Source organism: Euleptes europaea, chromosome 6 (genome assembly GCF_029931775.1).
Source record: "Euleptes europaea isolate rEulEur1 chromosome 6, rEulEur1.hap1, whole genome shotgun sequence".
In the NCBI taxonomy this organism is placed as follows: domain Eukaryota; kingdom Metazoa; phylum Chordata; class Lepidosauria; order Squamata; family Sphaerodactylidae; genus Euleptes; species Euleptes europaea.
The window spans coordinates 28,212,283-28,356,461 of NC_079317.1; positions in this window are offsets into that span (position 1 = coordinate 28,212,283).

The window sequence follows — 144,179 nt, forward strand, 5'->3', positions numbered from 1 at the left end:
TAACTTCCATATGCCAAGGCTGTGTATTTCAGAATGCCAAATAACTTGAAGGTTCATATTGGGGGCAGTTGGTTCCCGTTATGTCATGTTTGTTGGTTTCTCAAAAACATCTGGTTAGCCTCTGTAGAAAGTGGAATGCTGGACTATATGGGCAGCAAGGTCATAGTTCATCTAGGGCACCAAAACCCATGGGTTGGCCCTGGATGGGTCATCATACCTAGTAAATTTGGTCTTGTGGGTCACTATATTGAAGAGGTTGGGAAGCACTGCAGTAATTTATATTCCCATGGCAGTGAGCAGTGCAAGGGCATTGTTCTGAAGGAACCCTAATCATATTACAGATGAGTTCAGTGATGCAAGCCAACATATTGATGTCCCAATATATATTTTTTGCTCAGTAAAATGCCTAACAATGTTATTTCTGCCTCTCAGTAACTTGAAAATTAAGAACAGATTTTTGGGGGGTGGGCAAAGGAGGGGCCAGGGTAATAACTGATCACTTCTAATGTCATTTATTCACAGGCTTTATGTAACAGCAGTGGAAGGATTCGCAGCACAGCCAATTCCTTTCAGTTTAACTCCCTTGGAAAACGGCTCCAACGGCAAAAGTAGAACCCAATGAGAGGGAAATAAACCAACAGATGCAATTCTATGGCTCCTGACCAAGTGAAAATGACAAAGTGTTTCAGGATCAGAGTGGGGTGGATTGCAAGAGCTATTACATGAATTAGAAAACAATTTCGGCTCGCACCATTCCTCAAACGATGCTAAATATGTCACCGGGCAATTACTTACCAGCTAGCAAGATGCCCACCAAATGGCAGGAAAGTGAATGCAAATATAGTCATAAAGACAGGGTGTTGCTGTGGAGGCAGGAAAACGCCAGCCTTCAATTCCCTTCTCAGCTAGTCTTGGCCCACCTTTGTTTCCTTTCTCATTCCATTGCTGAAGTAGCTGCGCTAGCTGTTCCTCATTGTTTTATTCCATGGATGTCAAATGCTCTTATGCTCAAATTCCATTGCAAATTGTGAACACTGCTTTCAGCCATTCCCCCCGCCCTTCTATTTTTTTTTAATCAAACACTTGAAATGGGTCTACATTGTACTGCAACTGTTTTTCCCCCTGGACATTTTTGCACAGCTTTCCTATGGCTGGTATGTTCCCCAGAGAAGCTTACGTTCATGTAATACCAACTTGCTGGTGATCCCTGACCCAAGAAGTCTCCGTCTGGCCTCGACCAGGGCCAGGGCTTTTTCAGCCCTGGCCCCTGCCTGGTGGAATAGCCTCCCTAGTGAGATCAGGACCCTGTGGGACCTTCAGGAATTCCGCAGTGTCTGCAAGACGGAGTTATTCTGCCGGGCTTATGGTTGAGGCCAGCGACGGTTCTCGTTATAATTACTGGCCTCCCTAGTCCTTCCCCCCCCTTCCCCGCTGCTGAGCACCACCCCTTCTATACCACCTTAGGGGGTGGTTAGATTCATCTGCCACCTTCAGATTGCTATTTTTTAGCGCCACTGAGGGGCATTATTGGGGTATTTTAAATTATATTTTTAAATGGGTTATTGTTTTATTATATTTTAGATTGTGTAAGCCGCTCTGAGCCCGGCCTTCGGGTTGGGGACAGCGGGGTAGAAATATAATTAAATAAATAAATATCTCAGGTCTTTTTCTCCTCCTACCATAGGCCCCACCTACCTGAAAGGGAAAAAAATCAACTTGCAAAACAGATGGTTTCCTTGGTTGTCACTAGGGTTGCCAACCTCCAGGTGCTAGCGGGAGATCTCCTGCTATTACAACTGATCTCCAGCCGGTAGAGATCAGTTCACACTGGACTCAATGGCACTGAAGTCCTCCCCTCCCCAAACACCTCTCTCCTCAGGCTCCGCCCCAAAAATCTCCAGGTATTTCCCAACCTGGAGCTAGCAACCCTAATCATATGGTCAGTGTTTACACAGAGATGGCTTAGGAGCACTGCTCCATAAAAACAGAACAGGTAAGACACAATGGTTATAGTGAATAAGGTAAGATTTTATTTGTGAAAATCAAATAATCACTATTTTATTCCTGCATTTTCTTGACGTTTCAGAGCTGATGGTGGTCGAACATTGGTGTAGTGGTCCCCAGACTATCTACTCTTGAGAACAGAATCTTTTATATGTAGGGGGCAGTTTGCTTTTGGGGTTTTTTGGGGGGAGGGGAGGTGGATTCCCCCCCCCAATGGCTCTTCAGATTCATCCTTAGAGTCTCTTGTCTAGACAGTGAAGGGTTAAAGCACAAGTCAGTTTGGGTCTCAGTGGAAGTTTCTAAATCTTACTTACTACTAAACTATCAAAATCTATTATAAAACAGAGTGCAGTATATTAGGGAGAAGTTATGGTGCGATGTCATAAATGTCTAAAATTGGCAAGAGCTTAAAAAAAACCCACTTAGTACCAAGGTAGAAGGGAATTTTGTATCAGGAGCTGATTAAGAAGATGAGGGCTTCTGCCTCTAGCTCATTGTTTGCCCTGTCTCACATGCCGGTCGTTCTTCGGGAAGAACAGCATAAACAAAGAAGTGTGTTGTTCCATTCCTGCCTCCCTAAGGATATCATACCAGGGATCATCAAAATGGCATCCTCTGAAAGGAGATGTAGAAAGCTTTAAAGCCCAAAGTATGAAAGAACCGCTTGACGGATGTGCAGCAACTGCCTCCCTTTTCCTGCTTCATCTGACAGAGCCAGAACTCAAAGGAATAATACTGCTCCTTATTATGATGTTCTACAGACACCCAGAAAGTCTCCCTAACTACCTTCCACATCATCTCTCCATGACATGTTTCTGCCATATAAGGCAGGGTGAGAAATGTAACTATATTCAACCTGCCAAGGATCCTCCCCGCCACCATTCCTATATAGCCTGTGAAGTCACTTACCCATGAGCCAAGCATTTCAGAGAAAAGGGAGAGGGTGGAGCTTCTCCAGGGACCACTTTTGGTGGGAAACTTGGCCACTGTTCCCTGTATTGTGATGATAACACAGCTGCTGTGTTGTATGTTTTGGTATTATCAAAAAACAATAATTTCTCCCACCACCAACATCTTCTTTTTGTTTTTATGGGACCTTTTGTATTGCGATAAAATTGAATTTTGTCTTGGGGAAAATATAACCCCAAAGGTAGGGCTGTTGAATTAAAAAAAATTCGGTATAGTTCAGATTCGGCCTAATTCGGCCCGTTTAGATTTGGGATATGCCGAAGTCTGAACTCCCCCACTTCGGATCCGTTCAATTCGGCGGGAATTCAAAGTTCGGAAAAAAAATTCGGCTGAATAAAGCCATTAAAAACACAACCGCGCCTTTCCGCGGCTCTGGGGGGGCATTTTTGGGGTTAGAGGTCCCAGACTTTCAGCAGAGCTTCAAAGGACGTTTATTGAAAGACTCCCCAAGTTTTGTAAAGATTGGGTCAGGGGGGGCTGAGATATGGGCCCTGAAAGGGGTCCCCCCCATCCTTAATATGCATCTCTCAGCAGAGCTTGCCGCCCACGCACAAAGCTCCCAGCCCCGACAACAGTTTGCAAAGCAACACAACCTTGTAAAACAACACCTTTGCAACAGGGAAAACCAGAAGACACAACTGAAACCTCCCCCCTCAAACCAGGGAGCGAGAGACTCGAGGAGGAACACACACCCCAGGCAGAACTGACGAAAGCCCCCTTTGGCTTCCCCCCCACCCACAGAAACTGCTCCCTCCCCACACACACACAGACTCTGCTTTCCCCCAACACACACAAACATACACAGGAGAAAAATTATAGATTAAAGCCCCCAAAGGGGTCTTACTGTGGCTGTCTTCTGTTCCATCAGGAGGGGCTGGGGAGGAATTGTAATCCAAGATGATTCCAATTAGGCACGGGACGTTTTGCTCTGGAGAAGATGCACACAGGATCGGCTGATCCATTCATCCCAATAGGGAAAAGGGGAAAGGGGAAAGGGGAAAGCCCATATCTCGGGACCCCCTGACCCAATGTTCACAAAACTTGGGTGGTCTCTTAAGAACACTGGTCTGAAACTCCGCTCAAAGTTTGGGATCTGCACCCCCAAAAATGCGCCCCCTGCAGCCACGGAAAGAGAAAAGGGGGGGAGGCGATATTTCTGCCCCCACTGAACCCATCTTTACAAAACTTGGGTGGTATCTTAATAATAATTGTCTGAAGCTATGCTGAAAGTTTGGGGGTTATATCCCAAAAAAGCGCCCCCTGCAGCCACATAAATGGAAAAAGGGGGGAGGGAAAAGGGGGAGAGCCCATATATCGAGACCCCCTGACCCAATGTTTACAAAACTTGGGGGGTATCTTAAGAAGCTTCATCTGAAGCTCCACTGAAAGTTTGGGGTCTGTACCCCCAAAAATGCGCCTCCTGCAGCCATGGAAAGAAAAAGGGGGGAGCCCATATCTCGGGACCCCCTGACCCAATGTTTACAAAACATGGGGGGTATCTTAAGAAGCTTCATCTGAAGCTCCACTGAAAGTTTTGTGTCTGTACCCCAAAAAATACACCCCCTGCAGCCACAGAAAGGAGCAAATGTGCACAAGCACCCCCCCACACACACACGAGGATTTTGCTCTCTCTCTCTCTCCCTGGCCGGGCCGCACATCAGCTGATTCCTCCAGTACTCAATCCTGACTGATTGGCCAGAAGAAGACCCAGCTTGGCCACCGATTGGCAGGGGGAGGAGAATGCTGCCTACTGACGGTTAAGCTGCTTACTGACGGCCCCGAATTTGCCGGATTTATTTGCGAACTCCCGAACTCGCTGAATTTGCCCCCCCCCCAGTTGCCCACCAGTTTTGAGTTCGGCTCCTCCCGAACTAAAAACCACCGAATCAGGGGAAATTCGGCTGATTTTTAGTTTGGGCTGAACCGAATCAACAGCCCTACCCAAAGGCAATATGTTTAATTTTTTAAGGTTGAGGGTTAAAAAAATCTTATGGCTGATTCACAAGATCACTCATAGCTAAATGTGTAGGGTTGCCAGGTCCCTTTTTGCAACTGGTGGGAGGTTTTTGGGGCGGAGCCTGAAGAGAGCGGGGTTTGGGGAGGGGAGGGACTTAAATGCCATCGAGTCCAAATGCCAAAGCGGCCATTTTCTCCAGGTGAACTGATCTCTATCGGCTGGAGATCAATTGTAATAGCAGGAGATCTCCAGCTACTACCTGGAGGTTGGCAACCCTATAAATTTGTGAACTGGCTTAATTGAAGCCCACAAACAAGATGACTGCAGCTGCAGCATCCCAACTTGGTTCCACAGCACCTAATTTAATAGGCATGCTCCTCTGATGCTGGCGAGAATAGATATGCATCATGATTAGTATCCATTTTTACTAGTAGCCATGAAAAGCCCTCTCCTCCATGAACATGTCCACCCACCTCCTAAAGCCTTCCAAGCCGGCAGCCATCACCACATCCTGGGGCAGGGGAGTTCCACAATTTGACTATGTGCTGGGTGAAGAAATACTTCCTTTTATCTGTTTTGAATCTCTCGCCCTCCAGCTTCAGCAGATGACCTCACATTCTGGTATTATGAGAGAGGGAAAGATTAATGTTTCTGTGGAGGTTCAAACTCATGCCTTCCCTGGGCTAAGTAGGTGCTCTGTTTGCCGCATCACACCGGCATTTATTCTAAAAAAAACTAAAACTAAACAACAAAACAAATTAAATAGTATATATGGCAATGGTCAGGAAATGAAGCAAGGCAAATCTTTTCTAATGGATGTTTGGAATCTGATTTCCTTGGGCATTTTGGGTGGTTGCACCATGATGACATTTGTTTTTGTTTTGTATTCTCAAATTTTGATGGTTTGGAAACTTTGGAGGTCCTTATTGATAGTTGCCAGGCTTTTTTTATGAAGGATTGCTTTATGAAGGATTGTTTGGACCATGTTTTTTATTTTATTGTTTTGATTTCCTGTGCCAGTATCTGTGATTTGAATTTGCAGAATCCACTCCAAACAGGAGAATGAAGATCATGTTTTTTAAAAAACATTAAACACAGGAATAAATCTGTGGGTGACCTCATCTTGTGGGGACCAGGAGTTAATGGGGCTGGGTCAGATGATACATGTTCCCTGATATGCATTAGGCAGTGGGATGAGAGCTAGAGCAATGCAGACTTCCACAGCAAACCAGAATGCCTGCCCCACCTCTGACACCCTTGACCATCCAGATGAGGCATAATATTTTAATAGGCATATATTGGCAGATGCACATACAATTCAACATGTACAGGCTCAGGTTGTACAGTTAATCCCCAGATTGCTAGGGTTGCCAGCTCTGGGTTGGGAAATACCTGGAGATTTTGGGGGTGGAGCCTGAGGAGGGCGGGGTTTCGAGAGGGGAGAGACTTCAATGCCATAGAGTCCAATTGCCAAAGCGGCTATTTTCTCCACTGATCTCTGTTACCGGGAGATCAGATGTAATTGCGGGAGATCTCCAGCTACCACCTGGATGTTGGCAACCCTACAGATTGCCTATTGGCTTAGATTCATGTGCACCGAGGGTTGCCAACCTCCAGGTAGTAACTGGAGATCTCCTGGGATTACAACTGATCTCCAGCCAATAGAGATCAGTTCACCTGGAGAAAATGGAGAAAATGGCCACTTTGGAAGGTGGATTCTATGGCATTATACCCATTAAAGTCCCACCCCTCCTCAAACCCCACACTCCTCTGGCTCTGCCTCCAAAATCTTTAGGTATTTCCCAACCCAGAGCTGGCAACCCTATGTGCACCCAATCGAACACATGGACACATGAAGCTGCCTTATACTGAATCAGACTCTTGGTCTATCAAAGTCAGTATTGTCTACTCAGACCAGCAGGGCTCTCCAGTGTCTCAGGTAGGGGTCTTTCACATCACCTACCTGCTTAGTCCCTTTAACTGGAGATGCTGGGGATTGAACCTGGGACCTTCTGCATGCCAAGCAGATACTCTACCACTGATCCACAGCCCCTGCCCTTGATTGAAATGTTATCTCCTACACATGGATTGCTGGTGATGTCAGTGGTAAGGCAGGCATGCTGGCTGGGTGGGGATGTGTAAGACCCATTCTTGCTCTCCCCTTTTCCCCTCCCATAAGTATAGGAGCTTGTGCATTTTAATCTGGCCCACTTTGAATGACCTGGGCTTTATACTAATAGAGTACCTTGAACTGGGTTGCAGAAGAATTTTGTTCAACTCAAACTTCAAACGAGCCTGTCAAAAGCATTCATCAATTGCCATAGTTAATTGTTTGATTCATTAATTGCCCATTACAAATGTAGATTTTAATGGGATTTTAAATGAAAGGGTCCCATGTGAAAGGATATTCAGCCTGGATGGCATTATTGCAAATAAACAAGGCCTGTCTCTTGAGTCAAGCAATGCATTTCAGAATTTTTTTTCTAAACAACAGGTTTTTTTTTTTAAAAAATGTGTAATTTAGCCAAGATAAATGTCTCATTAAGTATTCTCAATATACTGCCTTATTAAGATACTGTAATATTTATTTCAAACAATTAAATCATCCTATAATTGGTTAAAAACAAACTGTTAATCATCAGTAGAAGATAAAAAGTGTTTGCAGCCTTAATTTAATTTGTAAGCATTGATATCGACCAATAAATGCAAAATACGATTCAGCATACACTGCAACAAAGGTTTAGTTGCATAAAACTGAAGGTGAAGTAGTGAACTAAATAACACTCATGTAGAGCTAGGAGGGTCTATTGCATTATGGCTGCAATCCTGAAAGGGGGGGCAAAGGTCCTTAGAATCTGACATGACTGCGCATATGTAGGTGCCACCTTATCATGGAATAAAACAGCACCTATGCCATCCTCGGGGCAAAATTATTGGCATCGGGGAGCCGCAGAGCTGTGCCGGCCCCCACCACCAGTGTAGCCATGCTGGCAGGGAATTCCTGAAAGGGAAAGCCCACTTTGGCGTGGGGGGGCATTCCTGGGGGTGGATCTGCCTTTAGGCAGCTTCCTAACCCCTTTTGCCCTGGGAACACCCCCTCGCACTGTGGCATTGCTACACCACCTTTTTTGATGGCACAGCCTGAATGAAGTCAATGGGGGCATTTTCGAGTTTTTATTTTTAAACTGTTTTAAATTTCCTTTCGGCGTCTGGGAAGCCTCTGTGGAGGCGACACAACTGTGCCGCTCCTGGCTGCTGCCTAACTGCCCCCCCTTCAGGAATGGGCTTCCCATGACTGAAACTAGTGTGGTCTAGTGGTTAAAGTGTCAGACAAGGAGATGAGAGAACCAGGTTCAAATCCTGATTCTGCCTTGGAAGCTCGCTGGTAGGGCTGTCAAAAAAAAAATTCGGTACAGTTCGGATTCGGCCGAATTTGGCCCTTGTGGGTTCGGTACGTGCCGAAGTCCGAACTCCCCCACTTCGGATCCGTTCAATTCGGCGGGAATTCAAAGTTCGGAAACAAATTCGGCCGAATAAAGCCATTAAAAACACAACCACGCCTTTCCGCGGCTCTGGGGGGGGCATTTTTGGGCTTAGAGGTCCCAAACTTTTGGCAGAGCTTCAAAGGACGTTTATTGAAAGACTCCCCAAGTTTTGTAAAGATTGGGTCAGGGGGGGCTGAGATATGGGCCCTGAAAGGGGTCCCCCCCACCCTTAATGTTGTGAATCTCTCAGCAGAGCTTGCCGCCCAACAACAGCGGAGAAATTAGCAAAACAACTGCAAACACAACCTTGTTAAACAACACCTTTGCAACACACAACTGAAACCTCCCCCCTCAAACCAGGGAGCGAGAGACTTGAGGGGGAACACACACCCCAGGCAGAACCGACGAAAGCCCCCTTTGGCTTCCCCCCCACCCACAGAAACTGCTCCCTCCCCACACACACACAGACTCTGCTTTCCCCCCCACACACACATACACAGGAAAAAAATTATAGATTAAAGCCCCCAAAGGGGTCTTACTGTGGCTGTCTTCTGTTCCATCAGGACGGGCTGTAATCCAAGATGATTCCAATTAGGCATGGAACGTTTTGCTCTGGAGAGATGCACACAGGATCGGATCGGCTGCCCCATTCATCCCAATAGGGGAAAGGGAAAAGGGGAAAGCCCATATCTCGGGACCCCCTGACCCAATGTTCACAAAACTTGGGGGGTTCCTTAAGAAGCTTAATCTAAAGTTCCAGTGAAAGTTTTGTGTCTGCACCCTCAAAAATGCGCCCCCTGCAGCCATGGAAAGAGAAAAGGGGGGGAGGCGATATTTCTGCCCCCACTGAACCCATCTTTACAAAACTTGGGTAGTATCTTAAGAATAATTCACTGAAGCTATGCTAAAAGTTTGGGGGCTATATCCCCCAAAAAGTGCCCCCTGCAGCCACATAAATGGAAAAGGGGGGAGGGAAAAGGGGGAGAGCCCATATCTCGAGACCCCCTGACCCAATGTTTACAAAACTTGGGGGGTATCTTAAGAACACTGGTCTGAAACTCCGCTCAAAGTTTGGGATTTGTACCCCCAAAAATGCGCCCCCTGCAGCCATGGAAAGAAAAAGGGGGGAGCCCATATCTCGGGACCCCCTGACCCAATGTTTACAAAACTTGGGGGGTACCTTAAGAAGCTTCATCTGAAGTTCCAGTGAAAGTTTTGTGTGTGCACCCCAAAAAATACGCCCCCTGCAGCCACAGAAAGGAGCGAATGTGCACAAGCACCCCACACACACACACGAGGATTTCGCTCTCTCTCTCTCTCTCCCTGGCCGGGCCGCACATCAGCTGATTCCTCCAGTACTCAATCCTGACTGATTGGCCAGAAGAAGACCCAGCTTGCCCACCGATTGGCCGGGGGAGGAGAATGCTGCTTACTGACGGTTATGCTGCTTACTGACGGCCGAATTGGCCGAATTTATTCGCGAACTCCCGAACTCGCTGAATTCGCCCCCCCCCCCGGTTGCCCGCCAGTTTTGAGTTCGGATCCGTCCGAACAGAAAAGCAACGAATCAGGGGAAATTCGGTTGATTTTCAGTTCGGACCGAACCGAATTGACAGCCCTACTCGCTGGTTGAGCATGGGCCAGTCACTCTCTCTCAGCCTAGCCTCCCTCACAGGATTGATGTTGTGAGGATAAAATGGAAAGAGGCAGAATTATCTCCCCTTCTTCATCAGGCTGGATTGGCCTCTCGTTGGTTTTGAGCTCCCTGTTGGCTCATGGAGGTAGTCTACCACACCAACCCTTGACGCTATTTTCTAAAGCAAACAATATGTTGGCCTACGTAACTACCAGATATTTCAGAGCTGTGTCAGTCTTCAGAATCCATCGTATAGGACCAGCAGACCTAATGCTCACTTTCCCACAGGTTGGATCCATAGGGTTGCCAACCTCCAGGTACTACTGGAAAATCACAGGCACTTATGGCAGAAAACAAACACAATAGTGCAATTATTCAAACTGTATATTATGCATAAGCACAAGCAAGCACAAATAGTAACGTGTACCAAAGCACAAAAATACATGTACTTGTCACAGTATCTCCTGTTATCATAACTCACAAAAAATGAACTACATTGAGTCCTTAATATGTTGTATCAACGATCCGTGGGACTCCAAAGGTCCTTAAAGCTGAGTGATGAAAGCCAAAAGACTCAGAGTCCTTGAAGCTAGATGGTGAAAGCCAAAATAGGTCTCCGGTAAGTTCCTATTTCGCATTCGCTTTTTCATCATTGGCAATCCACGTAATATTTCTTCAGAACATATGTTCTGCAAAAATGCAAGTGCTCATAAATATAACAAAAAAATTCCAAGGAGTTACACAAGCACAAAACTTACAATGTACATGAAAAGAGTTTTTACATACCCAAATCCCAGGCACATAGCCGCTTTGTGCAGATGGATGGCAAATCTGCATCATCTAAACAAAGTAACCACTGTTCCTGATTTAAAGGGAACCCATCTAATCGTATACAGGTGAAGCCATCTTTCCAATTAACAGACACAGGCGAGAATCAATTAAGGTGATTGTAAGCCGGTTTGAGTCTTCCTTAAATTATTGAGAAAGTCAACATATAAAAACCAACTGTTCTTCTTTGAAAGGCGCAAAATCCATAAACAACTTCAATAGCTGACTCGCAATATTACTTCCTTCATATTCCTCTGTGCAATCTGCTTTTCCAGACTTTTTGTGATTTGTTTGCTATCAGCGCTACCTTATCCTTGACACTCCCGTATCTAGCACTGTCTCCCTTACCTTACTTCTGTCTGTGCTGTTGTGTGTACCTTAGAATATAAGCCACTGTGTCTCTGTTGCGCTCCTCAGCACAGCACTGAGCAAACATAGCTGGCACTAAACAAATGTTAAACAGCAACTGTTATTACTACTTAGTCAAAATGGCCAATTAATTAGTAAATAAAGGCACTCTTAGAGCACTGGTAGGGAAACGTTTTAGGTTGCTTCAATTCACTTTATGAGAACTTCCACAAAGAGAAGACGGTGGAAAACTGAACAGCGATCACTGTTCAAAAAAGCAGAGTCACTAGCTTGGCGCCAACCCAACCCTCTAGGATTTAGATAAAACTCCATGGTTTTACCAATAGTTTTTTTTTGTGTGTGTGCTGAATCCTTGAGTCACTGGCACACTATCATTCCTCCCTGTCCCATCCCTCTCCCTCTCCCATTGGTTCCCAGCTGATGATTGTCAATGGCTGGCACCCCTACTTAGAAGGTTTCAATGGAAGAAGAAGAAGAGTTGGTTTTTATATGCCAACTTTCTCTACCACTTAAGGAAGAATCAAACTGGCTTACAATTACATTCCCTTCCCCTCCCCACAACAGACACCCTGTGAGGTAGGTGGGGCTGAGAGAGCTCCATCAGAGCTGCAATTAGCCCAAGGTCACCCAGCTGGCATTGTGTGTAGGAGTGGGGAAACAAATCCAGTTTGCCAGATTAGCCTCCGCTACTCATGTGGAGGAGTGGGGAATCAAACCCGGTTCTCCAGATCAGGCTCCACCACTCCAAACCACCGCTCTTAACCACCACACCATGCTGGCTCTCACGCTGGACTTAGGCTGGTGTTAATTTTGCTAAGAACAGCATTGTAAATGATCTAATCTGACTTTTTCCATCATGGAATAATAATAACAGTTGCATTGTTCATATGCAAATTTATACAGCTTAATCCATCAATTGATTAAACATTCAGTTGATCAGTCAGTATTTCTTGAATTGAGTGGCAGTTCAAGTTGTCTGTTGCTAGCTGCAGCCTAATTCAAAATCTTTCATAACTCACTGCAGTTTTTGCTAAACACTACCCAAACGAATCAGTCATGCAGTAACTCCTGTTTTAAACTTGTCTGCCTATTACATATGATTCCCAGAAACATTTAAAACATCTGTTTGCTGCTTCATAGTGGTGCATGGTGTGTATATGGCTATGGTGAAAACCTCCAGATAAAGAGGCAGTGACCTTTGAATACCAGTGTTAGGGGGCAGCATCTGAAGAAGGCCTTGGAAGCACAGAATCATAGGCCATTTATGCGTGGCTATTTCCTCACAGCCAACCCACCGACTAACTCGGGGCTTTGCTTTGATTATGCTTGCCTTTTCTGACCGTTAGAGGTCACCGGTCGTTTCTGTGTCCCCCCCCCCCATTTTTTGGATACTGGCTAAATGATGGTCAGAAAAAGCAATGCCCCTAAGTAGTCGGTGGAGTGACCGAGAGGAAACAACCATGCATAAATGGCCATAGAGCTGGAAGGGACCTCCAGGGTCATCTAGTCCAACTCCCTGCACAGTGCAGGAAATTCATAACTGCCTCCACCCAAACCCCCAGTGACCCTTGCTCCATGTCCAGAAGATGGCAAAAAACAAACAAAAAACAAACCCTCCAGGATCCTTGGCCAATCTGGCCTGGAGGAAAACTGCTTCCTAACCCCAAAGTGGCGATCGGCATTTCCCTGAGCATGTAAGAAAGGGCCACGACAGCCAAGCACTGGCACAACCCTTCCTGGCCTCCCTCTCATGACCTGCCTAAGTTCACAGAATCAGCACTGCTGTCAGATGGCCATCTAGCTTCTATGTCCTCTTTCTTAACCCTCCAGGGCAACTGGTTGGTCACTGTGTGAAACAGGATGCTGAACTAGGTGGATGACCACAGGTCTGATCCTGCAGGGCCCTTCTTATGTTAAGGTCTACATCAGTATGAACCCAATTTTTATGCAGTTTTATTATGATGATGTAGTATTTATACAGTATTTAATTTTATTGGATTTTGTTATGTTTTGTACAGTACCCAGAACATCAAATGTTTTGTACAGTACCCAGAATGGGAAGGGGGGCATTTATAAAAACCTGTTAATGTCAAGGAGATCTTATTTTGTGACTGGGGACAGTCGTTGTAACAGCATCCATTATCAAGGAAAAAGTACTGTGTAGACCAAATCCCAAAACCACAAGGTGGGAAAACAACACCAATAAGTTAGCTAACGTTACTCCCTGCTCTAAAGTAGAGTATCCTTTATCTAAGGCATCACTGTGTGTCCAAGGGTTTTATTAATAATAATAATTAGCTTTTAAATCTCTAAAAAAAGTTTATCTGCAATGTTCATAAGCAGTATGTTTCATTAATGGGCTGCTTTTTACTTTGGTATCATGTTTCTTGTCATGCAAATAATGTGCAAATTTTATTTTTTATGGGCAGCTGTTAATATCCAAACTGAACTCATGGTATGATATAATACCATTATGGTCCTAGGAAATGAGCAAATTGCCTACAATTTGCCAGTGTGGCGTAGTGGCTAAGAGTGGTGGACTCTAATCTGGAGAATCGGGTTTGATTCCCCACTCCTACACATGAGCAGTGGACTCTAATCTGGTGAACTAGGTTGGTTTCTCCACTTCTACACATGAAGTCAGCTGGGTGATCTTGGGCTAGTCACAGTTCTCTTTGAGCTCTCCCCAGCCTCACATACCTCATGAGGTGTCTGTTGTGGGGAGAGGAAGGAAAGGAAATTGTAAGCCACGTTCATTCTCCTTAAAAGGTAGAGAAAGCTGGCATATAAAAATCAACTCCTCCTCCTCCTCCTCCTCCTCCTCCTCCTTCTTCTTCCATGGAGGATGGCAATATATAACACTGTATACTCTGTGAAAATCCAGGTATCAAAGCCATTAGCAAGCTGCAGAACTATTAAATGTTTGTTCCACAGTTCCTCCAAGAACCTCAGGATGGTGCACACTGTCCTTCCTTCTTCCATTATATTTTCACAATAACTTGAGGTGTTAGGTTAGGCTGGGAAAGAGAATGGCTGGCCCTGGGTCACCCAACAGGCTTAGTGGATGAGTGGGGTCTTGAACCTGCATTTCTCCAGTGCTAATCCAAAAAACTAACCATTTCATCATTCTCTCACACAGTTTATGCCAGTGTTGCTGAAGGATTCATTATTTGTTTAACAATAACAACAACAATTTGTTTACTGTCAGGAAATTTACAAACAAATCTGAATGAAATATAATTGTTTAGAACAGATATCTAACATTTCAAGTATGATAGAGCTGGAAGGGGCCTTATAGGCCATCTAAAAAACCTTGCTGCTAAGTGCTCATTCCCATAAATGCTCATTTCTATTGGGTACTATAAATTCTAGAGGAATATTTCTAGGGGGCTGAAGGGAATGTCTTTCTTCTGGCCTACAGCAGGGCCACAACTTCTTAGGAAATGGAGAAGGTCAAACAAATTATTATCTTCAGTCCCTGGCTATTTATCTGTGAAATGTTTTTTAGCATGGTACTTGGGTTTCTGCAGGAGGGAGGGAGAGGGGAACTGGACATTTTTCTCACAGTAAGCACTACATTCAATTACTAAGCAGTGTTTTCAAGGGGTGGGGACTCACGCTTCCAGACCTGAGCATGGTGATTGTGCTGGTCCATAGCCCCAGGTAAAACTCCCATAAATAAATGACCTACATGAGATTTTGGGACTGCTCATTCCTAAATGTATACTCAAGAACAGTCCTTCTCTTTGTGCTCCTCTGGTCACTGCTGCTGACAGATAAAGATAGGGGTAGAGTACCTTATGATGAGGCAAATATGAATAGAAACAAAATTCAGAAGGATTTTGACTTGGATCGTGAAAAGCATGGCAATTCTGAATTGGGAGGGGATTATGTCTGACTCCTATGTTCCAAAAATCAGCACAATCCCCACAATTTTGACAGATCCATCCTCCCTATTAATCTTCAATATGTCTCTCCTTTGATGGAATGCACTTCCCACTGGAAAAGATCTCAAGTTCCCATTGACTTTAGCGGAGCGTCATTAGATTTTGGTGTGTACTTGAGTCCTTCTGAGAGTTCTTTTTTTAGTTTGATGGCTAAATGCATTCTGATCTCTGTTCAAATCTGTCCCAGATTTTGTATCCTGATAATTTGAGGGTCACATCTTGAGGAACTTAAAAATCTGACCCTTTAATTGACTTGAGAAAGTAAAATTAAGCTGAGACTTTCTCTTCAACCAGATGAACAAGCTGACAGAAAGTAGATGACCATATGTGTTGTAACTTGCTCTAGAAACCATGTGTGAATATTTGGTAAATGTTTAATAGCGCTACCTAAAATGGGAATTGGTTGATTCAATCCATGTATTTGGCAGGTTTATTAAAGTGAATATGGTGTTGATGTGTAAAAGCTCTTTCGAACCTACCAGTCAAAACCTCTGGCACAAAGTCGAAGTCCTTCAATATAGCTCTGACTGTCTTGATGTCATTAGGGTTCCACATGTTCAGGCACCCATGATTATGGGTGTGAATCTGCCAAGGGGGAAAAACACAAAATAAAATCAAGCAACGGACAACACATCTGGATCATATTGTTCCCTCAGTCTCTTAGCTGAGAGGAAACAAGAATGTTTGAAAATCTGGTATCCATGTGCATGGTCAAACAAATGTAGCAATCCCTCCCCCTCCCCCCATCCCCAGTAGTGATAAGAAACTGGTCTCTTAAGAATGTTTTCCAAAGCCAGACTATCTCTGGGGGAAAAAAATCACAGTTTTCTAATATCTTCTATTTTCCTGTGGGGCTAAGCTGTCATTTCAGAAAAGGAAACAGAAAAGAAGTGAGTAGAGCTTTCTGACGTTTATGAGTAATTTTCACATTCCAAATTCCATGATGAATGCTCTGATCTGCACTGGCTTGCGCAAAAATGCCCCAACGTTTTCTGTACATGGTTCTTGATTCTCAGTGCATTTATTTACTTGGTTACATTCAGCTGTTGATTTCCAGTGAGTCCCATCTTGGAGGCTCAGACTGGTTAATTTTAAATTACCATTATAAAACACGTCCAACATAAGATAAACCTTCTCATATGGTAGGATGGTGACAATGGTATGGCCAAAAATAGCTTCAAATTTCTGCCATTATGAAGCACATCGGATGACTTTGGGCCAGTTACTGTCATTAAGCCCGATCTAGGGCTGTCAATTCGGTTCGGTCCGAACTGAAAATCAACCGAATTTCCCCTGATTCGGTGATTTTCAGTTCGGACGGATCCGAACTCAAATCTGGCGGGCAACCGGGGGGGCCGAATTCAGCGAGTTCGGGAGTTCGCGAATAAATTCGGCCAATTCGCCCCCCCCTTCAGGGGAGCCCGCTGAAAGGCGCGGGCTGCCCTTTAAACTGATCTGCGCCTCCCAGCTGGGAGGCTCAGATCAGTTTAAAGGGCAGCCCGCCTCCCTTCAGCGGGCTCCCCTGAAGGGAGGCGGGCTGTCATTGAAACTCATCTGCGCCTCCCGGGCGGGAGGCGCAGATGAGTTTCAATGACAGCCCCCCCCTTCAGGGTAGCCCGCTGAAGGGGGGCGGGCTGTCATTGAAACTCATCTGCGCCTCCCGGGCGGGAGGCGCAGATGAGTTTCAATGACAGCCCCCCCCTTCAGGGTAGCCCGCTGAAGGGGGGCGGGCTGTCATTGAAACTCATCTGCGCTTCCCGGGCGGGAGGCGCAGATGAGTTTCAATGACAGCCGCGCCTCTCCAGCGGAGCCCGCTGGAGAGGTGCGGCTGTCATTGAAACTCATCTGCGCCTCCCAGCTGGGAGGCTCAGATGAGTTTAAAGGGCCCCCGCCCCCTTCAGGGAATCCCTGAAGGCGCGCTTCGGCCGAATTTCCCCCCGAACTCCGGATCCCCCCGAATTACCGGGGATCCGAAGCGGGGGAGTTCGGACTTCGGCACGTACCGACCCCACAAGGGTCAAATTCGGCCGAATCCGAACTGTACCGAATTTTTTTTTTGACAGCCCTAGCCCGATCTATCTTACAGAGTAGTTATGAACAAAAAACAGGACACTCTAAACCTTCTTGGGAAGTGCAAAATACAAAGGTTGTGTGTCCATATGATTGAACATATGATTCAGGGCTGTGTATTTCACCCCTTTCTTTGATTTATCTCTTGTTTGATTGTATTCTGCATTCTAGCATCATCCATAATATATGGCAGGCCAAGGCCTTTGTTGGGTGGGTGGGAGACTCTTTGGATGAAAAAGGAAATGCTTTCCACAGTAAAAGAGAAATCAAATTTTGCCAAATTTGAAATCTAGCTCAATTTTCTAAACTTGAATTAGGAATTTTCAGCTTTCAAAGCAGTCAAATATGTTTTTGAAGTAAAATATTAAACACTGTCTTGTCAAAAAACATTCAAGGCAAAACGTTACATAATCAGACTACATCCATAATAGGGAAACCTGGGGAAAAAAACCTGAATTAAAAGCATGTAAACGTAAATGGTAGAAGAAAATTAAGCTATTTCTTTAAGCTGTTTTGGTAGTAGTATCAAATCAAATCAAATCTTTATTTTGATACAAGATCAACTCTGAATAAAAATTAAAAAGTTAAAATAATAAAATATGGTGATGATTCTGGGAAAGATGGTTTGTAGAAGGGGAGGAAGAATCATCTGTTGGGTGAGATTTTCAGTCAGCCGTTTGCGAATCCCACAAGACTGAAGACAAAATTTGGCTACTTGGGTGGTTATCTCCCGAAAGGAGTCTGCTAAGAGAAGGGACACTTTAGAATCTTCAGATCTCCCAGGAAAAGTTGATAAAAGGGGAAGAATTTACTGCGATCTTATATTGTTGTAGAAAGGGCATCACAACAGGACATGTTCTATTGTTTCCACTTTCTCTGTTTTGTATGGACATAATCGCTGGTAGAAAGGAATATGGTGATACCTGCCTTCCAGGAGGGCTGAAGGTAATACTAATTACCAGATATGATCAGTGCAGAGAAATGGAATTTCTAGGTGTTACTGGGGAGATCCACTGAAATGGCCACAATACTTAGTACATATAGATCACTTGCATGTTCAAAGTGGTCTACATACATTATCCTGCAATTCTTACAACTATGCAAGTTAGTCCAGAATTATTATCTCATAATAGCAGAAGAGTTGTTTTTATATGCCGACTTTCTCTGCCAGCTTAAAATCTCCTTACCTTCCTCTCCCCACAACAGACACCTTGTGAGGTAGGTGGGGCTGAGAGAGTTCAGAGAGAACTGTGACTAGCCCAAGGTCACCCAGCTGGCTTCATGTGTAGGAGTGGGGAAACCAACTGGGTTCACCAGATTAGAGTCCGCCGCTCATGTGGAGGAGTGGGGAATCAAACCCGATTCTCCAGATTAGAGTCCACTGCTCTTAACCACTACACCAAGGATGTCCAACATAAGGCCGTGGGCCAGATCTAGCCCCTTAAGAGCTCTTATCCAGCCCTCCAGCCAGCCGAGGCAGCCACCCCCACCCCATTCTCAATCTGAGCTGGCAAGGTGGTCCTGCCCGATCATGTGACATTTATGTGATATCTAGCCCTCATACCAATTTAGTTAGACACCCCTGCACTACAGCATGCTGGTAGGAAGCTAAAAGAGAATGGCTTAGTGAAGGGGGGAGGATTTGATCTGAGAACCTCTTGGACCATAGCTCAGAAACAAAGTCATTATGCTGTTTCAAAGACCCGGGGATGTAAAACTTAAAAGGGCAGACAAGGTCAAATCCATTTAATGATGAGTGTTTTGTGTCAGTTCAGATTGATTGATTTTATTTACATTTGCAGCCTATACCAAGGTTGGCATCTAAAGGCATTCATTAAGACCTCCCAAGAACTTGATAGTAAATATTGGATTTTTTCTTACCACCTTTCTTTGAATAGCTCCCCCCCTTTGTGTACCACAAGCTTTATTTGACACTTTCTTGAGTTCTGAAAGAATTGTCCTGTGAATCATGGAAAACTGCTGGCTGAGAAGCATACATTCAAAGCCTCACTAGACAAATAGAACTAATTTCTGAATCTGGCCTAGGGATGCCAGCCACTATTTGAGGGCTGGAGATCTCCCAGAATTACAACTGATCTCCAGATTACAAAGATCAGTTCCTCTAGGGAAAAAATGGTTACTTTGGAGGGTGGATTCTATGGTTTTATATATCACTGAGGTCCCCTCTCCTCAAACCCCACTGTATCAAGACTTCAGCCCCAAATCACCAGGAATTTCTCAATTTCTCAATCCAGGAGTGCAACATTAAATGCCTCATTAGGTTTTAGTTGAGAATATAGGGTATCATTTTGAGACATCTGGAAAACATCCAATTCTGTTATAGTCTAGTATCACACTAAGAAATGGACCCAAGGTAGAGCTACTGTCAGACTCAGGGTTTTGCCTTCAGTGTCCCTCAAGCAAAACTCGCTCAGGCAAGACCCTGAAACAGGTTAGGCTTTATTTGGGGTCAAATGGGCCTGACAGCTACGTGAACCTTCTCACAGACTTGACCAGACCACAGCAGATAGCCATGACCCTGGTCATGACTTTTGGCCTGCCAACCACTCCTATGGACACCACAACAACAAGTGGTCTGGCATCACCTTTAAGGAGTTTCCAGCTGCTGGTCAGCCTATTAGGCAAACAGGGAACAAGTGTGGAAGGTCAAGAAGGCTATTGGGTATTTGCATGATTAAGGCTGTCCCATAAAAGGGGCTAAATGGCAGGCCTTGGAAGAGCCTCCAGGTTTCCACTAGATGGAGGAGGAACAACAACAACAACAGTGTGGTTAACCCCTCCTCTGACTGTGTCTGAGTCTTTTGACAGCCCTGGGGTTCTGACTGGAACCATGCAGACAGACAGGGAGGACCAAGCAGTTGCAGACCCCCTAAATCCCCAAAAGGATATATGGGAGCTTTACAGATCAAACTTAACTTAATTCTTAGTATTATCATGGAATTCAGTGGAACAACATAAATAAACTGGGAAAAGGCGACAGAAAGGGAAAAGCAGAATTTGTCCTTGCCTTGGACACTAGTTCTTGGGGTCCTCACATGACCAACATTCTTTCCACTTGCTGTTATCTGTTATGAGGGCAGTTTCATGACCATCTTCTATTTTATTTATTTGTTCATTTATATCCTGCTTTTCTCAGGACATGTTGAATAAACATCATTTCCAGATTCCAGTTGCGTTGCTTTTTCAATCCAGCCAAAGAAAAGAAAACTGGTTACCAAGGAGGAATGCGCAGAATAGCTCCTTAGGGAGACTTGCCTCATACTTTGAAGTTTATAGAACTGATATGTGATTTAAACCTTCCCTTTTGGGTCTCAGATCCTACTTGCAAAATATAGGTGTGGCTCGCTTTTGGATGTCAAAACTTGGGTTTTTGACAGGCATAAATGTGGAAGCTGCAATTTATGACATTCTTTCGTCTAAAGGGTCCAAATCCCATTTGTTAAAGAACAAAATACCAGCCCTCTCTGTTCTCTCTTCTTCCTCCGAATGCCCTGGCATTCGTTCTTATGAGAGAGTCTTTCGGACTTTCCCAAGCCAGTTGGCAACGCTTGCTCAGTGCTTCTCCTCTATGCTGTCCATGTGCCATAGATTATATCCTGAAGGACAGATTTATAAACAATAAAATACTTTGATATGATTGCCACCAAAGGGAAATAAATGCATTGTTTTTAATAGCAAAACAGAAGAATGTTTGAGCAGTCTTACCAAAGTATTTTCTGATCGCCGACTGGAAACGAAAGATGAAGACTTGTGATTATCCAAAGCTTTATATAATTAGTTTAAGTATATACACTTTAGAATAGACGAGTACTTGAGTTTGTAATGCTGCTAGTCCCCCCCCTCCCAGTTTGGTCAGAGATCTGCTTTACATCTCGCCTAGGCAGCATAATTAACTTTAGCAGTTATATGAGTGGAAGCCTCATGGTTTACCAAGCAAAGATCTTCTTGAAACATCACTGTGGCCAAATAAACCCAGAAAATATTGTTCATCTTAGTTAAGCGGCTGTAACTTTTGTATATTTTACAATTCTTCTTTCTGGCTGTGCACAGATGGGATTTTCAAATAAAAAACAGATGAAAGCGAGCAGCAATTTTACAATCAAAAACTCAAGGTAAAAAAAACAGGCATGTCTCAGTCAGAGCTGCAATTAGATCTGTTTGTGGGGTGAAAGTCTATTTCCAATAACTGTGCTGTTACTTGCTATGAAAAGTGCAAATTATAAGTTGTTCTAGAGTATTTTTAAGGATGAGAAAATGAAACGTAGATGGCGTGAGTGATTAACGTCTGTGAGGGTGAGACAGAATCCTGCAGCAGTTCTCCTGTCTCTTCATGTCATGCTCAGTTTGTACCACTTTCATATTAAAGATAATTTCAAATTTCTCATCCCTTTAGCTTTGACCCCAAGCCTTTATTTCAGTTTTGCCTCTTCTTTGTGTGAATCAATCATGTAACTCATTAATTTTGTGGGCTTTTCTGTTTCCTTGTTCCAGATTTTCCCCATAAAATGTACCGATTTTTCAGCATTATATTTATGCATCAGTAAACGAGCGTTTTACATCTTACATAAATACATTCCATATAAAAGCCACAGAACTTGTGTTCATGATACAAACAAAGCCACAAAAGCAACAGCATCGACAACGCATGAACCATCGACAACACATGAAGCTCACCAAATTCAGTAATGTCTACTGACTGGTAGCAGCTCAGGTAGAGCTCTTTCACCTCATCTACTATCCAAACCTTGTACTAGAGGTTGAATGTGGAACCTTTTGCATGCAAAGCAGATGTTCTACCACTAAGCTGCTGCTCCTACCCACAGCTACTAGCTCAGATGACTGTCAGTGCAATCCAAAGAACAGTTTCTGGGGAGTGAGCCCCCTTGAATAGACCTCAGTGGGATTCTGAGTTGACCTGTTTAGGGTGGTAGTAAGGTCTAGAGGCAGTGAGCCTCTCAATACCAGTGCTAGGAGGCAACATCACTTGCATTCCTTATCCTCCCTGCCCTGTTTGTTGGCCCTCTGGGGCAACTGGTTAGCCAATGAGTAAAACAAGATGCGATACTAGATAGACCTCTGGTCTGACCCAGCAGAGCATCTTTTACAGTCTTATGGCAAAAATCTAAATGGATATAAAAACCAAACAGGGAAAAGTTCTCATCTCTATTTAAAATCTAAAAGATAACCTCCATTTTAGTCTATCACTTCACTTTATCTGGGCCCTTTTCATCTGCTTTTCTCTGCTCAGTGAAGACTCAAAGTGGCCTACGGTGTCAAAACCGGCAACAGAAAACCATTAAACACCACATATATTTTAACCCAGGTTACTTTAACAACAAATCTATCTGCCATGAGCAGAACAATCCCCAGAATGTAAAGGGATGTATGTGTCAGCAGGTGACAGCTCTGCCTTGGATGGCAACAGAACAGCCCCAGGCACCTGAACAAATAAAATGGCCCTAAATGTAGGAAAGAATAGATGATTTGGTCCCAATTGGGTGTTTTACTGGCAATATCTGGACTTCTAGCTTAATTTTCCCAAGCAGAGATTTAAAAGCCATAGATCTCATTAATAATCATAAGAACATAAAAACACAAGAAAGGCCTTGCTGGATCAGACCAAGGTCCATCAAGTTCAGCAGTCTGTTCACACAGTGGCCAACCAGGTGCCTCTAGGAAGCCCACGAACAAGAAGACTGCAGCAGGATTATCCTGCCTGTGTTCTACAGCACCTAATATAATAGGCATGCTCCTCTGATCCTGGAGAGAATAGGTATGCATCATGACTAGTATTCATTTTGACTAGCAGCCATGAATAGCTCTCTCCTCCATGAAACTGTCCATTCCCCTCTTAAAGCCATCCAATCTAAAAATCTCTCCTTTATAAAATAAGATATGTTAGTCATAACTCTCATGAGTCATGCAGAGACACTTGATCTCAATATTGCCCATTGTATCATTCCAAAACAGTCCTAAAAATGGGAGAGGGTAGAATTTCCGAGAATTGCTTGCCCTGTCGTCTCACTACTAACAGCAGCCTCTGCACTGTTGTAGCCTTCCTCCGACTGTGTATTCTCAAGACAGCTCAAGAGGCTCTGGATTCCACATACTCCATTACATTGTTTATGACAGAAGACTATCAAGCTGTTTTATGTTAGCTACAATGAGAAAGCAAAGAGATACAGACCCTGTCAACTTCAGAATCTAGAGATGAGCTCAAGGTCATGTAGCACATATTTCCCCCCCTTGTGTACACCTAAAATATTTTAAGTGTACACCTAAACATATAAAGCATGGATGCAGCAAAGGGATGTGTTATACAGGAACGGGACTCAGCCCCAGTTTATGGTGGCTCCAGCTCTGTTCATTCAAATTCTGTGGACAATGATTGGGTGGAGGGGTCATCCAGATTAGTGATGATGGACAAACTCCCTGCAGCTGAATTAGTATTTATCTGTTATTTTTTAAGAAGAAGAAGAGTTGGTTTTTATGTGCCAACTTTCTCTACCACTTAAGGAGACTCAAACCGGCTTACAATCACCTTCCCTTCCCCTCCCCACAACAGCCACCCTGTGAGGTAGGTGGGGCTGAGAGAGCTCTAACAGAGCTGTAGCTTGCCCAAGGTCACCCAGCTGGTTTCGTGTGTAGGAGTGGGGAAACAAATCCAGTTCACCAGATTAGCCTCCGCCGCTCATGTGGAGGAGTGGGGAATCAAACCCAATTCTCCAAATGAGAGTCCACCGCACCAAACCACCGCTCTTAACCATGACACCACACTGGCTCTTTACAATCTCCTTCCCTTCCTCTCCCCACCACAGATACATTGTGAGGTACTGAGGCTGAGAGAGTTCAGAGAGAGCTGTGACTAGCCCAAAGTTACCCAGCTGGCTTCATGTGGAGGAGTAGGGAAACGAACCCGGTTCACCAGATTAGAGTCCGCTGCTCAGGTGGAGGAGTGGGGAATCAAACCCTATTCTCCAGATTAGAGTCCACCACTCCTGACCATTACACCACACTGGCATAAGCTTTTTCAGAGAATTCTTGGGAGGAAAGCTTCACCTTTGGGCCACAATTGTCTCACCTGAACTTTATCCCATTTCCTTTCCTGTTTCAAGATGGAGCACCACTTCTCATGGAAATGGTGTTTGATTCATAATTTACCTTGTGATGCTGGTAAATTACATAGACACCATCATCATTATTCAGTACAGCATGTATTGGTCCTAGCTCTGAACTTCAGGTATTCATCCAACTTTTTTTTAAAGAGCCAATGGGCGTACAAGCTAGATGTATATATTCTGTATGCAGGATATGAGCCTGGCATTTGTACATTTACAACCTATTTAGCCAACCTCTGATTGGCTAAATAGGCAGCTCACAGCAACATGTAACATAACAAACACCTACAGAAACTGATACAAAGGGAGGTATTTATTTATTTAAATATTTATATCCCACCTTTCCTCTTGGCTCAAGGTGGCTAAAACTGCAGAACAAAAGCAGAAAGACAAGGAAAGAGCAATTAGTGGCAGCGGTATTCACTACCACTACTTTTCTCCCCAGATAAAATGCATATAAAGATAGAAGGGAACATCCCACATCTATATTTAAAATCTTAATAGTCACTTAACGTTGTCGGGGCACTTTTAATACACTTTCATACCAAACACAAAAAAGTGATTTTCACTAGACACTGTCGCACAAAGCATGGAATAATTCAAACTCACAAAACGTAAAACATAACAAAGAATATTTTTCAAGAGAATCCTGTATAAGGCCCAGCCCAGCCAAAGTTATACATTTTAATCCTATTGATTCAAAAAGGAGATAATTAAGCGAGTATTTAAAACTGTCCCATTGAAATGAATAGGATGTAAATTGCTTGGCTAAATTATGCCATAATAATAATGATGAAGGGGAAAAAAAGAAGTCCCTGTGCCCCTTAGAGCTGGGGCAGCCCACATGGGTAAGGACTGCACCCTGAGCAGGTTGCTGAGAGAACCTCCACAACCCATTGGAGCTGGTGGGGGCAAACAGGAGGAGGCATGCTTCCCCAATCCCATCTTGAAGTGAGGGGGCATACCTACTCCTATGCCATGCTCCCATCATTTGAGGTGGCAAAAAGAGTTCACCTGGCTATGTCACCGTCTCCAGATTTTCTTCACGTTCCACTGCCTGGTGGGCTGGAAGACCAGGACCTTTTTCCGTGTTTGTAGCCGTGTGTGTGAATGTGTGTGTAAAGTGTCATCCAGTTGCAGTCAACTTATAGCAACTCCACAGAGATGACAGTTGTCTCTACTGTATCACTTTCAGGTCTTTGGGGTGGGGGGAACCGCCATGGACTTGGATCCAGAGATTTGCAAACAGAAACAAAAACAGACTTTGGTGCACTTGTACAAGGTAAGGTAAAGGTCCCCTGTGCAAGTACCGGGTCATTCGTGACCCATGGGGTGACGTCACATCCCGACGTTTCCTAGGCAGACTTTCTTTACAGAGTGGTTTACCAGTGCCTTTCCCAGTCAGCATCCCTTTACCCCCAGCAAGCTGGGTACTCATTTTACCAACCTCAGAAGGATCGAAGGCTGAGTCAACCTTGAGCCGGCTGCCTGAAACCAACTTCTGTCGGGATCGAACTCAGGTCATGAGCAGAGCTTGGACTGCAGTACTGCAGTTTACCACTCTGCGCCACGGGGCTCCTGTACTGGTACAACTCCTAGCATTTTTTTTCCATATATATTATAGAGCAACAAAATTGATGGGACAAGATATTATGCAAGCAGAATCGCAAGTGGAGATACTATAAAGTTGACTCAGCACAGTTGGCTACCACATTTCTGTTTGCACAAGAGCTTTAACTCAAGCAAAAAAAATTGTGCTGGATCCAGCCCAGGGTGTCCAGTCTAGATAGAAACCATTTCGTCTCTTCATGACTGCTTGACACTGGATTGGATTTAACCACAGCAGTGGAAGCTTTTGTTTGAGCTGATTGAGCTTAAATGAGATTGTGAACTAGGTGGTCGGATGCATATGAAGAATTTTTCCACTATTTCCCATAATCACAAATGCAGCTGTATAGATATTTTAATATATGATCATTTTCAAATGTTGGTATGGTGCCATGTACTTAGGTGCCACACAGATCCTTAATTCTAATTTGTGGCCTGCCAACAGAGCTCACCATTTATAGATCTGTATCCCCATAAACTTCCTTCTTGACTGTTTGTGGGCTAGCATCAGATGTTTCAGCGCTGGGCTTTGCAAAGGAAATAGGTAGTGCATTGTGCAAATAGAATAACTTTTTCTCCCTTCTCAAATATATAATAATGTTCCATAAGTAATCATTTTCATCCTTTGCCATTTTTTAGATCATGTCTGAAAAGTTCTAATAATAATAATAATAATAATAAATGTTTTGGATGCCAAAAACACACTTTTCCCAATCTAAACAGTGCTAACATTTAAGTGAAAAAGGACCAGCAATCCTCATTAAATTGAATTGTTTGGTGAAGTAGAGTTGTTACCAACAAGGTGATGAAAAATCCGGGAAGTATTAAAGAAAAGAAGAAAACAGATTTTCCCCTCCCCTTCTACTTAGCTGGTTTCACTTAGATAAATCAAATGAGGGACCCTTTGTAAATCCCTCTCATTCTGCATTTATCCCACTAGGATCATAAAAAGTAAGGTTTATCTTTAGGATAACCACTTTATTAATCATTTTAATTCTTTTTTTCCCTTCATGAAATCTGGCAATGTGTATGTTTTTATGCCCCATTCTTGACATTATCTGGTTTTCCCATCTGGGGCCCAGCCTGCTCATATTTATAACTTGCCGACAACAATATCGTTAAACATTGTGGTCCACACATTCCTTGGCAGAACAGAGCCCATCAGACAGGTGAGTTTTCCATTAAGAAGAAACACTCTGGTCCCTCCCCTCCCCACCATCTCTTCTTTTAAGGTCTCTGTCCATGTTGACAATAAGACACTCAAAATACACATATTTCTGGGAGTTGAAAGCATCCTTGTAGGGTACTACTTTGTTTCACACACCAGAATTTTTTACTGCAATGGGCATATTGAAAACTTATGTGAAGATAGCCTACTAGACCAGAGAATAATGAAAACTGAGTTCAGTGACATGGTATGGCTGACCTAGAAAATACTAATAAAGCAAATGCAAGTATAGCAAATGAACTCACAAAGCTGCCTTATAATGAGCCAAACAATCAAAATCAGTGTTGTCTACTCATATTGGCAGCAGCTCTTTAGGGTGCCCGGTAGAGGTCCTCCACATCCCTACTGCCTAGTCCCTTTAACTGGAGATGCAGGAGATTGAACCTGGGGCGTTCTGCGCGACCATCAGATGCTCTACCGCTGAGCCATGATGGCTGATACATCAAAAGCATATTGATTTTCAGTAATCCCTTTACTTTGCAATCAGGTAACAACTGACTCAGGTCTGGTACAGATGCTTGGTGGTCCACATATTTTGGTGAACAGTGACACTGGCAGGGTCAAGACTAGGGATGTTCACTGAGAATAATTTTGCTATAGTTTCAGATCTGGTCTTCAGGAGGCAAAAACTTACTGCGATTGCTTCGTTTCTCATAGGGTGTTACCAGTTCGGGTTTAGATCAGTGGCATGTTTTCATGTTCTAGATTTTTTGGTGCAATTTCTGCACACATGCACTGCAGACACCGCTCAGTTCAATGCACAGCCAATTCAAAGGTCTCCCATGCAGCAGCCAATGCCACCAGAATTGCATGGAGTGCAGTTCTCCCTCTCCTCTGCAGACCCCCAAATCTCTGCCACATGCTACAAATAGCACCATTTTACCCCACCCCCAGGGAGCTTATTTCTACACATGGGCACTGCAGAAACCAAGCCAGATGGACCATGCTCATGTATTTGCCCTGTTGTTCCTTAATTGTGTTGGTTTTCCCAGGCAACAACATTCTTCCAACCAATTTGATCCTGGCAAGGTTCTAGCCCTAACAACCAATCACCTTTGCCGACAAGCTGCAGAGAGGGAATGTCTTAAAATCTTTTAAAAGACTTTAAAAGAGTCATTTCAGTGTGAACATCAAATGATCCAATCTGTGTCTGACACATGCAGTGACCTTCCTAACCTAGAACTAGGTTTATGCTACCCATGAACATGTGAACATATGGAAGGATTCCTTCGTCTCCATTTGGAACTCTGTGCAATATCAGTCAAGTCCCGCAACCAAGTCTTGGACAATGCAAATAAGATGCATTACAGGAAATAGTTATGGTAGCTCTTCTAGCAGAAAGCCAAAGTTTATGTGTGAACATGAGCTGCAGTGTGCTTTGCACCACTGTCATCATTCCCCTTGCTTTCCATGGCACAAGAGCTCAGGGTTTTAACACCAGACCACCAGACATGGGGGTGGGTCTGTGTGTGTCTGAAAAATGCAGGGCAGTGTGAATTCTCCCATTGTGTCTCAATTACAGAAACACCTGTGCTAAAAAAATGCTTTATTGATTGCACATAATATTTCACAGAATAATTTAAAATCCTCCCAGTGTCTGTGAGAATCTACGGCTAGACAGCTTTTGATGAAACACCATATGGGACTTCAAACTTGCTCAGTAACTAGGGCCTTGGGATTTGTTGAATTCCTGCTGGTTTGATGCGTGGACTAGAATTCTCGTGGCTTTGACACCATTGGAAAACCTCTGAAGCTTGGCATCATGGCTTTTATCATTTATTTCTTTGTTTAATATATTGATATGCCTCCTCTCTCCCCCAAAATTTGTTCAAGGCAGTTTGCGAATAAAATAACATGATGAGATAGAACAGTAAAAGCAGCACAAAAATTGCAAAGAAGCTTATGTGAACAGCTAAAGAACAGCATAAATATCACCATATTCAGTATAAAATCAGAACACATTAAACCACTGTAGATCAAAACCAGAAATATGATATCAGATATGACAATAGATCTTAAAATGTTGCAAAACAGCTAAATAAAGATGGCTAAAACAAAAATTACCGATTTAGAAAATGGCTGAGATTTTTTTTTTTAACAGGCTTAAGCTTGGCACCAGCAGCTTTGGCTCCAGGGTCAGCGGAAGGTGACACAACAGAGAAGGCTTTGTCCTTAGTAGTCACCTACATCACTTAAAAGGATGTAAGATGCAAGACCTCTGCCAGTGATCTCAAAATTTAATTTTCATCTGCTGGGCTGTATCAGGATTTTATCCAAAGCATGATAGGATACCAGTTGAGAATGGGTTCCATAACGCTGGATTTTTATCAACCACCATTTAATTAGTAAAACTATCTTGGATTAATAGATGCACGTGAAACTGTATGATTAATGACTATGCCCACTCCGTGTGTCTTAAATCACGCTTTTACTCTTTGCTGAAAAAAAAGTTACAAGGGAAATACAAGGAATCAAGACACTGAGAAATATGGATTTCTATTCATATTATTGCTATCATTTTGCACACTTTCTGGTGGAAAGCAGAAGCTAATTGTGTTTTGGTAGCCTTTCAATCGGGGGAGGGGAGAGTGGGAAAGCTGACCTCATGTAGCTCAGCTCCTCTTCCAGAAGGTAGGATGTATTATTGTTGTTGTAAAACAAATCATATTGCAGTGATATACAGTGCCATCTCAATGAAGAAAGCTGACAGGAAGAAAACTGATTCATTTGAACCAACGTGGCATTGGAGGAGAGTTTTACGGATACCATGGACTACCAAAAAGACAAATAAGTGGATTATAGATCAAATCAAGCCTGAATTCTCTCTAGAAACTAAAATGACTAAACTGAGACTATTGTACTTTGGTCACACTACGAGAAGACAAGACCCACTGGAAAAGACAACAATGATAGGGAAAGTTGAAGGCAGCAGGAAAAAAGAAAGACTTAATATGAGATGGATCAAAACAATCAAGGAAACCACAGGCTTCAGTTTGCAAAACTTCAGCAGGTCTGTCAATGATAGGACATTTTGGAAGTAATTGACGTAGGGTCGCCATCAGTCAGAAGCGATGTGGCACATAACACACACCTAGTGCCATCCTAAGCAGAGTTACAACTTTCTAAGTTGACAGAAGCCAATAGTCTTCGAAAGATGTAACTACTTGGGATGGCACTGTTGTTCACCTCAAAAACAAACATGAAAATAGATCGAGGCTAATGGGAAAAAATGGAAACAAATTGCATGCATTTTAGCCACATGCGTAAAGAATATAAGCAGCACCTGACAACACAATATACTGACCACCACATCAAAGCAAAAAGCCAATAGTCTTCGAAAGAAGCCAGTAGTCTTCGAAAGATGTAACTCTACTTAAGAGGGCACTGTTGTTCACCTCAAAAACAAACATGAAAATAGAGTAACGGGAAAAAATGGAAACAAATCGTATGCATTTTAGCCATGATCGTAAAGCCATATTCGTAAAGAATATAAGCAGGACCTGACAACACAATGTACTGATCACCACATCAAAGCAAGTTCCCCTTGCTATCACAGTGCCTATCACAGTGTTTGTTACCATAGGACACACACACACCCTCCTTCTATTTTTTCAGATGTGTCAGGACTTTAACAGAAAAGTGGCCTCATCTCAAATGTATTGAGATCTCTCTTTTTTTGTCTCTGGAAAATGACCAAAACCCGAGCACTCCCCCCCCCCCCCGCTCATTTATGGAGGAGCATGTTTCAGACTCTAAACGATTATTCTCTACTTGGCAGCTTTAGATTGCAGCACCAGTTACGTTAATGATTTCTGAGGTGATGCTGATGCCTCTGAGGTGCCCGGCACAATTGCTCGCGTAAAACTAATGAGTATCCCAGCACGATCATGTACCAATGGGAGGGGGACTCAAATAAATTAGAGATCTAGGCCTGTTGAAAGAATATTTGTACAGAGAATTCATGGAGTTGGGAATCGAAAATTAATCGCCCATAATGATTCAGGGTTGTGAGAACATTTGATTTAATTCTGTTTATAAATATTTTCCGTCCAGTGATAAATGGGCTCTTGGAGAGCTGGGCTGAACCAGATAGAGCCTTAGAGGAAGTTATAGAAGTGGAGTGGGGAGATAGTGCAGTTCATATAGGGTTGCCAACCTCCAGGTGGTGGCTGGAGATCTCCTGCTATTACAACTGATCTCCAGACGACAGAGATCAGTTCACCTGGAGAAAATGGCTGCTTTGGCAATTGGACTCTATGGCATTGAAGTCTCTTCCCTTTCCAAACCCCGCCCTCCTCAGGCTCCACCCCCAAAATCTCCAGGTATTTCCCAACTGGGAGCTGGCAACCCTAAGTTCATAGCAGCCTTTGTCTACAAAGTTTGGTTGTGCCTCTTACAAATGGTGTTGCTAAATCCTTCGGTGCCAAAGGCTAGAGCATCACTACATACTGTAGTTAGAGCATTTCTAATTTGAATGCACTGGAGATAATCAGAGGAACAAATTGTTCAATTACATAGCATTAACCCGAAACTATGTATGATTAAACTACTGAGATGACAGAATCCATGCAGATGATTGTTTTAATATACAAGTCGCTAAAAATTGCATTAAGATTTTTCAGGTTAATATAGGTTACCTTTCTACATCCAGGCTATTAACCAAAAGCCGTTCTTATGAATATAAGCTGTGATTATTCCTCCCATACATAATATATTAGCTTGCTAAAGGGGAGGGAGCATAATAAATAAAATAAATTGAAAGCATCTAATCAAAACTTCAACAGTGCAATCCTAAACAGAATTGTACCTTCTAAGTCCACTGAAGACAATCGGTTTAGGAGGGTATAATGCTATTTGGGATTGCACTGCCAGTCAGCGTGGTGATTATGTTGAAGTGCAAACTTGAAATTACTCCCTGAAGCACCCATCCATTCATAATAGAAAGTTGATGAGTTGTGTCCAGATATTGCATATGTCAAATCAACATCAAGAGGGCATATACAGATGTTGTTAGTACTTTTCTTTGCACAGGCATTCACAGGGCATTCCCCTGAAGATGTTACGTGGCAGAATGATTAGCTAAAATAGTGAAGTTATTAAAATCAACAGTTTCATATGGAGGATGAGGGGGGGTGGCCAGGAAGGAAGGTGGCCAATTTTTTTTAGCAAGGACTTGGGAGTGCTCTCAAGGGAATCTTTCAGACCATCACTTGTTCAATATCAAATGCATTGTACTGCATTTTAGCCTGCCCATCTTCCAGAGCTTATGTCAGCAGTATTATACCTCACTCTTCAGCCCTGTAAAGTAGGTCAAGCTTAGAGCTGGGGATTGGTCAAAGGTCACCAGTGAGCATTGTGGCTGAGCAGAGATTTGAACTGGGGTCATCATCTGTCAGAGAATCTCACCACTGGGCCAGATGGAATATCCACATGGTAGAAAAATCCAGTTTAAAGCCAAGACATGTTATTTGTGTGGGGGGAAATGCTGTATAGTCACATCTGATTTATTGTGACCCCCATGTTATTGATTGATTGATAACCTAATAACAAATTGCATGAATTAGAAGAAGAAAGGGTAGATGAACTGGAATGATTGTATCACGGGACACTTGAAAATGTGTAATTCTCTGATCAGCATCTGAGAAGACAACTTTGAAGAAGGGATGGAAAGCCAGTTCCCCAGAATGGGTTGAAAACAAGTCCCATCTGCATTCCTGCATTGTGCAGGAGGTTGGACTAGATGACCCTGGTGGTTCCTTCCAACTCTATGATTCTATGATTCTACCTCTCTGGCCCTTATGCTGGCAATTTACAGAACATTGTCCAGGGTAGGGGAGATTTGTCTTAGGGGTCTCCAGGTGCCAATATTCTGTATAAATAAATATGATCCATTGTTCTTTGAACATAAAAGAAAAATAATTTATGGTGGCATATAAGTGGAACACATAACTTAAATGGAGGTCTTTGCCAAATATTTTGTGATGAACATTACTTAAGTTCAAAAGGGATTTTCGGGTGGACTTGAAATGTGCCTCCCCTAAATACTCACCTTTTCCAAACCTGTTTCACTGCTCCTCTCAGCAATTGTCCTCAATGTCATTTTTAAAAATAATAATAATCCCTTCATGAGGTATCCTAGCCAATCAGAGATCATCTAACCACCCTGATGATGTCACACAGCCAATCCGATTTGGCTATTCAAGAGTGAAGTACTTGTTGGCTGTGCTCACACTGAAAGGACTCCATGATTGTCACGACTCCAGGTAATCAATCAGACTTGACTGCCTGACATCATCCAGAACCCATTCATAGTGAAAGTTCTCTGTCTTCACTGCATGGGCGAACACTTTAGTCCTTGTGAGCACCTGCCAGTTGCTGAAAGTATTCGCTGGAGGTGAAAATGTTCACGAAAACCTTTCCAATTGCAGTTCGGTCCTAACTTTAGCATTATTTACTATACCTCACAAGGTAAATGGAGGAAAATAATAAGAGGAGATAAAAATGCATACTTTTCTAGGAGCAGTCTGGGAAAGGTAAAAAAGATTGAGTTTTAATAAACTGATTTATAAATTACTACAGACCACCGGTTAAATTATGATCCCCTTGTAATAACTAGAAGAAAGGAGTAGTTTAATGGTATGCTTTTTTTTCTGGAGTAAGTTCCACTGAGGAGCCCTGTGGCGCAGAGTGTTAAGCTGCAGTACTGCAGTCAAAAGCTCTGCTCACGACCTGAGTTCGATCCCAACAGAAGTCGGTTTCAGGTTGCTGGCTCAAGGCTGACTCAGCCTTCCATCCTTCCGAGGTCGGTGAAATGAGTACCCAGCTTGCTGGGGGTAAAGGGAAGATGACTGGGGAAGGCACTGGCAAACCACCCCGCAAACAAAGTCTGCCTAGAAAACGTCGGGATGTGACGTCTCCCCATGGGTCAGGAATGACCTGGTGCTTGCACAGGGGACCTTTACCTTTTTAAGTTCCATTGAGTTCAAATTGAGATAATTACAAAACATCTGATTTTCATAATTATTGTAATTAATAATGAAAGAAGTGCAAAAGTCTAATACAAGCATACATAGAACTGTAGCATATGCAAATCAACTCAGAAGTGGGAATGTTTAGTCCTGAAACAAACGTTCAGTGCTAATATATACTGAACTGATCTTGTCATTCCCATTGGCAGTGCAACCAGAGAACCTCAGCAAGCATCTGCACAAGGGCAGCTATCCCAACTATGGCACATAATATCTATTTAGTACATTTTAATTGTGGAGGTGTATGTCATTTTCCCTCTTCCTTTTTAACCTCACAACAATCCCGTGAGGTAAGTTAGGCTGAGCAACTGGAGCATGGTAACTCAGTCAGCTTTGTTGGACAGTGAGGATTTGAACCTGGGTCTTCCAGATCTTAGTCTGCCACTCTAACCCCCACACCACGCTGACTTGGTATTGGCGATGCTTCATTGGTAGTTGACCCCTACTCTTAGCACACCATAAAAGCTGCAGGGCCTCTGATTTACTAGGACAAGATGAGCTGAGAGGAGAATTCTTGGGAATATACCTACCAGCTGCCTGAGATGTAGATGGACCTTTGGTTCCCCTCACAGTTGCAGGTATTTAAGTCTGGACATAGCCAGAGGTGTGAGCTTTTGGGAATGAGCAAATGTGCCTCCAGTTTGGGAAAATCTTGGAGACTAGAAGATCATGCCTTGGGAGGGCAGTTTTTGGGGAAGGGAGGGCACTCAACAGGGATGTGGTGCCACCCTCCAAACTGGCCATTTCCTCCAGTGGAAATGATCTCTGTCATCTTGACATAAATTGTAATTCCGAGAGAGCCATAAGCCAAAAGTTGGTAAAAGTAAAGCCAAAGGGCAGGAGCCAAAGAGATCTTGGCCTTTGGCTCTTAGCCCATAGTTTGCAGGCTATCTCTGTGTGGCCTTGAGTGAGCCATCCCAGGACATAGTTTATTGTACTGTTTGTTATATCCTGTTTATTTATTTACCTTGTATTTTTGAGAGCTGATTTGGGCCCCACTGTGAACAAAAGTGGAATAAATCCAAGACCTAGCCCAACCTGGGAACATTCCCAGAGTGCACTTGCCGTTGTCTCACATGCTATTTCTGGACCAAAGAAATAACTCACCCAATCTGACCTCTGCTATAAAATCTGGTGGGGGGTGGTCAAACAGGCTGTTGGATGTTGCTTCCACATCCACCAAGAACCAGGGGAATTAATTACACATCATTTTAGATACTGCTGACACTTTCCTTCCAATTTTTCACACTGACTGGTAATACATTGACTGTTGATAACTTGACCTTGCAATTCTTATCCAATCTTGTTACAGTTGAATGCAGGCATCTATAAGATTAAGTAACGGAAATGGAGTTTTAGCTGAATAAAAGGCAAGTGTTCAAAGATGCTCCTGCCTAACTGGTGACTGGAAAAATAAGACGGGCTGTGCTCTGAACAAATAAAGGGTGTATACCTTGAATTTCAGTTAGTTCCACTCTTTCCCATGTAGTGATAAATCACCATTTGCACTTCAAGTTGGCAGCACAGTTAGAGATCCATGTTGGATGCAGCATGCTTGCAAAAACTTTAATCAACAAGTTAAAAGTGTGATGGCCAAGTGGGTTTCCTGTGATGCTTTGTGCTATTTCTACTGGTCTGAGAATAATCTTTTAAGAAATGGGACATGCATTTGGAACTGCTGCTTTATTGCCCTCATTTTTAAGCATATTTTTAAAGACTCTGTCTACTGTGCATGTGCAAAAAAGCCTATCTTCCTGTGCATGTCACCAAATGTTCTGACTAGAGCAAAGGAAATTTATTTAAGTGCAGGAGGTTTGTAGACACATGGAGTCCTGTTCCTGTAAGTCACAAGAAAGTTGAGAAGTGTAATTGCTGATCAGCTTTCTTCTCTCTCTCCCTCTTAGGGTAGTGTATATCAATCAATGCAGAGACCAGAATCAAACACATTCCAGTTTCTCAAAACTTGTTCATTTATGTTCTGTTTCTCACGCATGCACTTCAATTGCAGGAGAATGACTGAAAAGCATTTTTAAGTCTCCCCATCTCCACTGAAAAGTAAGACCATACAAAATGTCCTGCTGAGTTAGTGCAGGGTTCTTTCACACAGGGGTCAGCAAAATGTCCTGGAAGGCCTACAGCAGTGGCACAGAGTGGGAAGAAATCCCCCATTGGCACCTCCCCTTCCAGCAACTGGCATTCAAAGCTATACTGTTTCCCAAAATGGAGTTGCCCAAATCATGGAGATAACAGAGTGATTGCTTGCACCTGCCTTTATGAATTCATTCTCTTGGAATTACTCCCATTGAGGGACAATTTCTCCTGTCTCCACTTGCTGTCTGAGGCCCAAACTGAACGTGGTAGTGACTGGTACAGTGGAAGCATCCTTTGGCTCAAAAAAGCAAATCTGAGAATGATTTTCTGGTGCTAGCGAAGGGTAAGGGGTTAGGGGGGCAACTATGTACCTTATCCCAGGGCTCAAAAATCCTAGTTACACTATTGCTTCTTGTGGTGTGCTGCTCGAGTTGTCCTTTTAAAATTAAAGTTGAATTACTTTAATTTTTATAGCCAAGGAAATGATGCTTCTGTTAATAGAACCTAAAGTAATATTGGCCCTTTGACGCAAAACATCATGTAGTAATCTCAAGTGCAATTTTGCTATCCACTGTGACTCATCCTTCACCAGAAGTGCTGCTGCCTAACCAGTGATTATAATGCTCATATGCATCTTTATCTGGTTCTTATGACCCCCCCCCCCAATTTTGAATTAGGAAATACTTCTTCATTCATTAAGCCTTTGAATACTGGAATTTGCTAACATATTACCATAACATATAATGGGTAATTGCTTGGATGGCTTTTAAAGGGATTAGGTATGTTTATAGCATGTGCCTCCATGGTCATTAACCATGGTAAATCGATGGAATCTGCTTGGCCAGAGGCACTATACATCTGGGTAGTCAAACATTGAGAAAAAGAAGTAATATTCAAGCTTTTTGTGAGTGCTTAGAAGCTTCAAGTGAGCTACTGTTGATAACAAAATGTCTAACCGGATAGACTTTGGTCTGACCAAGGAAGTTTTATATTCTGATGGGTTGGATCCAGTGATCTATGGGCACAAGTATAACAGGTTGTTTCCCAGGGTTGCAGAACCTGTGTGGACATGTGCCTGCTGGCTGTGATACACTGAGGAGAGGAAGGGTGCAAATTCACCCTCTCCTCCTACTGATAGATCACTGACTTGAACCCCATATTTAGAGGGTCTGGCACTTTGCACTACATTTTTCATTCCTCTAAATGTACAGATTCCCAAATATGTAACTTCTTATTTGTTTTTAGTATATCGTCCTGAGTCTTTCCATTTAACCTAAATACATTGCTAGTTTCCCCAATTATTTTGATTACAGCGTTTTATACCATTTATCTATTATGCACTATTTATGTGCCAAAATAATTTTAAAAAATTATATATCCAGTTAGGGTGTGAATTTGGATAATTCCAGTCCAAATATATACCTGAAAATACTTTATTGTTATTTGGGGGTAGATTCCGGTATTCAGAATGATATTTGGGATTCTCGGAATACCAATATCTGGATTCTAAATACTTTTAAGAATAGTCTGGAGTGTTAAGGACCCTAGGCCTATTTTTCTTCCATTTTAGAGGTTTCCTGGGTGACAAGAGGGAGGAGGGAGGGAAGCAGCTCTCCCAGGCAATGGGATCAGTTGAACACATGAACACATGAAGCTGCCTTCTACTGAATCAGACCCTTGCTCCATCAAAGTCAGTATTGTCTACTCAGACCGGCAGCGGCTCTCCAGGGTCTCAGGCAGAGGTCTTTCACATCACCTACTTCCTTTAACCGGAGATGCCAGGGATTGAACCTGAGACCTTCTGCACACTGTTTAAAAGGCGTGTGCTGTTTTGCTGGGTTTTCTTCTCTTGGCTTGTTTTAGAATTTTTAACTGCATTGCATTCAAAAAATTTAAAGGGTTTGTGCTGTGGGGAGGTTTCAAGTTGGCCACTGTGTGAACAGACTGCTGGACCTGATGGGCCTGGGGCTGATCCAGCATGGCTTTTCTTATGTTCTTATATCCTTATAATCCTCTGGTTTGACATTGGTTGTGTTGGGCTTGCGACATTCAAATGTGGTTCTGGTGGGATTCTCTGGTTTTACTTTAATTCTGTTGGGCTTGTTGGTTTTGTTTGGATCTGGAGCCTTTGGGCCTCTGCTTGCTCTTGTGTGATTGGCTATTGGATTCTTTGCCCTGGAGAAAGCATGGGTTTTTTCCCCTTAGAAAACAATGGAGACAAGTAGGATGCCCAGGGCATCTTGTTCAGAGGCCCATAGGATTGAATCCTTGATCAAATTTGCTTGAAACATAGGGGGTCTTTACTAGACAGGCAGGAATAGGCTCTTTGTAATTTTGTTGTCATTTGGTTGAAAAACAGTCCAGCAGACCCCTTCCCCAGAAATAATCCCCACATAGGGAATAATGGACCCCAAAAAGTTTTGGAATTCTGAAAAAAAATGAAATGGTATAGGGGGACCTGAATACTCCCAAATACCAGTATGGGACTTGTTCCTGAAATCCAAACTTGAAATACCATTTTCCCCCAGGTGAATTTCCTTATGTGCAATGTCAAATTTAACAGCTAAAACTCAGTATGAGAAAATTGAAAATGGTGTGAAAATAAGAATTCACATGTTCAATTTGCGCAAGGAAGAAACAACATCAAAACAGGGTTTTCAAACTGAAATTTGGTAGCATCCCTAATGAAATGTATAAGAAATCCCCTTGTAGAACTTCAGAAGAATCAACCAACTGATGAGTGACATTGAAATCCATCTTTGCAAATGAAGGTTTCTCAACCCATGCAACAGATCCAGTTGAATGTGGCAAATCTGATTAGTCTGCTCACCTCTCTGAATGCTAAAATAATGGTGGATTCTTTCTTTTCTTTTCCTGTGCTTGGAATGAGACTGTTCAGATGCTCCCAATTCTAATGCCCCAGAAAGAAAAACGCAAGCCTTGCTTTTAATCTGTTTTCCCTTCTTCACGGTGGCCTGCCCTGAACTCTCCGTCTGCTTCCTTTCAAGTCTGGCAATGAAGTCAATGCAGAGCTGACCCAGATGGAGGTACAGCAGAGATATTCCTTCCAGCCCTGCTACATCAGCAACAACTTCCTCTTTCAAGGTTGAGAGGGGGAAGCTCATGGGACTGGATTGAAGATGGGAAAGCGTTTCATCTTTAGGAGGTTGGTTAAAATCCAACTGCGGCTCAGAGGAGGCAAAAATAATTTCCCTTTGATGGTCTCTCTCTGTCACAATGTTTTCTGCTATTGATATCGATCCATTAACAGTGATGCTGATGAGCCTTCAATGAGTGTCTGCGTTTCATGAGCATTTTTCTCTTCCCGTGAAACGTAACTCCATTCTGACAATGTTGGGGGTACAAAAGGAAGCCAAAAAAAGTTTGCATGATTATGCCCCTTGAGACTGGACACATTCAGCACACTTTCCCCTGGTACATCTCTTCCCAGTACACTGCAGTGATGCAGTGGCAAGTACTAAGCAGCCATGTCTCAGTGGTAGAGCATGTGCTTGGCATGCAGAAGGTCCCAGGTTCAGTCCCTGGCATCTCCAGTTAAAGGGACTAGGCAAGTAGGTGATGTGAAAGACCTCTGCCTGAGCCCCTGGAGAGCCACTGCTGGTCAGAGTAGACAATACTGACTTTGATGGACCGAGGGTCTGATTCATTATAAGGCAGCTTCATATGTTCTGCACAGCCTTGATTCTGCACCATTTTCAGTTTCACATTGACCTTCCTCCTATTTGGAACGGATAAAGCCAGCTTCTTCTCAATAGACCATTTAGCTCAGAACTGTCAACTCCATCTGGCTGTTCCTCTTTAGGGCCTCGGGTAGAGAGGGTTGTTCTCCTGTACCCACTACCTGAGATCTTTTTAAATGTAACTGATACATCAATACACCACTTTTCTGCGGTTGTATTCAAGGTGGTTACCATTCAAAACAGGGCTGGTTCCAGGCTTTGGGGGGCCTTGGGCACAGACAGGGTTGCCAACCTCCAGGTGGTAAACATTAAACAGCAACTTACTGTAAACAACATGATTTATACACAGTAAAATAATTGCAAGTAACGTGGTACATATAGTACAAGGATAATATTATCCAAATCAACAATATTCACAAATGCCACGAAAAAGAAACATTGTCAGTCCTAGGAAATTGACTAGGAAAGTGTCCTTTTCAAGCCGAAACAGAACGGAAACTGGACGTCTGTAGAGAAGTTACCTTACCTCTTGAAGAAAAGGACACTTTCCTAGTCAATTTCCTAGGACTGACAATGTTTCCTTTTCTTGGCATTTGTGAATATTGTTGATTTGGATAATATTTTCCATGTACTATATGTACCATGTTACTTGCAATTATTTTACTGCGTATAAATCACATTGTTTGCAGTAAGTTGCTGTTTAGTGTTTACTAGCCTAACCCACAGCACGCTAACTTTTTGTTTGCTAAACCTCCAGGTGGTGGCTAGAGATCTCCTGCTTTTACAACTGATCTCCAGCCGATAGAGATCAGTTCACCTGGAGAAAATGGCCGCTTTGGCAATTGGATTCTATGGCATTGAAGTCCCTCCCCTCCCCAAACCCTGCCCTCCTCAGCCTCTGCCCCAAAAACCTCCATAGAGTCCAATTGCCAAAGTGGCCATTTTCTCCAGGTGAATTGATCTCTATCAGCTGGAGATCGGTTGTAATAGCAGGAGATTTCCTGATAGTACCTGCAGGTTGGCAACCCTTAACTAACTAGGTGCCTATAATGAAATCTGTCAGGTTAGAAGACTGAAACTCTGCTTAGGATTGCACTGTAACAGGTAGTGTTGCCATCCTCCTCCTGGTAGTAGCTGGAGATCTCCCACTATTACAACTGTACCACCTGCCAATTGAGCTTTTTTGGGGTTTATTTTCAGGTCAGTAAATTCAATATGCACAGCCCGACTCCATCTTACGGTTGTTCTAGTGGGAGCGGAGCTTTCAACAATGAGCTTTACTGTCATCTGAAATTTTGATGCTAAACCCGGACTGCATTCTAAAACTGCTGCCAGGGATGATAGTGAATATCACACCACATATGTACAGTACAGTATAAAATGATAACAATCTACCCTGATGCTGGGTTGTTCATTTTTTATGTTCATACCCAGGGCTGCTAGATCGAAATAAAATAAAAAATATAAAAAAACAGGTCCTATAGGGCTAGGCAGTAATTTTCATTGCCAGTTTACCAAAGTAATAGCTTTCAGTTTATAGAATTTTTTTCATAGTGGATAGTACCATAAATTTTTAAGAAGGAGTCTATTTTCTTTTATTGACATATTCTTGCCACTGACAGTGTTGCTTTTAGGAGGAAATAATTTAACCTGTGTTAATAGTGAATGTCTGTCTTTCTGTGTGTGTGCCATGCACAGGTGGTTTCATGTGCAAAATATATAGCTGCTGTGAAGATTTACCCATTGTCAGAACTAGCTCAACGACTTATCCCTTTCTTATATCTTCATATCTATCTGTTTCCTATAGTTCTTCTCACCTTCTTTCAGTATTCCTTCATTCTGATTGAATACTGTTTGTATCTTTCCTATCTCTTTTCACATGCTATGAGGCCCGGTCTGCACATGCAGTCAAAGGAGAAGGTAGACTAAATGTACCACAGAAGATAATCAGATTTTGAGTTCAGTCTTATACACACAGATGTCACATCTTTCCTGAAAATAATAATGTTTTAAAAAGCACCATAGGGACAGGGATGTTGTGGTAATCTGCCAGCTTCAACTTCTGATATGGATATATTGTATCCCCACTGGTGCAAACAAGTACCTCGGTTCTTTCTTTTGCCCACATATATCCAGTTTAACTTAGTTTTAATTGGGGTGGGTTAGTGTCTATTGCCATCATTGCTCAAATCATTCTGTATGCTTCTCAGCACAGAGCTACACATTACATGTAGTTCCATGGGTCTTTCCCAGAGTTTATGTTTTTGACATAGGCTTGCCATCCCCCTGCTGCCACTCAGATGGCCAGGGAGGGGGGAAATGGGGGAACAGGACAGCGTACCAGTGTGCTGATGCCACTCCCCAGGCAGCCAGAAGTGCCATCAATGTGTTCCCCAACAACGTGCTTAAGTATTTTCTGGGCACACAGGAAGTGACATCAGCATATTGCCAGCAACATCATTATATCACCAGCAAGGGCCCTCACAGCCAGTAAGCCACTGGCCAGTTGCCAGGCCCTGACTGGCAATCCTGTTTTGACAATGTGCTCATGGGATCTGAAATCCAAAGAGGACAACTGGCACAGAGGGAGATGGGTCATTCAATCTTCTTCTCTCTTTCTTACAGTGATTAAGAGCAGTGGTTTGGAGCGGTGGATTCTGATCTGGAGAACCAGGTTTGATTCCCCACTCCTCCACATGAGCGGCGGAGGCTAATCTGGTGAACTGGATTTGTTTCTCCACTCCTATACACGAAGCCAGCTGGGTGACCTTGAGTCAGTCACACTCTCTCAGCCCCACCCACCTCACAGGATGTCTGTTGTGGGGAGGGGAAGGTGATTGTAAGCCGGTTTGAGTCTCCCTTAAGTGGTAGAGAAAGTCGGCATATAAAAACCAACCCCTTCTTCTCCTTCTCCTTCTCCTTCTTCTAAAAATCTCCCCAAATTGATTTTACCCATGCTGAGGAAAATTTATAAGCACCTATTTATTTATTTATTTATTTACTTACTTACTTACTTACTTACTTACTTATGCTCAGCAGGGGCAAAAGCTAGGGCTGCCAACTTTCAGATACTAGCTGGAGATCTCCTGCTGTTATAACTGATCTCCAGCCAGTAGAGATCAGTTTACCTGGAGAAAATGGCCACTTTGGCCATTGGACTGTATGGCATTGAAGTCCCTCCCCTCCCCAAACCCAGCCCTCCTCAGGCTCCACCCCAAAAATCTCCCACCAGTGGCGAAGAGGGACCTGGCAACCCTAGTAAAAGTACCTGGTGTGGCAATATTTGGTGGATGAATGTTTGAGGGGAGAGAATTAATAGCTCAATCTTCTTTAAATCACGGGTCTCCATACCTGCATTATTTTAAAAATAATTTGTGGTTGGGAAACATAATCATGGATGTGAATGGAATGTGGAGTTCTGCTCTTAGGCAAAAAATGTAGACAGAGGGTGTACAAATATCAAAGTATTTTGATTCACCTGCATAGTAAAGCCCCCCCCCCCCGCCCCAAGTTAAGATCGGGGCTTGGATCCACCCAAGTGTTTACATGGATGGAAGTATGTCTTCCAGCAGAAAGCAACTTTATCACCTGCCCCCTCCTTCTGCAGCCCAAAGTGCCCCCCCCCCCTGAAATGTTGCTTCTAGGGGGTCCTGTTATATTTTCAGACCTAGTCAGGAATCTACAACCTGGAATCTTACAGAACAGCATGATGATTCTGGCTTGATTTGAAAGCTGGCATTTCTTTTATGGCTTCTGAGCACTCATGATGGGATTTTTCCCCTGACAGAAATAACAACATTGTATAGCAAAATTGACATTTAAATTTATTATTTAAATGCATTTTAAAGGAAAAAAAGAAGTCTTCCTTTTCATAGTGTTTGTAAGTTATATACCACTTCCCTACCATTTAAAGACAAAAACAGCCACCTTGATCTTTTTAAAGAGAATCAAGGCAGCTTTTTTTGCATATAAATGGCATAAAAATAGCTTATGACTCATAAATGCAGGGGGGGAAAAACCCTATAAAATGGGAACCCTTGCAAAGTAAATGGGCAGGATGAAAATGCTTGGAACAAGTAAACTAGAAGAAATGAAACGCTACAAATTTGTGCATCTCTACTTCAACTAGATGCTGACTGGGGTGGAATTCATCATAAACCCTAATAATAACCATCATGCATAATATTTTGAAGACATACGTTACAGCAATATGGCAACGAGAGAATGTTCACTATTTTATGTATTTATTTATATATGTGGGCATGTATTGGCGTTCCCCCCCCCCCAGTTGTTTTTGGTTCTCTGTTTTTTTTTTGGTTTTCAGTTGCAGAGGGTATGCATGTTGTATGAATTTTATACTTAATTTATCTTGCATATGTACAATGTATAATGCAGATGTATTATTTGTTCAAAGAAGTTGCTAAATCTGAATGGGAATTTTGGGATCAAAACAACACAGATGAAAAGACTAAAGTCATACCTATTCTAAAGGCTGTAAGTCACAACCAAACTTTCCTATCATGTCTTCCATCTTAAAAAGTGGGTCTGAGTCTTTAAAGGACTGTTTATGGCTTGGGGAACTGGATTTGTTTCCCCACTGCTACACATGAAGCCAGCTGGGTGACCTTGGGCAAGTTACAGCTCTGTTAGAGCTTTTTCAGCCCCACCTACCTCACAGGGTGTCTGTTGTGGGGAGGGGAAGGGAAGGTGATTGTAAGCCAGTTTGAGTCTTCCTTAAGTGGTAGAGAAAGTTGGCAAATAAAAACCAACTTCTTCTCCTCCTCCTCCTCCTCCTCCTCCCATGGCATGGTCTTCAGCTCCAGCTCAGCCGCCTGAGTCAGGGACGTCTTCATGGTGGCAGCTCCTGTCTCTTACCTAGCCAGCTCCTGGGATGCTCACCACAGCAAGGAAATTGTTCTCCACTGATGGAAATCCTTCCATCTGGTGGATGCAAGACTCTGCTCTGGTGCAGTATTTAGCTTTGGATGCTGTAAGAGGTAGTCTCAGGTCACCCTGATATTTCTTTTTCTTTTCTTTTCTTTTTTTGCTTTATCAGTCAGATTGAAAGCTTTGGTAGTTAAGTGGAACAAACTGCATTAGGTTTTATCAGCTGCATGCTGTAGCCAAACAGAGTGTATTCCCTGCACCGCTGTTATTGAAGGTGCAAAGGAAAGGAGAATAATAATAAGGAAAGTACGACTAGGGGGAAAAAGGAAGCGCCAGACATCCGGCATCTTTTAGTGTAAGTGAAGCTTTCAGGTCAGCATCCCACTTGCAGCTTTCTTTGTGTCTCGGTTGGGTCTTGAATAGAGAGAGTGAGAGTGAGAAATAAATAGATCACAAGAGAACATCTACCTAAGTGCCTTCTTTATGGCAGGAAGTGCCGGTGTTAGATTAAGCACTTCCTCAAATATCTCTCACACTTTGACTTACAAGTTCACACACACTCTTTTAACAGACAATGCATTGGGGAAAACAGTTTTTCTTTCTTCCGTAACAACTTCTACAGAACAGCCTTCCTCAAACACAGCGATTGGGGTGCGTGTGTGCATATTAAAAGCCCACTGCTAGAGACAAGCGGCTGTGTTTGGGGGACGGGGAAAGACTAGGTAAAAGTTGGCTCTAGATACTTTTAAATGGATCCTCAATAATTCATACGATTTTTGTGTGTGGGGTAAGTGTCATCAAGTCACTTCTGACTTATGGTGACCCTCTGAATTAATGTCATTCAAAATGTCCTATCGTTAACAGCCTTGCTCGGGTCTTGTAAAAGGAGGGCTGTGGCTTCTTTGATTGAGTTAGTCCATCTTTACCTACTGCCTTCAACATTTCCTAGCATGATTGTATTTTCCAGTGACTCTTGTCTTCTCATAACGAAAGGATTTTTACCCTGAAACATAGCACAATTGCCACAGCATCATAGCTCATACCACTGTCTATAAGCAGGACGATAAAACAGTCACAGATCCTGATGATTTTTACATGGGGTTTCCCAAAACACATAGGAAAAGAACACATCACATCCATGGCCACACATTATGCAATAAAAACCATAGATTCTGTGGTCTGTTTCCCCTAGGAGTGGGTTTCTAATCCCCCCTCCCAAATTGCTATAATTGGGGAAGGCTGAAAAACAATAAAGTCAGAGGTCTGTATCCTGTGATCTCTAACTCTGACATGTTTTAGCCTTTCCCAAACACAGCATTTGGTGGGATTAGAAGCCTACTCTGAGTAGGGTTGCCAACCTCCAGGTGGTGACTGGAGCTCTCTTGTCTTCTCATAATGAAAGGATTTTTACCCTGAAACATAGCACAATTGCCACAGCATCATAGCTCATACCACTGTGGGTTTCTAATCCCCCTCCCAAATTGCTATAATTGGGGAAGGCTGAAAAACAATAAAGTCAGAGGTCTGTATCCTGTGATCTCTAACTCTGACATGTTTTAGCCTTTCCCAAACACAGCATTTGGTGGGATTAGAAGCCTACTCTGAGTAGGGTTGCCAACCTCCAAGTGGTGACTGGAGCTCTCCCAATATTACAACATCTCCAGGCGACAGAGATCAGTTCCCCTGGAGAAAATGGCCGCTTGGGCAATTGAACTCTATGGCATTGAAGTCCCTCCCCTCTCCAAACCCCGTCCTCCCCAGACTATGGCATCACATCCCTGCCAAGCTCCCCCTATCGCCAACCTTATTGTCCACCACAAGGCAGAGTCCAGATTTTCGCTCTGTGTTAATATTCCTGGATGGCCCAATTTGTGGAAGAGATCCATGGTGCATTATAAGGAATGGGCCCCTGAATTAAGTGACTCACAGTGTTGTTCCTTCTAAACCTATTAACTTCAGTTGATGGGTGTAACTCTGCTTAGGATTGCCCCCTGTCATTGCATCGAGCCTCCAGAGAGAAAATATGGCTTTTCAAATCTTGGCTTTTTGAGACTCAAGCTTGGCCGTGTTTCAATCCTGTTAAAACAAATGGGCGGGGGTCCCTGTGGACTGTCAGGAGACATGTGTTGCTTGGATTGTTTGGAACCGTGCTTCTTTCTATATTTGCTAGGAAATGAAATTTGGCGTCAACTCTGAAAGATTTGGAGATCTGATTTCCCACTCCCTTGGGGAACATGCGGATGTCTGTCTGATTATGCAGATTTAATAGTGAGGCAAAAGACTCGCTACAGTCTTTTAATCTGCCTGCAAAGTAAACAAAACTTTACTGTCTCCTCTTCTCTCTCTCCCCTGCTCTTTTCAAGCTCCTCCGAAGATTTAACATTCCGTGTGCATGAATTATAAAATAATTTGACATGGAAGCAGCAAGCCAAGTACCTACAACTCTGCTCTGCCTCTTAATATATGCCAAAATACTTCAGTGGCATCTTTCTGGTCAAGGCTGAGCAGTTTTGTGTGTGTTTTTTTTTTAGATGTGATGGGAGTATATTAATTGTTATTGGGTGACTGGGTAGAATGCCCCCCCCCCCACTAGAGAAATTATACTTAATGAAATTAATTCATTTGCCAGTGTAAGTAGTGAATATGTTGCTTCATTACTGTGCAAAAAGCAGAGAGAAAGAATAGGAAAAAAAGAGACAGAAGAAAGCAGATCAGACTGAATAGTTGTTGTTTTTACTGTCAAGCAAACAAAATGGGGGGAGGAACCCCACAAGGGGAGATGGCAGAAATATAATAGCCAAAGAATATAATGGCTAGGGAACCCAGTTTCTAGGAGTGGTGATATATTGGATAAATTAGTTACTATGCAATATTTTAGGGAGGGAAGGTGGCATGGTATAGCTGGATCTTGTCAGATCTCAGAAGCTAAGAGGTTTGGTACTTAGATGGGAGACCCCCAAGAAGGACTTTGCAGAGGAAGGCAATGGCAAACCACCTCTGCTTCTCACTTGCCTCAAAAGCCCCTTGCTAGGTTTGACATAAGTCTCAGGTAGCGGATGTTAGGGCAAACTGGCATACCACCTCTGCCTCAGAACCTAGAAAGCAGCTGCCAGTCAGTGTTGACTGTACTGAGCTAGATGGACCAGGGACGCAATATAAAACAGTTCTATATGCTCATAACTAGAAGCTTGTGGTACATGTTACCAAACACATTGGTGGCTTCAGGGGCACATTTGTTTATTATCATTTATACCCCACCTTTCCTCATGACAGACCTCAAAGTGGCATGCATTGGATTCCCACATGCTCTCCCAGAAAGGCACTGGCCTGATGCATACCTGCTTAGCTTCAGGAAGGATACTATCACATGACCTCAGAATGTATTGTGGCCCAAGGCACTGAATGAGCATATAAAGGTGCCATGTACTGAGTCAGATCACTGGTCCATCTAGTTCAGCATTGTCTCCTCTAACTGGTACCTGTTCTCCAGTATCTCAGGCAGAGATCTGCTACCCGAGATCCTTCAATGGGATCCTTCTACAAACTGACTGTAAGCCTTCGGTAAGCAGATCATCATGCTCTGCCATTAAACCACAACCTTTCCAACATGGATGTAGAGCCTCATGCGAAGCATGAATTCATGTGAACTGACTGGAGTCACCCCTGCTTCAGCTTTAGAAAGCTGCTGTATTTCCTAACTTCAGACCATACTGTGGGCCCAAGGTATTGAAGTGATTCTGGATGCCAGGGCAAAATGCACTCCGTTTTACAAAAAAAGTTCAGGTTGAATCGCAGTGATCAATTACAGTTAGTCAAAGAAACACTAACAGCAAACCTACCTCCTTGCTTACAACTGTCTGGGCAGGAGCAAACACTTTTGCCTAACCAACTCCACTGGGACCAGTGCATTGATTTGAGATTTGAAGGTTGAGTTATTTTTATTTAATGTTTTATAACACTGTATGTCCGTGACTAGCCATGTTATTTGAAACCATAAATATTCTGAGAAATTGGCATCATTAATGCAGTTTGTCTACCACCGTTCAATTACACAAGTGCCATGCATACATCAAGTTTATTGTGTACTGTAAATCTTGATTAAAACCCCATAAAGGTTTTATACTTCCTTAACAATATGCAAATAGCTGCATTTACTTTGGGTTTACAGCATAAATAAAACTAAGAAAAAAACAACAACAACCCAAACAAACAACATGAAACAACACGAAGACAAGGAGCATGAAACAAAATTAATCCAAGTGCACATTTCTAGATGTGAAAAGTGAAGATGTACGGTATACACCAAAACGATGGCTACCATGTACATCAAGTGTACTCGAATCATGCCAGGCTTTGTTTATGTTATGGTGACTGTCTGAAATGTTTTGAATGTTGACATCAGTACAGGAGCTAGAAATTTAGTGCTGAAAGATCTGAAGTTGGGGTGATTGCAGATTTCTAATGCTTGCTGTTTCTAACATTATGGTGTGCGTCATGAATATGATTGGCATACATTGTATGCATGAGGTGCATATCAAACCACGCAACATGACTTTACAATAAAATGAGATTGCAAAAAACAAGAAAACTGAAAACCATCCATAAAAATCTAAACACATTATGAAAGAAATGGGGAAAAAAAACAATATTTTATCCTCCTTAGGTAGTGTAGTGGTTAAGAGTGGTGGTTGGAGCGGTGGACTCTGATCTGGAGAACCGGGTTTGATTCTCCACACCTCCACTTTGATTCTCCAGCGGACACTAATTTGGTGAATCGGGTTGGTTTCCCTGCTTCTACACATGAAACAAGTTGGGTGACCTTTGGCTAGTCATAGCTCTGTTAGAGCTCTCTCAGCCCCATCTACCTCACAGGGTGTTTGTTGTGAGGAAGGGAAGGGAAGATGATTGTAAGCCAGTTTGATTCTTCCTTAAGTGGTAGAGAAAGCTGGCAGATAAAAACCAATTCTTCTTATTATTATTATTCTGAAGGGTACATGGCAGTGTCTGAGGTTTGGGTGGGGGTATGGAATTGCAGAACAGCTAGAATCTACATTAATACCTGAATCTAGTGTGGTATTCCTTCTTTATCCCCTGCCTATTTCACTCATTGATCAGATTGGTTGAAACACTAGAAACTGGATAGAATCCTGCTTCTTCCCCCTAATCCATACAAGGGAAGGAGAACATTTAAGGAAGGGGCCTGGAATATCATAAGAACATAAGAAAGGCCCTGCTGGATCAGACCAAGGCCCATCAAGTCCAGCAGTCTGTTCACACAGTGGCCAACCAGGTGCCTCTAGGAAGCCACAAACAAGACGACTGCAACAGCACCATCCTGCCTGTGTTCCACCGCACCCAAAATAATAGGCATGCTCCTCTGATACTAGAGAGAATAGGTATGCAGCATGACTAATATCCATTCTAACTAACAGCCATGAATACCCCTTTCCTCCATGAATATGTCCACTCCCCTCTTAAAGCCCTCCAAGCTGGCAGCAATCACCTCATCCTGGGGCAGGGAGTTCCACAATTTTAACTATGTGTTGTGTGAAAAAATACTTCCTTTTATCTGTTTTGAATCTCTCACCCTCCAGCTTTAAGCAGATGACCCTGTGTTCCAGTATTATAGGAGAGGGAGAAAAACTTCTTTCTGTCCACTCTCTCCAAACCATGCATAATTTTATAGACCTCTATCATGTCTCCCCTCAGCCGCCTTCTTTCCAAGCTAAACAGCCCTAAGCGTCTTAACCGCTCCCCATAGGACAGTTGCTCTAGTCCCCTAATCATTTTGGTTGCTCTTTTCTGCACCTTCTCAAGCTCTGTAATATCCTTTTTTAGGTGTGGTGACCAGAACTGTACACAGTATTCCAAGTGTGGTCTCACCATAGATTTGTACAAGGGCAGTATGATATCAGCAGTTTTATTCGCTATTCCTCATCTAATTATAGCCAGCATGGAATTTGCCTTTTTTACAGCAGCCGCACACTGGGTTGACATCTTCATTGAGCTATCCACTACCACCCCAAGATCCCTTTCTTGGTCTGTCGCTGCCAGCACAGACCCCATCAGTGTATATGTGAAGTTGGGATTTTTTGTCCCAATATGCATCACTTTACACTTACTCACATTGAATCTCATTTGCCATTTTAATGCCAATTCTTCCAGTATGCAGAGATCCTTCTGGAGCTCTTCACAGTCCGATTTTGTTTAAACCACCCTAAATAATTTGGTGTCATCTGCAAACTTGGCTACTTCACTGTTTAACCCCAACTCCAGGTCATTGATGAACAGGTTGAAAAGCACCAGTCCCAACACAGATCCATGAGGCACCCCACTGCTCACATCCCGCCATTGTGAGAACTGACCATTGATTCCTACTCTCTGCTTCCTATTTTTCAGCCAGCTCTCAATCCATAAGAGGTGGACTATGAAGTTTGCTTAGCAGTCTTTGGTGGGGGACTTTGTCAAAAGCTTTTTGGAAATCCAAATACACAATATCCACAGGCTCATTCCTGTCCACATGCTTATTGACACTTTCAAAAAACTCTAACAGGTTAGTGAGACAGGAGCCCTTACAGAAGCCATGTTGGGTTTTGTCCAGCAGACCTTGCCCTTCTATATGCTTGACAATTCTATCTTTAATAATGCTTTCCACTAATTTACCCGGAACAGAGGTTATGCTAACTGGCCTGTAATTTCCTGGGTCCCCCCTGGAACCTTTTTTATAAATGGGTGTTACATTGGCCATTCTCCAGTCCTCTGGTACAGAGGCTGATCGAAGGGACATATTACATATCTTTGTTAGAAGTTCAGCAATTTCCCATTTGAGTTCTTGAAGAACTCTAGGATGAATACCGTCTGGTCCCTGTGACTTGTTAGTTTGCGGTTTGTCTAGAAGTTCTAGGATTTCCTGCCTTGTTACCACTATTTGCCTCAGTTCCTCATTTTCCCCTCTCCAAAATCTCTGATCAGGAAAAGGAATCTTATCCCTGGAAGAAATCTTGTCATGTGAATGTCAACCAAGGACAGAGCCAGTGGCAATCTTTCCCAGATACATTTTACAAAGGTGCAGATGTTCAACAATCCCTGACAGGATGTACTCAGATAGTTATATGTGATTGTCACCATTCATTGGTACACGATGGAAAGGTGAGAAATTATATATCTGTTTTCAGACATTCATGACCTTGTATTCATCAAATTTAGGAATACATGTAATGCTGTATGCTTACTCAGAAGTAAGTCCTTTTTTGTCCAATGGAGCTTATTCCCAAGAACACGTGAAAAGGATTGCAGCTTTAATTGACACCTGCTAAATGTGATGAAGAGGAGCCCTGTGGTGCAGAGTGGTAAGCTTCAGTACTGCAGTCCAAACTTTGCTCACGACCCGAGTTCGATCTCTACGGCAGTCGGTTTCAGGTAGCGGGCTCAAGGTTGACTCAGCCTTCCATCCTTCTGAGGTTGGTAAAATGAGTACCCAGCTTGCTGGGGGTAAAGGGAAGATGACTGGGGAAGGCACTGGCAAACCACCCCATAAACAAAGTCTGCCTACTAAACATTGGGATGTGACGTCACCCCATGGGTCAGCAATGACCCGGTGCTTGCACAGGGGACCTTTACCTTTTAAATGTGATGAAGCTTTAGTGTACCACTTAAAAATCATCTCCATCTTTACAACTATAATACATTCCTTTACCTCTGCTCTCTGCTTAGCAAAGGATCCATGTGTTCCACTGCACACTACAGGCAGTCCAAATTATTGATGGATTCCATATTTTCCTTAATTAGTTATATAATACCATCAATATGCACAATGGCTTCTAGAAAATAGGAACCAAAGGAGCATATTGTACAATCCTCTGCATGTCTCCTCAGAAATCCCACTTTAATTAATAGAACTTACTATCAGGTAAGTATGTATAGAAGGACATATCTACAGTCTAAAACTGGACACAAAGGAGATAACTAGGGTTGCCATGTCCTTCATTGCCATCAGCGGGAGGTTTTTGGGGTGGAGCCTGAGGAGGGCGGGGTTTGGGGAGGGAAGGGACTTAATACCATAGAGTCCAATTGCCAAAGCGGCTATTTTCTCCAGGTGAACTGATCTCTATTAGCTGGAGATCAGTTGTAATAGCAGGAGATCTCCAGCTACTACCTGGAGGTTGGCAACCCTAGAGATAACAAAGGGAGGGGGAGGAAGATGGGGGAGGAAGAATGTGTGTTTATTCCAGGTAAACATGTTTAGGCTTATTGGTTCTTGTAGGTTATCCGGGCTGTGTAACCGTGGTCTTGGAATTTTTCCAAGACCACGGTTACACAGCCCGGATAACCTACAAGAACCAATGAACTCTGACCGTGAAAGCCTTCGACAATATGTTTAGGCTTAGTTTCAATAGGGAAAGGGGACTAAGGGTTTGGATCAAAGATGAAGGGAAGGTTTTGAAAGGCAGTCAGTGGTAGCTTTATACAGGCGTTGGGCCATTCCAGGCCTAACCTGCAGCAAGGGAGAAAGGGCAGTATCATCTGAGGGACCAGGTAACTTTCAGATACGGGATGGATCTGGAGGAGTGTAGATCATATGCAAGGATGTATCATGGTATGAGAGCAGAGAGCTAAGGTAGGGGGCACAGCCATGGAGAGCTATGATGGTAACAAAAAGAAATTTTGTGCTGGATCAAAAAGCAGAAAAGAAGCCAGAATAGGGAGACTGTAAATCAGAATGACAGCATGTGGGATGGGGGGGGATAATCAAGGTATAACAACAGAGGACTGGAAGGCTGTAGCATTGTAGCGTTGCTGCAGTGTTGTAAAGGGGGAAGAAGGAAAACGCCACGGCTCAGTGGTAGAACATCTACCCTGGTTCAATTCCTAGCATATCCAGTTAACCGGAGTGGGAAGCAGACAATTGAAAAACCTCTCCCTGAGACCTGGGAGAGGCACAGCCAGACAGAGTAGACAATACTGACCTCAACAAAGCAATGGTCTGACTCAGTAGGAGGCCATTTTATGTCTTCATGTGACATGATTTGACAGAGACCGAATATGGGGATTAAAACTGACAGAAGAGTAAAATATAAAGCCAAGGTTCACAGACAATATAAATGGAATTGAAGAGAATACAAGAAGACTTAGGAGGAAATATTAGAAATTCAGTATTGGACATATTGTCTTGGAGACATTCAAGCCAAAATATCAGACAGGGTGTTGGAGGAATGGGATTGGATAGGGAAAGTTCAAGGGTAGAGCAGTACTGGTGAGTGATCATCAGCATATAACGGGTACTGAAGTACAAGGGGACTTGATGAGGTCACATGAGGATAGAGAACAGAAGATGGCTTCATAATGTGGAAATTAAGAATGAGCAATTATGCTGGTGAAAAGTGCTGTCAATTCACAACCAACTTATGGCGACCCTGTAGGGTTTTCATGGCAAAGGATGAGCAGGTGGTTTGCCATTGCCATTGCCTGCCTCTGCGAAGCAACCCTAAACTTCTTTGGTGGTCTCCCATCCAAGTATGCACCAGGGCCAGACCTGCTTAGCTTCTGAGATCTGATGAGATTGGGCTAGTCTGAGCCTTTCCAGGTCAGGGCAAGCAATTATGCAGGTATGAAAATAACCAATGACAACTGTCACAGAGGTTTAGGGTATGAAAAGACTTAAACAAAAGGGAGTGATCAACTGTATCAAAGGCAGCTGATGATGATAGAATTGGGGTTTGCCAGTGAAGAGATCAACAATGATTTTGGCAAGGGCAGTTTGGAATGAAGAGAGTGGAAGCCAGATTGTGGGTGTGGTCAGAAGAGGGCAGGGGAAGGAATGGAGGGCCATTGTCAAATGAGTTGACTCTGTGGCTGTAGGCTTAAAAAGAATGTCTAGCCTGATTATGACATCATGTTGTCAGAAGCCTAGCAATCGTTTTGGCAAGGTGGGGAGGATTCGCCTGGGGTGCTGAAATCCCTACAGTTCTCAAGCCTTAAAATCATAATTTATGGGTCACATAGATTCACACCTTAGTGAAAAATGTGGGCTAGCCAGCATGCTCCTCAGCAGAACCGGCCCGAGCCAGTTCTTTTCAAGCAGTCCTTCATTAGGTTGGATGGTGGGTTTTATTTGTGGGGGCTATAGGGGACTGTTGATGTTTTGTGAAACTTTCAGTCTTGTTGCTAGCTTTGGCAGGTTTTGTAAAATTCTCAGCATTGGTGTGACAGGAAGAGAAAGCTAGAAATGTGCAGAGGGAGTGGACAGGGAGAAGCTTTTCTCCCTCTCTCATAATACTAGAACACGGGGTCATCTGCTGAAGCTGGAGGGTGAGAGATTCAAAACAGATAAAATGAAGTATTTCCTCACACAATGCGTAGTTAAATTGTGAAACTCCCTGCCCCAGGATGTGGTGATGGCCGCTAACTTGGATGGCTTTAAGAGGGGAGTGGACATGTTCATGGAGGAGAGGGTTATTCATGGTTACTAGCAAAAATGGATACTAGTCGTGATGCGTACCTATTATCTCCAGGATCAGAGGAGCATGCCTGTTATATTAGGTGCTGTGGAGCACAGGCAGAATAATGATGCTGCACTTGTCTTGTTCCTAGAGGCACCTGGTTGGCCTCTGTGTGAACAGACTGCTGGACTTGATGGACCTTTGTCTGATCCAGCATGGCTTTTCTTATATTATGTTCTTAATGTCTGACGAAATAAAAAAAAATTACACAATGAGTTATCAATAAATCTAATTCTCAACATGGCCAAACCTATGGATACTTACATCTGGAGACTGAAATCATGGACAAGACAGATTTCTCTATAGTCCTGCAAAAACAAAAACAAAACAAAAAAACACACCACTTTTGTAGAAAAATCTGAACAACAACAACAACAATAGAAAAATAATAGGGGAGAGTAGGAACCCCATAAGAGTATAATGCCGCAGTATCCCCCTTCAAAAGCAGCCATTTTCTCTGAGGTAACTGATTTCTGTTGTCTGAAAATCTGTTGTAATTTTGGGAGATCTCCAGGTCACGCTATTAGGGCCAGGCCTGGCAGCGACCATTGGGCAACTTGCTGCCACCTGACTTGCATGACTTACGAGGGATGCCAACTTCCAGGTGAGACCTGTGGATCACCTGTAATTACAGCTCACCTCCAGACGAAAGAGATTAGCTCCCTTGGAGAAAATGGATGCTATGAAAGGTGGACTCTATGGCATTGTACCCCACTGAAGTCCCTGTCCTCCCCAAGCTCCATCGCCAAATCTCTAGCTGTTTCCTAGCCTGGATGAGGCAACCCTCCCCTCCCCCCCATCTCCTGCCAGTGGCCAGAGAGGAACAGGCAACCCTATGACTTACCCAGGCTTGCCTGCTTGCTACGGTTCAACTGCAGACACCCCACAAAAGCCATTGTGATGTACTGGCTAGAGTTTTCCAATAAGATGATGAAGAAGAAGAGCTGTTTTTTATATGCCAACTTTCGGTACCTTTTAAGGAAAATCAAACTGGCTTACAATCTCCTTCCCCTCCCCGCAACAGACACCTTGCGAGGTAGGTGTGGCTGAGAGAGTTCTGAGAGAACTGTGACTAGCCCAAAGTCATCCCCCTGACTTCATGTGTAACAATGGCGAGACCAACCCGGTTCACCAGGTTAGAGTCTGCCGCTCATGTGGAGGAGTGGGAAAACAAACCTGGATCTGGGAGACCCCAGTTGAAATCCCCACTTTGCATGGGAAAGCTGAAGAGAATGGGGCACATAAAGGTAGGTTGGCTGTGAATGGGAAGAAGAGAAGGAAGCAGAACAAAGGAATAGGCTATGGGGCTTTAAGGCAAGGGAAAGAGGAAACAGTGGGGGATGGGAAATAAGATGCCCCCTGCAAATGGTTAGAGTTTCCTGCTTGTATCTTCCTATTTCATTCAGCTATGGGGGGTATGTTCCATTAGCACACAGCGTGTACCACCTGCTGAAGAGCATCTTGCTTCCATGGGTTGTGCCTTTTATCAACTGAATGCAGCTCCTTTAATTCAGCTGAGTGGTAGGATACAGCACTATGTTTAGATAGATGTAAGGCTTTATGCACCTTAATTTCTACCCTGAGCAATTTGTTCAAATAAGGTGGAAGCAGTTATTACTTGTTCCCAAAAAATAATACAGCGTACATTAAAACCTGTACTTTAAAAAATGTTTTCTATTAATAGCATAATAATCCTCTATTAATTAAATGTTCTTTCTTTTTCTTAACGTATCCAGAAAATATAGCTCCATAATTTTATTTACAGCATGTGGTAACAGTTTCATCCATCACTATTCACTTTGTTACCGCTGGTTGTGCATTTATGGAGTTCAGCCAAATGCAGCTGAGTATTGCTTTAGGAGCTGTAGAAATCATCCCAATAAGTCATGTCTTATTTGGGCTTGTGATGGAGTGAGGGGGAGAATAAGAAAGAATGCTTTCTTCTTACTGCCTCCTGCACGCTCAAAGAAATAACTGGGGTAGGAGACTAGTTCTAGGAAAGCCTAGTTCTAGAGCAGAATAACTTGTAGCAATGACAAAATTTAAACTACAGTGATTTGACTAATCCAATATTTAGTCTCTGTTTATTATCCCTATATCAAGGTCAGGGCCAGTGTGTATAACCCAATTCAAACAGCTTTTGCATCAAATGTCCCTTCATGCAGTTCTGCCCTCATCATCCATACAAAGAAAATGCCTAGTTAAAGTGTATCTGTTAATCCTCTTTGGTAGCGCTGAACATGGAGGTTTGTAGGTAGGATTGCCAACCCCCAGGTGGTGGCTGGAGATCTCCTGCTGTTACAACTTATCACCAGCCGATAGAGATCCATTCACCTGGAGAAAATGGATGCTTTGGCAATTGCTCTATGGCATTGAAGTCCCTACCCTCTCCAAACTCCACCTTCCTCAGGCTCTGCCCCAAAAATCTCAAGGTATTTCCCAACCCAAAGCTGGCAACCCTATTTGTAGGCCTCTCTGCAGATAGGGAACTGAGAAAACACTGTATATAGTAAGCCACTTTACAGGAGATGGTACCTGCTGCAAACTAATATAGCCCCAAAACAGCAGCCCCGTTTCTTAGACATAGAACTTAGATGCTGTCTTAGAAGGTCATGCTCAGAGGCCAAACTGTGCATTCAGCTTCCGAGTTCCTAATACAGCATGCAGGTGACTGGGTAGCTTCTTAGAGAATATATTATGTTTTCATGTAACAGCATTTCAGTTTACTTCCCCCCTCTCCTCCCCAGAAAGCTGTTCATTGCAATTTTTTTTCTGCCACAGAAAAATCCATGATTTAAGACCTAATCTTGGCCTCATTGAAATAATGTGCATTATGCCATTGAGAGTACAAGCAGATCCATAAATAGGATTTATTCATTACACAAAGAAAAGGGCAAGAACAGGGAAGTTCATACTACAGATAATTTGTAACAAGAAAAAAAATTAAGATTCCCGAGGTTTGAAAAATAAAATGTCTTTTACTCGAGAGTTTAATCCATCTGTTTTTCAAAGCCTGGAGCCATCCTTATTTTATATCTAACCTGGGACATCATCACTCAGTTATGCATTGCATAAAAAGTGCTAGAAGGATTTGAGCTATTTGTCATCAAAAATTCTTTAATGGTTGAGTCATAAGTTCGTAGGGGCTTTAAGGATTTAATTAAACTCAGAGATCCTGAAATGTATGCTATAGATCTCTTTGATCTGTGCAGAAGGCAAGAAAACCAAACCTAAGCAGTCAATAAAGGCCACATTCAAAACTGATGTTAGCAGTTGCAGAGGAGAAACCCATTAGTCCAGCATGCAAAGAAATTAAGTCAAGAGGGGTTTGGGCAGAAATAAGAATTTTGTAAGGTAACTCACTGTGCAAAACTAGTTGTATTCTATTGCTCCACTCCACTAACTGTGCTGCCTTCTTTCAAAGCAAGAGTCTTCTCCCCTTATGAAAGGGCCTCTTGTATCAGAAGAAGACTTCTTGACCTGAATGAAGGCACTGCCATTAGTGGAGCAATGGACTATAATGTGTTATCATGAATTTATGGAGCACCATGGAAGTCCATGATATTTGAGGGAGTCACATAAATATAAGCCTAGTTCCTAGGGTTGCCAACCTCCAGGTTCTAGCTGGAGATCTCCTGCTATTACTACTGATCTCCAGGTGATAGAGAGCAGTTCATCTGGAAAAAATGGCTGCTTTGGCAATTGGCCTCTATGACATTGAAGTCCCTCATCTCCCCAAATGCCACCCTCTTCAGGCTCCACCCCCCAAACCTTCCACCAGTGGCAAAGAAGGACCTAGCAACCCTACTAGTTCCCTTTGCCAAGGAGTTTACAGTGTACTGTTTGACAGAGAAGTGTATAACAGAGAGGGGAAAGCGATAAGAACAACAGGAGACAAGTATGGGCATAAAGATTGTGTGTAATTAGATTCTTTAGAGGATGTGGACAAAACACACCACTACAAAGGAAGGAATTAAGAAGAGATTACAAAAAGGAGAAGGAGATGTCACCAGTGGTAAATTTAGTGATACTGGGGCCTTGGGCAAAAGTTAGGGTTGCCAGGTCCCTCTTCCCCAGTGGGGATGTATCCTGCATCGGGCAAGCCACCTGCCTCCTGATATAACCTTGTCCCACCAGCCCACCTATTGGGGGGAAACCATGATGTGGCAAGCCCCGAGATCCCACATGGGCACAAGCCACTGTGTGATTCCCTTGTCCCCTGGTGGGATGAGAGCCAGCCAACAGCCCCCGAGCGGGGCATGCCACCGAAGGGTCCTCGAAATGGAGGAGGTTGGTGAGCAGGCACAGCCTTCCTGCCTCCAAACGGATCCAAACTAATGCTCAAACTACCACAAGGGCAGGACGAACAGCCCAGCTCCCGCCAAAGCTCCCATGACTGCAGCCAATAAAGCCACCCATCATGAATGCCATGGAGCCAGATGTCCAAACCCCACTCTGAAAGGTGGACAAGGTGCCCTGAAGAGGGCAGCTTGTTTAAAAGTAATGTCTGGGTGCCATGTCAGGACTCTGCCCACAGAGCCATATTGCTGACATATTGCTGACAGATTCAGTGAGCCATATTGCTGACTTTTCTTCTGGCCAAGTCCACTCTGTCCAGTGAGGTGGCCCTGCATCACTGATGCTGCTCCAACAGCTCTGACCATAGAAGCTTTGTACTTGGGAGTCTGGAGATGAGAGTTTGTAAGTCTGTAGCCATGGAGATGGCAATATCAACCCCCTTCCAGTCTGGAAGATAGTCTTCGCCGAGTTGGATGACAATCAGGAGGTCCCAGGCAGAAAACCTGGTGTGAGATGGTAGCTAGAAGAGTGGCCCAATACATTCCTCTGTGACCCATTCAGGTGATCAGAAGATGATTGTCAAGTTGAAAAGTGTTCCCGCATCTGCAGGATGCTGTGTGGGTCCCCCCTCAGATAACGATGCTATGACCGATGAGCCCAATAGCCTTGTGTTGCCCTGAAAAGACTAGGTGTTAGCAACCTGCCTAAATTGGGGACATAGGCAGACCTTGTACAAGGAAGATCAGCAGTGCCTGATGGCCTGAATCTTATCCAGGGGAGCCCAATTTCTATGGCCACAGTGGCAGCTCCCATATTGATGGAATATCAATATGTTAGTTACCCCATAGTCCCGGTAACTAAAAAAAAACACGCACATGAAAAATGCCCACATGAAAATTGCTCACAGAAAAAAAACCCCACTATCATAAATGCACACAAGAAAAAAGCCCACACGGAAAAAAGCCCACAAAGAAAAATACTCACATTGAAATACTTAAGGCCAGGAGAACTTTGGGGCGAGTTCAGGAGTTGTAGCGCCAAGAAGGACAACAGTGGCGGAAATATGGGCCACCGTATATAGGGCGGTGCATAGTCAAAATGACCCCCCACGGGGCACCGCCCCGACCTCCAGTCACATCCAAGCACCACACCTTCCCTTGTCATTGCTGCCAGGGTAGCTCCCAAGGAGTCACCAGGAGCAATGTTCCAGTCCCGCCTGTGTGTCCTCTTCTCTGGGGCAACCCTGGCTTGCCCATGAGCGGTCCACCTGCTGGTGGCTCTGGACTTGTGAGTGGCTTGTGGGAGGCGACACCATCGCCAGGGCCGCAGGTACCGGGAGCCCAGCACAGCAGTGTCAGCCCACATGATGCTGGCTGGCAAATTGGTACATTGAGAGGCAGGTCCCATCAGCATGGATGAGGAAAGGGCCCAGTGATGAAGGTATGTAAACCAGCCACTGTCCTGTGGTACTTTGATAAAATGTTAAAAGATCCTCAAAAAGCGTTTCTCCATTCCAATTACATACATTCCTGCTCAGTTCACCAGTGAAGTCTACACATGATAATATCCATAGGTCTATTTTTCTTTGTGGGCCTGGTTTTCAGGCATTAGTAGGTTCATTGTGATTATATAGGGCTGTAAGTACACAAAACTGTGAACTGGCATACCATTTACCTGTTGAAACCAAGTGGAAAGTGGTCATAAAATAGGTGCCAATTATAACCAGTTTAACTTCTCTGTTGGGGAATAGGGTGCTTATTTTGTCAACACAGTAAAGGAGCATGATCATTAATCATGATATTTACTTATAATACTTAACTGTTATTACATTGTCCTGGGGAGCAATAAGAAACTATTGCACTCTGTATAGTTTTGGGATTAAATTAAGATGGGGAAAATGACATGGCAATTTGATTTATCGCTCATTGCACATAAAGGTTTTTTGGAACCTCAGCCACAAAACTGCATCTCAGTAGACCCATAAAAATAAATATGTGATATAGATGCTTTACTTTAGACAAGAAATTGTCTTTGCTAGAAGCAAAACCTAGAGCAAAGGGGAGGAGGGAAGGATTAATTCGTTCACACAACAGAATACTGGCCACGATCCAGCTATCTGATAAGAATGTACACAGGCGCTTCTCCATTAGCTTGCATGCAAGGAGGAAAGTTGTTTTGATCACTTGGCAACCTTTGTACAAGCTTGAACTGTCTGCTTATCTGCACAGGAGAACATCAGGGTGTCTAGGGCTTGAACTGGAAACGTCAATATCCAGGGTCTGGAAAGAGCATCGTCTTTGTGAGCTCAGTTGTCAGAGCCCTCTTTGGTTGCAGAAGAGAACAGCGGTGATAAGACTCCCCTACAAGTAACAAGGAATGTAATATGAGGCCTAGTATAAGCACCGGGAGCTTGGCCTATGCTTGGTAAGAAGACGTACCTTCCACTTGCTGCACTTTGGCTTTCCCAGCTCAAGAGGCTGATTTTCAGGATGCTAAGTGGAAAGTGCATCCTCCAGGTCTGGGTTTGGGAATGATGGCACCCAGGCAAGCCCTCACAGTGAAAACTGAATGTCCACATAAAGCAGAATCCCATCTTATATCCAGTATATGCGTTCCTATTTGAGACACAATGCCACCTCTTCTGTTCTGCAGATAGGACCACATATATGTAGTTTACTGTGAAACAAAGCATTTTAATAGTTTCCAACAGCTTAACCTTCTTCCCAAAGATGTTTTGAGGATAATGTGTGTGGGGGAGGGGAGGGGAACTGTGCAGGCCACCCCGAGCTCCTTAGAGGAAGGACAGAATAACAATGAGTTAGTAATTTGATTAGGGTTGCCAGGTCCCTCTTCACCACCGGGGGGAGGTTTTTGGGGTGGAGCCTGAGTTGGGCGGTGTTTTGGGAGGGACTTCAATGCCATAGTGTCCAATTGCCAAAGCGGCCATTTTCTGATCTCTATTGGCTGGAGATCAGTTGTAATAGTAGATCGCCAGCTAGTACCTGGAGGTTGCCAACCCTACATCTGATACAAAAGTCACTCTTGTTAGTCATTCCTGGGCTGAAAGTCCAATCCAGTAACCAGAGCTGGGGTCAGGTTGTATTCAGTACCAATGAGTCAGGGTGGAAAACAGAAGAAAGGGATAGGATGCAGCTCTTCATTTCCTCTTTCAGAACTAGGGTTGCTACATCCCCCCTGTCCACCAGTGGGGGATGGGGAGGGGAGGGTTGCCAGATCCAGGTTGGGAAACTCCTGGAAATTCAGGTACAGAGTCTGGGGAGGACAGAAACGTCAATGAGGTTCATTGCCATAGAGTCCACCCTGAAAAACATCAATTTTCTCCAGGAGATGTCATACTTGAGAAGAACTCCAAGTTTCTTTCCATGACTCATTCCACCATCAGGTTAAAATGTTCTAATTTAAGAGGGCCATTTAAAACATTGCAAACTTGAAATCCTTGCACTGAGAATTGGAGAGTTTGAATCCTGTATTACAGGTGACATTTTAAACAGTTTGAATGAGATCTTCGATACTGTTGCTGACTTGGTTTGACTTTCCTGTCTTAATTAATGGTTAGTTTAACTGTTGTTGTTTTGCTATTCCAGTAGCACCTTAAAGACCAACAAGAGGTACTACTGGACTCGAACCTAGCTGTTCTACTGCAGACCAGCACAGCAACCTTCTGAAACGTCTGTTGTTTTGCGACTGTGTACATTGCCCTAACTATTTTCAGTAGAAAACTAATGTTCATAAATCATAGAATAAAATAAAATGGAATGGAATTTTGAATGTCGCCTACTAAGATAAATAGCTATGCAGAAGTGAGGAGATAAAAACTAAACCATGCAGAAGTGAGGAGATACAGACGAAAGCAAAATGGTCAAGATTTAAATATATGATCCTTACACTATACCATGTTGGAAAGCTTTGGAGCATCAGGAACATGCTCATGATCAAATATTATATTTCCCTGTTAAAGTTGATGGAAGAATATATTTGTCGATATATCCTCATGTTCATTTGCAACAAGGGTAACAGGAAGTCAATTTCTCTTGTTATTTTCACAGGGAGAACAATTATGTGTGTCCCCACTGTAAAATTTGAGATTGCCCATGGCCTAAGAACCTAGTGATAAGTAAATGGAAAATCCTCCAGTCAAGTCAAGTGATAGCACAATGAAAAAGATAGAAGATCCTTCTTTTGACTGTACCATGGCAAATATGATCAGGTAAACATGGCCCTGGACACAGTCAAACTTTATTGTATATGACCACTCACCCTGGATGGGGAGAAATCTCACACAGTTTAACTCTGCATAGGATTTATAAGAGTCTCCAGTTAAAAGGATCAGACAGTAGGTGATGTGATGTGACACACCTCTGCCTGAGGCACTGGAGAGCCATTGCCAGTTAAGAGTAGACAATACTGACCTTGACAGAACAATCATCTGACTCAGTATAAGGCACTTTCTTGTGAACATGGTACTGGATTGAGGAGATTCCCCCCCCCCCCCCAGCTGCATTATTTGCAGTATTCAAGAGTCATTGTGGAGTGAGTATTATTAATTTTTCAGTTATGGGGTTGTGTACTACCTGGTTTTCTACTGGCAAAGAGAGGGGAGGGGTTCTTTTGACCTCTGGAAAGGCTACGGTATATACTATAGCGGGTGCAGTGAGAAGGAGACCTGGGCAAGATTGCCTCTCCTCTGTCTTGCATCGGCGGAAAAGCTGGATCCAACCCCTAATCTACTTAAAAACTCATTGTTTAGAGATGTGTGCATAGAGAAGAGAAAGAATAGACTGTAATGCTTTTTTCTAAGGCAATAATGTAGCGACTATGCACCAGGGACCTTCTTTGGATCCGATTAAGTGGTCCTGAAGCAGCAGGGATAATCGTATTGATTTGGAAGGAATGTCTGGTTAATTTTTCACAAGGCGTAGATTCCTCCAAAATCAATAACTTTCTGCTGTATCTTTATTCTTCAGAATAAACTGTGTCTGTCTCAGAAACTTGATTCCTAAGCTCAATTACATTCATAAAACATTCACAGACATACCCAGCACAAAAGAAACACAAGCTTACCCAGGCAGCGGCAAGCATTTAACCCCAAGGTAGGACAAAGAGAATTATTCTCCCTTGATATATTGTTGTCCTTGGACAGATGGGATTTTCTTTCTTTTTTGCTTTAGTGCTCTAATGTTCTTTTGTTTTTGTTGGCAATGCACAGCCCTCTGAAAGTACCTTTAAAAAACTTTCTTTCCCATCCAGCCTCAGCCAATCCCCTTCGTGCATATAACCCATGAAGCAAAATGGAAATATGCTTGCAAATGATTTAAGATGAGTGAAACTGAAAATATAACATAAGGACCCTGATCCAACTGGGGAAAATGTATGATCGGAACAAGAGGCGCACATGCAGTTGTCTTTTCTTCTGTTCTCCACCCTGCCTCATAGGTACTGGATACCATCTGACCCCAGCTCTGGCTACCGGATTGGTTCTTTCAGCCCCAGAAGAACTAACTAGAATGACTTCCCCTTTTGTATCAGATGACTAGCTCATTTTTATTCTGTCCTTCCTCTAAGGAGGTCAAGGTGGCCTGCACAGCTTCCCCCACCACACACCCACACCCACACACACACTATCCTCACAACATCCTTCAGAAGTAGGTTAAGCTGTTGGAAACTATCAAAATGCTTTATTTTCCATCAGTGCAATCCTACAGAGTGGTACTCTGTAGCCCATTATTACCATAAACCTCTTGATGTCAGTGGTTTAGACTACCTAGGATGGCATCGGTAGTCATACAACCATCTGGTTAGCTATAAGAAGGCTTCACTACTTCTATGAAGAAAGAGCAATGGTTTTCTGAAAATGATGATGCTGAAGTCGCAGCTAGGGTTGCCAGCTTCCAGGTACTAGCTAGAGATCTCCTGCTATTACAACTGATATCCAGCTGATAGAGATCAGTTCACCTGGAAAAAATGGCTGGTTTGGCAATTGGACTCTATGGCATTGAAGTCCCTCCCTTCCCCAAACCCCGCCCTCCTCGGCCTCTGCCCCAAAAATCTCCCACTGGTGGCGAAGAGGGATCTGGCAACCCTAGTTGCAGCCCATCCGAGCTATGAAGTCACAGTGGAATCCCCTCCTAAATGGCAGCTGAGCTTGGACTGTGTGAGTCTGTGAATTTGTGTTTGTGTGTCTAGTGTGGTGTAGTGGTTAAGAGTGGTTATGAATATGCTCTAATCTGGAGAACCAGGTTTGATTCTCCATTCCCCCACATGAGTAGTGGACTCTAATCTGGTGAACCGGGTTTGTTTCCTTACTCTTCCACATGAAACCAGCTGGCTGACCTTGGGCTAGTCACAGTTCTCTCAGGTCTCTCTCAGCCCCACCTACCTCACAAGGAGAGAGGAAGGGAAGGAGAATGCTAAGTCAGTTTGATTCTCCTTAAAAGGTAGAGAAAGTCATATAAAAACCAACTCTTCTTCCTCATCCTCTTCCTCTTCTTCTATGTGACCTTGGATGTGTGCTGAGGACCTGCTTCATCTCTACGATGCCTCCAGTGAAAAAGAATTCACCCAGGAGGCCCTCCTCAGTCATTATACACCAGGGTGCTATTTGTGTATGGGGAAAGGCAAAGATTTTCGGACAGCATTCTCTGTTCTGGCTCAGTATTAGTGGAATGGAAAATTTAAACCAGGAAAGTATCAGACACCGTAAGATACCCTAGGAACTAACACTGAGGGTCTTTATGGTGCTCAACCACCATTCAGATATGCTTGTACTCTAAATTATAAACACTAATCCTTAATACAATGTCATATTTTTATATGAAATTGAATTCATTATCAAGTACAGCTCAACTTTTAAAAAAACCCTACAGCACTATGACTAACCAGGGGTCACTTTGACCCCAATTTCTGATTAGTAAAGTGCTTTGTGGAAGCGTAGGAGAGTTAAGAAATGTCACAGTGTCCCTATCCCTGAAGGGCCAGCACAATTTTGTGTTTTACAAAATGCCACAATTAGGAGGGGACTGGTAAAGTTAGCAGCTGAATGTCTAGCAGGTGAATCTCTAGCAAAATTTGTGTAGGAATGTCTGGCAATCATAAGCTAGTTTTGAAAGGACTGGGCAACTTTGCTCAGAGGAGTTTTACATCTTTCACATGAAGGAGGTTTTGTTATATATTTTTAATAGATCACTGCAGGAGAGCTGCAGGACTGTGTCCTATTCGCAAGAGGCAGGATGCCACTTCAGATGGTGAGACACAAGTTTTTCCTTGTAGAAGTGGGCAAATTCTGCCTATCTTAATTGGCAGTGGGTCGGGTCTTTCCAACCCTTTCTGGAGAAAGCTCAGAAAAACTGCCTGGGTGAACCTTTGTCGTTGCTGCCACCTTTCCGAACGTACGTGGGGAGAGAGAAGTGCAAACAAAAGTTGAGAGGGCTTGCAAAACACAAGGACTCTGCATGTGCTGTGAAGATTTGGAAGCCTACACACAGCATCTATTACTGATTGGAACTCTGTGCAATATAATTGTTTCTTTTTCCTGGTCAATGATACTTCAGTCCAAAGTGGAATTACTGCCTTCTAAGTTTATTGACTTCAAGGGACTTAGAAGGGTGTAGCTCTGCACAGGGTTGCACTGTGAGTCAGGAGGAATTTCAATAGGAACGTCTAGAGTCAGATTATGAATATGCTCAGAAGTATGTCTTGCAGTTCGAAGAAACATCCCTCTGTGTAATTCTGGAAAAAAATTCTGTCAGTGAGTTATAGGCATGGCAAGTTCCCAGTGGTGATGGATAGGGTTGCCAGGTCCCTCTTTGCAACTGGTGGGAGGTTTTTGGGGTAGAGCCTGAGGAGGGCAGGGTTTGGGGAGGAAAGGAACTTCAATGCTATAGAGTCCAATTGCCGAACCTGCCATTTTCTCCAGGTGAACTGATCTCTGTTGGCTGGAGATCAGTTGTAATGGCAGCAGATCTCCATCTAGTAGCTGGAGCTTGGCAATCCTAATGCTGCAGGATTTCTTGCCCCCAGCTCTTGTTTCTTGTCACCACTCCAGTGGCAAGCTGGAGAATTGTTTTTGAAAAATTGCTGTCAAATGACATCATTCTCCTCTAGGAATCATCATAAACTCTATGGTAATCCTCCTGTCCTTGCCCGCTCCCTCTGGCAACACTGGTGACTTATGAAGATTTTTTTTTAAAAAAATTACACTTCCCAGAATTTACATAGACAGGAATTGTGCATTTCTAATATTTTCCTTTTTTCCCTCCCACAATCTGATGTTTTTTTTATATATATATAATTTTTTTTATTTTCATAATAAACACCAAAAAAAGAAAAAAGAAAAAAGAAAAAAAAAGAAAGAAAAAATACATATACATAAAAAGAAAAACAGAAATTACATGTTCAGGACACTATTTATCCGCTAATACAATATTCAAGTCACTCTATAAGCCGTATCGTGCCCTGAATCCAGAACCCATCCCCCCACCAGTGCCCTCCACCATTGGACTTCCGATGGAGTGTTATGACATATCAGAAAAGAATCTATTATTATATCATATTAAAAATCATATTGTACTATAATTCGTTAACTATACTTTTAAATTCCGTTTTTGCCACTTTATCCCAATATGCAGTGGCCTTTGCCCACGTACATTTAAATTCCTCCATATCTTTATCATGTAAAAATGCTGTAATTTTGGCCATCCGCATATACATCCATAATTTTTCTCGCCACTCTTTGATTGAAGGTTTATTTGTTTGCTTCCATTTTTTAGCAATTATAATTCTTGCTGCAGCAAAACTATATTGACATATGACTCTATCACCTTTATCCACATCTCTTTTTGGTATACCCAATAAACAAAAGGCGGGGTATTTCTTAATTTTTGATTTAATCAAATCATTAGTTTCATTCAAAACTAATCTCCAAAACCTCCTTATTTTTTTTACAAAACCACCAAACATGCATAAATGTACCTGTTTCCGTACCACATTTCCAACGTAAAGCTTCATCATCTTTCTTCATTTTACTTAATAATACTGGGGTTATATGCCATCTATAAAACATTTTATGTTTTAAAAAAAATGATGTTTGTAAATGTGTGGTAAACAAAGGAGGAAAGAAACTGGCAGATGTGAAGGCCAATATGAATGATTATAGATTGAGACAAAACATGGACTGAGCAGGTCATCTTTTAATGGCTCTGAAACGTTTGGAGTATGGAACTTTATTTCTGATTCCCCTTTTTTTCTGTAATCTTCCTCCATCCATAAGTGTTAGCATACAGAAGCTAAAATAGCAGCATCCCATCAGCCTCTTAGAAAACTTAATATTTACCAATGAGTTATCCTTGTTCTAGGACAAATCTCACCTAGAATTTCCTGTTCTAATTTTGGAGCCATTGACTTGGTATGGTTTTGCTCAGGATGTATGTATTATGAAAAAAGATTAACCTCTCATTTCCTATGGGAGTACTTCACTTACAAATGGACGCATTCTGTCTAGTACATATTTTTAGACGAGTCCTGGCCGATAATTGGAGAAATGAAAAGCTGTTCAATCTTTTTTTTCATCTCTTTGTGCTCTTTCTCAGCAAGGGAAGGCAGCAGGAGATAAGATACAGGCATCCATTAAAAAAACAAATTAGAATGACAGCAGCTTAGAAAGGAAAAGTTAGAAGGGACCATATTGTCTCATTCCCCACCTGAGGCTGAATTCTCTAAAAGCACCCTCCACCAACGCCTGTATAGCCTTCGCTTCAGCTTCCAGTGATTGAGTTTCCATAATTTTCCTTAGGCGCCTTGTTCTACTCCCTATGCAGCTGGAAAGCATTCATTTCTTTATATATAGCCTAAATCTTTTGTCCTTGCCACTTAAATTCATCTCTTTTTGCCCTTCCCTCAGGAAAGGGATGATGGTTCTCACTTACTTATCCGAAGGTTGCTCTTGTGTCTCTTGCTAATCTTCCTTTTCTCTAGGCTAAACATGTCGAGTTCCTTCAAACTTTTTCTCTTACTGATTGCCTTTCAAACCATTTGTCACCTGTGTGATTCTCTTCTAAGCTGTGTTGAACATGTTGGCATTCCTTCTGAAAGAACCACTTTGAAAGTGATGACATAAAGAAAGGACTCGCAAATACCAAGATGAGCAGTACTATTTCATTCTAAGTTTTAGAACATATGAACCTAATTGTTTGGGAGCTTTGTGACCATGCACATGAACACATGAAACTACCTTCTACTAGCCCTGTTCACATTTTACAGTAAACTCACAAACACCTGAATGGATGTGCAAATATCTGCGTGATAAGAAAGAGGCTACATGCGTCCACCTTACAAATGATACCAGGGACCAGTACCTGGATAAATGTGGGGTTTGAATCATATGTTCAGGTGTTCATGCATTGAATGTAAGATGAAAATTATGACACATGCATAAAGAAAAATCAAGTGTTCACTGTATACAGATTGCACATGAATTCACTGGAACTTGTGAACAGGACTGTTGAGTCTATCATGGTCAATATTGGCAGCAGCTCTCCAGGGTCTCAGGTAGAGATCTTTCATCTGCTACCTGATCCTTTTAAATAAAGATGCTAGGGATTGAACTTGTGACCTTCTAAATGCTGTTGTGCCACTAAGCCATATTTTCCCCAATCTGTGGTAAGGGATTCATATACAGTCTCTACAATGTAAGCATCATATATGCATGGTGAGGCTTGGCATGCTTGAAGCACAATCCTAGATAGGCTGGAGTTACCAGGGTTGTTGATGGATTTTAGCCATATATTTAGCGTAATAATCTTTTTTTATTTTCACTGACTACTCAAGAATTCAAAAAATAGGTAGCTTGAGAGACATCTGAGAGGCTGATGGACTATATTCAGCATGGTGAGTTACCTCTCTTGTAGTCAAATGTAAACAAAGAAGCATTACAGGCATGGAGGCTACAAAGAAAACCATTTTTAGTGGCAAATGATTAAGAAGACATTGTAGATGGAATGAGTCAAATTCTAAATGTAGCCTAATAGCTGCGGAATCATGAACAGTTGGATAATCTGGTTCCTAGACTATAAGGCTGGGGTACAGCCTTTTGCTTGTCCCACCCCCAATGAACTGAAGAGTCAGAGAAAAAAAATGGCTACAGTTATGCTATAGGAATTACCATCTATGTTAAAGAATATAAAGACCTGGGGAGGCAGTCTAGAGTGTAACCCCGAAGTGATATTGTGCCTTCCCCAAACTCTGCTCTCCTCAGGCACAGCCCCTCAAATATCTTGGCATTCTTGAGACAGTTTTTGAATGGATTAATATCTGCACATTTGCTTGGGTAGCCAGTAGGGTTGCCAGGTCCCTCTTCACCACTGGTGGGATATTTTTGGGGCGGAGCCTGAGGAGGGAGGGGTTTGGGAGGAGAGGGACTTCAATGCCATAGAGTCCAATTGCCAAAGTGGCCATTTTCTCCAGGTGAACTGATATCTATCAGCCAGAGATCAGTTATAATAGCAGGAGATCTTCAGCTAGTACCTGGAAGCTGGCAACCCTAGCTGCAACTTCAGCATCATCATTTTCAGAAAACCATTGCCCTTTCTTCATAGAAGTAGTAATGCCTTCATATAGCCAACCAGATGGTTGTATGACTACCGATGCCATCCTAGGCAGATTTATTCCAGTCTAAACCTCTGACATCAATGGGTTTGTGGTAATAATGGGCTACACAGTGCCACTCTGTAGGATTGCACTGATGGTAAATAAAACATTTATCGGCTGGAGATCAGTTGTAATAGCAGATCTGCAGCTAGTACCTGGAGGTTGGCCACCCTAGCAGAGGAGCATTTACCCATTATTGTGCACAGGCCAATGGACATGGAGTGCCTAAGCTAATTGATTCAATGCTTCATTAAAAAGTTAAATGAGTTGTGCATTGGGCTGCAAGGTAAACCAGGTATATTTTGTGTCTTATCAATGATCTAGTCTTTCCTATATCTGTGCTTTCTGTGATGTGAGCAGTTCATTTTCCTTTTTATAGGAAATGGAAAGCTGTGCTCCTGTCTCCCCCTGAGTTCATAGGCAATAATCTTACATGCTCAACTTTCTTTTGCAGTCCTCATTTATGCTGGTATGATGGTTACAACCTTAGTCAGGAGCATCCATGGGAATACCATGGAAATCATTAGAAGCAAAGCGAGTCTTGATCTGGACTGAACAGCAAAGTAGGTACACAGGCTCACATCCTCTTAGAATACAGCCCCAGGAGGTCTGAATAAGACCCCCCTAATTGGACTTTTTAATAGGGGAAATGAATAGGCTTTCCACATCGGATTCTTAGATCAAAATCACACATGCATTATAAAGACTGAAATACGATTGGAAATCAACCTTCCGCCTGGCTATTGATTAATTTCAAAGATCTGATAGAAGCACATTCAAAACTGCCTTTATGTTTTTCACAAGCCAGAAAGCTGATACACATACCCTTAAATTAAACTTTTTGTGTATTTTAATGTGCATACCAACAGTGGGGGAGGAACTGAAAAGCCATACAAAAATGGAGCTGCATTTAAAGAAACAGAAATTAAATTAAGCAAACGTTCTTCTAAAATTGTCATTGCAACTATCAAATGATTGCCTCCTTGGTCCAGCATCCCAGAAATGAAGATATGTGAGAGAGGATTCTGGACTAGATGGTCCACTGGTCTGATCCAACAGGGCTCTTCTTATGTTCTTATGAAGCTAGGGCAGGAGTCCCCAACATTTTTGAGCCTGTGGAATGTTGAGAAGGAGTGAAGAGCATCACCCCAATACGGCTGCTACATGGCAGAGCCAAACTTAAAATGGCTCCACAGGAGGTGGAGCCTAGGGCTGTCGATTCGGTTCGGCCCGAACCGAAAAACAGCTGAATTTCCCCTGATTCGACGGTTTTTAGTTCGGGACGAACCAAACTCAAAAATGGCGGGAAAACGGGGGAGACGAATTCAGCGAGTTCGGGAGTTCACGAATAAATTCGGCAAATTCGGGGTGCAGCAGCATAACCGTCAGTAAGCAGCATTCTCCCCCAGCCAATCGGTGGCCAAGCTGGGTCTTCTTCTGGCAAATCAATCAGGATTGAGTACTGGAGGAATCAGCTGCTGCGCGGCCAGGCCAGGGAGAGAAAGAGAGAGAAATCCTCGTGGGGGGTGGGTGTGCACATTCGCTCCTTTCCGTGGCTGCAGGGGCCGCATTTTTGGGGGTAGAGACCCCAAACTTTCAGCAGAGCTTCAGACGAGCCTTCTTAAGAGACCCCCCAAGTTTTGTAAACATTGGGTCAGAGGGGCCCGAGAGATGGGCTCCACCCCTTTTCCCTCCCCTTTTTTCCATTTCCGTGACTGCAGGGGGTGCTTTTTTGGGGGTGCAACCCCCAAACATTCAGCATAGCTTCAGATGAGCCTTCTTAAGAGACCCCCCAAGTTTTGTAAACATTGGGTCGGGGGTCCCGAGATATGGGCTTTCCCCTTTTCCCTATTGGGATGAATGGATCATCCGATCCTGTATGCATCTCCAGAGCGGCAAATCCAAGGCAAAACCTCCAGTGCTTAAATAGAATCGTATTGGATTACCCATTCCTCCCAGCCCTTCCTGATGGAACAGAAGACAGCCACAGTAAGACCCCTTTGGGGGCTTTAATCTATATTTTTTCTCCTGTGTGTGTGTGTGTGGGGGGAAAGCAGAGTCTGTGTGTGTGTGGGGGGAGGGAGCAGTTTCTGTGGGAGCCAAAGGGGGCTTTCGCCCGTTCTGCCTGGGTTGTGTGTGCCCCCTCGAGTCTCTATTTTGATGCTCAAAACTGATTTTCAAATGGTGACTTAAAGAATGCATTTGCCTGGTCCCGACTCGAGTCCGATGCAAAAGGGGAAATTCCACCCCCTCCTGCTCATTATGCATAGCTAGCTGCCTCTGTCCCTTTCCATGGTTTGCAAACTCCCAGGTGTCAGGTGTTGCTTTGCATGGTTGCAAACGTGATGCTTTGCATGGTTGTTTTGCTTTGCAGTTGTGTTGCTTTGCAGTTGTGTAGCTTTGCAAACCTCTTTGCACCTGCCCCGCCCTTGCTCCCCGCAGCTCAGCTGTTTGTCGGGGCTGGGAGCTTTGTGTATGGGCGGCAAGCTCTGCTCAGAGATGCACATTAAGGGTGGGGGACCCCTTTCGGGGCCCATATCTCAGCCCCCCCTGACCCAATCTTTACAAAACTTGGGGGGTCTGGCAAGAAGGGTCCTTTGAAGCTCTGCTGAAAGTTTGGGACCTCTAACCCCAAAAATGCCCCCCCGAGCCACGGAAAGGTGCGGTTGTGTTTTTAATGGCTTTATTCGGCTGAATTTTTTCCTCGAACTTTGAATTCGCGCCAAATTGCACGGACCCGAAGTGGGGGAGTTCGGACTCCGGCATATCCCGAATCCAGACGGGCTGAATTTGGCTGAATCCGAACTTTACCGAATTTTTTTTTCAACAGCCCTAGTGGAGCCGAACTAAAATGGCTGCCTTGGGAGATGGAGCCAAACACTATAACTCCCTCCTTGCTTTGCAAAAGAATAGCAGAAGGGGAATTGAAAGAAATGAAGGAAAGCCCAGGGGGATGGGGGGAGGGCAAAAGAGAAGGGGGAATAAAAAGAACAAAAGCCTGAAGGGGAAATGACACAACAGGTTCACTAGAATTTGGGCAGTGCCCCCCTGGTGCCAAGCTCAATTTGATTAGGCAACCCTTCCTTGCCTGCACACTAAAGTATTCTGAGGGAAGCTGCCCATCAATACATGAAAATGCCTTCTAACGAGCCAGACCATTGGTCAGTCAGTCAGTTTTTATTTTACAGTAATTTGACCAAAAAATAGAACACATCTAATCAGAAGTAACATAAATTTGTAATAAAAACAGTATCAGTCAGACAAAGAGTCCACAAAATAAAATATATCAAAATCTCATATCTAAAGAGGCAAATAAACTAGCTTCTAAAATATCTATCAAATTTTACCTGTTTGCAAATTGCATCGTTTTGGGCCTTATATATAGCAACACAAAATTTGGCCACACATCCCGATGTTTGTGGGTTACTATCTTCCAGTAGTCGCTGGATACAAATTTTATCAGGTAGCCCTATATTATTTCTTAAAATTTCTTGGATAGTCTTAGATCTTAACTCATGATAGAAAGGGCAGTATAAAAAGACATGTTCGCGGGTCTCTCAGACCACTGGTCTATCAATATCAGTATTGTCTATTCTGACTGGCAACTGCTCTCTAGGGTATCGCACATCACCTGATCCTTTTAACTGGAGATGTTAACATTAACACCATTCCTGTATTCTGGTCAGCATGTGGGGTCGGGTAATAATGATTAGCACTGACACAGTTCCTTCCAAAGACCTTAGATCAAGCAGCCCAAAGTTCTATGATGTAAATGTAATATATAAATGTAAAAAAACCCCTCAAAACTTGGAATTAGTTTTGGACTATTCAGTGAGTATATGATGAATGCTGCTGTAGAGATGAAACAGACAAACAAGATTAAAATGGTAACTTTGTGAAAAGTTTGGTTCAGAAAGACAGTGTTTAAGGATCCTGAAGAATTATTTACTTTATTTGTATAACTCCTAAAAAGAGACATTTAAAATTTTTCCTTCTTTTCAAGTCCATTTTACAGATTACATGCAAACAATATGAAAATGCAGTTTGTGCCATAATTGCCCATTTCCATTGATGCTGAATAGAGAAATTGCTATCTTTGAGCCATGAACACAAACACTCAATTCACATCCACTGTCCTAGTGACAAAAAAGATTAAGGTGATCTCACAATGAAAATGCTTCAGTCCTTCTGTTTCAGAAGAAACACACTTGAGTGTGACCTGATTGCAAAGGATTGTTTCATTTTAACAACCAATTTCTCCGTTATCAGGGGTTCACTGCAAGAGTTCCAGAAGAAGATTGTGTTGTAAAGCAAGAAATAAAAGTCAAAGACCAAGTCATTTTTTTTGTTTTGTTTCTAACAGGCTAGCCTTAGTCCATATTTTTGAAATTTCTATATTGTATCCTCAACAAAGAGTATGGATTTGTATGTGCCTTAAATTCCAAAAGGTATATGGATGTATTCACACAACCATTTTTCACTAACAACTAAAGTCACTCCATTTCTGTGGGATTGCTTCATATAAACCATCCAAGGCATTTAGCTCAGAGTTGCAACATGGCTTTCTCTTGGGATGAGTAGCAATAGTCCCAGTCAAGCTAATACACAAAGTGCACAAATGACCAAGGAGAGATTAATTCTGGTATCTGGGGTTGACCCTGAACTGGATCGGTAGCCAATTTACTGATAAAGAACCCACCTTATATGAGGCTACTGAAAAAATGGCAGTTAATAATCAAGTGGCAGCATTCAGAGTTGAAGCTTTTGGGTTGTCTTCAAAAGCAGCCTCACCTTTGCATGGCAGCAGTCAAATAGTCATGCTGTCAAAGTACAGCATTAGACCAGTCAAATAGTCACCAAAAACATGGATCATGCTAGCCAGATAACATTCATCTAGAAGGGATGAGAGCCTGTGTACCAGGTACAGATGGAAAAGGCACTCATAGCAACAGCTAGGACCTATTTCTTCCAAAACAGGGTGAGTTCCAAGAACACTCCTCAGCTCTTTCCCTGGTCTGATAAAACAAGCTTCATCCCATCAGTTGTGTGTGTGTGTTAAGTGCTGTCAAGTAGCTTCCGACTCATGGCGACCCTATGAATCAATGTCCTCCAAAATATCATATCTTTAACAGCCTTGCTTAGGTCTTGCAAATTGAGGGCCGTGGCTTCCTTTATAGAGTCAATCCACCTCTTGTTGATTCTTCCTCTTTCCCTGCTGCCTTCAACTTTTCCTAGCATGATTGTCTTTTCCAGTGACTCTTGTCTTCTCATAATGTGACCAAAGTACGATAGCCTCAGTTTAGTAACCCATCAGTTACAGGCAAATAATTTTCCTCCAGAACATCCCCAAACATCCCCTCTGTTCTGCCTAAATTTGGTTACAGCTTATTCATCCTCATCCTCTTGACCACTGGTTTAGGACAGATAAATATGACCCTGGACAATACTAAGAAGTAACTGGAGACAATAATAACTACCATGTTAATAAACTCAGTGGCACGCCAAAAATACTATGGTCATATTCCAGAAACACAGAGAAACACAGAAATTATATAAATGTTAGTGGAGTTTCAAAACCCATCTTAAATTAGAAACTGTTAAGCAAAAATATTAAATCCCATTAGGTCTTCTTGATAAAGTCTACCTTTTAGATGTGATATTGCTTCTTCTTATATTACTTTCTTTCTCACCATATTAACTTTCACTAATTTGGATCTCGTTCTTGTAAAGTTTCATTCCTTACTTTTCAAAAGATACTTTTCTGACCCACTCTTTTGTTTATTGCCTTGAACAACATCACTGAACTTTCCTTTTGACTCCTGACTCAGAAGGGATCTTATGTTTGGTCCTACTTTCCCAAAGGTGACCCGTCATATCTTCCTTCTGTTCATGTGCTACTGGAAGTGTGTAATTCCTTATTTCTCCATGATCAGAACTGAGAGGTTCATATCTTTTTATTTTAATGGCTATATGAATGTAAAACAACCATCAAGTCATTTTTATAAGGGTTTCTTAAATCCTGTTGCATTTCCTCCAACCATAGTTCATTAAAGCAATTGATTTGGATCACAACCAATTCTGGTTGGTTCTAAATCAGGAAGTCATCTGCCTACTTGTATAGCTAATGTATATGCAATCTCTCCAGATACCCGCTCAGGGAGGCTCAAAATAAAACAATAGAATAAAATCACACAGCATGACATCAACAACAAACCAGAGCATAAAACCCCCAATAAAAACAAGCCTGAGCATAAAAAAGAGAGAAGTAATTAACAGCCATGACAGCCCAAAAGTAAAATCCAAAAAGCAAGAACATAATTGATGTCATACCTTTTCTTAGGACCACATATGTGATAGCTGTAGGGCTGTCAATTCGGTTCGGCCCGAACTGAAAATCAGCCGAATTTCCCTTGATTCGGCGGTTTTTAGTTCGGACGGATCCGAACTCAAAACTGGCGGGCAACCGGGGGGCTGAATTCAGCGAGTTCGGGAGTTCGGCGAATAAATTCGGCCAATTCGGCCGTCAGTAAGCAGCATGACCGTCAGTAAGCAGCATTCTCCTCCCCCGGCCAATCGGTGGCCAAGCTGGGTCTTCTTCTGGCCAATCAGTCAGGATTGAGTGCTGGAGGAATCAGCTGATGTGCGGCCGGCCGGGGAAAGAGAGAGAGAGAGGGAAATCCTCATGTGTGTGTGAGGGGGTGCTTGTGCACATTCGCTCCTTTCCGTGGCTGCAGGGGGCGCATTTTTTGGGGTACCGACCCCAAACTTTCAGGGGATATTCAGACAGGTTTTTTTAAGAGACCACCCAAGTTTTGTAAACATTGGGTCAGGGGGTCCCGAGATATGGGCTCCCCCTCTTTTTTCTTTCCATGGCTGCAGAGGGCGCATTTTTGGGTGTGCCGACCCCAAACTTTCAGCGGAGCATCAGACTAGGCTTCTTAAGATACCCCCCAAGTTTTGTAAACATTGGGTCAGGGCCCCCCGAGATATGGGCTCCACCCCTTTTTCCTCTCCCCCCTTTTCCATTTTCGTGGCTGCAGGGGGCGCTTTTTTGGGGGTTCAGCCCCCAAACTTTTGTCATAGCTTCAGAGAATCCCTCTTAAGAGACCACCCAAGTTTTGTAAAGATGGGTTCAGTGGGGGCTGAAATATTGGCTCCCCCCCTTTTCTCTTTCCATGGCTGCAGGGGGCGCATTTTTGGGTGTGCCGATCCCAGACTTTCGGCGGAGCTTCAGTCAAGGCTTTTTAAGAGACCACCCAAGTTTTGTAAACATTGGGTCAGGGCCCCCCGAGATATGGGCTTTCCCCTTTCCCCTATTGGGATGAATGGATCACCCTCAAGAGATGCATACATATGGATCTTATATTGGATACAAATGGAATCATATTGGATTACCCAGCCTCCCAGCCCCTCCTGCTGGAACAGAAGACAGCCACAGTAAGACCCCTTTGGGGGCTTTAATCTATATTTTTTCTTTTCTGTGTGTGTGTGGGGGGGAAAGCAGAGTCTGTGTGTGTGTGTGGGGAGGGAGCAGTTTCTGTGGGTGGGGGGGGGAAGCCAAAGGGGGCTTTTGCCGGTTCTGCCTGGGGTGTGTGTTCCCCCTCCAGTCTCTCTCTCCCTGGTTTGAGGGGGGGCTTCATTTTTATTCTTCAGGTTTTTCCTCATTCATAAGATCAGTTAGGTTATTGATGCTTGCTCAAAACTGGTTTTCAAATGGTGACTTAAAGAATGCATCTGCCTGGTCCCAAGTCCAATGCAAAAGGAGACATTCCACCCCCTCCTGCTCATTATGCATAGCTAGCTGCCTCTGTCCCTTTCCATGGTATGCAAACTCCCAGGTGTCAGGTGTTGCTATGCACTGTTGCAAAGGTTTTGCATTGCGTGCTTGTGTTGCTTTGCAGTTGTATTGTTTTGCAAAATTCTTCACACCTGCCCCGCCCTTTGCATATTTGCAAAGGGGTTGCTCTGCAGTTGTGTTGCTTTGCAAAGTTCTTAGCACCTGCCCCGCCCTTGCTCTCATCAGCTGTTTGTCGGGCCGGGAGCTTTGTGCGTGGGCGGCAAGCTCTGCGGAGAGATCCACATTAAGGGTGGGGGGGACCCCTTTCAGGGCCCATATCTCAGCCCCCCCTGACCCAATCTTTACAAAACTTGGGGAGTCTTTCAATATACGTCCTTTGAAGCTCTGCTGAAAGTTTGGGACCTCTAAGCCCAAAAATGCCCCCCCCCAGAGCCGCGGAAAGGCGCGGTTGTGTTTTTAATGGCTTTAAATTCGGCTGAATTTTTTTTCCGAACTTTGAATTCCCGCCGAATTGAACGGATCCGAAGTGGGGGAGTTCGGACTTCGGCACGTACCGAACCCACAAGGGCCAAAATTCGGCCGAATCCGAACTGTACCGAATTTTTTTTTTTGACAGCCCTAGATAGCTGTTGAGTTCACTCTATGCTTTCTGTAACACCTTAAATTTATCTCCTGATAAATGACTTCCAAGTGATTTATAGGCTCTCTTCAAAAAAGGGATTCTGAGTCTCACTGGTTTAGAGAGCTATTGAAGACCTTTGTTGGACTTTTTTCTCCCTATGGAACGTAACCAATTTATTGCCTCTTGCCTGGAGTAACTCTGTCTGAATCAGCTCTACATCTCACACATAATAGAGGCTTTAAAAGGCCTTAGAACAATATCCTGAGACATTCTTCCATCCCCAAACTCTTTTTATACAATTTTCTTTCTCACATCCAGCCTGGAGAAGAATTCTGTTGAACGCAAAAGCTTGCACACTGCTGTATGTCATTGGGTTGATCCTAAGGAAAGATATTATGTGGATTGTGCTCTTGGTGCATAAAAACAAGCCATGGCACAAAAACTATCAAGTAAAAACTCTCCAGATCAGCGTCCACCACTCCAAACCACTGCTCTTAACCAATACACCACACTGGCTCTCAGTAGCTCTTCAGTACTACTTTTGTGCCATCAGAATGCAGCTGAGATAGCCCAGAGTTCTGCAAACCGATTGAGTTGACCTAGTGCTTGTTCTCATTTCCAGTGTGGTTTCTGCCAACACCACTCTCGTTTTAATGTTGACCACATTCTTTGCCTTTCATTTGTCTCAGTTTAAGAGGTATTCTGCAGAAGTCTGTCAATACACCTCCGGCCAGAAGGACTGTGTCTACTTGGATGATCACTCCGAAGCATCCAGAGCCTCCCTCCATCAGTCAGTTTTGAATTAGGCAGCTCTTTGTAGCGCAAACTGCATTGATATTAAATAGACCGCATAGATGAGGGGAATATGGCAATTGTGTGCAGCACAAAGCCTCTGGGGAAGGACATGATGCTTACTAGCTTCTCATTGATTTTCTAAATAGAATTATAATCAAGAACTAATTTCAAGCCAAGTTCAATTTCACTAAGATTGAATAAAGCATCCTATCAATTTAGTTACCCTGCATCAAACAGACAGAGATAACATTCAAAGGGCTATAATTTGTTCAGAGCAATTTCAAGTTCACTGTGGTACCCTGGTAGCACAAGGATAAGATTTACTGATACCCTTCTTATTTTAGTTTAATGCCTGAAGCAATGCTTTAAAATGATCTCTTTTGTAGTTATAATAAGAGAAGCCTTAATTTTCTTTACCCTTGTTTATCTTTGTACATCTATAATATAATCTATTACTTTACATAGAATATTTAAACAATACGTTGCTTTCTACAAACCACAAGTGTAAAGCATAGGTCTTTCCTATGTTTCCTTCTTATCCCCCCTTCCCCCAAAAAACTAATTTATCGTGGCCGGGGAGGGGGGCGGTCTCTATCCCAGGGGTGTCAAACTCAATTGTTACGAGGACCGGATATGACCTAAATGCCACTTGATCGGGCCAGACCATGCCTCACCAGCCCAGATCAAGAGTGGGGGTGGTGGCTGTCTCGGCTGGTTTGCAGGTCGAATAAGAACTCTCAAGGGACCAGATCCGGCCCACGGGCCTTATGTTTGACACCCCTGCTCTACCTTATCCCACCTCTATTCTAACAATGATGGGTATCCTGGTTGAAATAAAATTATTCCTTTCCATTAAAGGAAGTTGTTCCTCTGATGATTCCTCATGTGTCAGAAGAGAATCCTTGGATCCATCCCAAAGTGTTTTAAACTCACCAGTAGTCTGAAACACCGGTAGGTTTATTGTCATTTGTTGCTATGGGAAAAGAGCAGAACACCAATTTCGTGAAAGCAGAGATGATTCCCAACTCAGTGGTTTTGCTAATTCATCAAGTGCAACAACAGTGATCAACTGGAAACAGAAAGGGAGCTTTGATGTGTTTCTGTTTCTATTGGAAAGAGAGTGTGCAGAATGAAAAATTGATTAGGTGGTTTGGGGTAGAATGTAAGGAAAAAGGAAAAAGAGGGGAAAGTCCCATAGTATTGGGGATGGAATTTCTCTCAGTCATCCCTAGGGATACCCACACAAACCATTTTGCGTTTACATTTTACCATCAAACCATTGTGGAGGCTTGAGACAGCAAAATCTCACTGTCAACAAAGATCAGAGCGGACACAAAATATAGCATGTGGTCACGGTAACAAAACTCCAATAATGACTCAAACCTACTTGATCTCTGCACAAGAATGTCAAAGCGGAAATCCACAATTTCTCCTTTGTAATTGAATGACAAAAGACATGTTAAACATTACATCCTCTCTATGGAATTTATGCCAACAACACAAAAGGGGTCCATTTTCTGGTTTGTGGGCAGCAGCAGGTTTTCTCAATTATTGGTACTAATTATTATTTCACACTTGATTGCTTTGTTATTTGAGCCATGCCTCTCTTCAGGGATGGGGTGGTCCTTCTGTAATATTTCCATTGGGTCTCTGCTGCTGGGTCCTGCGAACCCAGAACAGCCCATGATGTGTGGAACCACACAGTTGTGCTTAGAAAAGGTTTAACTGTATGAATTCCAAAAACTATGACATTCCAAGGCCAATGACAGTGGAACTGACAAAGTCCCCTCTGAAGAATTGTCTGGCTGATGTATTAGGCAATCTCCTGGGTAGATTCAACAATTCATTTGTACCCAGAAATTCAACGAAGTTCTTCCTCCACATTAAAATTCTCCATGGTAACAAAACTGATTTCCATTGAGATTTCCACAGTACTGCAGGCCACAAAATCAGTTTTATCCCATTCTTCCTCTACAGATCTTGGAGTGGCCTACATGGCTCTCACTTCTGCCATTTTGCTCAACAATTACCTTTAAGGCAAGAAAACAAGTGCTGGGGTTGCCAGCTCCGGGTTGGGTAATACCTGGAGATTTTGGGGGCAGAGGCTGAGGCAGGCGGGGTTTGAGAAGGGGGGGACTTCATTGCCATAGAGTCCAATTGCCAAGGCGGCCGTTTTCTCCAGGGTAACTGAACTTTATCGGCTGGAGATCAGTTATAATAGCAAGAGATCTCCAGCTTGTATCTGGAGGTTGGCAACCCTACTGAGTGTGGATTTCAGCCTGCATTTCCCTGGATGGAGTCTGACACACAAACTACTACATGATGCTGGCTCTCATAATAGACAGAAGACTCATGCATTGACACTGTGAATTTATCCGGCTACATTAGTTGAAGAGGACACTGCGCATGCTTAATCTAACATTCTGTGCCATTACAGAGGTTTAATGCACTGAAACGGCATGCTGATGACATGACGCCCACAGCAGCTTTCTAGAACCTCAGTGGAACCTGATGCTAGACGCCATTGTCCAGATTTGTTCTTGTTCAGTTTTCGTGGAATCCCACAACTTCTCCAGTAGCAATTTCTCTCGGCTAACGCTAACACAGCATAGACATTATACACCACATTAATTACCCTATTTAAAGCCTGCGTAAAAAATGTCCGTCTTCTTGTTTTAAAACCCAAGGCTCTTGGTTTGTTGACAGAAGTATTTCTGCTCCTTCACTGTTTCCCTACTACAAAGCCAGAAACAAGATGACAGATTCTTAGGTGGCCAAAAGTCTTATAGCGCAAAGTCAGCTGAAGTTGCCGGAATTGTGTCAGCCTGAACCAGCTGCAGTCTTGGCTTTGCAGAAATTAGTAGCTGATCTCCTTAATCAGCTAATCACCCCATGTAATAGATAATGAAAATGTTTCATACTGAAGCTCAAAAAATACCCTCTTTAAGTTAGAAGTAAAATATGAACCGTTAAAAACAATAATTAAATCTGAAGAAAACAAATTGACTTGGAAGAAGACGAGGATGACCTCAACATTCATGTAAGCTAGCATGAAAATCCAGTAAATTTAGCAACAGCCACACTACTGGAGTAAAACAATGCTGTGGACTGTGAAACAGAGCCCAAAAGGTCCTCCTATAGCCGGTATGCCTCCCAGAGGGAGGCTGCATTGCATTGTGTACAATTTGTGAGATATGTCCATCTCTGTCCACAGTAGGGTTGCCAGCTCAAGGTTGGGAAATACCTGGATCATAGAATCAGAGTTGGAAGGGGCCAACCCCTTGCTCAATGTAAGATCAGCCTAAAGCATCCCTGATAAGTGATTTTCCAACCTTTGCTTAAAGACTGCCAGTGAGGGGGAGCTCACCACCTCCCTAGGTAGCTGATTCCACTGTCAAACAACTCTTACTGTAAAAAACTTTTTCCTAATATCCAGGCTGTACCACTCCACCTGCAATTTAAACCTATTATTGCAAGTCCTATCCTCTGCTCCCAACAGGAACAGCTCCTGGAGATTTTGGGGCTGGAGCTTGAAGAGGGCGGGGCTTGGAGAGGGGAGGGATTTCAATGCCATAGAGTCCAATTGCCAAATCGGCCATTTTCTCCAGGTGAACTGATCTCTATCACCCAGAGATCAGTTGTAATAGTGGGAGATCTCTAGCCACCACCTGGAGGTTGGCAACCCTAGTCCACAGCCTACAATGCTGTGAATGCAGTGAACCCCAACAGAACTCAGTGAATTTCATTAACTCCAGTTCAGCTCTGTGGAAGTTCCCAAGTTTCCTAATAGTAATTGAGGGCCTCAGGGATAACTGCATACTTACCAGGAAGGGAGCTGGGCTTCAGGAAAGCTTAGATTCTGCTGCATGTGCATAATACATAGAGCTGGATTCCGTAGAACATTTCTGAGTCTGCAATAGCCCTTGTACTCTTAGTTCCTGTTCACACCTCCAAGGCCTGTGACAGTCTGCTCTGAAATACTTCAGGAGCTGGACTGGAGATTGCAACCAGCATTGTTTGAGTGTCCAGGGTTGCCTGATCTCTCTTCGCCATCGGCGGGAGGTTTTTGATGCAGAGCCTGAGAAGGGGAGGGTTTGGGGAGGGGAGGGACTTCAATGCCATAGAGTCCAATTGCCAAAGCAGCCCTTTTCTCCAGGTGAACTGGTCTCTATCGGCTGGAGATCAGTTGTAATAGCAGGAGATCTCCAGCTAGTACCTGGAAGTTGGAAATCCTACTAGTGTGGCTTGTGCCAGAAGTCCAAAGAGGGATGATGAGAGGATGCATTCTCAAAAGTGTTGCAGAGAGATAAAGAACTCTTTATCATCTTCTACCTAGTCCTGTGGCAAGTGGGGTGGGGGTGGGGGATTTCACAGGAGAGATACTTATAAATAATGAAAAGTGAGAGGGTTTTTCCCCTACCCCATGAATCCATCATCCAGTATTACAGATAGGCTACGGCATCAAGCTTGGCCAAGGGAAGGACTGCCCCCTGAAAACTACTGTCTTGTCATCCAGCCTGTGCAGAAGTATTTCCTATGGGTACCATGGGGAATTCCTTCTGATACTGGTAGAAGCAGTGGAGGCTGGTCCATTCTGGTGAATGGGTCAGTACCCCACCAACTCTGGCTGCCCCCAACCCTGCTTGCCTGCCTCCTTACCAGCTATCAGTTATGCTCCTGTTTGGGAAATTCCTGGAGATTCCTCACAGGCTGCTTACACTACAGTCTTTGCATATTTGCATGCTGTACACTTGCAAATCTCCCTCCCCACCAAGCTCCTGCCGATCGCAAAGGAGGACCTGGCTACCCTATGAATCTGGGTGTGTTACCCTCTGAGGCCAGGTGAGAGTTTTCCATGAATAGCAGACACACACACATCCAACATGCATAAAATCAATCATAAAACATACATTAAAACAGCCACAAAATAAATAACCAAACTCAGAAAGGCTATGGATATCCTGAATATGAAAGAAACCAGAAGGAGCCAAATATTTGCATATTTTTACACCTCCTAATCTTCACTTTCAGAAACACCAGTTTGCAATGAGGTGGAATTGTCTTGAGAGAGAAGAAAAACCTGTTTAACTTAACGATCAAAAAAGTGTTTGAACCAATTAAGAAAAGATAGACAAAGCAGATGGAAAGAAACAGAACAAACCCCTTGGGTCAAATCAGTGTGACTATATCTTTCAATAAGTTTAAGAAAGCTCTTCCACACGTGCATAATAATATGAACGAGTGTTTCTATTGATATTTTGCTGTTTTGTCTAAATCAATAATATCTACCCAGCATAAATTTTCTGGTTATATTAAAATGGGTTTCATATGTGCCACCATTCCATGAAATATGTTATCCTTTTATACTTTGTATAGCACAAAGTCTTGTATTTCCATATCATTCTCACCATTCTGAATCCTCTCCCAGTAGCCTTATGATTGTCAGTGTTTCCTTTAGATCCAAACCAGATGATGCAGAGCTCAGCATTGTGTGGGAAAACCAAATGGGAAAAAAAAAAACATTAAGATCAAGGCTCAAATATATGTGTATTGCATGTTTAAGAAGAGGAATGAGACTTGATGCAGAATTCTCTTTGGTAGAATTTTGATTTGATACCAAAGTATAACAGGCTGTTCCACTACACATCAGGTGACCATCCGGTTTCCAATTCTGGTTCTGATACTATCACTCTTAAATGGTGAGAAATGTTCCCTAGGATTCTTGGAATAAATGTGGTCTGTAATTTTAGTGCTTGGCATGTGCCTGATCATCCATAGTGTTTTATTTGTATATGCCTCACGGATGCTCACAGATCATGATGGGTAGCCGTGTTAGTCTGTCTGTAGCAGTAGAAAAGAGCAAGAGTCCAGTAGCACCTTAAAGACTAACAAAATTTCTGGCAGGGCATGGGGTAAAGTGTAGATGACTGGGGAAGACAATGGCAAACCACCCCGTAAACATAGTCTGCCTAGTAAACGTCGGAATGTGATGTCACCCCATGGGTCAGAATGAAACGATCCTGTGCTTGCACAGGGGACCACCTTTGCCTTTTATGAGCTTTCGTGAGTTGCACAAAAACTCATACTCTGCCAGAAATTTTGTTAGTTTTTAAGGTGCTACTGGACTCTTGCTCTTTTCTAATGCTCAAAGGATATTGCCAGTTGCTCCAGTAGCCAGGAACGAAGAGAGAAAACTGATACAAGGAGTTAAAACTGGGTTTTTATTGATAGGTGATCTGCCTAATGTAAAGTACTTCCCTCCCATTGTGGCATGGGTTACCACTAACTGGTGGCCTCCCTTGTGCTGCCAGCATTTTGAGTAACCCCCCTCCAGCAGCCAAAATTGTTTCCAGCCTTGTTTATCTTAGTCCGCACAGCAGAGCTGTGCCAAGGAATGCCAAGCCTCAACCTCTTCCTTCCATGCTGCAAAGTAATTGAGGGTTGAGTGAATGCTTCTCAGCACCAAGAAAGTCGCCTTCCCAGGCCCCCAGGCACACAAGCCAATCATCTGCTGATGTAGGAAACTGATGAGCGCTTGCCATTGCTCACTGCCAAGGACAGGGACCTCGGTGGGGTACGATGCCACAGACTCCACCCTCCAAAGCATCCATTTTATCCAGGGGAACTGATCTCTGCAGTCTGGAGATGAGCTGTAATTCCGGGGGAACCCCAGGTCCCACCTGGAGGCAGGCTGGCATCGCTAGTCACCTTAGTCCAGGAAATCTTGCTTGTGTCAGTATAAACATAAGGCCTGCCACTCTCAGTTGAAGAGGCAGTGGAAGAGGGGTAATTTTTCTGCATTGCTTTCCTCAGGCCTGTTTTGTAGATGTGGGCTCCGTTTGAGGAGCTGGAGTACCTTGACAAAGGTCACATGTCTAAAGTACATGACTATGAAACCATATACAGTTACACAGAAGCCCGGGTTTCTGGATTTGGATGTAATTACTTCTTCTTAAACAATGTTCTCTTTACCAGTTTTATTACTGCTGACATTCATAACCATTTGTAGACCTCCTGCCTTGATCTCTTGTTATTCTGTAAACTCTAATATCATTCTTTATTGGGAAATTGTTACAAATGAATCTGTCTTTACTTTCTTTTCTTTCTTTTTTTAAATTTCTTTGTTTGAATTATACAGGGCAACCACAATGACATAAACCTTTACTATGACAAGCAGGGGAAACTATTTTTGAGATCTGTTTTTCATTTGAAATTGAATACCTGCCGCAGTAAGTGCTGTGCATCTCCAACATTGTTTTAGAAATCCACGGGCAGCTGTCACCTCATCACATCAGCGGGTAAAGGATAGCAGAAGTCAGAATCTGGAGCATGCATAAAGACAGCTCCACAAAGAATTAGCACATTAGATGTCTCTAAGAATAAATATCGTCAATGTTTCTTCATACTTCTGTGTCTGTGAACAACGAAATTTGACTCCTTCAGTAATAACCAGCTATAACTATAATGCTTAATGAATAGGGTTGCCAGCTCCTGGTTGGGAAATACCTGGATATTTGGGGGTGGAGCCTAAGGAGGATGGGGTTTGGCGACAGGAGGGACTTCAGTGCCATAGAGTCCAATTGCCAAAGTGGCCATTTTCTCCAGGGGAACTGATCTCTGTCACCTGGAGATTAGTTGTATAGCAGGAGATTTCCAGCCACTACCTGGAGGCTGGCAACCTTATTAATAAAATGTCTGGCAACTCAAAAATCATCTGCTCTGTATCTGGGCACATTCATATAGCCAAGACCCATCAGAGAGGGGGCCTATTTCGTGCATTTGTCGCTCGTTATCTAACTTGCCTTCTCTACTGTCTGATAATTGCTTTATAATCTAATAGCCATATGCCTGAAGAGCTAACATAAAATTTTATCAATGTTCAGGGTGTGATAACGAAATGTTACTCAAAATCTGACTGTGTTGATTGGTCCAATGAATGCATGAAAAATTACTCAGCTCTATTTTAAGTCAACTATCAGTTTTCCCCACACCCCTACAATGAAGACACCAGACAACAAAATGGGTTAAAGTAAGGTTTATTAATATAATCCGTATCTAATGAAGGGAGCATTGAGTCTTGAAAGCTTATATCCCCGAAATATTGTTGGTCTCTATGGTGCTAATGGGCTCAAATCTAGCTGTTCATCCCATTTAGTGGACTTGGGCAAGAGTGTCATCTTCAGTTCTGCAGCTTTGTGGTGGTACTGATGACCTCACTGACTCTGATGAATTGATGAAGCCCTTCGTTTTACCCTGATTTTGTTAATTCTGCATACTGTATAGAGATGTATCCTAGTCTTTTGGCTCAAGTATGATCATCCAGTCTAAAGAGCCTTCCTCAATATTAAGCATCACTCCATATTAAGTATCTCTTCAATTGGATGAAGAATTACAATTTAATTACAAATGTCTACCAAGGATTTACAATATAATGGTGAGATTGTATAAACCCAAATAGAGGGCCAAAGCAGTTGTTGTAAAAGACAACATTGCAGGCACATTTAGCCATAATTTTGATTGGGGGCATCCAGAAAAGGAAGAGCGATTTAAGGCTTTAAATTAGGAAAAAATGAACCGGGCTGAGGGGTTACATTCTCTCTTCCCTTCCCACTTGGACCCAATTCATTAATATCATGCACTACTTATTTGAGCTGTTTAAAAAAATCCAGTCTGGGATAAAATTTATATGATCACCAGCAGTTGTACATATGAAACAGCTTTATGCAAAGTCGGACCATCACCCAGGTCTAGCACAGTCTATCAATGGGAGAAGCCAGCATGATGTAGTGGTTAAGAGTGGCAGACTCTAATCTGGAGAACCAAGTTTGATTCCCCACTCCTTCACATGAAGCTTGCTGGGTGACCTTGGGCTAGTCACAGTTCTCTCCAAGCTCTCAGCCCCACCTGCCTCACAAGGTGTCTGTTGTGGGGAGGGGAAGAGAAGGTGATTGTAAGCTGCTTTGAGACTTCTTAAAAGTAGAGAAAAAGTGGGATATAAAAACCAGCTCTCCTCCTCCTCCTCTGGTGTCTTTCCCCAGTCCTGCGGCTCAAGATTCTTTAACTGGAGATACCAGGGACCAAACCTGGGACCTTCTCCATTAAAATTTGTGCTCTGCTAATGAGCTCCAGCCCTAATGGAGAATCCCCACAATTGCCTTTCTTAAGATGTTTTGCAACTTTCTTTCCCATCATGCATAACAAATCACACTGTACATATATTTCCATCAGCATCTCAGCAAATATATTTAAAAAAAAACCCCTTTTTTTGGCTCCAGGTGCTCATCTGCCATCTGGAACTTCTTCCGCCGTCTCATCCATTATGCAGATGAGATGTAATATTAGCGATGTTTCATCTACTGATACTAATACATTAATGTGGATGTTACAGCTTTAGCCCTGAGAAGGAATTTGTTTCCTGCTATTCACAGGCTAGAACTTACACCCCATTACTTCTAATGGCTTTGGGGCACAGGAAGGGGGTGTCACTTGATCCGTGTTGAAGCACATTTGGATATGCCAATAAAATTATGCTTTTTAAAAATTTTGTTCTGCCAAATTACGCTGCTTCACGCGATTGCATATTCCATTTGTTCTGTGCAGCTGATTTTTTTGTTTTAATTTTACACTTACCACTTTCCCACAAGTTTTTCAGAACATCAGCTGAAAAGTTTTTTATCCTCTAAAGCTGAACTGAAGCAAGAGAAAACACTTGGGATGATATTTCTAACAGGAAGGAGCTTACTATGCTATGGGCCATGTCTTAATGCTCACCTCCCCTTGAACCAGAGCTAGATCACTTGGGCTAGAACTTCAGCCTCAGCTCAGGGTCACATGACATGATCTTTAGACTAGTGACCACTATTAACAACTAGGAAAAAGTAGCTGTTATACCAGGCAACTCATCCTGACTATAGTCACACACAAGTTATTCTGGGATTTTGAGTTCATTCATTCACTACTTTTGTCTTCCTGAATATAGTTGGTGAGAAAAAATAAATCCTTACACAATGTTAATAGCTAAGAGAGAACCACAGCTCGCTCTCTCCCCCTCCCTCCCAATTCTCTCATTGCATTGCACTGCATTGCATTGCATTAGACTGCACTGTATTGATTTGAAAAATGTGTTTGGGAGCCAGTGTGTTGTAGTGGTTTTAGTTTAGCCTAGGATCTGGGAGACCCAGGTTTGAGTACGGATGGGGCGAATAAACAGAATAAAGCCGCAAAATGGCTTTTTGTTGTTGTTTAAAGGCATACGCAAAACGGCTTAGGAAGAGGCGCAGCTGTGCCTCTTCCCAGCCATCTCCATACACCGTCAGCTCAGGTATGGGCTGTCAGTGTTTGCCCCTACAAGACTAAAAGGTACCTCAGTAGCTTGCAATACTAAACTTTACATTTAATAAAATCTTTATACTCCCAGGAATTTGACATTTTTGCCTATCCTCAAATTTGGGAGAGCCATGGCTTAGTGGCAGAGCACAATTTGCACACAAAAACACCAAAGTTCAGTTACATGAACTGAGATAGCTGGCTTGGGCAGGGGTGACCCTTTTTGTGCCTGAGTTTCTGGTAGTGTTGCCAACCTCCAGGTAGTAGCTGGAGCTCTCCTGCTATTACAACTGATCTCCAGCCAACAGAGATCCGTTCCCCTGGAGAAAATGGCCACTTTGGCCATTGAACTCTATGGCGTTGAGGTCCCTCCCCTCTCCAAACCCCACCCTCCTCAGGCTCCACCCTAAAAATCCTCCCGTTGGTAGTGAAGAGGGTCCTGACAACCCTAGTTTCTGGACAGCCACTGTCAGTCAGAGTAGATAATACTGAGCTAGAAGGGGCAATTTTCTGACAGGAATAAGGCAGTTTCATGAACACGTCTATCAAGGTCAGTATTGTCTACTTTGGCTGGCAGCAGCTCTCCAGAGTCTCATGTAAACTCTCATATCACTTACTGCCTGATTCTTTTTAACCAGAGGTGCCAGGGATTCAACTTTTCACTATCACTGAGCCATGGTCCATCCCTCAACAACATCTGTTCAAATTGCTATTTCTGGGCAAAATGCTTGAGAGGGTGGTAGTAGTATATCTTCGGGGATTTCTAGATGAAACTAGAACTCATGGTTATGTTGTGATTGGCACTATTGGCACAATCACTCTGCTTGTGGACATGACACCAGGCAGTTGTCATGGGGATTGTGTCCATGTTGGTGCTTTTGGATCTCTTGAATACTTTTGATAGTGTCACCCATCTAACAGGAGTGTGAATTAAAGATCTCAGGAGAGATCAGATCTTTGAGTTAACTTTCCTTGTTGAGGTAACTGAGTGTGTGGAGGTGTTGTGGTAGGTAAGAAGGGTTTTGCTAGGCCTGGTTGTGCAATTTAGTTCAGCCTAGTGCTGTTTTAATATGTTCTAAACCTCTCTGAGGGAGTGCTTTCCAGAGGGACATGCAATTCTTCTAGTTAAGTGTTAATATTTGCCTCAGTTTGTGTGTCCCCCCCAAATAAGGTTTGTTCTTCACTTTTCTAAAGCAAACCATCTCATGCCTATCAGTTTTATTTCAGAATCCAGACCCTCATAGGTTATATTCAGTTCTACAGCCTATCCCCTCGAACCCTGTTTTCTCTTTTTAATTTTTCAATGGGATAGGTGAGAAATTGCATTATGAAAGGAAGGAAAATTCCTGTGTGGGGTGGTGGCTAGCCCCTTCCCCAGGAAAGGGGAATGACTTACTAGAATGGATAGAGTGGGGCTTCTCTTTAGGGTCCACATTTGAGTCCTCGTAAAGACTGAGCATATGACATCCTCATAGAAAAAAAGAAGGAATCCAGACAAAACTGCAACATTTAGTGGTTTAATTTCATTATCAATTCCAACTGTGCACTTTGCAGACAAAAAGATGCATTATTACCAAGTCATTGATCTCAAACCAATAGTTATCTAAATTCACCATGTTTGCCCTATGTAATTTACATCCTATTATAGCCCATTCAGATACATTTGGTTTCTAACACCTATAGACTCATTTATTTCCTTTTACTTTACATGTTCATATAGATTACTTCCATCTTGATGCAAACCCAGTGCTTTATTTTCATGTGAAGCAAATTGATTTTGCAACATTTGATTTCACCATCCATTATGTGTAATATCATTTTGTAAACAGTAAAAAAAAACACATCTAATTGACCCAGTACTTGTTTTCTATTCAAATCAATATGAGAAAGTGTCTCGTATAACCATTGATATTTTCTGTTGAAGTAGGAAGAATGAATTTCTTTCTCCTTTAAAGACAACAGTGTGGAAAAAATGTATTTGAGATTTATTAACTGCCCCAAGCCAAATTCCAATGTATCACAGTGTAGAAAAATGTCCTCCACACACATACATATAAATCTGGTTTTGTTGGCCAAAGTAATCATATTTCACAACTCTCAGAGCCTGTTTCAACATGCAAAAGCCTGATACCCATTTTCATATAAGAAGGAAAATTTCTTTTGGTTAGACCCCTCCCCTTCATGAATATTTATTAATTCACACCATTTTGGTGGCATATTATCAGGGCCTCTTTCTGTGAAGTGAGAGAGGGGTTGTGCATGCTGTATCTCTCCAGAGCACTTAACAATGCTTCCCTCGATCAGTGTGTTTTGAACAAACATGTGATCCTTGGATCTATAGTAGGGTTGCCAACCTCCATGTGATGGCTGGAGATCTCCTGCTATTACAACTGATCTCCAGCTGATAGAGATCAGTTCACCTGGAGAAAATGGTGGCTTTGGCAATTGGCCTCTACTGCGTTGAAGTCCCTCCCCTCCCCAAACCCTGCCCTCCTCAGGCTTCACCCCAAAACCTCCTGCCGGTGGTGAAGATGGACCTGGCAACCCTAATCTATAGGTTGCTGGATCCAAACCAATGTATTACATTATCTGGGGAAAATAAAATAAAAATTGCAAAATCCAGAAGTTGCAAAGTTAATAGACTTGGGTGGGCTTCTTTTATAACACAGATGTGTTTTATTTACAGGAAAAAACAACATAAGCAGTAAGGAGCTGTACTTGGGAGACATCTGCTCTGCTCAAAAAAGTGCCTCCAGGGAACAACTCCCCTCCCACTGCAGACTCCATCCTCATGCTGTTAGTGAGGGTCCCCTGACCTTATGAACAGAATTTCTGGGGGACTCCACAGAACCATGTAGCAGGAGGTAGAAATGAGAAAGCTCCCTTCTATGAGTTTGCAATAATTTGGATTCAAACCACAGCGTATTTGAAGCAGTATAATCTTGAATGAGTGCTACTATCCCATGTGTATTATTCTGTTTTCTTTATTAGATTTTGTGTGAAACAGAGATTATGCTATTTGACGATGCCCAGAGGCCTTAAATCAATACCTCACAGCATCTCTGGCAAGGCTTTCTATGCTTTCTTTTAGCAATAGGAGTCTAAACTTTAGCAACCCTAAGACAACTGCCAAGTAACCTGTATTGCACACAAGAATTTTTCCCCGCTTTTTTCTTGCTTCGGCATATGTATAAGTGAATGGAATGGAAGGCGAAGGCCATCTCTTCTGACACAAGAACACCTGAAGACTTGGAAGTGAAAAGTATTCTTTTTTTCCTTTTCATTTTCAATATTTGTAGATATTTTCATCCATAAGAATCCACTTGGTGGCTAAGAAAAATAGCACTTAAAATAATTTTAAGCAAGAATAAGAAACATCCACTTAAACAGTAAAGCTGCAATAGGAAAGGAAAGAAGAACAAAAGCACCTTCTATTTAACCTTCCCTCTGAACCCTAAAAAAAAAGGGAGGGAAAGCAAACAAATCTCCCTTGTAAGTAAGTTTTTATATGTACTTTAGCTCTGGTCTTAATTGTTTTAATGGTGTGTTTTTTTGGCTTTAATTATTTTTAAGATGTGATTTTATTATGTATATTTTAATTTGCTCGCTGTCTTGGTGGCCCTTATGATGACAAGCGTGAGGAATCGGTTTCATTTAAAAAATTGGAAGAATGAGAGAACTATCTTTTTAATTATGCAGAAATGGTCTGCTACCATTTAGAGAGAGAGGAAACCCTTTTTCTTTTTTTCTTTCAACCAGAGATAAAAACTTTTCATGAAGGTCAAAATATGCTCAAACAGATGAATTTGTAACTTTTACTCCCTTAGGTTATTACTTGGTATGCTTAAGAGTGAAAGCCTTTCTGATGGTTTAGACCCGAGGATCATCTTTATAATAATGAACTAGAAAATGACTCCTTGAGAAATAATTCTGCTTTGTGATGGAGATCATACATTCTTTTTTTTTTAAGTGGTATTAACAAAGAGCTTTCAAGGTCGCTTGCAAGATATGTCATACGCTGGCAGTTATGCTTACTCTCCCATTGCAAAAACAACAATTCAAAGGCAGACAATACCCCTGACGAGACTCTTATTTTCCTATCTGGCAGGTTAGTTCTTCCCTTCACTAGCACCCACAACAGTGGCAATCATGCAAACACGTAAGAAGAAGAATTTTAAGGAGAATCAAACCGGCTTACAATCGTCTTCCCTTCCTTTTCCCACAACAGACACCTTTTGAGGTAGGTGAGACTGAGAGAGTTCTGAAAGAACTGCTACCGGCCCAAGGTCACCCAGCTGGCTTCATGTGTAGGAGTGGGGAATCAAACCCGATTCTCCAGATTTGAGTCCATCTCTCATAACCACTACACCACGCCGGGAGCAACTTTCTACTTCAGTAGTTGTGAAGTATATCAATATATATATTTTCCCCAACTTTCTATTTCAATAGTTGTGAAGTATATCAATATATATATTTTTCCCCAACGCCTGTTGGGGAGAAAAGAGCAGAGAAAATTCAGTCCAGTGCCGAAATCACTGTCTGGCTGTGAGCGTCTCTGCACAATATGAGTATTTTTTTTAAAAACGGAAGTCAAATTATTTTATACAAAGGAGAACTGAATGTTCTTGTACCTTGGAAAAATCTGGCTGAGCATCTTTCACAAAATAGCACAACCAAGAAGCTTTCTCAAAGAAGTGCTCCTCCTAGGCAGGTGGGCAGAAGCCTTTGTGAGTTGTCCTAATCCGCAACAACCACAGTTGCTCAAGCAGCATCCGGCTGCCTTACTTCTTTGCAAACAGCTCTAAACAGATGATTATTAGCCACATAAAAAATGAGACAGGGGGATTGCAAGCTGCTGACTTGGTGGCATTAAATGTACAAGGCTCAGCACCACGACGCCAACAGCAATCTGAAACAGCCTGGGCAGGATCCATCCTCTTCCCACCTCCGCTCGTAGAACTGCAGAGGCGGAAGATCACAGGCAATGTGCCTCTTCCCAAGGTTATTACATAAAGAATCCCATTCCTGCTAACAGTAATGATTATGTTTCTGGAATCATTAGTTTCTGTTGTCATTTTAAGAAGGTCATCAGGTTGAAAAAGAGTTTTGCTTTTTAAAAAACTGCCGTTCCTCAAGATATGCAGGAAGTTAACCCCCTACAATTTGTTAGAACTAGTCGTACTTACCTCGGGCTGTTTTGCTTTCCATTGCAGGCTGTTTAATCTCTGCAGCCAAGGAATGCCTGCGGTATCTAAAGACGGTTGCAACGTGAACATCTGTATCTACCCCTGAAGCCAGAAACTTGGTACATGTTGCTGCTTAATCAACAGGGCTAGCCTAACCTAAACAACAGGACTGCACTTTCCCAGTTGGAATACTGAGCACAATTAATTGTCTTCACATTGGAAAATATGCCTGTGTTCCCTATTGTGGGTCAGTGGCCTAGTTTATTTGAGCTCGGCAGCTGCAAATGCTTGAAAAGATCACTGGTCCTTTTAAAATCAGCTGTGATTTTTTTAAAAAAAATTACTTTTCTTTCTTTTTTTTTAAGTGGTATTTGCAAGCAGCTACCAGCTGATTCATCAGAAGAATGTTGCACTCAGACTGCTGTGTAGAGTTGCCAGTAGGGTTGCCAACCGCCAGGTAGTGGAAGGAATCCAGACAGCACTCACACAATATATTAAAGTGCTAATTTATAAAAAGTGAAAGTAGGTGCAAAAGTGAACAATATATACAACAAGATAACAATAAGATACACATATGAATATATAAATAACAGTCCAGAAGAACAGATTCAATATATAAACATCCTGAAAATCAGGTAAGTGAGTGTCTGTTCCTGAATATCCTGTGTAACAGGTAAGTGAGCCTTAATAATCAAATATAGACTTCTCTATGTTTGTAGACTGCTGGAAAGCGATGTCCCAGGCGAGAGCCATGGAGGGAAGATGTCAGGACGTGTTGTCTAGATCCAAATCACGAATTTCTTCTGGTCCTATTTGAGACTGTGTTTTTTTCCTTGCACTTTATTGATACATATAGCTGATGAAGCCATGAGCGAAATTTTTTATAAATTAGCACTTTAATATATTGTGTGAGTGCTGTCTGGATTCCTTCCATTATCCATACAGCACTGAGCCTTTCTTTCTCCAGGCCAACCGCCAGGTAGTAGCTGGAGATCTCCTGCTATTACAACTGATCTCCAGCCGATAGAGATCAGTTCACCTGGAGAAAATGGCCGCTTTGGCAATTGGACTCTATGGCATTGAAGACCATCCCTTCCCCAAACCCTGCCTGCCTCAGGCTCCGCCCAAAAAACCTTCCACCGGTGGCAGAGAGGGACCCAGGTCACTTAAGGTGCACAGAAAAATTCCCTCCTCTACCCTTTATGAGCAGATTTCAATGGTAACTCCAAGTGACATATAGAATCATAGAGTTGGAAGGGACCACCAGGGTCATCTAGTCCAACTTCCTGCACAGTGCAAGAAATTCACAACTACCTCCCCTCCAAACCCCCAGTGACTCCTACTCCATGCTCAGAAGATGGCCAAGATGCCCTCCCTCTCACGAGCTGCCTAAGGTCATAGAATCAGCATTGCTGACAGAGGGCCATCTAACCTCTTCATAAAAACCTCCAGGGAAGGAGAGCTTACCACCTCCCGAGGAAGCCTGTTCCACTGAGGAACCACTCTGTTAGAAAATTCTTCCTTATGTCTAGATGGAAACTCTTTTGATTTAATTTCAACCCGTTGGTTCTGGTCCGAACTTTTGGGGCAACAAAAAACAACTCGTCACCATCCTCTATATGGCAGCCCTTCAAGTACTTCTCCTCTTGAGGCTAAACATACCATATTATGAGAAAATTTTCCGGGGAAACCGTGAACTCTTTCCTTTCCTTTCCTTTCCTTTCCTTTCCTTTCCTTTCCTTTCCTTTCCTTTCCTTTCCTTTCCTTTCCTTTCCTTTCCTTTCCTTTCCTTTTCACGCTCCCATGACCCATAAATCTTGAGCAGTTAATGGGGAGGTTTTTTTCTATTTCTTTAAGGAAAATATGGTGGAGAGATCCTTGGCTACTGCCAGTGTTATACTTGGATCTCTATCCTCCAGCAAAAAGGGGACTATTTTATCACCTATTATGGTGGCAAGTAGTTTCATTAAAATCGGACTGATCCCTTGGTCACGTTGGGGTTTAAAATGGGGGCACTCTAACATCATATGAGAGAGTGTATCAATTTTCTTCATATTGCATGAGCAAAGTCTTTCTGGGTACGGTAAATTGCCATATCTTCCATTTAGCACTGATAAAGGCACTGCGTTCAGTCGAGCAAGGACCGTGCACTCTGTAATCTTAGCCTGAGTGGGCAATGTTCACGAAAGCTCCTTGAAAGAGATACAGACCCTGGCCTATTTACCTATTTCTGAAACGTTATGTGCCACTTCTCCAGAGAAATGCTCAAACTAGCTAATTTAATCCTGCATTTAATTTAATTCTGCATTTAATTTAATGCTTCAGGTACAAACTTCCAAATGGGCAAAATCAACAACTGCCTGTACATGTGCTTTCCTGCCTTGTGGAATGTTCTGCCCGAAGAGGTCAGGGAGGCTCCCACTCTCCTGGCTTTCTGCAAACCATCCAAAACTGAACTATTTATGAGGTCCCCCCTTTTGTTTTTGCACAGGTAATAGGGTTGCACGGCACTAAATAGTTTTACAAGCTTGCTTGGATAAATGTTTAAGGACTGTGCTCTATACTGCTGTGTTTAGCTTATTTTAAATAGGAGCCTATTTATATAATTTCTGTACTGCTTAATGTGAATACTTATGCTATGCTTAGGGTTGCCAGGTTCCTCTTCCCAACTGGTGGGAGGTTTTTGGGGTGGAGCCAGAGGAGGGTGGGGTTCCTTTTAGTTGTTCCAGACTTCTAAAATCCTGATGCATTTGTTATTGAATGTTCTATTTTGTTGATTGTACTGACTCCCTATGTGTAATCCGCCTTGAGTTCCTGTGAGAAAGGTGGACTATAAATAATGTAAATAAGTAAGTAAATAAATAAAACTAGTTGGTGAGAAACTCCACAGCCTCAGGGTCAAGAGAAACCATACAACCCCAGAACCAAATGGAAACTTATCTGATGCATCGGAAAACCAGATGCCAAGCTGAAGTCTGCCTGATATGGAACTTCATGGTAATTCTAGAAAGAACAACCCTTTGCTTTAAAAAAGGTGCTTTTACTAGTCCTGATAAAAAGCAAGAACAAAATTTAGGAAGACAGTCGTTGACAGCCAAGCTTCAGGATTACAATCCTGGACTCTCCTAAAGTTTTGCTCTCTGCTTCGATATGTAATAGCCGGTTAAATACAATCTCTACCTACACCAGTCTACTCTCGCAGAGAGAGAATTGTTTTTGAAAAGAAAATGCCAAAACAGTCTAATGGTTTTATTCTGTTCCTATGGGTTAATTTATGTTGCAGTGATTGCAGCTACCACAACTGAAGTGTGACAATGTAAGTGGAGGGTGATATCAGCAAGTCTGATAATTAACAGGTTGCCTATAGGAATTTGGCCAATTGTCTCGGTAATCCAGCGCCACTTCTTTCTCCCCCATACTGCTTATGTCAGGAGTGTTGAACTCATTTGTTATGAGGGTTGGATATGACATAAATGTCACTTGGTTGGCCCGGGCCATGCCTCGCCAGTCCAGATCGGAACTGGAGGGGGTAGCTGCCTCAGCTGACTCACGGGCCGGATAAGAGCTCTCAAGGATCTGGCCCATGGGTCTTCTGTTTTACATCCCTGGCTTATGGTCTGAGACTGAGATTTTTCACATAACCAGGTAGGTGCCTAAAAGCAGCTGCTTTATTGGCATGCACACAGATAACCTGTTTTCTGTTGACCCCTTGCCTTCAAAAACTTCAGCTGATTAATGTGAACCTAATTAAATAAGCCTGTAAGCTACAAAACTATACCAGCTACCAGGAAGTAAACAAATCCATGTTGGGGTCATTCCAAGGAACACATTAATGCATATGTTATCCTCGCTTTATGATTTATGGTTAACATAAATGAATTTTGGCTGCTATTCCGGGTTTGAAAACCCAGACTCATGCCAAAGTCCAACAATACTTACTGGAATCTCAGCTGATGAACATGCTAACAATTCATAGTCATGATTAGGGCTGTGCATTTGGTACAACCCGAACTGAAAAAATACCAGAAAAAAGCCATTTTAGTAAATTTTGGGTTTGGGTTTACCAAGTCCCTAAATCTGGGGAGGATGGCAAAGCCAAATTTGCCATCCCCGAAAAAGCTGGATAAATTGCTTTAAATGGCCCATTGTTTAAAGCTGAGGGTTTCCCGGCTCCTTCATTGAAAAATAGGAGCGGCGTTCCCAATAGAGATTCTGACTGCAGCACTTCAGTATTGCTTAACTTTTCTATGGAGGAGAATTGGATGGGGGTGACCCCTTCTTCACCAAACCTGGGAGTTCTTGCAAGGAGAGTCCCTTGCAGCCAAGATGCAAATTTGGGGGCTCTACCTGCAAAAATGCCTCCCAGGAGCTGCAGAAAGCCCCATAGGCTTTATTGGACCCAAATTTTTCAGGAAACCCAGAAAAAGCCAAATTCCCATATTTACCGGTATGGGAATTCGGCTTATTTCAGATTTCCTGGGGGGGAAAAATGGGTCCAATAAACCCAAACTCAAAAGTTACGTGTTTTTTTTTTTTTTTTTTTGCACAGCCCTAGTCATGATTCAATTTGGCCACCATTATGCATTCATAAATTATATCTGTACCTAGTTGATTTTCAAAATTTTATTTATTTATTTATTTATTTATTTATTTATTTTTGGACTTTATTTATTTTTATATTTTATTTGTTTGTTTGTTTGTTTATTTAGGGTTGCCAACCTTCAGGCAGAAGCTGGAGAGCTCCAGTTATTACAACTGATCTCCAGCCAACAGAGATCAGTTCACCTGGTGAAAATGGCCGCTTTGGCAATTGGACTCTATGGCATTAAAGTCCCTCCCCAAACCCCACCCTCCTCAGGCTTTGAGCCAAAAACCTCCCACTGGTGGCGAAGAGGGATCTGGCAACCCTACTTGTATCCCGCCCACTATCCCCGCTGAAGCCAGGCTCAGGTTGGCTAACATAAAATAAAAACCATAAAACAACAATAAAATACAAGAAAGATTCAATCCTAGATTAAAACCAACAGTTTATTTGAACTGCTGAACAACATGGGATATAAAACCACCAGTCTCTATGGTTATAAAGAAAATCAACCCTCTTTAATCTTGCAGTTTTATAAATCTGCATCCTGAGACCTTTCGTCACTCTCATGTGACTATCAGTATCTTTCCCCCACAGTTATGACTCTCAAGAGGCTATGCTGACATTGCCAGCATAGCGTAGCAGGACTGGTGAGATCCTAGAATGTATTTTATAATATGCATTTATTTTGATTACTATACATTATTACAAAATATGGCTCACATGAGCCAGGGAACTCTTCTCATTCAGTGTGTCATGTCTCAGTGGTGGAGCATCTGCTTTGTATGCAGAAGGTCCTGGGATCAATCCCAAACTGACTGGATAGTAGTTGAAGTGAAAGACCTCTGGAAGCCCCAGAGAGCTGCTGCCAGTGAGAGCAGAAGGAAAATACCTGGAGATTTTGGGGGTGGAACCTGAGGAAGGCGGGGTTTGGTGAGAGGAGGGACTTCAATGCCATAGAGTCCAATTGACAAAGTGGCCATTTTCTCCAGGGGAACTGATCTCTGTCGCCTGGAGAGCAGTTATAATAGCGGGAGATCTCCAGCCACCACCTGGAGGTTGGCAACCCTAAGTACAAGGCAGCTTCATGTACTCATATGGCTATAAAGCTGATCGCACCGGAATGGAATGCACACGATGGAATGGAAATATGCAATGCTTTGTTATCACTTCGGCACTGCAGTCGGCAGTCAGATAAAACGGCAGAAATTGTTCAGGGTGCCGGGGGAAGGAGTGGTTGTAGATCAGGGTAATCAGACAAACTGTTAAGAATGAAAAACAGAATTAGGGATTCAGTGCATTTGTCAGTTTAAAGAAAAGATGTGTTTTCCTTATCAAAACACATCTCTATATCTCATACATGTGTAGTTAGCGTGACTAGGCTTTGGCCCTGAAACACCAGTACTGCTATATAATCCCGCATACAGAGTGGGAAGCTTTGAGCACCAGTTTTTCCATAATGTGAGACTCAGAAGGCACCACACATAGATATATATTTGCTTGCCCTGCATTTCATCAGTCAAGGGCTGTATATTTTGCTAACTATTTCATTGCGTCGTTTTTGGCAGATGCTTCACTGGCTAATTGTGTGGGAAAGTGTGGAGGGGAGGGGAAGGAAAATGAACGAGTGCTTTCTTTCATCAGGAGTGTTTCCAAAGTTGTAACAAAATGTGTAATGCACTTCTCTGGGGGGGCTTTGGTGACCCAGTTCAGACATTAATGTCACTTGCTGATTTTGAAGCTGCTGCTTCGGTTTAACGTATTGCACTCCAGGTAAGAAACTCTTGCAAGCAGGCACAAAACAGGGGGAAGGAGTGCCCAGGGCAGGGGAGAGAGGTGTATGCCGGATGTGTGCACATGCACACTGGATCCAGGCGCTGCTATGGAGACAAACAAGCAGGCTGGGGCGTGCGACAGCTGCACCAGCAGAAACAAAAAGAGAGGGAGATTAGGGGCCTGTGCATGCATCTGCTGGGCCATGGGGGGAAGCTGTGCCCGTGCCACAGCAGCACTCCTTCTGCCTATGGCATTGAAGTCCCTCCCCAAACCCCACCCTCCTCAGTCTCTATCCCAAAAACCTCCCACCGGTGGCAAAGAGGGACCTGGCAACCCTATCTCCAAACCAGTGAGATATACAGTATTCTTTCTAGATCTGAGTTTTGTCACAAATGAACTGCCTTCTTCTATCATTCTTATGTGAACATAAGACTCACTGAAGCCCTGGTATTTCTATCCCAGTAAACATCTTTAGGATCCAAGTGCTAGTCCCAATGTGTGAAGGGCCACTCTGATGAAATTATTAGAGAGTCTAGCTGACCTGGATGGCCCAGGCTAGCCTGATCTCGTCAGATCTCAGAAGGCTAAGCAGGGTCAGCTTGGATGGGAGACCACCAAGGAATACCAGGGTTGATATGCAGAGGAAGGCACTGGCATACCACCTCTGTTAGTCTCTTGCCATGAAAACCCCAAAAGGGGTCGCCATAAGTCGGCTGCGACTTGATGGCACTTTAAACACACACACACAGCTGGAGAGAGCCAAATTCACATCACTGCTCAGCCCCCAAACTCACTGGGCCATTCACATACTCTCAGTCTGACCTACCTCACAGGGCTGTTGTGAGGCTAAAATAGAGAAAAGCAGAACAATGCATGCCTCCCTGCACTCCTTAAAGGGAAGATGGGATAGAAATGCAATGGATAATGGACAACTTTGAATTAATCAAGAGGACTTTGGTGTAACTGATTTGCAGAAGGGCTGTGCTCTCTTAGCTGGATTAGCCCCTTGAGTGACAATTAAATTGTACATTTCCTCCCCTAAAGCATGAAAGAGAAGACTTTCAGGCCCAGTGCAAATCTGTTGATGGATTTTTTTCCCCAGAATCTACTGAGAGTCCTCTTCCTCTAATTGATAGATTCTAGTGCATTTATTAAAAGCATATCTTGGATTTGCAGGGATTTTACTACAAAGGATATGGAATCCAGACAGCTCTAACAACCTTTCGTTGTCTAAAACAAGCACTGAAGAAAAGGCTATCTTCAAATTGTTTCCTAGGTTTACAATCACTGATCAAAGTCCACCCCCCCACTTAACCCTCCTTTTTCTTTTCCCTTTCTTTTCTCTCCCCACCCCCCTCGCCGCCACCACAACAAGTGTCTGCAACCTAGATGCATATGCCAGGAGTGTGAGGTTTTCCGGTATGTGATGAGGCCACTGCATGAAAGCTGTCTTTCTTCATATCAAATCAATTTCCCCCCAAAGATCTCTTTACATTTGGAGAGATAAAAACAAATGGGAGTTTTGTTTTCTTGGTCCCTTCCACCCTCTTTCCCCCTTTCCTGTCTCTTCTTTCCATTTGGCAAAGTACATAAAATAATATTGTAATCCCTTCTGGCAACAGAACAGAAACATGTTTTCCATTACCGTTTATTACATTTCCCCCCCTTTTTCTTTTTTATTTATTGTTTTTATCAAGATATTCAGATGCCCCCTGGGACCCTCGCCTGTGTTAAACTTGTAGACAAGACGTAGCCTGGTTCTGTTTTCTCTTGCATCATTTCCCTCTGAGCTTTGCTCCCCCTGCCCAACTGTCCTCATGCTTAGATAATTTTTAAGCTCATGGTAAGCCTATAAAACATTTCAGATTCTCCTACTGATTCTTCTTGCTTCAGTGAAGGATAGTTAAAAAAAAAAATCCACAATTTGAATATGTGGCATTTATTCTTCACTTGAGCAATAGCTACAGGAATGGGCAAACCCATGGAGGAAGTAGCTATTAGCCATGTAAATGGAACTTCTAGGTGTACTTCAGTATACTTCTGGATACCAGATGCCAAGGATAATGTGTAAGGGGAGAACACTGCCTTTGTCTCCTGTTTATAAGATCCCAAACCCCTTTGTCTGCCTTTAATGGAAACAGAATCGTAAAATGGAGAAGATTATTCTTAGGTTAAAATGAACTATTGTCCTAATATGGATCTTATTTTTAGAACTGATTCCGATTTAATCTTTCACGTAGAATGAATATGAATGCTGTTGACTGAAAGGCTAATGCAGGAGTCTTTTTCCCATCATCCTCATCATCACATCTCTTGGGCCAATCTGCAGATATCTAAATCCATGGATCAGGCTCCCGCTGAGGGAAAGGATATTTTTCTTCACATTTGGGAGACAACCCAGGTTTGAGTAAAAATCAGAAAAACTTCAAAGATTATATGGGGGGGTTAACCCCTCCCCAAACAATCAAGCCAACCTCCAGGCACTAGCTGGAGATCTCCTCCTATTACAACTAGTTCCCAGCCCCAATTCCTTGACCCTCAGGAACTGAAGAGCTCAAGAAACAATGGCCATATGTTCTAAGGGTTTCCCCTAGTCTTTATGATAAAGACAAACAAGACTAGGGGAGGCAGCCTAAAGCATCACCTGGAAATGACATCACATCCTCCTCAAAACTCTCCCTTCCCAGACTCTGACCCCCAAATCTTCTGGGATTTGCTGAGACAGTGTTGGGAACCCTGCCAAGCAGTAAGCCATGTGTACTATTTCCTGATCCACCAAGGTCCACAAAGCTTTCATGCATTTTACTGGAAAACTGTATTTACCAATGGACATTTTAAAAATCTCTGATTTTATCAGAGATTTATCAGCATTTATCTCTGATCAGCTAGCAGTATCTTCATTGCTCCCCTCCTTTATCCTATCCTCTGGCATTATTCACATTCATTTGTGTGTGTCTGTTTTCATTTTTAAGAGGGCTCCCCACCCCCACAGTATGCTCTATTAAATGCTGCTCACCACAGCCAGGGAGGGAATCTTGGAAAATGAAGTTATCAATGGTGAGTTTTTTAAGGTCAGCTGATTAAAGTTATTTTAAAGATGAAATGATTTCTAACTGTTTGGTTGGACTTCTTTTAATGAACAGAAACAAGGCAGTGGAGAGTTTCTGGGATTTTAAAATATTTCTCCCCCAATTTTATTCCAAGTATAATGAGCAATTCATTATAAATCTCTATTCTCTGTGTGTCTACAGTAGCATGCCAAGCAGACCTCTGACTCATGAACAGGCATCCAGAAAGACAAGTCTGAATAGACTTTTCCTATTCCCCTATGCATTGTGTGTGGCCATTCTTTATATTTCAAAGAAGAATGTACATGCTGTGAAGCCCCCCCCCCTCCAAGTTTAAGGGTCTGATGTTTAAAATGCACTGAAGCCAGTTGATGTCGATTCTGGCTCACATGATGTGTGATGTAACCGGTTTTTGCTTTCTTGATTCTTCCCTCTTCTCCGGATTAAAACCCCCAAACATCTGAAAGCAATTAAGCATATATGTTTACCTACCATTGCTTAGAGACAGGCAACTAAATATTTAAATTACTATTGGATAAGCCGAATACTGCACTGCAAAGCATTAAAAACCTATGGAATCAGAATCTGGATGGTATAATTTATCCAAACTACTTTGCCAACCTGGGAAGTAGGAAAGGCAGAAAGAAATATTAGGGCAGTAGACTTGGGACCCATCTTTAACCTTGGCTTGCAATGTTGAATCCTTAAAAAAAAAAAAAAACACCACTGTGTATATCTTCTCTCCTTTCTATCACTCTGCTGACTTGTGCAAGTGTAGACAATGCTTCTCATTTTTGCTTTAAGTTTGTTTCCAACATTGTATTTGTTTTCGTAGCATCCATTATTGTATTCATTCATTTTCATTTCCCTGTGGTTTAAGTGGGAAACACAGACAGTTAGGAAGTAACTTCTTTGTTTTCCATTCCAAGGTTCCGTGTGTGTCAGATCTTTATTTAATGTTTGACTTCCTTAAGCACTGGTACTTGTCCTTGGGGGTCCCTGTTATTCCTCTGCTTGTAGCATAAGTGGAAATATTATTGCGTGGTATCTCTTTAGGTGTGGAATCCAGTGTGACTATTCACTCCTAAATGGCTGTTAGCTTGATTGTTCTGGATCATGGGAAGTGGAATTATATAACCAGAGCTTTGGCAGGGTCATATAACCCCCTGCTTGATGTTAGAAAACTGCTGTCTAGCCCCTGCTTGAAAACATTCAGCGAAGGAGAGCACAGTTACCCCCAATAGGGTCTAGCATGAATAGTGTTGCCAGGTCCTTCTTTGCCACCGGTGGGAGGTTTTTGGGGCACAGCCTGAGGAAGGCAGGGTTTGAGGAGGGGAGGGACTTCAATGCCATAGAATCCAATTGCCAAAACAGCCATTTTCTCCTGGGGAACTGATCTCAGATGAAGTAGCAGGAGATTTCCAGCTAGTACCTGGAGATTGGCAACCCGAACTGTGAAAGTACTTCCACTTGGTATTATCTTCTGGTGGGGTTATGTTGAAGGTAAAGTTTTGAAAGCTGGCAGCATTGGTTTATTTCTGAGACGGAGAACAATGGGTTGGATGCTGTGCAGGGTGTCTTTGTGACCTCCCCAAAAAGCTAACCCATGGATCATGGGATGCTGCATGGATAAAAAGCCAGACAGGAAAACAACTGCAGTGAGGGTTGAGACCAAACAAGGGTTGAAACCAAACAGGGGGGGAGGGAAATACCCTGATAGAATCCACATCCTCCCCCCACCACACACACATAAAAATACATATATTTTTTAATGAAAAAATAGCCTTTGGGTCTCATATTCATCTCAGTTATGTTTGAGAACAGATAATTTGCCACAGCTGCATGTAATGTCTAACTGAAGGAAAATTGATGGTTCGGTTTAAAATTCAGGTGCGACTGCCATTGTTCTGTGGTGAAAAAATGAGGAATCGAGTGTGTTGAATGAGGATTTTTGGTTTTTCAAGCATTTGCGCCTCTGCTTTACATTGCCTTGATAGACAACCCCACCCTTCTCTCCCATAGTCCTGGGCTCCTGCTGTTACCCAAGCAAAGAGGAACTTCACACAGCAACTCCTGTGTCACTCAGCTAACCATAGAATAGGCTCTTATCTGCAGTGGTGAATATGTGAGTTTTGCTTTGGAAAGTGAAAATCAGCAAAATTTGATGCTTCCTTCCCAGGCGGCAGTAGTCTGGTGCTGGTCTTGTGACTTCAAATTCTATTTCATCAGTCATTCTTGATCTTTCAGTTGTATTTTCCTGCATTTTATGTTATTTATGTATGCAGACTGATCCTGCCCTATTATGAACCATCACAGTGAGTACATTTGGAAATATTCATATTTTCCTTTATTTGTTATAATTGTATGAAACTTGATGAGGAAGAAGGAAGAAACAGCTAATTCATACATACTGTTTAGCAGCTATGTGAGAGTTAATGCAAGGTATGATCCTACGATCCTAACCTTTCCTGGCTAGCCTGATCTCATCAGATCATGGAAGCTACGCAGGGTTGGCCCTGGTCAGTATTTGGATGAGAGACGTCCAAGGAATACCAGGGTCATGAAACAGGGACACACCATGGCAAACCATCTCTGAATGTCTCTTGCCTTGAAAATCCTATGGGGTTGCCATAAGTCAGCTGTGAATTGATGGCAAAATTATACATGCTATTATCCACTACCAGCAGAATTTATAGTATAATAGGTACACAAATAGTACAAAACAAATGCAACACTGACAACAACTCCCACAACATCCCTGGCTACTGCAACCCTACAAGGGGACAGGCTATAGATCAGTAGCAGAGCATCTGCTTGGTATGCAGAAGTGCCCAGCATCTCCAGTTAAAAGAGTCAGGTAAAAGATACTATGAAAAGTTCTCTACCTGAGACCCTAGCAAGTTGCTGCCAGTCAGAGTAGATTGTCCTGACCTTGAAAGACAGCTTCATGTGTTTATGCTCCTTCTTTCCACCAATCACAAGATGATACTGTGCTGTGATGATGCCACCGTAACACCTCTTTAGTGGGGTGGGTAAGAGGCCAGCGTGGAGAATTCAGAGGCATCCCTGGAGACGTATCCGAGTCTTGTGATATCAGCAAAGTTTGTAGTTTCCTAGTTTGGGATTCAACTTCCTGCCCTCATGATGCTCAACTATCTGAGAAACAAAGTGCCATTTATCAGAATAAGTTTTCTCCATCACTGAAAGAAATGTGAGATTCTGCACATGCACCTACAAAATAGCCTGAATACTATTTTGATGGCACATGAGCCATCTGCTTCTAATTGACATCTGCTTTTTGTCCTTTGGCTTGCTTTTTGGACTTAGTGGTATGGTCCAAAAGGAATAAGACTCATCCTTTCCTTTGTGGCGAGCATAACTTGAGAGTAGTGTTGCTTTGATAGTCATTTTTAATTAAACACAAAGCCATTATCCAAATATTAATAATAATAATAAATTTCAAGTGAGAACTGGCACCAACTGCAGAAGTCCCCCCCCCCACACAAAACTAAGATTTACCACATACCAGAAGTTTTTTGAGGGGGGATTAAATAAATTTTCAAAAGCCTTTGTGTGGTCCTTGTCATAAAGAAAAACACAATGCCAAATAAAATCTGGAGCAAATTATTTTTGATATAAACAGTAGGATCTGAGGTTTGCCTGACATCATCTGGAGGATTATAAATTAATACAGAGAATGGGGTAAAGCTGTCAGACAGCAGAGGCAGGAATGGAAAATTAGTAGAGTAAAAATAGATCTGTGTCTAATGCAAAACTCAAGTTTCTTGAAGCTATTTTGAACATGAGTCTCTCGTTCGGTTTGGAATTGATGTATTAGGCTTGTTTGTCTTTGCTGCAAAGTTTTCTTTGCATACTGACTCTCTAAAGGTCTCTTTAAAATTAGCTGCCTCCTTCAGAGGTTGGCTGCTCGATGCTTGTCAGCAGGAATTGATACATTAGCCATCCTATTTCCTTTCTTTTATCCCCACCTTAATTTTTGCAAGGAACAAAATGAATCAGATATTAGTTCCGAGAAGTATAATGGTCAAATCCTGCATTCATCGATACCCTTCCAAATCTAATTTTACTTCAGAGCTCATTACATCAAATAGAGCCTTACTTGGCTAGTACCAGGTTGCTTCCACATGGAGTCACTCTTGGTTGTGGTCTCATTGCTGCATAGTCATTTGCAGCGGCAACAGAGGGTCTACATGGGGTTATTTTCCAAGATGTGATGCTATGACACCCTAGCAATATACTAACTATCCTTTTTTTTAAAGTCATCAAAAACCCTGCCAGTGGTGGTGATGGAGAAAAGTTAGGCCCAAAAGGATGAGGGAGAAGTGGCAGCAAATATGGATAAGAAGGTCCAAACAACTGCACCATCATAGTAAGCAAACCTGGTTTAAGTATGATTTTTCAGGCGATATCTTAACTGAAGCAGGTTTTGGGGACGATGCAGTGAATTGGGGGAAATCCCAGAAGGTGTATGACTGCCCAATGATGTCACATGGAAGCAAGCAAAACAAAACACAACAAAACACAAAAAGAGTCCTGATGCAGAGCAAAACTTCACAGGAACAACACCAATCTCTCTTATTCTTTCAATTTTAGCTAACAAATTGGAAATCGCTAGGCTGTGAGCACCACCCAATAGTGAATGGTTGCTCTGTTCTGATGGGATGTGGCAGGCAGAGGTGTCTCAGTCTGTATGGATGCCATTGGCTTAGCTCTGGTTTCACAGAATGGCATGGCTGCCACTCACCAGCAGCTGGAAGCTAAAGTCACTCCCCTCCCCAAACCCCACCCTCCTTAGGCTCTGCTCCAAAAACCTCCCGCTGGTGGCAAAGAGGGACCTGGCAACCCTATTCTTCAGAGAGCCTATATATATACAAGCTGTATATGCATTTGCACCTTGAGCACCCAGAGGCTCTGGGTGGAAGATTTGATCAATGGTTCAAGGTCAGGAAGAGGGCTGGTAGGCACAAATTTATCCCCTTCCCCATATTGATTATCTGCAGATTTGTAGCCGTCTGCACAGGACTGTAATCTATAGGATTAGGCTGTGATGCTTATAAATTGTGGTCTGATGCTCAGCTATTTGTCTTTGATTACACGGGCAGCTTTATTAAGAAGCAGAGTCTTTGAAGTGGCACCTGGGGAAAGGCATTTGTTCTTTGCAGAACGAGCCTAATGGAGAATCTTTCTTGCCTGCAGTAGCTTGGTCCTTGTGATGCTTGCTTATCACTTCAGGCAGTGAGAGGGAACAGACCTGTCAACAATTAGGGAGGGCATGGCTGCAGACAGAGAGACCAAATTAGTCTTCGTCAGCAAGAAGGGGAGCTTTCCTGTAACCAACATGGTGTAGTGGTTAAGAGCGCTGGTTTGGAGTGGTGGACTCTAATCTGGAATACCAGGTTTGATTCCCCACTCCTCCACATGAGCGGTGGACACTAATCTGGTGAACCAGGATGGTTTCCCCACTCGTACACATGAAGCAGTTGGCTGACCATGGGCTAGTCACAGCTCTCTTAGAGCTCTCTCAGCCCCACCTACCTCACTGGGTGTCTGTTGTGGGGAGAGGAAGGAAAGGAGATTATAAACTGGTTTGATTCTTCCTTACGTGGTAGAGAAAGTCGGCATATAAAAACCAACTCTTCTTCTTCCTCTTCCTTCTCCATTGGAGATACTTGATTTTGGCATATGTGTGTTTGTTTGCTTGCTTGCTTTTTTCAAAGCCAACATACTTTCATGTCTCATAGATAAAAGAGGAAAAGGATGGAAATGTGGAAAGGGAGCCTATGTAACATTTCTACAGGAGGCAGCACTCACCTCTATAAACATAGGGTATACACAAACTTAACCTGGTTTATTCTTGCTTCCTAGCAGAGGTGGATCTACTGTGAAACTAATGAAGCTTAAGCTTCAGGGCCCCTAATCCCAGAGGGGGCCCCTGAAGCAACTTTTTTTAATGAGTGAATTTCTCAACAAAATCGATGGAGTTTTTTAGTGATAGAATCAAAAGCGAATGGGTTGAAGTACTTAATATTGACTTTAGAATATGCTCTAATGCCCATTTAATATGGCTTCAAAATGTCCCTGTAACTGGTCAAATTTCAAAATTTTCTTGGGGGCTTGCAGAGTCCAAACCCCCAGCTGTAAGGGCTCACCAGAATCTATCCGTAGCCTACATTTTGGCAGCTGGATCCTCAAATCCTTCATTGGTGCACGGCTTAATAGTTCTATAGTTTTATTTCATCACTGTATGGGCCAGTTTCAAGGACTCCACCCCACCACCCTGTTCTCCACCATTTGGGCCTCAAGGTCCTTGCAAGGGCAGCAAGGTCCTTTGGACCTTGTTGGATGTTGCCCTATTGCTGCTGGTTGCGAAGGGGCCCCCATAACAGTTCAAGCTTCAGGGCCCCAAAAATGTAGGTCCGCCACTGCTTCCTAGAGAACTTTTGGAGCTGAATTCCCATCACTTTACCGAAACTATAGCTCCTAGGAATCTTTGGAATACCCATGGCTACTATAAAACTGTTCCAAATGTGTAGTACATGTGTGTTTCAAATCTTTGGTACCTGGGGTTGTGAGATCCATAGCTCAAAGACACTTGATGGCTGCCTTCTCTTATCAGAGAAAAACTGGGAAGAACTGAAAGGGACCTGAAGCTTAGGGAACTTGGAAAGAGAGCTTAAGAAAGCAGTAAAATGTTTCAGATACACAAAATTTCCCTTCCCAACTTATTGCAAATATCAGATAAACATTAATGAAGGAAGGAATCTCATCTTCCTGAGGTCCTGCTGAACTGCCAGTTAGAAGAGACAATTGATTAGACGGTCCAGATGATCTATCTAATATAAGACAGTTTTGCATGTTAAAGATACAGGTGTCACTGTTAGGAAAAAAAGAGTAAATCTAGGCACCACCACTCCTAAAAGTGCTCAAGAAATGTCTGGAATGTTATTGTTGTAGGTGCAGCCCATACCCAGCTTATTATTATTATTAGTAACAGTAGTAGTGGTAGAGGTAGTAGTGGTGGTGGTGGTAGTAATAGTATTTTCACTGGATCCAAGTGAGTTCCAGTGAGAAATTGATTGGAAAAGCATTTAAAAAAAGGGCAGGTATAAACCAGGCTTTACTCAAATTCTGGGAAACAATGGGTTTCATGTTGTTTTTTTAAAGCAAGAATTTTGATGTGAAGAATTTGGACTTCTTGAATACAGGTAAACTCTATCCATATTCTTGAACTGTTTTTTTTTTGGGGGGGGGTGCATAGGGTTATGCTTGATACTCCTGTTTGGAAAGTGAATTGTTGACCATGAACACTGTATCACTCAGTGTGATTCTGCTTCTGAGAGAAATTTGATATTTTACACAAAATCAGAAAAAAAGAATAGCACATATATGAAAGATTAGCAGGGCATGAAGGAATCAACTCACATTCCCCCCTCTGCCCTAAAAATAATAAATGGAAAAGGTGTCAGAAATGTAGGCTGGAAAAAAAAAATCCTTATGAAGAAACTCAATCCCTTCAAATCGGAGGGAATCGTGGGTGAAAATAAAACATATTTTGGTGCCGAACAGAAACAAAGCGTTGAAATTGGGAGTCATGCATGCCAAAAGAAAGGTTAAAATAACCCTCAAAAACACAGCTAATTGTTGAGGATGCTGATATCAAAAGATATGCTTTTTAGCAGTTAGGGGAAAAAATCCAGCAACAGAAAGGATGAATCCAATATTTAAAGGCAGGATGCAGAAGGTGTTAATAAGCAACGTTCTCCTGAGCAGATAAGCAATGTCTCTCAAGACTGGGCCTTAAATAAATTGCAGTTATTTACTCAATACAGGGAATAATGATTTAGAGATAGTGGATGGGATAGCAAAATGGCAATGCCTGATGATCACTGGCTAGGAAATATAAAGGAGAAGGATGGACAATAAAAAGGCAATTATGTGCCATTTGAGCATCCTTTCAATAATCATAGCTGTGGCTGAGCGATGTGGAATGGCAGAGTCCGGGAATGATGAATGGGGGTAATCGACAACTTCCTGAACTAAGGCATCAGGTGCCCTCTGGAGAGCAACATTCTCTCGATCTCCCAAGGGCCAGACTCACCTGCAGAAATTGGAACTAGATAAGCCATTGAGGTTTCCTATGAAAATACGGCAGGTAAATGTGACACATTCTGCAAATGGGAAACTGGTCCCATTCATTTTTTAAAAGACCCTCAAAAGACTGCAGCAGTTCCTGAAGTCTGGGTATTTACACTTTCAAAAAGCCCCTGTCATTATTGATGTGAGGCACTTTGTTTCCTGGGGGGTTGGGGAGGTTATAATAACACATCCATCCAGCTCTACCTCCAGTCCTGGAGATTATGGGCTCCATGATCATTCTCCATGGTTACACCTTGCCTTTGAGCCTTTCCCCCATTCCTACAGTGTGGCCACTAATTAGCTCTTCTTAGAGTCTCCATCTTCCTGGCCTTCAGGTTTTCATGAATTGCTACTACAGGTCTTATCAGTTTCCTCGTAAGCAGCCCAAGATGCCAGTAGTGATGCTGCAAATGTTGCACCAATCAGGTTTGACAGACAAATGTTATTGACAGCCATGATCATTCACAAGCTGAGCCTTGGATCTGCGTCACTGCCATCTATCTCTGAACGCTAAACAAATGAATGAATGAATGAATGAATGAATGAACACCATCCATCTCAAACAGCTGCTGATCCTCTCTGTAGCCGCACTGTAGCAATGATGTTTCAGTCTCATTTCCTTTTTCCTTGGCAAGCTGCTTTTCTATCTATGTAGTAGGTGAAATCAGTTCTCTTTCAGGGTCATGGATGGTTGGATCAAGTAATTAAGTTATGTGGGGTAAATCCTGTCTTGGGGAAGGTTAAGGTTTAGTTTTGGCCTGCCTTGCATCGCTGCTTGGGGCACAGAGTTTGGAATAACTTATATCTCAACCATATATCTAGAGTAGCAAACCTCCAGGTGGAGGTTGCAGATCTCCTGGAACTATAACCGATTTCCGGATTAAAAAGGTCAGTTCTGGAGAAAATGGCTGCTTTGGCCAGTGAATTCTATGGCATTATATCTCACTGAGGTTCTGCCTGCCACCCCTAAATCTCAAGGAATTGCCCAGTGTTGGCAACCCACGCTGGGACCCTTTCTGTTCAGAACTGCCTTTCAAACTGTTAGCATTCAACCTGTGTGCAGTGGCAGCTTCAACTTCCCTTCCTCCAAATTGGGATGTTTGCCTATTCCTCTGATTGAGAGAGCTGGCAGGATGCGGGTGGTGGACTAAAACATTTGGGTCAATGGGGGAATTCAATATTTGTGAGAGCGGCCGTGGTATCATGCAGTTTCTCGAGTGCTGGACTAGGATTGGGGAGACTGAAGTTTAGAGCTCCATTCTGCAGTGAAGTTTACCTTAGACCAGTCTAGGGTTGCCAAGCTCCAGGTACCAGCTGGAGATCTCCTGCTATGACAACTGTTCTCCAGCCAATAGAGAGATCAGTTCACCTGGAGAAAATGGCTGCTTTTGCAGTTGGACTCTATGGCACTGAAGTCCCTCCCCTCAGCAAACCCCTCCCACCTCAGGCTCCACCCCAAAACCTCCCGTCGGTGGCGAAGAAGGACCTGGCAACCCTAGACCAGTCACTTTCTCTCAACCTAACCTGCTTCACAGAGTTATTGTGAGAATAAAATGGAAGGGAAGGAACCATGTAGGTCACCTTGAGTTCTTTGGAAGAATAGTAGTGTAAACATTTTGCAAATATATTGAGGCTGAGATCTCTAAAGCCACTGATGCCTGGAGCAAACAGGTGATCATCTTAAAAGACCTTTCCCCTGCAGAGCTTATTCTCAGGCACTATCTTGATCAGACTCTGAGAAACTGGGATCCCATCCCAGTCCTGAAAGGAGACGCTGAAATACATAATCGGCTGAGAAAGACCTAACTGTTGAATTCAGTCACAGCTATTTAATCCCCAATATAACATCCACACAAAAAAGGTCATGAGTGAGATCATTTTGAGGAATTAAAACAAATTAAGCAAAAACAATAAAGATATGATTAATGCACACAAACAATGCACAGTATGCCATAGAGAGATGGTAAAATGGATTTAAAAAATCAATGTTAGAAATTCTAAGATGCATTTAGAAATGAACCTTGTCAAGATGATGTAAGCACATGATGATTTTATTCTCCTTCTCCTGTGCGCTGTAAAGTCGAAATATACCATCAGAACAAATCTGGAAAAAATATTGTTATTCAGTTGAGGTTAGTTTAAATCCTTTTCAAATCATTCTGCTTGATACCTTTTCACATCTGTATAAATGGTTGCCTGGAATGCGTAATGGTATCGTATAGCCCAATCTCATCAGATCTCAGAAGCTAAGCAGGGTCGGTACTTGGTTGGGAGATCACCAAGGAAGACTCTGAGGAAGGCAATGGCAAACCTACTTAATCACTTGCCTAGAAAACCATCTGGGGTTTCCAAAAGTCAGCTGTGACTTGATGGCACTTTACACACACACACACACACACACAAATAAATGGTGGCAAATCCATGTTTATAAAAATGAAAAAGAATGGATAAAATAGCCTCTTTTAAAACAGGTGTACTCTAGTTAGAATGGCAGTCACTTAAGGTAGACCTTTTTCAAAATGCATCATAAAGTATACTTCCACTAATACATGCTTCAGCAGCAGCAGCAGCCTTCTTTGTTTCGTGTGTTGTGGGAAATGACCCTGTTGTATTGGCTCAGAGCACACATATGCCCATGCTCCTAATCCTGGTATTCACAAATAAATCAGCTTTCCTTTCAATAGTTATAGCTACCCAGAGATACAATCCAGCTCAAAGTAAGCACTTTTAAATACCACACATTTCAGCAGAATGTGCATAAATGTTACTTATTGTCTCAATAGAAGCTGGTGTAGCATAGTAACGATGAGAATGAGCTCAGCTGTGATCCGGGAGGTTAAAGTTCAAGCCTCCTCTTGGCTATAAATTCACTGGGTGACTTTAGGCAATGTGTTCTACTTCAGTCCCCCAACTGTGATATCGGGGCACTAATACCAGCCTATCTTATAGGACTGCTTCTAAAGTGTCAGGTTCCAGATCATGGCCCCATGGGAAGGTCATGGCTCAGTGACAGAGCACCTGCTTGGCATGCAGGAGGTCCCAGGTTCAATCCCCAGCATCTCCAGTTAAAGAATCTAGCAGTAGGCGATGCAAAAGTCATCTATATAAGATCCCAAAAGCTGTTGCCAGTCTGAGTAGACACTATTGACCTTGGTGGACCAATGATCTGATTCAGTATAAGACAGCTTCATGTGTATTCATGTGTCTTTCTTGGATGAAATACCTACCTTGGGCTCCGATGAGGAGGGGGTGGGGGCTGAGTACCATTCGATTGTACCTTTTCTCCCCAGCCTCTGTTCCCTTCCAAACTCAGAGTCAAAGCTGCGAAATTCTCCTTGGCCATCTCTCTCAGACCTTTTAAAGTCCCTAGTGACCTCCCTCTACCCAGAAGCCCAAAGTGGGCACGGCAAAGCATGTGAGGGACCAATAGCAGCTCTGGAACAATCTCTTCCTTACTGTTCCCCTTATCCATCCTATACAATATATGTGGCTCTGGTGGATCCCAGGTTTGGCACTTTGGGGTACCAAGGAGGAGGGTAATCCAGCACTGCGGCTACAGCCCTCCATTGCGAATCTTGTTAAAATAATGCATGCGATCCTCTGAAAGTGCTATATAACTGCTATAAATGCTGCCACTTCAATGGTTGGTGTTCTCTAGGGTTTTTTGGCACAGAAAGGCCAACAGTTTCTATCTTCCTCTCCTGTCATCCACAACTGTACTCGGCTGTTAAAGCCTATGGAATTTTTTGTGTATTCAGTTGGAAAGTAGCCAGGCTGATTCAAGATGTTCAGAATCAATACATTAATTGCTTCGGTGGAGTGTCAGAGCTGGAATATGGAATCCATATCCATTATCAAATATTATACGTAGAAGTACTAGAAGATCTATGACAAGGGCAGAGCGGAAAATTCCCCCATTACCAAGCCATTCATTTTGTCCCTTGAGAAAACCAGAACAAATGTATGTCCTGCTATATGTGTATGGACTAGAATGCTCTGGAACAGTCCCATTATAGGAATGGTGACCAAGAAATCCTCAGCTGCTACAGTCAGGGCAGCCTCAGCATTGATAAGAACATAAGAAAAGCCCTGCTGGATCAGACCAAGGCCCATCAAGTCCAGCAGTCTGTTCACACAGTAGCCAACCAGGTGCCTCCAGGAAGCCCCCAAACAAGACGACTGCAGCAGCACCATCCTGCCTGTGTTTCACAGTGCCGAAGATAATAGGCATGCTCCTCTGATCCTGGAGAGAATAGGTATACATCATGACTAGTTAAAGTCCCCAACAGTCCTGAGGGTTCTCAGTGCCAAACCTGACTCAATCAGCTCAGGCAACTAGACAGCAGTGTGGGCAGTGTCCAACAGAATCCCTGTTCTGCCCCAAGTTCCCAGCATCAGAAACATACACATAAAGCTGGCATGTGCCAGAGATGCCTGATAAACCACAGCTCCTCCTCCTCCAGAAGAACCAGCTTGTTATAGTGGTTAAGAGCGGTGGACTCTAATCTGGAGAAGTGGGTTTGATTCTCTACTCCTCCACATGAGTGGCATCCACTGTCCTAACTAGAGTGGCGGACTCTAGTTTGTTTCCACAGTCCTACGCATGAAGCCTGCTGAGTAACCTTGGGATAGTCACAGTTCTCTCAAAACTCTCTCAGCCCCACCTAATTCACAAGGTGTCTGTTGTGGGGAGGGGAAGGGAAGGCAGTTGTAAGTTACTTTGAAACTCCATAAAGGTAGAGAACAAGCAGGGTATAAAAACCAACTCTTCTTCTTTTTTCACACCCACCAAACCTAGACTGATGCTGAATCAGGAACCCAAGGGGACAGAGTTGGAAGGGAGCCTTTCTTTCCTCTCACCCAGGTCTCTATGCTGCTTACCAGGTTGGTCTCCTCAACCAATATTAAATCCTGGATGAGGGATTTTATTTATCAGCAGCAACATTATCAAGCCTGACAGTTAGTTAGCAAGATTACCAGGGTCCTCAGTTGCCACTGAGGGTCACAAGGAGATGTAGTGGTCTGTCTGTTGCCAGTCTCTGGCCTCCAACTCCTGTTGCAGAATGAAGGTAGCAATAATGAGTCCCTGAAGGTAGCAAGCATGAGCCACAGGCCAAGAGCTTTTTGACTCTTGCTATTTGGCTCACACATCTGCTGAGCCAGTCTTTAAGCCATTGTCTTAATAGGGTAGTAACTACCTGCAATAGGGTAGTAACTACCTGTAACTACCTGCAATAGGGTAGTAACTACCTGCAACACAGGGGCAGGGTATCAGAGTCAGTGCAGAGCCCTAGACAGCTGGCTGGTGGGTCCCAATCCAGTTCTGACTCCTTTTAAATGATATCGAAGGGAGTAAGTGATGTTGAGAGACAATAATAGGGTTTGTCTGTAATCTTGGATAAGTAGGGTTGCCAACCTCCAGGTACTAGCTGGAGATCTCCTGCTATTACAACTGATCTCCAGCTAATAGAAATCAGTTCACCTGGATAAAATGGCCACTTTGGCAATTGGACTCTATAGCATTGAAGCCCCTCCCCTCCCCAAACCTCACCCTCCTCAGGCTCCAACCCAAAAACCTCCCACCTGTTGCGAAGAGGGACCTGGCAACCCTATGGATAAGGTGGCCGTGAAATATATTTGAAATAAGGTGGTACTTCTACTCGATTACAAGAGGCTTAGCACTTTTTAGTGACATCAACTTTTTCTCTGTATTACTGATATAGCAATAACAATTTTCTGCATAATGGCACGATGCTAAGAAGGAACACAAATATGCTAAGGCCAGACTACACTCTTTACGCTTTGCCAAGTGTACAGGTTCAGCTTGCTCACTTTGCCACTCCTGCTGATGTGTTTAAGAATAAAATTGGCAAGGAAAGAGCATGGAAATACGTCTTTCAAAAAGCACCACATACAAAGAGAGGCAAAAATAAAATTGTTCTTATTTGGGATGGAAACAGCATGTGAGATATTGAAGGCAAACACCTGCTCTGCACAACACACGGGGCGGCCTCACAGCAGTTCCGAAGAGCACTGGTGCCTCCGTTCCTAATAATCTGATCAGTGTGATGTCTGGGAAGAGACTTGATTGTTTCCAAGAGTCTCTTGCAGACGTTGTGAGCAAAGCCAAAGGCAGAAAGGATCCCCGTTCCTCCCAATCCCCACCAAAAGGGAAAACAGGAAAGAATAAAAGCGTAATCTCTCCCCCTGCAGATGCAGCTATGCTCACCCCACGGGGTCACAATAGGGGCATCAACAAATCACTGTCCTAACTAGGGATGTGCATCATGAAATGTCCAAGCCCAAAAAATACATGAAAATTGCTGTCTTGGGGTCATTACCATGATTTTGTGGAACAGTTACAGAAATCCATGGTTCTTAGGCATTACAACCCCCCTCCCCCCAAAAAAAAATCTGTGTAGTTTTTTTATGTTTGGATTTGTACCATCCTCATCAGGCATCCTGTTGTTCTTTCGTTCTCCAAAATTTCGAGGCAGTGGCATTTCTCATTTCAAATTGGATCCTATCAGGCAAGTGTCTGGGGAAGGCATCTCCCAGCCTGCACAAATCTCACTTGGTCTGGGGAAGGTGGCTTGCTTCTGACCAATGCAAGCCAGGCATAAGCATGACAGAGCTTCCATTCTGGCTGCTTTTCTTCTTGGGAGCTGGGTTCTGATCTCCCAACACTTCTAAGTATCCTAGCCATGTTTTGCTAAAACAACAACAACAAAGCCTTTGGTGGAATCAGCACGCAACTCACAGCTAAGGGGATATCAACAAAGAAAGGGCTTCTGAGCGCCTTGGGTGGGGAGAAAATGAAGAGGAATCAGCTGGGTGTCTGACCCCCCCTCCCCACCAATTTGCTGCACAGTTCTCCACAAGTCTGGGATGCAGCAATGTTTCCACTGTGGGAGATCAGAAGAACTTGATTTCCAGCTGATCCCAGCAGACATCTGCCGGTTGGTTTCTGATTCCTTACACTCAAAAAGCTCCACTGGGTACAGAGGAAAATTTCCCCAGCAGGATATCAGAAGCTGGGAGAGCCTCCACCTGAGAGCCATCTGATGGCTGCAAGTAGACTGTTCCTGCAAATAGATACAAACAAGTTGTAAACAGTACTGCTGGAGGAGAAAAGGAGAAGGCAATTTTAAACCTAGTTCCCATTCAGTGTAGCTTCCCAGGCCACGAGGATTTTTGAACATGCAAATGTCCAGCATTTGGGCTTTGAAGGTCTCAGGAGACTGCTGAGTAAAAGTGAGATGGCAGGGAAGAACTTTGCCATGAGTGCCCCTCCGTGCATTCTGTCTAGGATCAGAGCCAATGTGCTTTGCCTGTAATTGCCTATAAAACTAGGATCTTTTCTCTTATCTGTCTGAAAGTTGGAAGGGAAGGTCCCCTCACGTGGCTGTCAATGTCTGAAAATTCTGTTCAACTTGGATGGAAAACCAACCCCAAACATTTCAAAAGCTACAACCCAAGCATATGTGTTTCTCAATTAAATGTGTTTTGCACTGAAGCCAATGGGAAATAGAAACAGATATAAGGGTGGGGGGAGGAATTAATGCAATAATGAAAGAGAGGGAAATAAATGCATTTTTTGAAAATAAAATGAAAAAAGTGCCTATGGTTGTGTGTGTGTGTGTGTGTAAAGTGCCTTCAAGTCGCAGCCGACTTATGGCGACCCCTTTGGGGGTTTTCATGGCAAGAGACTAACCGAGGTGGTTTGCCAGTGCCTTCCTCTGTACAGCAACCCTGGTATTCCTTGCCATTAAATCGTGGGGAAGCCCCGACTCAACTTGTGTCATCAGGACATGTGTCCCTTCTTCTTGATCTGGTTTCCTGATTTCATGGGTCTTGGACACCAAAATGCTTCTGGAACTCTGATATAGGTGTCATAGCAGCAAAGGTTCAGGCTCTGATAGGTCTAATAGGCCAGTTTGTTGCAACATGAATTACCTTCAGCTGAATGGTAGTCAGCATGCATCCTATTGATAAATGGGAAGGTTCCATCACTAATACTTGAAGCCTGAAGAAATACCACTTTCTCTAGGAGATAATGGCTTAAATTCCCCAGGGTACCTCTGTGGGCAGAAGACAGGGTTGCCAGCTAGGGCTGTCAAAAAAAAAAAATTCGGTACAGTTCGGATTCGGCCGAATTTGGCCCTTGTGGGTTCGGTACGTGCCGAAGTCCGAACTCCCCCACTTCGGATCCGTTCAATTCGGCGGGAATTCAAAGTTCGGAAACAAATTCGGCCGAATAAAGCCATTAAAAACACAACCGCGCCTTTCCGCGGCTCTGGGGGGGGCATTTTTGGGCTTAGAGGTCCCAAACTTTTGGCAGAGCTTCAAAGGACGTTTATTGAAAGACTCCCCAAGTTTTGTAAAGATTGGGTCAGGGGGGGCTGAGATATGGGCCCTGAAAGGGGTCCCCCCCACCCTTAATGTTGTGCATCTCTCAGCAGAGCTTGCCGCCCACGCACAAAGCTCCCAGCCTGACAACAGCGGAGAAATTAGCAAAACAACTGCAAACACAACCTTGTTAAACAACACCTTTGCAACACACAACTGAAACCTCCCCCCTCAAACCAGGGAGCGAGAGACTCGAGGGGGAACACACACCCCAGGCAGAACCGACGAAAGCCCCCTTTGGCTTCCCCCCCACCCACAGAAACTGCTCCCTCCCCACACACACACAGACTCTGCTTTCCCCCACACACACACACATACACAGGAGAAAAATTATAGATTAAAGCCCCCAAAGGGGTCTTACTGTGGCTGTCTTCTGTTCCATCAGGACGGGCTGTAATCCAAGATGATTCCAATTAGGCATGGAACGTTTTGCTCTGGAGAGATGCACACAGGATCGGATCGGCTGCCCCATTCATCCCAATAGGGGAAAGGGGAAAGGGGAAAGCCCATATCTCAGGACCCCCTGACCCAATGTTCACAAAACTTGGGGGGTTCCTTAAGAAGCTTAATCTAAAGTTCCAGTGAAAGTTTTGTGTCTGCACCCCCAAAAATGCGCCCCCTGCAGCCATGGAAAGAGAAAAGGGGGGGAGGTGATATTTCTGCCCCCACTGAACCCATCTTTACAAAACTTGGGTAGTATCTTAAGAATAATTCACTGAAGCTATGCTAAAAGTTTGGGGGCTATATCCCCAAAAAAGTGCCCCCTGCAGCCACATAAATGGAAAAGGGGGGGAGGGAAAAGGGGGAGAGCCCATATCTCGAGACCCCCTGACCCAATGTTTACAAAACTTGGGGGGTATCTTAAGAACACTGGTCTGAAACTCCGCTCAAAGTTTGGGATTTGTACCCCCCAAAATGCGCCCCCTGCAGCCATGGAAAGAAAAAGGGGGGGAGCCCATATCTCGGGACCCCCTGACCCAAAGTTTACAAAACTTGGGGGGTACCTTAAGAAGCTTCATCTGAAGTTCCAGTGAAAGTTTTGTGTGTGCACCCCCAAAAATGTGCCCCCTGCAGCCACAGAAAGGAGCGAATGTGCACAAGCACCCCACACACACACACGAGGATTTCGCTCTCTCTCTCTCTCTCCCTGGCCGGGCCGCACATCAGCTGATTCCTCCAGTACTCAATCCTGACTGATTGGCCAGAAGAAGACCCAGCTTGGCCACCGATTGGCCGGGGGAGGAGAATGCTGCTTACTGACGGTTATGCTGCTTACTGACGGCCGAATTGGCCGAATTTATTCGCGAACTCCCGAACTCGCTGAATTCGGCCCCCCCGGTTGCCCACCAGTTTTGAGTTCGGATCCGTCCGAACAGAAAAGCAACGAATCAGGGGAAATTCGGTTGATTTTCAGTTCGGACCGAACCGAATTGACAGCCCTATTGCCAGCTCCGGGTTGGGAAATACCTGGAGATTTTGGGGGCAGAGCCTGAGGAGGGAGGGGTTTGGGGGAGGGGGGAGGGGAGGGACTTCAATGCTACAGTGTCCAATTGCCAAAGTGGCCATTTTCTCCAAGTGAACTGATCTCTATCGGCTGGAGATCAGTTGTAATAGCAGGAGATCTTCAGCTGGAACCTGGAAGTTGGCAGCCCTAGCAGAAGAATATGTGCCCACAGAGTGCAGGTTTCTCACCTCTCCCTTCTCATGGCAGCCTGAAATGCCCCCCCCCCAAATTTTGTTACTGGGGGTCCCCTGTTTTTTCTTCTTCCCACCTAAACCTCCAGGTGATCTAAGCCACTGAATTGTTTCAGTTACCATTATTCTCTATGTTCTATTTCTTTCTCCAGATTAGTTAAAACACTGAAGTTGTATCCCAATCAAACACTTTAACAACCCCATTCTTCCCTCAAGATAGTATTTTGCCTTATGTTAATCTAGGGAATCATGTTCTTGGCTACTTCCTTTGCTTCCCATACAGAAGGTCCATGTCTATGGAGGCATGTGAAGACAAGTCTCATATCCTCTGTAGGGATTCAGGCAACCATTGTCTGTTTGACCTATAACCAAAAAAAAAAAAAAAATCCACCTGGTTATGGAATTACTCCTAACATCCTGGATTCCTGTCTAGGAAGGCATTTGTTCACTTTTATGATACCTTTGGGGGGAATTGTGTAATCTCCTTCTAGGCCTGACTTTGTTTTCAACCATATTGTATGAAGCTATGCTTCCATAGAAAGGAAATGCACTTTAAAATGGAAAGGGATACCTGTCAGAATTCCAAGTGCAGGATTGCAATTTGAAGCTCCTTTTTGAACATCATTCACTTACAGTACATGATCCTCATGGCTGGTATACCTTGTGGCTTATAAGGAAAAAGCTCAACACAAAGAGAACAGAGATACATGCAAGATTATCTGAGGGGGGAAACACATCCCCTTTCTTCTTTGTCTTTATGGGATTTAAGAGGAAGCTGATTCTATAGCAACAGTTTTATACAAACAGAGAGAGAAGGTTAATACCTGTGATTAGGGTAATACTAGTTGATGACACAGTTCAAAAATAAATGTTTAGCAACCTCATTGCATCCAACTGACTGTTTATACATCATGTGTCTTCCAAGACATTTACCTTCTGAACTGATGTCTGAGAAGCCATAGTTACAATAATATGTCTTTATATCTGCGGAAATTATCTAACGTTGAGTAACCAAACATTTGGAAAACAAAATTGCATTCTAACAAAACTGGGGGGAAAGCCCTCTACGTAGGATGATATAATTTTTTGCAGGTTTCATTCATGCGTGATGAATTTGCAGATTCCAAATATGTTGAAAAGTCATCGAAGGTTTTCGAACTGGGCTAAGCCTGAATGGGTGTAAAGGCCTCACAGAACAGGACACACTGATAATAATTAACAAAATCCAGATGGCTGTTCATTTTTTGAAGGGCAGCTTCAACAGAGGTGATTTGGTGTAGGTAAAAGCCTGGGGGTTACTGTATACTAAACTGTTTCAATACCAGATGCTTCTTTCAGTTCCAACTTGCCCTTTGGCTGTTTTTCCTCTGGTCTGCGTGTGTGTCAAATGTTCCTCTAAGAAGAGGGGAGAAGCAATATGAAATAGAGATTAGGGTAATGGACAGGGTTTGGGGCGACCCAGCTTCAAGTCCATACTCTACCATAACATTTGACTTTTGGCTAACCACATACTCTCTGCCTAAGGTATCTCACAGGATTGTTGTGAGGATGAATGTGCTTTAGAGTTGCCAGCTCTGATTTGAGGAATACCTAGAGATTTGGGGGGGGGGTGGAGCCAGGGAAGGGCAGGGTTTGGGGAGGAGAAAGACCTCATTACAGTACAATGCCATAGAGTCCACCCTCCAAAGCAACCGTTTACTCCAGGGGAACAGATCTCTGCCATCTAGAAAGCAATTGTATTACCAAGAGATCTCCAGGTCCCACCTGTGGTCTGCCTTGAATGCCTTTTATCCCTTGGTGAGATAAATATGCACTAGATAGAGACCATGTGTTGAACATGGACGCATTCCTGTTTCTCTTGCCCCCTTTGCTTTTGGCAACATCTTTTAACACTGCAACAGGCAGCATTGATAGCAAATGAACCTTGATTATGCCATTTCCTCCCCATACTATGTATTTTTTAAAAAGCCATAAAATGTTGCGATAAAGTTTGCTATTACCTCCTTAAAATATGAGTCTGCATACTTTATAACGTTCATCTTGTGATAACTCTAGGTCAGTGGTTGTCAACCTTTTTTGCTCCCCTTTCATCATTGTTCAGAATATAATTCCCCCCTTCCCATTCTAACTAAAAATTAAAAACAAACTACGATTTTACAGATTGTACATAATCTACAGGACGTCATGCTTTGCTGAATAGTGTTCCCAATTCCTGCCCCTTCCCCGGAATCCTAAAATTCTCCCCCGGAGGGGAATTCCCCCCTTGTTGAGAACCCATGCTCTAGATCAAAAAGTGGTTCCCCCAAAAAAACATTTGACAACTTACGAATTCAATTGTCATTCAAGATTGAGGAGACTACCCTTCATTAAATGGCCACAGAGTAGGGACGCAAATTCAATAGGCAGGGCTTATGGGGCAAATATTAATTAATAATACGCTGCAGTTCATATCATATTCTGTATTCTGTAATCATTGGCAGTTCAGCCATTATTTTAATGCATTAGTAGTTGAGGGGAGGAGAAAATGGCCACACACAGCTGGTACCTTGAAATGGGAAATAGCAGGTGCCTTTAAGCCTAGGGAAAGAGGCATATTCATGTATTTTTAAAATGTAATTGTGACTACCATGCTTTCATGTATAGGTTCTCTTTTTTCCCCTTACAATGATAAAAATTCTGCTTGGAGTTTTTTTTTAAAAAACTTGCATAAGTGAAGAGAGCTCCATTCAAAAGCATTTTGTGATATGGCAGGAGACTCCACAAATTCTAGTAATCTAGTGCCAGCCCCTTGCATGAATCCATGTAGCCCTTGAGATATTAGCTTGGTTTCCCCCCAGATTTTTCCTGAACTGTCCCTCCTTCAAAGAGTCAAGGGTTGGTCCTTCGATTGTCTAGGTCAGGGGTCGGCAAACTCATTAGTCAAAAGAGCCAAATATCAACAGTACAATGATTGAGATTTCTTTTGAGAGCCAAATTTCTTAAACTTAAACTATATAGGTAGGTACACTGTTTATTAACTTAATGAACTTTAATTAAAGTTTTAAGTCTTAATTAAACTATAGGTACACTGAATTAAACTTGATATCATACTTAATAGTGATCTTATTTATTGATAAAAATTTAATTGTAAGTCCCTGCCATTTCCCCTTCCCCATCCGGAGTCCTCGTCTGGAGGCCTGGTCTACCGCCATAAAAGCCTATTGGTAGACCTGGCCTCCGGCTGAGTCCCATTGGGAGGCCAGGTCTACCCATTGGCTTTCTTGGCAGTAGACCTGGCCTCCGGAGGCCCATTGAAGCCAATTGGTAGACCTGGCCTCTGAAGGGGGACTTTCCCCTCCTCGGAGTCCAGGTCTACCGCCAAGAAAGCCAGTGGGTAGACATGGCCTCCCAATGGGACTAGCCGGAGGCCGGGTCTACCAAAGGAAGCCCACCCCGCCCAACAGCTGATAGGTGGGTGGAGGGGGGGCAGGAACTGCCGAGCCGCCCGCCCAGCAATCGCGTGGCTAGAGGGGAGGGAAGGCTTTAGCCTCCCAACCATTGAGGGCAAGGGAAAGGGGGACCCAGCCATTCTCCACGGCGGGGGGGGGGGGGGGAGACAGCGCGCCCGCTCGCCTGCTCTCTCTCTCTCTCTCTCTCTCTCTCTCTCTCTCTCTCTCAGGCACGCCAGCTCGGCAGCCCGGCTGCCGGCGCAAGCGGGCGCGAGAGCAGGGGCTCCGAATCAAGTTCGGAGAGCCGCACTCAACGGACCAAAGAGCCGCATGTGACTCGGGAGCCGCAGTTTGCAGACCCCTGGTCTAGGTTGTGCGTATGTGGATAAGCATTTGTGTCATGTTCCTGATGGGAGCATGGTGGCCACCTTGACCTGATGACCATTTTGCCTGTTTCCATTTGCACATCTTCCATGTAAGCAAACAGATCTCCGTTCACTCTAATCAGCTATCTCAGCTGCTTCATTAAGATTGAGGTGAGCTACGCTACGCTCTTACCTATAAATACTGGCCTCCCTAACCCTCCCCACACCCGCTGCTGATTTCGCCCCTTTTTGTTTATGCCATCTTTGGCGCTTGTCCATCTGCTTGCCCTGCTGCAGCTGGATATTCATGAGGCGCCCTGAGCCCAGCCTTCTGGCTGGAGAGGGCGGTGTAGAAATGTAATAAAAACAAAACAAAATAAAAATAAAATTCGTTTCTTTCCCATTATTAGATTTAGCGCAGGCTTCTACATAACAGCAGTCAATGAGTGCATCTGCTTAAGATGTTCCAGGAACTGTGGAATCCTGCATTTCATGCATGAAATAATTAATCCTCAGGTACAAGGTTGTTGCCACAGAAGAAGTGCCTGATTAGACCAGGCCAAGTTCTATCGAGCCCAACAATCAGTTCCAACATCAGTCAGTCAGACACTTCTAGAAGTGGGGTATGAATGTAATGGTGTAGTACTAGGGTTGCCAACCTCCAGATGGACTCTGATCTAGAGAACCGGGTTTGATTCCCCATCCCTCCACATGAGCAGCAGAGACTAATCTGGTGAACGGGATTTCCTAAACATGAAGCCAGCTGGATGACCTTGGGTTGTCACACTGTCTCATTCCCACCTACCTCACAGGGTGTCTGTTGTGGGAAGGGGAAAGGAAGGTGATTGTAAGCCTGTTTGATTCTTTCTTAAGTGATAGAGAAAGTCAGCATATAAAAACTAACTCTTCTTCTTCTTCATGTGGTGGCTGGAGATCTCCTGCTATTACAACTGATCTCCAGTTGATAGAGATCCGATCATTTGAAGAAAATGTCCGGTTTGGTAATTGGACTCTATGACATTGAAGTCCCTCCCCTCTCCAAACCCCACCCTCCTCAGCTCCGCCCTCAAAATCTCCAGGTATTTCCCAACCCAGAGCTGGCAACCCTATGTAGTACTCTCTGTTCTTTGTTCTTATCAGCTGAAAAATTGCCGTGGATGAAGCTTTCAGGGCACTTATATAAGAAAATAAGCAAAGTCCCTTTGCCTCCTGCTAGCCAGACATGGGAGCTGTTGCCTGGATTTCTGCTCCACCAGAACACTAGAGTAGACTGCAAATCCAACTTTATGTTAATCAAAATGTGAGCTAGTTTTGCGAATGTGTGCCCTAATGCCCATGGGCAAGAAAAAACTTAGACCTGTCATTAATTTTGACATTTAATTACATTTCAATTTATTCCATTCTTTCTTTTCTGGAATGATTTATAATTTCACTCAGCATTCTAGAGGGAGAATCTATACTTCTTTCAAAAAAAAAACATTGTTTCTTTTACTCTGTGATATTACTTTCACTCTTGGAAAAATGTTCTTTGTGGGTGAAAGTGATCCTTTTTCATATTTTAAAAAGAAAAGAAAAACAGTGATATGTTTGGGACGTGCAATGCTAAATGTCTTCCTGAGGATGAGCTGATTCCTCAGTTTTGTAGAGTGATTGAAATCCCAGAACTGATAGCTACAGGCACAAAATGAGCTCTTAACAACAATATCCCATGGAGATATCCACAGATTGTTCATGGGCGTGTCTTCAGTCCATCAGACTCAAATATGGGACTGGTGTGACATCTGGTAAGTTTTCAAGAGAATGGAATTCCTTTGCTTGGGGAGAATACCTCTCTAATTTTTTTGGATCTCAGAAAATAATATACTTACAACTGTTATTGGTATGACACTTTCAGCTGTAAAGAGGCTACATTGTGAGATTTTTAATACCCCCCCCCCCAATTTTTTTGACCCAAACCTGAACTAACAGAAGCCAGTTCTTTTTAGTTAGAGGGTACATCTCTCCGGACAGAAGTGGTGAGCCCCGTCTTTTAAACAGCCCTTATGCTTTATCCAAATTAACCCACTGAATGGTGATGGACAGATCGTTGGATGGTTGGTCAGACCAAGTTGGCTCTGATTACATGACCCCTACCTCAAAAGGGCCCAAACTATGGGGCCCTAACAAAACCAGTGGGAAAAAAGATATAAAATTTGGAGAAAGCACAGAGCCATTCCTCTGAGCAAAGGTGAATATTTATTTGGCTTTTTTGGGAATAGCCTGTTCAGCTTCAGGGAGATCCCCAGGTTTTGGCATTCAGTAAACCCGAAACCCAAATATTCCCCAAATGGCTAATTTTGGGTTTATTTTCGGTTTGGGTTTATCGATATGCACAACCCTAGTCATAATGCATAGCTATTCTTTCCAGCATCATAGGAGCATGACTATTATATTAGGTGCTGTGAAACACAGGCAGGATGCTGCTGCAGTCGTCTTTTTTGTGGGCTTCCTAGAAGTACTTGGTTGGCCCCTGTGTGAACAGACTGCTGGACTGGGTAAGCATGGCTTTTCTTATATTTTTATGTTTTTATCATATTATCTAAAACCTGATCCTTTTCACTGGATATGCCAGGGATTGAAGCTGGGACATTCTGCATTCCAAGCAGATTCTCTTACATTGAGCCGTGGCAAGATGATACTGTCAGCACTTCTAAGAGAAAATTTCAGAACTGGGATATTACAAGGGAGAATGCCCTATCTTTTTGAATTGGAGTGTTGAAGATAAGACCATTCTGCCACTTCTATTGCCAGTTATTAATGACTGATTCTATGTAATCTACTCTGTTGATCTGGTACCAGAACATTTCTAGATCAGCATTGCATTATTGGTCAAAATTCAGAAATATAATATGATTGCTTGCCGGCTTTGTTTTGTGTTCTCCATCCAGCCTTCCACTACCTCTGCTGGATAGTAATCCAGTTGGTAACTCCCATCAAAACCTGTCTCATGGGATAACTCCTTAATTACGCTTTCTTACAGTCCATCTTTGTAAGGATTTACAATGCAATCCTTACACCCTTCTAAGTCTATTGAAATCAATGGTCTTGGAACATATATCTGTACACAGCAAAATTGACATTGAAGATAATTCTTACAGTAGAGTTTTAGAGAAAGGACGGGTCATGGCTTAGTGGTGGAGCATCTGCTTTGCATGCTTTGCACGCAAAAAATTCCAGGTTCAGTCCCCAGTATCTTTAGTTTAAAAGATCAGGAAATAATTAAAACCTGGCGAGGTGCTGCCAGTCACAGCAAATACTACTGACCTTGATAAACCAATGGTCTGACTGGAGTGTTCAAAGGACAATCATATCATTGGTTACAATATTCCTCTGCTGGGCTGATGCAGCCTACCAGGAGTATCTGAGGTTAGAAGACCAGTTGGCTTATCTTGATCAGAAAGAGAGAAGTCATCAGTGTACCTCAGAATGCATAACACATTGTGAATTAGCCCAATCACTTCTTGTCCTTATTCTAAAAAGGTATGCTGAACAAGCAAAGGATAGGTTCACTTGGGTAGTTCTATGGGATTCCCATTAATTTAATACAGGAGGAGAAGTGTTACAGCTCTGTGAATATTCACGGCTGAGAGACTGATATCCACATTTTGTTACATGCCCACAGACAGAAGGATTTAAGGATCAGTGAAAAAAGATGTTTCTAACTGACTTGTATACACTATCACCTTTAGCATGCCTTGATCTATTTCTTATTTGATGGTTTTTAAATGAGGAACATATCCTAACCAGTTCCAGTAATTTTGTTGTGTCGAACAGACACAACAGGCAATGGATGAAGCAATATATATAATACTGAGAAACTATGAAGGGAAAAAAACCCTCTACCAGTGGTTCCCAACCTTTTTTTCACCAGGGAACACTAGGACTTTTTTGTTCGGTGCAGGGACCCCAAGGTTCAAAATAAAAATTCTGAGAATTTGAAAATAAACTTTAATCATAACTGTTAGTTAAACATTAAACTTAGAATAATATTTGAATATGTTTTTTTAAATAGAGAACTTTTAATTGAAAATATTAATTTATTATGGGTTTATAACTTTGTTTCGTGGACCTTAAATTAGTTCTTGCGGACCCCTGGGTGTCCGTGGACCCCCGGTTGTGAACTATTGTTACTTGATCTGAATTTTTATGAAATAAAAGCCACAGCCAGATTTCTGATCCTATCTAGTTCTATTGTTGCATAGGATACTGCTTTCCTGATCTGATAACAACAATAGCTTGTATCCCATATTAAATGTCCACTGATGGAATGGAGTGGGATTTTCTCATGTTTGCCCTCTGGCAGCAGACCAATATGACCCCCACTCTCAATGCTGCTGATGTGGGGCAGGGGACTCCCAGGAACAGTGTGAGAGGGAGAATTGGAAGTCTGCAGCAGGAAGAGGAAGTTAGTGACCTCCCCTTTCTATCAGTTGAACATTTCCACAGGATCAAACCCAATATTTACTATTTAACTTGTTCATGTTAAAGCATATGATATGCTTTGGAGACCTATACAGAAATCCTCTCGGTCCCTCTTTGAAATTGATATGATTGTTATAAACTTTTCTGATATGTGTAGCTGATGAAGCCATGTGCGAAACGTGTGCATGATCTAGACGACACGTCCGGGCACCTCTTCTGGCACCTCCTCGCTGTGGTCCTCATTCTTGACATTTTGTGTCCAGCTACCGAGAAGTAAAGGAAAGTCTTTCATGGACAGCTATATTGTTTTTATGTGATCCATTGGACAATTTCTTTTGTCATTTTGCATATCTTGCTGGACTATTTATGCTAATTGCAAAAAAATCCTGATTGTGTTTCCCTTAATTTCTGTACATATGTTCACTCCTTGCACTTACCTGCACCTTTATAAATTTATCTTGTGTTGATATTACTTTGTAGTGCTGTTTGGATCTTTTCCAGCCTCCAGGTACTAGCTGGAGATCTCCTGCTATCGCAACTGATTTCCAGCCGATAGAGATCAGTTCACCTGGAGAAAATGGCCACTTTGACAATTGGACTCTATGGTACTGAAGTCCCTCCCCTCCCCAAACCCTGCCCTCCCCAGGCTCTGCCCCAAAAACCTCCTGCCGATGGCAAAGAGGGACCTGGCAAGCCTACTGCAATCCCCTGAGCCATTTTTTCCCCCTTTGGCCATGTGGGTCCCAGAACTTCCAGCATCGGCTTTCCAGGGGGCTAAAAAGGCTGCTAGAGGAAGGGGAATATATAGAAGATCTGCACCCAGCAGCAATTTGTTCTGGTGTTTGTTAGCATGCAATTCAATGTATCTTTTGTGCCAACTGTCTTTCTGTAACAGAATACTTTCTTTTTTCTCTGAGTGAAAGAAGTCTGACATAGGAGGAAGCCATTCTCTATCAAAGGAAGATATTATAGAAGGGAGTGATTGGATCAAACTTAGTGTTATGGAGTAATTGGTTCTAATCCAGTACTCAGCCACCCTTACAACTATCCTTGTAAATAAACCTGTGGCTTGGATCCTGCCTAAAATTTCCATGGAAGGAAGGATTTCCATCCACAAAAGCATGTTGTCCCTGCTACCCTTCCCACTGCAGCCTAAAATGCCCCACAATGCTGCTCCTATCAGATGGGCGACCTCAAGGAATAGCTGGGGTGGGAGATGGAGGTACGCTGCAACATGTGGGAATAAGCAAAAGTCAACTTCCCCCAAATGGGTGGAAATTTCAGGCAGGATCCAATCGAGTGTTTCAATGGAAGAACTGAGAATGAGAGAATAGACTGGTGGGAATTAATATATTAACATGTAAAATTAACTGTGTCATAACAAGGGAAATCTGGAGTTAAAATTGGATATTTTTATATAATGTTTTAAGGAGAGAAATGAGTAACTGTAAAGTTAAATTTATATGTTGCCATCATAAAGTCTTGGTTACTGGTTAACTATAATTGTCTTTTTTAAAAATGTAATAATTGAATGAAAAACAAGGGCTAATCCTGCTTTGTTGTTTATCATGGGGGGGGGGTAGAAGTTGAGATGAGATTAGAACTTCCCAGCTTCCGTTTTGAACAACTGTAAAACACAAGCTTTCATGTTTGTAAATTCCACTGTTTCTCTCTGGATCTTTTTCTTGTCTTTTCTGGATTTCCCTGTCTCTTTTCTTCTAGATTTCTCTTTAGGGAACTGCACAAAAGGCTTTGTGTGTGTGTGTGGGCTGTTATATGAAAGGGGAAAAGTGGCAGCCTGTAAAATTATATACAAAAATAAACTATTCAAACATTAACTAGAAGCCCATTATTACTATTTCAACATCATTTTCCGAGTGACTTTCCATACTTCCCATAGAGGGAACTAATTTTATGGCATTTGTTAGCAGCCAAATTACTAATTGCACAGAACTGGAAGAGCAAAAAACTGCACCTGCATTTAATCTTTGGTTTAACAACATATGGGATTTTTGAAGTATTCAGAAGCTTACATGTCAATTATGATTTAGCATAAGAAGAGCCAGCTCAGAAAATTTCTTACTCACCTGGGCCTTCTTAAAATCAAAACAGATGATTGTTGAGTTGAAACGGTGGAGCTGCAAAATTTGGTAGCATCCCTATTTGAGATTTACATAAAAATGTTTTATATAAGATGTGTGAGGAGAAAACATGAGGTAAAACAGCCAATAGGCTCACTGTTGGGTGAAAATTGAGACACTCTGACAGAGGACAGAGAGAAAGCAGAAAGGCTCAACACCTATTTTGCCTGTTTTTTCCCGGGCTGCTAGTTGACATGGACAGAGAGGTAGTTGAGAAGCACCTGGCTGCATTGGATGAGTACAAATTCCCCAGGCCAGATATACACCCAACAGTGCTCAAAGAACTTTCTAGAGAGCTTGCAGAGCCTTTGCCCATCATCTTCCAGACCTCTTGGAGGACGGAAGATGTGCCATAAGACTGGAGGAGGGCAAATCTAGGAAAATCAATCTAGGATGGGTAGTTTTTTTGGGGGGGGGGGAGAGGTTGTAACATGCCCATTTCACACAGCCAATTTAACATTGTCTCTTCCAAATGGTAGCCATTTTCTATTAGTAAGAAGGGAAAGCCTGGAGAGAAAGATTCCCCGTAATGAAATCTTGCTGCTGCAGAGTAAACAAAGAAGTGTCTGACTTAATGTGAGGAGAGCACATGTTGTTCCTCCTTTTTCCAGACTCTAACACATTTAAGAAGAAGGGTTATGGATGATAACTTTGCCAGTAACTCAGTTGTTAAACATAATATATACTTAAGGAGGGAAAGGCTAAAGCTTCTCCCTTCCCAGTATAAACTCTCTTGCCCAAAGAAACCCAAACCTTCTCTAGGCTTCCGTCCTATTCACACATGCTTAAGGCCGAATCCCATTGATTATAGTAGGATACACTTTGGGTTAAATGTGCGCAGGATTGTATCATTAGTACTAAAATTAAAAAAAATATTCTGCACAGGTTTTTAATCGTGTTCCAGAACTTCAGAAAAATGTTGACTCCTGAAAGCAAAGGTGTTGGGGCTGTATTTGGTGAATTCTGGGCCAATCTGAGACATGCAGTGCTTGTATCCTTCTTTAGCTCATGAATGTTACCTGTTTGATTCAAGTGTTGAGTAGTGGATTTTAGGAAGGTGAGTGGCAGGATTTCTCTACTGCATCGGTTATTCCTCCTATTGCCAACATGGTAGGAAAAGGAGAGGTTGAATCAGGTTGGCACCTGCATAGGGATCAGTTAAGAAAAAAGGACCTGTGGAAGAAGAAGAGCAGGTTTTTATGCCCTGCTTTTCTCTACCTTGAGGAGCCTCAACCAACATTCTTTTCCTCTCCCCACAACAGGCACCTTGAGAGGTAGGTGGGGCTGAGAGTTCCGAAAGAACTGTGACAGGCCCAAGGTCACCCAGCAGGCTCATGTGGAGGAGTGGGGAAGAAATGCAGATTAAAGTCCACAGCTCATGTGGAGGAGTGAGGAATCAAACCTGGTTTTCCAGATTAGAATCTACTGCTCTTAACCACTACACCACATTGGAGGTATTGGAGAATGTAAATCAACATTAAAGCATCTCCCCTGGGTAAGAAGATCTCAGAGCTCCTCACAACAAAGCTCTGAGTCAAGAAATTAAATGTTGACCTCCTCATGTAAAATAGCAATTCCCACCCATGTAGAACAGGGGACCTGGCTACACCTTGACAGGCATCAAGGCATCCTGATTGGATGTAGCCACTTTTCCTCTAACATGTGGCAGATAAAAATAGGGGCACATAACTAGAGTCTCCCATTTGGTGGTGGAAAATGTCATCAAATCACAGCTGACTCATGGTGACCCCATAGAGTTTTCAAGGCAAGAGATGCTTGGAGGTGGTTTGCCATTGCCTGTCTCTGCATGGGCTGAGAGAGTTCTGAAAGAACTGTGTCTGGCCTAAGGACACCCAGCAGGCTTCATGTGGGGGAGTGGGGAATCAAATCTGGTTCTCCAGATTAGAGTCCGCTGCTCTTAACCACTACACCGCACTGTATTGTGGTAAAGCCCCCTATCCCAAGACAGGATATTAAGTATATAAGGTCTGGGGTTCAACCATAGACTCCAGGTCAGCATTTTCCATCTAGCCTACCTCTGCCACTAAGGAGACAGTACATACTGTTCAAGATTGGTAGCTATAACCTAATTTCTCCCCTTTTCTCCATCTCTCTCTCTTTCTTTTGCCATCACTATGACACTGCTCCTTACAATTTGCTATTCGTATAAGTCTGCATTATCAATATTATTTTACATCTGTTCATTTTTTGGAACAGCCTTCGGGGCGGTCTTATTCCCTCCCTCTCATTATTTAGCAGTCTGATCCAACCATTCAAGGCCCTGGATAGAATCAATCTCACCTACTGCACCCATGTAAAAGTCCCCTCAAGGCAAAGAAATGAGAGTCTTCCTCTGCAAGGAAACAAAACTCAGGTAGTCTTTCATATCACCTGCTGCCTAAACTGGAAATCCTGTGGACTGAACCGAGGACCTCCTGTTTGCCAAACCGATGCTCTACCATTGAGTCATAAAGCACTTCATTACCATTCACTAATTGATAATTTCAAATGCAAAGGGTTTTCTAATTTTTGAAACATATTTATTGTAATTAGAACAGAAGCAGCGTGGTGGTACCAGATGGGATGGTAACTGCCCTTACATATGGGAGATCTGCTGTCTCTTCCCTGGTCATCTTCCCAATTTAGAAACTCTTACAATGAGGAAGCTCAGATATATTTCCTTCTAGATGCTGATGTCAGTTTCACCTGTGTTAATTCAGATAAATTCCGCTATCTGAATTTGACCTTTGCATTAGTATAAATTATGCTGACTAACATAAGAATGTGTAATTGAAGCCAGCTGACACAGTTAAGAATCCATTCATGCTGAAACATGAATCAAGGTCTCTGGGAGACAAACATCCACTACTTTATCTGAATTATGGGACAAGTACTCGTTTATAACAAAACCAGCTCTGCAGTCCTTTGTTCCTTGAGAGTAGATATACAACTGTAAGCGTTGGGTGATGCTATAAAAAATTAAAATGCAATTAAAACACAAAACAAAACAATGGTGAAAAGAAATGATGAGGGGACTTGCATTCATTAATGTTAATAGGATTTGCAGATAAAACTGAACTGGGAAGTATATTGAATATAACTTCGGACAGAGACCTAATTCAGAAGGACCTATAGAGGTCAAAAAAAGAGGGGATGGAAAATAAAAGAAATAAAACAAAATAAGATTGGTTTTTGACCTGAAGTTGTGATGGCCACTGTGACAGCCGAAGCACTGTGAAAGGTTTCTCCCTGAGAGCCAAACTAGATGTTACAAGTGACATGAGTCAGGGCACAGGTGACCAACCTGGCTCACTGTGACATGTAATGAGTTGCATAAAAGTTGCTTTATTTATTTATTTATTTGCAAAATTTGTATCCCACCTTTTTGCCCTTACGATGGCAATCGAGGCAGCTAACAATTTAAAACACATATGATTAAATCACATATTAGAAGATCATTAAAATCACCCCCCCAATACACATCACTGAAACAATTAAAAATAGAGTAGGGGTCACTAGGGGTTTGTGGGGGAGGTAGTTGTGAATTTCCTGCATTGTGCAGGGGGTTGGACTAGAAGGGACCTGGTGGTTCCTTCCAACTCTGATTCTATGATTCTTAAGTTAAAATGCATATGAGTCATAAAAGCTGCAATTAAAACATTGGCCAGGAAGGAGGGATCATTGAGGGAATGCCAAACAAGACCCCCCAAAAAGTCTTCACCTGCTAGCGGAAGACAGCAACAGAAGGAGATAGACAAATCTCCCTGGGGAGAGATTTCGATGACCAAGCAATTAGTGCCATGACTGAGAAGGTCATCTAAAAAGTGCTCAGTTGCTCCATTGGTCTCTGTAGCATTCTGAGGAGGAGAGAGGAGCTTCCAGCTTCCCTACTGACCCATTTCCCCTGGAAACAGTCTGGCTCTATTTTTGTTTAACATAGTCCCCCATTTTTAGACATAAACAGGTAGACTTTTAATTGCCTCTAAAAAGGGATGCTTCCTTCTACATGTCTGAAATTTAGCAGGAAGAATCTCTTGTGTGATTGGTACCAATCCTGAAAATGGCACTGCAGATGAATGGGGGGAAACCTGAATAACAACATCCAGAACATTTAAAAATAACCTTACTTTAACAAAACTGGATCCAGTTATTCAAAAATAACATGAAAAAGAAAAACAACAACAAATTGTGTGGTGCAATGGTTCTTGTAGGTTATCCGGGCTGTGTAACTGTGGTCTTGGTATTTTCTTTCCTGACGTTTCGCCAGCAGCTGTGGCAGGCATCTTCAGAGGAGTAACACTGAAGGACTCTTCTGAAGATGCCTGCTATAGCTGCTGGCGAAACGTCAGGAAAGAAAATACCAAGACCACGGTTACACAGCCCGGATAACCTACAAGAACCAATGAACTCTGACCGTGAAAGCCTTCAACAATATTTTGTGTGGTGCAACTTTCCTAAGAAGTGGTCAATACTAAAATATGAAATAAATTTGATTATATGAAATAAATGTAAATGTCTAGGGAAAGGGCATTTGGTAAACAGTATGGTTTGTGTTATCTGTAAATGTTCCTCTGATTCTGTTTTTAAAAACTTCATCTGGAAATGGCTTGAAAAATCAGCAAATATGCACCACTTTTGTAGCACTGGAAGAGGCAAGTAGGAACGTGCGTTTTTCATTACGGGCTGCTTGTGGATCCTTATGGCATTTCATAGCAGCATTTGACCTGTCCAACATTACAGAGTCAATAATTTTCCAGCACACTATTTTGAAATAGAAGTAGAAAGATTTTATACCAGAAGAAGCCAATGTCACTACATCCTTACCATGAAGGGTAGCATAAAAACTAGTAGGATGAGCAGGTATTGATTTGGAATGGGGAGATGTGTGAAGGTTTTTTCACACTTTAGGATGTTTGACATCATGGAAACTGCATTTCCTTATCGTGCATAGTTACTGACTAAATAAGAAAGGTAAGGAAGAGAAGGAAGGAACTGGGGAGAGGGGGAAATCTCTCTTTTATTTTACTTTATTATTTATTTAAAGCATTTTTATGCTGCCTTTCTACCCAATCAGGGTCCACAAGGCGGTTAACATAAAAAAAAAACCACATTAAACCATTTTAACAATTAAAATACAGTTGAAATTATAATGATAAACTCCAATTTAAAACATATAAACAACACTCGATGTTTTAGACAGAATTGTGGATGGCATGCCTGTCTGTTGCTCCCACATCAGTATCAGCACCGACATAGAGGATAAATTGGGTTGGGGGCTTTGGTTACTCCAAGGAACTCTAAATGAATCATTGGGAGCACAATGGGATTACAAGCCTTCCCCATGCTCAGGATAACTTGAGCAATGTGCAATGTATATATAGGCATATATTATGCCAATAAAGGTATGTGTATTTGTATTTATATAGGCATGTTGGCACAATTCTCAGTTTATTCGACTGACCAAGTCTGACTGTGAAGCAAACCCAGGTGGATTTGTCTATCACTGGTCCTTCCTTTTTCACAAACATGTTTTTTCAAGAGCTTTCAACATCAAAAAAAAAATTGTACAACCTTGTAGCATTTTCCACGATGTTCATCAAAGGTTACAAGCCACTGCACTTCTCTTTGTGAGAGAGATAAGATGGCTCTGTTCTTTCAGCATTATTAACAACATTGAGAGCTGTGGCTGATTTAGGAATAAATAAAAATACTTGTTTTTCTTTACTGAGCTTCCATACTTTTTTCAACAATTCCTTCCCAATCAATTTGGAACAGGAAAGCACATAGGACAAAATAATGGCAGTCCTATTGATTGCAATGAAAGGAGTTTAAACACACTAAACTCCCCCTTTGAATCCAATGGAACTTCAAAGTACTATGGCTTGATTGTGCACATTCTAATTTCATTCCTTCATACTTTATCTTCTTTTCCTTCCATTTATGCCATGCAAAGATTATTGTCTCAGTGCAGAAACAGAGAAAAACCTCACACACAGTTTCTCGAAACAAGACACAGAAGACCACAAAGAGATCTGCTAAATATGTTTAGAGAAAAAGTGAAAACCTGGGGTCCAATTGAATTTGGAAGGTATATAACTTCTCTTCAACTGCCTACATTTGAGGTGAGCCGCAGAGGCATTTCCTCTGAATCCTGCTTTGGATGGGTCCTAGGTAGCACAAGAGGAGCCTTTCAGGGAGCCTTTCAGACTTCACCAGGACAGGGGAAGCAAGAAAGTCTCCTCCAGCTAACAGGAAGTCCTCCCATCAGAAGAAATTACTGCTGGGTCACATGAACACAGGAATCTGCCCTATTCTGAAACAGACTATTTGTCTCTCTCTGACTGGCAGCGGCTTTCCAGGGTCTCAGCAAGGGTTGCCAGGTCCCTCTTCTCAACCGGCGGGAGATTTTGGGCCTGAAGAGGGTGGGGTTTGGGGAGGGGAGGGAGCTCAATGCCATAGAGTTCACTTGCCAAAGCAACCATTTTTCTCCAGGTGATCTGATCTCTATCGGCTGGAGATCAGTTGAATTAGCAGGAGATCTCCTGCTACTACCTGGCAGTTGGCAACCCTAGTCTCAGCACACGTCTTCACATCCCCAGGAATCTGATCCCTTTAACTGAAGAGGCCACAGATTGAACCCGGGATCTTCTGCATGTCCAACGGATTCTGTATCTCTGAGCTACAGCCCCTCCCAATGGATCCAACCCATTAACTGTCACTATGATATTATTTGCTCATTGAACTCCAAACATTTCCTTTTGAAATGGAAATGGCTACTAGACTAAGATCCATAGAAAGAAAAACTCACTCAATAAAATAACCGAGCTGATTCACAACAGCAATTCCTTTCATAGGCCTACATCTCAGCAGTAATCATGATAATACCTTGTTTCCTTTTTTAAAAAAAAGTGAAAGCCTTTAGCACTTTGTCGCCAACTAAGGAACTAGTCAACATTATAATTTGACTGATGGAGTCCTCTTCATTCTGGAAGTACCTGTGGTATGATGAATCAGGTAATAAAGAGGTCAGTCACTACAGGTTCCCACTTAACTCAGGCTGATTATACTTTAGAAACGATTCAATAAAGTGGAAAGGAGGGGAGATAAATCAACCGCCTCCCATTCCAGCATGTGATCAAGGCCAGGAGGCACTGCCATTTCTTTTGGAACCAAGACCTATCTATAGCAGACCTATTTCCCCCCCTCAACAAACAATGGAGACGTTGGCTGTACTTTAAAGTGCCTTTTGAACAGATCAGCAGGCCTTCTCCTGTAATAGAGAAGGCACTCAAGTAGGTGCTACCCCTGCGGAAATGGAGTATGAATATTGTAAAGGCAAGGTTTCAAAGGCTGTTTCTCAATTGGAGTTGCCAGAGGTATTAATTCGGCTACAAGTTCTCTGTTTCGCTCATTTTAAAAGACTGGTAGTAGAGCCCCTTACCATGTTTCTTTAAAGTTCACCACTGGAACACAGATGATGTCAGTCATGATTTATCTGGAAGGAACCTCTCCGTGGTTTTGCTTTTTACTATTGTTTTCCCCCACTTCCTACCTATCATTATTAAATACTTCTTGAAACAACTGGACATGTCCTCCTGCATGTTCTCTTCTATCTATATCTATATACTTAAAACTAATATATGGTTTATTCTGCTGGTACATGACCATAACAAATAATTGATTACTGATTAATTAAACATTTCCAACCAATTAAAGCCCTGACTTGGATAGCCCGAGGCTAGCCTGATATCGTCAAATCTCAGAAGCTAAGGAGGGTCATCCCTGGTTAATATTTGGATGGGCAATCTCCAAGGCATACCAGGGCCGTGGTGCGGAGACTGGCAATGGCAAATCAGCCCAAATGTTTCTTGCCTTGAAAACCCTGAGGGGTCTCCACATTTCAACACAAAAACAACAACAAACTAATTAAAATATCATTTTTTGGCATGTTTTGTTTTATTTTATTTAGAACATGATTTTATTTAAAGCATGCCTTTCCACTAGTGTCACCAGCTCTGGATTGGAAAATAACTGGGGTTTTTGGGGTGGAGAGCGTGGTTTGGGAGGAAAGGGATTTCCATTGGGGTATAATGCCACAGAGTCCACTTTCTAAAGCACCCATTTTCTCCAGCTGATCTCTGACACCTGGAGATTATTTGTAATAGCAGGAGATCTCCAGCCACCACCTGGAGGTTGTGACAAAAATGTATATACTGGGGCTGCATTTATTTTGAAACAGGACACATACCGGAATCCTGTCTTGTTGTGTTCTTCTTCTTATTTTGTTCTTATTATTTGTCGCCTTTTGATATGATTGATGCTATATATGCATATAAGAATAATAGCAGCCGTGAATGATTTCTTGTAACTTGAATTATGAACTGCAGAGTCATTGTGAAGTAACAAATGACTGATACATTATAGCTGCTAAACCTTTCTATACTTTTGTGTTATTGGTCTATATTTCTTTAAGAATTCTTGAGCCATAGTGGCTGCAACACTCTTGATTAACCACCTGGAGGTTGGCAAGCCTACTTTCCATCCAATTCAGGGTCCCCAATGCAGTGGTTGCTTATTACTACGTATGCTTTGCAACTTCCTGTTCACACAAAACATGGTGCAGTGGTTAAAATGCTAGGTTCTGGGAGAACAGAGTCCAATTCTGACTGTGCCATGAAGCTTACTGGAGGACCTTGGGCTAGTCACTCTCGCTCTCAGTGTAACCTATATCATCGGGTTGCTGTGAAGGTAAAATGGAAGAGAGGAGACTGATGTATGCTGCTCTGAGCTCCTTGAAAGAAGGGCAGAATAAACATGTACTAAACAAATAATGTAATAAATGGATCCTAGGATTCATAGCTGTTTCTGAACACCAAAAGCAAATTGTTTGCATGTGTGTTGACAGGTATACATTCAAATGCTTCTCCTCAAGCTGTGGAAAGAAGACATAGTCTTCATTAGTTGTTTTATAAAAGTTAGTCTCTCTCTCTCTCTCTCTCTCTCTCTCTCTCTCTCTCTCTCTCTCTTTTTGGTATGTTCTAGTTTAAAATTCATCCCTTGCCAGAAATAGACTGTCCCACGTTGATAAAAAGGGGAAGTTGATTTAATTGCATTATATGCAAAAAAGAATCTGAGTATGGATAGCCTGAACCAGTGGAGTTACACTGTCCTCCAAAACATGCCCTTCAGTTTTCTTGCATCCTTCAGGCTGCTTTCAATCCTGTATCTCATGCTGCATGTTGCCAAGAATCCATGCTCAAAAAGGGAGACTTGAGACTATATCTAATACATCAAAGTCAAGACCTAAAACTTTCAGATTAAAGTTTCCCACACATTCCCTCAGCACAGTGTAAATGTGTAACCCTCAGCAACACTTAAAGAAATCATTCCTCATTCAAAATTCATTATATTGTAGCTGCAGTTTTATTAGGAAACTGGTCGTTTCTATCGATTAACCCGAGGATGTTGTGGAAACCGGAGACAAATGGAAAGTGCCTTCAAGAGCAAACTGTAACTTCAGAGCAGTACATAAACGCAGAGGATAAGGACCGAACGTTGGGTTTCATTCAGACTTGATGCAGAAGAAAAATGAACAGATAGGTGTGTTAAGTCATCAATGGCCAGACAGGATGCTATCTCACTTTTTTTCCCTTAATGGAGCTAAAGCAATTCCACTTCTTTTTCAATGGATGAAAGCCATTCCAGGGTGGAGAACAGTCATACCAGTATTGTGAAGACATAAAAGAAGCAACAACATAGAACTGGTTTAGCAAAAGAGAAAGCAAAGCAATCTAGGAGTCATAAGCAGCAACACCACTTCCAAACTTGTCTGGCAGAAGAAAAACTTTAAATAAAGTAAAATTGTTTATCTTAAAACCACATTACAGGCAGGAGTAGCACACCAGTGTGTCTGCTCAGGACGCCATCTTTTCAGCCTTTTCGTATTGTGAAGACAGTTTCAGAG